A 144179-nucleotide genomic window follows, 5' to 3' on the forward strand; every position below is an offset into this window, starting at 1 on the left:
GAGTCTGAAGTTCTACAAGTGCTGCTGAAGTGTAATTGTACCTGCCCGCCCTGTGGAACGCCCTCCCATCAGAGGTCAAAGAGATAAGCAACTACCTGACATTTAGAAAATACCTGAAGGCAGCCCTGTTTAGGGAAGTTTTTAATCTGTGACAATTTAATGTATTTTAACATTTGTTGGAAGCCGCCCAGGGTGGCTGGGGAAGCCCAGCCAGATGGGCGGGGTACAAATAAAAAATTATTATTATTTGTAATACCTAGATCTGCCCGTCAGTGACTCAGTGACTACCAAGCCCCCCATGTTTCCATGTGGTTGTGGGGATGTGATCATGCTGGGCTTACCACAAGGCCATAAACTAGGAAGGGCTGCCTCTCAGTGGCTAAAGACGTCATATGGCAAGCTTTTAAATAGGAAAAGTGGTTACAGGTTGTCTGAGCAAGCAGCCAAAATATTTCTTCAGCCATTTTCTTTTCTTTTCTTTTACAGGATACTATTGATTTTCTATTCTGCTTCTCAAGAAACATGAGGCAAAATAGATTTTCTTTTACTAAGTCAGATTTTTTTAAAAAATCACACTAGTATTGTTGATCACAGTGTTACTGGCAAGCACTGATAAATCCATTGCATTAGCTAACCTGCTAATGAAACACAACTATCTCATGTAGGTGCTCTGTTCCAGTCCCAACTGCTTTTTGGACAGGTATTCCAAGACAGAAGAGGCTCCTGTGCAAGTGGGCCACAGGAAGTCTGCTTCAGGGATCCCCAAGACCCAAAGTGGTTGAAGGGGACTCACAACATACCTCTTCCTGAAACAGGGAAGCAGAATCCAGAGCCCGATTACTGTATTTTTTGTTCCATAAGACGCACCTAATTTTTAGAGGAGGAAAGGGGGAAAGCCCCGGTTTTTTGTGGATCAGCTCACAGTTGTGCAGCTTCTTTTGCAAAGGGGAAAAGCCACTTTTTGAGGATCAGCTCCAAGTTGTTGAGCTTACTTTGCAAAGGGAAAGTAATCCTGTTTTTATGGGGTTCAACTCACAGTTCTGCAGCTTCTTTAGGAAAGGAAAGGGAGCCGTTTCTACAGTTTCCAGATAATCTAATCAGCCAGTCACATGTCGCTGGGGAAACAAACAGCCTCCATCTGCAGAACATTCAACAATGGAGGCCTGGGCAAGGGGGTGGAGCCGGAAAGGGAGCCAGCGATCGACCACACATTCGCTCCATAAGACGCACAAACATTTCCCCTTACTTTTTAGGAGGGAAAATATGCGTCTTGTGTAGCGGAAAATAACGGTACCTCTCTAACTGAGCAGACCTCATCTGCCACCAGTAAGCTCCAAGCAGAGGTTGGTGAGTATCCAGACCAGATAACTGCCTCATTAAGTTCTCAGCTAAGGGGCAGGACTCGGGTGTCACTGGTATTGGGTGCAATTTTTTAGTGCTTGAAAGCCAGCACTGTGAGCTGTTAATCTGAACAGGAAAACAAAGCTTGATTAAACACTTGCCATTTCCCTGATTGAAATCCCACTCCAGCTTCTCTGGAGAAGAGACAGGTTCCCAGTCATTCAGCTGTTGGGAGTGAAGTTAAAGGTCTATTTAGTTTGGAAATGCTCTCCTAAGGGTTCTAGGAAAAGGAAGGCAGGTAGAGAGCCTGAAAACTGGAAATGGCTACTAGTCGTGACAGCTGTATACTATACTTCCCCAATAACATAATAAGCAACCTTTCTCTGTATTCTTGTTGCTGGGGGGGTCAGGAGTGGGAAAGTGCTGCTGCAACACTCATGTCCTGCTTGTAGGCTTCTTACAAGCATTTGGCTGGCCATGGTGGGAAACAGATAAGACTACTATACAGACCTTTGGTCTGGGTCCACAAGGCTCTGAGAGAGAAGATGTTCCAGGAAGGAGAGAAGCCAAGGGCCACCAGGATTCAAGGACAGGAGCAGAGTAAGGCAGGGACCACAGGGTTGAAAGTCAACTCATGCTGGTGTCTAAGGCAGAACATCAAACACACAATCCATTAGGAACTCCTTCCACACTGTTTAGTTACCCGGTAAATCAGTGGTGTCCAAACTTTTTCCAAAAAGGGCCAGATTTGATGAAGTGAAGGGCAGTGGGGGCCGACCAAAGTTTTTAGAATTGAAGTTGAGGTTTTTTTTTAGGATTTTACCCTAGGGAATAAACTGCCACAGGGGCCAGATTAAACAACCAACCAGCGGGCCGGATTAGGCCCCCCAAACAGACTTTGGACATGCCTGAATTAAATGAACAAGAGGCAGGCAGAGGCACCAATGGAGAGAGCAATTAATTCTTTTGCAGTGTTAATTTCTACCGTGAGATGTGCTGGGGCTCATGTGTGCCATCTTCTTTCCAAGCCCATTTCTGCTTCCAGTTACCATACATGGGAACCTGCCACGGTTCGAACTTAAGCCTCACCCAGCAGTGCTCTTCTGATCAAGTCCAGCATTGTATTCCCATTGTGGCAAGCTGGAGGCTCACAAGAAGCCCAAACGCAAGATACAGGTGAAACTCGAAAAATTAGAATATCGTGGAAAAGTCCATTTCTGTAAGCAATTGTTTTCATTAGCTACTGGAGTTTAATATATGAGATAGACTCATGACATGCAAAGCGAGATATGTCAAGCCTTTGTTATAATTGTGATGATTATGGCGTACGGCTGATGAAAACCCCAAAGTTGAAATTGTTAATTTGGGGTTCTCATCAGCTGTACGCCATAATAATCACAATTATAACAAATAAAGGCTTGACATATCTCGCTTTGCATGTCATGAGTCTATCTCATATATTAGTTTCACCTTTTAAGTTGAATTACTGAAAGAAATGAACCTTTCCACCATATTCTCATTTTTTGAGTTTCACCTGTATGAATGTGTGTGAGGTCTCTACATGCTCTGGGCTCACTGTTATTCAACATCTTTATAAATGCCTTGGATGAAGGAATTGAGGGGATGGTCATCCAATTTGCAGATGGCACCAAACTGCGAGGGGTAGCTGGTGCTGCAGAAGACAGCATCGGGATTCAATATGACCATAACAGATTGGAGAACTGGGCACAAACTTAACAAAAAGAATTTCCATAGAGACAAATGTAAGGTTCTATATTTAACACTTAGGCAGGAAGAGCCAGATGCACAAATATAAGATTGGGAACACCTGGCTTGCCAGTAGTATATGTGAAAAGGATCTAGGGGTCGTTGTAGACCACAAGCTGAACATGAGTCAACAGTGGGATGCAGCAGCAAAAAAGAAGAGCCTGTTCTAGGCTGCATCAGCACAAGTATAGTCTCCAGATCCAGGTCCTGATCTTCGTCAGACCACACCCGGAGCCCTGTGTCCAATTCTGGGCACCACAATCCAAGAAGGATGTTGGCAAGCTGGAACATGTGCAGAAGAGGGCAACCAAAGATGATCAAGGGTCTGGAAACCAAGGCTTAGGAGGGGCACTTGAAGGAGCTGTGTATGTTTAGTCTGGAAAAGAAGAGACTGAGAGAGCCACCTTCAAATATCTCAAGGGCTGTCGTGTGGAAGAGGGAGCAAGCTTGTTTTCTCCTGCTGCATGGGAGGATAGAGCCTGAACCAACGGATTCAAGTTGCAAGAAAGGTGACTAAACACCCTGAAGAACTTTCTGATGACAGGAGCTGTTTGATGGTGGAACTGACTCCATCGGGAGTTGTTGGGCCCTCCTTCCTTGGAGATTTTTAGGCAGAGGTTGTATCTATCATGGATGCTTTAGTTGAGATTCCTGCATTGCAGGGGCTGGAGTTTTGGAGACTGGAGTCCCTTCCAACTCTACCATTCTAGGATTCCGAGGGCTCTTCCCAGTCTTATGGTGCCCTGTTGCCAGTTCTAAAACTAGCAGCTAACTCAACATGTAATGGTCTGCAGCTGACTCCCCGCCGGCCCCCTTGTTGGCATTAAAACGACCACGGCCCAAGTTATCTGAAGTGGAGGAGGAAGAGGCAAAGTGCCCCATCAGCCGCGTGTGGGGCTTTGCCCCACTTTGGGGCTGCAGGCAAATCGCTCCCCTTCCCTGCACTCAATGTCTCGGGGCCCGGGGTGGCCCTCGCCGCTCCAGGCTGCAAGCGACACGGTGCTCGCAGGCGCAACCGGCGGAGGGAGGACTAGGCATCCGAGCAGTTCCTGGCTGCGGAAGAGACGCTCCGGGGCGGTCGCTGGAGCCTGGGCGGGGGTCGGGAGGGTCGGCCACGCACATCCCCTTCCGCTTCGCAGAAGGCTTCCCGCTTCCCTTTGTTTGGCTGCTGCCCTTGTTTTCTCCTGGTGGAGCCTTAGGGTGCTCTCCTTTTTAACAGGGTGGGGGATTTCCCGGGGACATTTTCGCAGTAATAAGCCCCCCCCCCCACCCCGGGGTTTCTACAAGAAATAAACCCGAGTGAGATAAAAAAAAAACCACTGCAAGTAATACTGCGGGTCGTGCGGGAGGGTGCCCGCCAGCAGAGGCGCACGCGGTCCAGGAGACCCCCGCCCACCTCGCCACCTGCCCCGGGGGCTTCCCTCGGAACACGCGCTGGCCGCCGGCCTCGCTCGCTCGCTGCGCAGTTGCCTCGCCAAAGCTCCCCTCTGCCCACCCCACAGCCTGCAAAAGCCTCCGTCCGACGGAGCCCCCCGGCTCGCCAGGGCCGCTCGTGTCCGCCAAGGCGCCCTTGCCGCCGTGCGCCCTCCCCGCGCTCCGGCGCATCCCGCGTCTGCCCGCCCGCTCCCTCCCTCTGCCGCAGCCCGAGCGCACGGGGCGTGGGTCGCCCGGGGGCTCTTTCGTGCTTCTGGGGCTCCGTGGGGGGAGGAGGAGGCGACGCGCGGGCTGCGTCACGCCGGAGGCGCTGCTGCTGGAAGAAGGAGCCACTCGCTGCTCGCCCATTAACCCGGCGCCGCTCCCTCGGCTGCGCGCTCCCTTCGCTCCCCACCAGCCGTTCGCGAGCGACGATCAGACCCGACGTGCGGCTCCGCCATTGCTGCCAGAGCTCGAGCAAAGGAGGCCAGGCGGCGAGCCGTGCTTGGCTTTGGGGAGCCACGAGCCGAGGGAACATCCGCAAAAGCAGGAGGCTAGGTAAGGCGCAGAGATGCGCTCTTTGGGCGAGGAGGGGATGCGGCCAGGGGTGGGGTGGGGACGAAAGCATGGCATGGCCCCCGTGGGGTGGGGGGCCGCGAGCACCTCTTCGCAGTCCTTGTGCCTCTGAGAAGGAGGAAAGAGAGGACAAAGGGGCAGGCGGGGGGATGGAGAGGAAGATGCGCCGGGGAGAAAGGATGCAGGGATGCAGGAAGAGAGGGAGGCAAGGACCCAAGGAGGGGCACCGTGATGGAGGCGGGCAGGTGGGGGCGGAGGGGCGAAGAGAAGAAAGGGAAGCCAGGGCTTGAGGGGGGGCACCGAGAGGGGCGAAATGGGTCTCACCCCCAGAGACTTCCCACCCTTGGAACTTGCAGAGCAGGCTCCGCGCAAGAGGCTCTCTCGCTGCGCACCGAATTGCGGGGAAGGAAGGGATCTCCGGGAAGGAATCGAGTAGCGCACTCCCCCCCCAAAGCCCTCCATGGATGACATGTTAGGAAAGTGGCGTTGGTAGTGCCCCCCAGGTGGCAAGTGGCCTCGTATCGGGAGGGAGGCTGGCCATTTTTGTTGCTGCAGAGCGTTCTTGTGATCCGTCCTTTGCGCTTCCGCACGTGTGCATTTTCCAGGACTCCCTTTCGTCCAGGAAAAGAAAATGGTGAAGCTGGGAAATAATTTTAGCGAGAAGAGCACAAAGCAGCCCCTCTTGGAGGATGGATTTGACACCATCCCCTTGATCACACCCCTGGATGTCAATCAACTACAGTTCCCACCTCCTGATAAGGTACAGTCGGTTTTTGGTTTCCACCCCTGACAATCGCACCCAGATCTGGCAAACAACAAAAGAATGTCTGTCACAGAGGCTTGCAAAGCAACACTGTGAAACCCTGGTTTTTCGGTTTTGGGAAATATGTCGGAACCAACAATTGTATAGTTTAAAGATTTTCCTTGAGAATTCAATCTATTGCTACTTCCTGTGAACCTTTTAAATTACAGTATCGTATGTCTGGTACATCTGTTTCAATCATATAATATCTCTGTGTCTTTTTACTCCATTTTACAGCATCTGAATCTCCAAATCCCCCATTGTTTAGCCAGTAACCTGCTGCCAACCTCATCCCTATGTGTTTGAATAATAAGTTTATTCTGAATAATGAGGTTGTCCTCTTCTTTCCAGGGTATGCAGTGCAGCTTAAGAAATATTTTTGAACAAAAATACTCTCAGATCTTCTCCAATAGATTTCCCTAGACGACTTAAAGCAGAGAACAATCCCACGAGGGTCTTCCACACCTCTTGCCTGGGACTGATAGGCTTTCACAAGAAATGCTTGTGCCTATAAAGGGCATGTAAAACTTGATTGTCATGCATGGATTCAATACCAGTACATTACCAACATCATGAAGTGACACATTTTCTAGGGACAGAAAGGGATTCATAGCTTATGCTACAGATTTGACCTGGTTTCATGGTTATTGCCTCTTCCCAGGGAAAAACCAGAGCAGAGAATCCTCAGCACCCACACAAAATTACAGTTCCTAGGACTGTGCGGTGGGGAACCCAGACATTTATACTCGAATAACCTCCGATAAGTTTGGTGGCACTGGATTTGTGGAATTCCTTCCCCAGGTGTCTGGTGCTGAAGTAGTTATATTTCTTTGGTGCCAGGCAAATACTTTCTTATTCCCCCAGGCTTCTAAATTTCAGTTGTTTTAACTGCTGCTTTTGTCCTTTTATTATTGTACAATTATTTTTACTATTGTATTCCGTATTATTTATGATAAGGTGTTGTTGTTGTTTTTTTAAGAAGCTCTATGTGAACTACCCTGCAACCTGATACCCTGCAAACATATACAAATAAAAATATCCTTTAGAGACAACCCAGAGCAGGTACTGGCCCTTTTTAACTAGCTTGTAAAGATAAATTGCAAGCAGTGCTTGGAAAAGGAATTTGTAGATATACTTAGGGGCCTGGAAGACGTGAAGAGCAGATATTAGAGCTGTGGTTGTTGCAACATAGAAAACACAAAGGCTTTGTTGCAGCAGCTCCACATGCTTTTGTTCACATCCCTGGGTGTGGCTTCTTGCCCACCAGATACCCTCTTTGCACTCAGCCCAGCTCTTCAGTTGTTGCTCCTACATAATTTTGTTCTCCAATAAAGAATATAACATGGTTGTGTATGGGATAGGAGCCCATCTTGACACGTCCCCTGGAAAACGTTGTTGAGTTGGGCTAGCTAGTAAAGGCTTTTGGCTACTCTTTTTGGCTTTTGACGAATGTTCCCCTTCCTTCTTCACCAGAAACTGCCAAATAATGTAATCGGCAGTTGGGCATCAAGTACATCTGGAAACTGGGTTCCAGGCTGATTTTTCATCATCATATTGCTCTTAATCAGAGTAGACCCATTGAAATTAATAAACTTGAGTAATTTAATTTCTCTAGGTCTGTTAGAAGTAAAAGTCAGTGACTGCCAACCCTTAACTATACTTGTCCATATAATAAACAAGGACTCCTGATGCCAGCTTCCTCTGGCATAATTTTCATCCACTCTTCACCCTGGGAGCCACAGAAGAAGTGTTTAAACCATAGGCTCAACAATCCTTCCTTTAATTGCATAGACTAATCCCTACAGCTGAGTTGAAAATGGGCCTTCCAGCTCCAGGTACTGGTTGTCCCACCCCACGCAGCTTGAATACGCGACGCCTTCTACCACTTAACAGGGTATCCTGAACCCAGGCCATTGTTGAAAATTCCCTCTCCACCACGTCAGTGCAGGAATTCGTCAGCCAGCACCTCTGCCCAATAAGATGTGTCTGTCCCCCCACCCCACCCCGCTGAAAGCTGATAGGTAGCTGCACACTGAGAAGGCTACAGTTTCAGCAGAAATTGAGTGACTTGCTTTGGTCTCATGGTAACGCAAGGGATGCCGCTGTGTCCTGTCCCTCAACCCCCACTGCTCTGTCTCTCCCTTTTCCAAAACAGCCATTTTGCTGCTTGCAGCTGCCCCAAGAACCATTGGTTAAAAGTAGCTGCGGACATGGATGTTGCCTCCTCTGCCATGCTGGGAGCGTGTGTATCCCAAGCGTATTTGCAGGCAGACATAGGTAGCTTGAGTGGGGAACCCCCTGCAGAAGCACGTTGATAATGATCGGGGTCAAACTACACATGGCACTCAGTTGTCTATTAGCCTTGGCAGGAGCAAGAGGTTTCTTCCTAAGGCTAACGGGGGATTTTTGGTTAGAGTTGTGATGGGGGAAGAATGAACACTTCCCCTCCTTGTGCGTTGTGGTCCTTATGAAAATGGCCTCTCCCAGCTTGCTACTATTTAAAAACAAAACCTGGAATACTGGCTCATAACACATTTACCTTTGAAGTTGGCTTAGTTCTCAAGGCGTGCAATTTCCGCTCATTCCAAAGCTTGAGGAAACCCAATCTTGGCTGGCTCCCTGAGATATCACAAGGCCCCGCCCCTCTCTGGGCCAGGATTTTTATATGGTTTTGCTTAGGTGGTTTTTAAATAAGCAACTAGTGCAAAAAAGGACATTGAGTTTAATGGATGTACATACTGTGTGCGTGTTTTTGAAAAACAGGATAAAGGCAGTTAGTCAGCTTGAGGTATGGAAGGGGTGGAGCAAGACAATAGGCTAGGACAATAGACTTTCAGCATTCAATTGGCAATTGTGTCAACTGCATTCTGAATGCAGGAAGAAGCTGGACTCATTCTTCTGGGATACTGTGTATTGCGACTTCCTTTTTGCATGTGCTGTGCATCTACTTGTACCTAATTCCTTCTAGATGGCGGATGCTGAACCTGTCGTCCTCCAGATAACCCTTTAATTCCCATCAACCATTTAACTGTTTCCACAGTTAAGGGATTAATCAGAGGCTGAAAGCGAATATGCCTGCCTGCCCCTTGTTAATTAAGGGCTTTTGGCAAGTCTCTATTTCATTTTGGGGCACTTCTAGGCAGTCACTGCTTTCAGGTGGGATTCAGTCACATACCAGCAAATCCAGGTGGCACAACTGAAGTTGATCAGCATTCTTTCCTAGCAAACCTGTTTCCTCCCAAAACCAGACTTTTTGTGACGAGGAAAATGTGGGTCCACAGTTGCTTCTTGCAGCATCATGCGACCTCCCTGCAAACAGATCCCATTGTTTGCTCAGTAAATCGTTGGAGTCATTCTACTTCTCTGGAAACATTGCACAAATAATCAGGTAGCCAACAGTCCTGAGCTAGATGTACCAGTGACCTGAGTCCGCTTAAGGCAACTTCTTCGATTCCTGAAAGTGAGCAGTGGCCACTGGCTAAAAAGCCATTTCTGTCCAAAACCAGATCAGAATTGGAATCAGAAAACCTGTGTTATCCAGGAATGCCAGTAGGTGAACAGCCATCACCTTGCCTGCAAAAGGCACTGAATAGCTTGAGCGTGTTGACCAAGAAAGGAAGGTTTGCCACCGGTTGCTATTTTTTTAAAAAAATAACAGGAATTGGGAAGGATTTCTTCAAGAGGGGCCTTGCAGCTGCCCCATTTTTGAAGATGTTGCAATGAACCTCCACTTCAGACTCTCCCCTTGTTACTAAGTGAATTTTTAATCAGGTGTTCTGGGTCAAATTACAATCCACCCCACCTGTCCTTCTGAGGTCCGTCTGTGATGTCAATCCCCTTTTATTTATAATCTGGGAATCTCTTAGTAACGGGAGTTTTCCTGTCCAGCAGCTGTGGCCGGTTATATCCTCCGCTCTGGGCTTCAGGGGTTAAACTCTTCTTTGCCTACAGTTCGGGGTCTCTCTTTATTAGATCCCCTCACTATATTAGTTGGCTAAGCCCTCTTAGCAACTCTGTGGCAATACCAGGGTTTCCGCCCGCTAGCCCCTCCTGAGGGAACTCCAAGACACAAACTATCGCCTTTCAGGTTAGTTTTGTCCTTTCCCTGAGTTCCCCTCCTTAAGAGCCTATATAACTCGCTGGAACAAAAGAACGACAATATTTTCTTAGCTCAACAACAAGAGATCTTTATTTCTTACAGAACATAACGGTTTCAGTGATGGTTCATAAGCTTAGTTTCATAACAGTGTAAACTCTTTCTTTCAGCAACATATACACATCTTCAACCTAACCTAACCTAAACCTATCCTGGCCCCACACCCTCCTTCTTCCAGTCACCACTCTCCTCACACTAACGGCTCCTCCCTCCTTTTAAAGAGCGGAATGTCCCGCCTCCCAAGGGGTATCTGCCACTCAAACTCATTAACTCCTAAAACACCGTGGGTCTCTGAACATCCCCTAACTCAGATCTGATTCATTACAGATGTCCCTCATGCAATTTCATTAACACACTCTTGCAGAGGTAGGAACAAGGCTTCAGCATGATTTCTTGGCCCAATTTCAGGCCGGTGAAAAGAAGGAGGAAATGGCAGGAGGGGTGGCAGAGAGAGAGAGAGAGAGAAAGGGGGGTGAGAAAGAGAGACAGGAGAGGGAAAGAAGAGAGAGAAATGGCAGGTAGCCACTCCCACCTTTGCTTCCAGCCGCTAGAGCATACTCCTTGACAGAAGAAAAGATTGCTCATCCCTGCATTATATAGTGCTGTTTGCTAGTGATGTGATTTTAAAAAGGAGGCTTTTCAAGGTTTAATTTTATAGGGAAATTCTACCTAGGAAAAAGAGCATGATGTAGCAACAGGTTTCCTCATTCATGAGGCGTTTTGAAGTTTTACTATGGAGATCAATGGACCTAACAGTTGAGTAATACTTGGTTGAATGTTACAGGTAGGTAGCCGTGTTGGTCTGCCATAGTCAAAACAAAATAAAAAATAAAAAAAATTCCTTCCAGTAGCACCTTAGAGACCAACCCTATGTCTGATATGGTATTGGATCATCAAATTCTGCCCGATGCACTGAGTTTGGAAAGGGAAATACTGTAAAGTGGTGGGAGTCCAGTGTTGCATGAGCAGACTTCTGCTTGTGTCACAGGACTTCCCCTTCCCCTTCCCCTTGTGGTCCCTCCATAGGGTTCCCCAACCCTCCAGAGCACATTTTGAGGCACGCAGGGGGCTGCAGAGGGGGGGGGGAGAAAGACGAAGGCCTGCCATGGATGTTTTGCTCACCAAAGAATGGCATTGTGTACAACCCATTATTTCAAGGAACCTTTAAGAAAAGGCTAAACAAAAGGTGGGTCATTGCTATTGAGCTGCCCAATTTATATCTTAACCTCTTAGTGACGATGCACAGTAGCTCTTCATAGACCCTGAATCTTTTCCAGCTTTCTGATTCTAGAAACAGCACCATTTTTGAAGGTGTTCTGCAAGGGATGTAAGTCAGGGGTCGCCAACCTTTTGGGGGCACATTTGCATATCTGGAGAAGCTGTCATGGGCAGCACACACACCACAACCCCTCATGTCTCACAGACTGTTATATTGGCTACAACAGAATGCTTCTTTCAAGCATGAATTATTTTTTTTGGGGGGGTGCTGGGGAGGGAAACCTGTGGGTGCCATGGAATGCTGCTGTGGGCACATGTGTCATGTTGGCCACCCCCAATTTAAGACACCAAGTGTTTAAAGAAGATTTATAACCTGAAGCACATTGAGGTGAATGTGAACATCACTGGAATCGCTGGGGTTTGGTTTCTTTCTTTCTTTTAAAAAAAAAGGATTTATTGGTATTTCCACATAAAACAACCAACAAAAAACCCATACATATTACATAAAAGAAACTAACACACACATAATACAAATAACAATCAAATAAAACTAATACGTACCTATCTCCCCACCGGAACACAGGAACACACCAATATTATTATTATAATCTTGTTTCCAATCTTACTTAAGGGACTTCCTCACGTTCTCTCTTCTGCGTTCAATTCTAATTTACTTTAGTAACTTTATAACTATTTTAATCATCATTCACCATTATTCTTAATCAACTAACATCTTATCTCTATTAATAATCATAATATCTAATATACAAAACTTCTTATGTACTATTTTCACCTAACATTCTATAGCTAACACCTATTATATTCACTGATTTCACTTCAAATATCCAACTTTTCACGATGTTTCAAATATTCTTTAAATTTCTTCCACTCTTCTTGCACCTTCTCCTCCCTCTGGTCTCGGAGTTTCGCGGTCAGTTCAGCGAGTTCCATATAGTCAATTAACTTCATCTGCCAATCCTCTATCGTTGGGAGTTCTTCAACTTTCCAGTTTTTAGCAATCAAAATTCTAGCAGCTGTTGTGGCATACATAAAAAAAACACTCTATCTTTCCTGGGTATCTCATGATTGGTTATGCCCAACGGGAAGGCCTCTGGTTTCTTAGTAAAAGAAACCTGGGGTTTGGTTTCAATGTATAGTGTAGATGTCTGCTCAGAAGTAAGCCCCATTGAAAACAGAATAAGGATGGGGGTACAACACAAGCTTTCTTTTGCACGGCAATACCTAACTTAGAGACCCGAATGATGGCCTAATATCACACCAAGGTAAGGGCTAGAAAGCACGTTATGCAGCTGCTTAAAAAGCGGTGGGGAGATCCTTGTGGCACAGTCCCTAAGCAGTCTGAGACATCAAAAACATTAAGGGTGACCTTTCCCCATAAAGATCTTCATTCAGCAAATGGGCCTTGCAGGCGTTCCAAATAAATGCCATGATACTTTGCAACCTGGCTCTTAGGAAGTGACCCACACCTAGCTTTTAAAGGAAGCCTTTGAATTAATTTAAATTGCTGCTGCGTTCAGCTATTGTGATTTGCTTTTTGTTGGTTCTTGTTTTTAGTCAGTTACTCTTTTTAATACTGCTAAATGAGAAATCTGAGGACTCCCTTGGACAAAAAACAAGGACACCAGCCAGGAATGCCAGAGCAAAACAGCAGCCAGTAGGCTTGGTCTTTATTGAAGACTGTCGCCACAGGACTTCCACCCGCCACAAGATGAAGCAAGATGGAAGGCCCTGAACAGGAAGAGACCCCAACTTTTATTAGTTACTAATCCCCTAAGTTACACCCCCAAACTACATCATTACTACATCAGAACTACATCACAAATTGGGAGAGTCAGAGGTGGTAACCTGAGTGTCCTGACACCTGTGTCATCCCTCCTTGAACCCCTCCCAGGCACACATTTCTGCAAAACAAAAGAGTGTTCAAGACTTCCTGCCCTGGCCGGGTAGGGCTAATGACTGTCCTTTGTTCTTGTTGTTGTTGTTCAGTCGTTCAGTTGTGTCCGACTCTTCGTGACCCCATGGACCAGAGCACGCCAGGCACCCCTATCCTCCACTGCCTCCCGCAGTTTGGCCAAACTCATGCTAGTCGCTTCGAGAACACTGTCCAACCATCTCATCCTCTGTCGTCCCCTTCTCCTTGTGCCCTCCATCTTTCCCAACATCAGGGTTTTTTCTAGGGAGTCTTCTCTTCTCATGAGGTGGCCAAAGTACTGGAGCCTCAACTTTAGGATCTGTCCTTCCAGTGAGCACTCAGGGTTGATTTCTTTAAGGATGGAGAAGTTTGATCTTTTTGCAGTCCAACAGTCCTTTGTCCTAGCTCTGGCCAAATCCATTTTCAGGTGGTGGACCCTTTGTGAGGGAAATGACCCATAGTCTGGCAACTTTGGGTGGGTACATCCCCTAGGCCGGGCTCCGCTGTGGATTTGCTGGTATGCTTAGGGGATTATGGCTGCCTTGTGAGCACACCAGGCCTCCCCCCTTCGGCAGCCCTCTTAATATGGTGAAGAACAAAAGTGGAATGGCCCCGATCTGATATACGGTTGAATTTATAGGAATTAATAACAGAAACACTATAGAGAAAGAAATATTTTCACTCAAGTGTGTGTGTGTGTGTGTGTGTGTGTGTGTGAGTGTCGTGCCTGTGGAACTGGGTGGTTCAGGGAAATTCCTGTAACAAATACCATGAGGGTCGTTGAGAGAAAGCTGGCATATAAATATTATCACCACCCATGGATACGTTTCCTGCACAAGCAAACCCCACTTGAAACGAACAGGAACTATTTCACAGGAGAACATTCTGGTAGATTATGCTCATCATGTTCATGTCACTGAGGACGGGATTGCATGTAATGAGTTGAATCACGATTTGAACAGCTTTCCCCCGATGCCTCTGACATGTGAGCAGATGAGCTGCAGAACTGGATCCATCAGGTTTGTTTTGTGGCACTTGCCTTCCCTGCCAACTATATTTAATGAGCGAGTCATGCACAAAGGGACAGACGGCTGCATTGTGGTAATTGGTCTCCTGTTGATGTTCCTTGCAAAGGTGGTGGTCAAGACAAAAACAGAATATGAACCAGACCGCAAGAAAGGAAAATTCCGTACTCCTAAAATAGCTGAGTTCACAGTCAGTATCACTGAAGGTGTCTCAGAACGGTTTAAGGTAAGTCATATCATAACTTTATTTCTGGCATAAAGTAACAGGTGCTTGACTTCAGGGGTGTAGCAAGGTAAATTGGTGCCTGGGGGCAAAAAATTTTTTTGTCACCCCCCCCAAGGCATGGGAAGGTCAGGTGGTACCCGGTGCGGAAAATTTATTGTCAACCCCCCCATTGATCCCCTCCCAAAATGGTTTTACGTTATTTTATATTTTCTTACAAAGGAATAATAACAAGTAATAATAATAATAAAACTTTTCTTTATATCCCGCCCTCCCCGGCCGAAGTCGGGCTCAGGGTGGCTAACATCAGATACATAACATTGGTATAAAATCAAACAATAATTAAATTACCTCCTAAAAACATCTCAAAATCAAGTTAAAGTCTAATTAGATGGCTTTCCACAGGGTTAGGGTTGGGAACAGTAAGTGTTCTCTGAACTGAAATTTCAGCCTTCATGACATAGGAAAACAGCCAAGTGAACAGCTATTTTGGTGGAGGAGGGTCAAGATATTAACCGATATGCATGAAATTTCACATATAATCCCTAGTATAGTAAGATAAGACCTTCGGAGCAGGCATTTTCAAAAAAAAAAAAATCAAAAAAAAATTCCCCCCATTTTTTTTTTTAAATTTGTTCCTTGATAATTTGTCACCCCCTCCATTATGGAACCCGGGCGGATCACCCCCCACCCCCTTGCTACACCCCTGCTTGACTTGTTCTTTTGTATTTAGAACCTATCATCTCGCTCACTTGGGCCTTGCAGGTGGCTAAACAAAAAACAACAACCCACAACTATTGTTGCAAAATGGGAGAAGTTTGAAGTGAGCAATTAAAATCTTTAGTTCTTTGGTGGAAGAATCATAGTGGAACCTTTGCCAGAATATTGTCTTTTTGGTGCCTCTTGAAGACATTCCTCTTTCAGCAAGCCTTCCAGGTGGAGACTTTTATCCCATCTGGTACTGGATGAATTTGAATAGATTTATAGAAGTGTTGCTGAAAAATGTTAATTGTGTTTATATATGCTAGAGTTTTAGCTGTTCTATATATGCAGTTGTTCTGTGTTTGTTTTTATTTCATTGTAAATTGTGCTTGGGAAGCCTCATGAGAAGCGATTCATAAATGAAATTAAATATTATTAAATATTATTTTTATTTTTATTTATTAGACCGAGATTGCTCTAAGAAAGCCCCACAGACCTGTATGCAAAATCTCAGGGCTCAGACCAACAGGATGGTCTCTTGCATCTGCCTCATTTAAATTAATGGGAACTGTGTGTTTAAATATGGCATGTGCAGGATAATTCCCTATTGGATTATGCCTGTTTATCTAGAGGGTGTTATTTATTGAGCATAAAGGGAGAGCTCCCTGAACCTCTGCTCCTTCATTTCCATGTTAACTTTGATTTCCTTAAATGTCCCTCTTCCTTATTCCTTTGAACTTAGGGTCTGCACTGGGCAGTAGACTTTCTCAGAAATTTGATGTCTGAACTCATGAATTTTTCTGGTTTTTATCATCCATTTGATGGTGCATGAAAAATGTTGTTCTCTAATACTGTAAACTTGCAAGTACCACAGGCCACCAGATCCGTAGCGAAGGATGAATCCTGCCCAGGTTACCAGTGAAGCTTTTTTAATCTGGAAGGGAGCTCATTCTTGGTGTCTGAGACTATCAGTATGTTGCAAGACGCTGATATAACTACGTTTGGCAGGTGGGCTAGTAAAAAATTATGTGGGTTGGAAATGGTTGGTGGGCTGATTGAAAGGCTGGCCGAAAGTCAATTTGCTTTTTCTTTTGAAGATTGGATGTCCTTGGTGAGCAGAGAAACAAAACATTAGCTTTTGTTGGAAGGTGAGGGTGGATTAGGGCTGTTTCTGAATGTTGCTATCCTTGGCATGCATCTTGAGGCAACCCTTATTCTGTATCAGTGACGTGAAATCCCTCCTACCGGATGTAATGGATGACAAGACTTGGCCTTGCTGGGGCCTACAATTTTTGTGCTACATTTTTTTTTTGGACTTTGCATAACAGAGGAGCATAAACCAACATGGGACAGAACATCAAAAACCCATTAAAAGTTCCTGAAATAGTGTGGCTGTATCAGGAAGAAGGTGTAGCTTTGCTAACCCAATTGTCACCAGGTTAGAAAATAAATGTGATTTAAAAGTACTGAGTCATTGGCAAGTGTTTGGAATTTAGAGGATCAAAGGAGGAGAGGCTATAATCAGCAAGCCAAGTCATGGTTTGCCTCTTGCATGCTTAGAAGCTCAAATGACGGTTTACTGTGACACCTTGATTTAACCAGTGTCCTGGGCCCAATTCAGAATTGAGTTCTAGTAGTTTCTAGATCATTGTGTGTGTGTAACATTCCTAAAACGTGTACAAAACGCAGCATAGCGTTTTGTAGACAAAGACTTCAAAGTTGCATTGTGAATTATAATCTACCAACAACTTTCATTAAAAGCAAATCAGGATGTTTCTGCATGTAAAAGCTGAAGACAGCTATTTCATGCAGGTAGAAGAAAATAAACGAAAAGCAACTCCCGAGTCATATATACTCGGAGGGTTATTAAATGTTTGCATTGTTATGGACTAGTGGGTGGAACATGAAAAACCCGCTGTCACTTAGGTATTACTTTATGGTTATCACACCGGGATTACCTTCATGGTATTTGATTGTTGGGCTTGGCTGCTAAGTAACGGATGCATTGGAGAGAGTTTGCTGTAGGATTTTGCTCCCCTAGAGAATTGCAGGATTTATCTTGATGCTGAAAAGGAAAAGGGAGGAGAGGAAATCCGCACTTTATCCAATTATATGTATCCTTTTTCACTCTAAAGCTTTCAAATCACAACAATCTGTAAGTTTCAGTTACACTGCTTGTAGCATTTTAAGGTGGCCAATTCTCATTCATGATTGCGTCCTGTGCGGGGGGGGGGGGGGACTGACGGACACCCTGAGCATTTTGATCTCCTCTCTCCTACCCCTGCATGTTGTTCTGGGGGTTTTCCTGAGCCCCACAACACAATCTGAGCTTCAGTTTATTGTTCTCCATCCAGTCCATTAGTGTGTCTGATTCAGGACTCCCACCACACAAAACAGAGTGACTTCTGCATCATCGTATGAAGATCTTTGCATGAGGTATCAGAGAGGTATCAGTTAGCAAGGCCTTCAAGAGACAAGCAAGCAGTCCACAGCCTGGTTCCTGTGCTACTGCAGCAGAGCGCCCATTGCTTTCTGAGGTTCCAAGCCACTCCAGTAATGGAAGAACCAAGAGGACTCTGTGAATGGTGTCGCCTCATCTCAGAACTCCACTGCCCTCCTATGTGTAGCAGGAAGGAAGCACATTGCCCTGCCCATGAGTTACTGGAGGAATGAATTTCAGGGGAAAGGCTCCCATGCCTTTAAGGAGTTGTTCAAAAAATAAAATACATTACTTTGACCTTAATTAAAAGACATCACTCTTTTCTAGTCAAGCATCTCTGGGAATTTAATCTGTCTATGCGGTTCTGGATGTTCTGTCCAATTTGAATGGTTCGAAGAGTAGGCTAGGAACACTCAGTACAGTAACACAGTACATTTCTTCAGATGACCAAAAGAAGGAGGGGGTATTTTTGGCATAGAAGTGCTTGAACTTCTGATGGACAAATGGAGATCACTGCTCATCACTTCGCTTCTCCCGCCTTTCAGTGGAATATAGACAGGACTGAGTCTGAATCTAAAAGGACACTCCATATGTTCATGACATTTTCTTATGAGAGAGTGATCAAAAACAAAGTGGAGCCCTTATCACCAGAAGTAAAGATAAGTCACATCTTGGATAATCCTCTCCAGGGTAAATCAAGGCAAATGGAACACAGATGACTTGTCAATAAAATGAGCAATTTCAGTTCTATCAGCGTGGCAGTCACTATGTGGTTTATAAATTTAGGGGTTCTGTTTTTGTTTGTTGTTTGGGGAGCAGATGAAATGTGGAAGACACCATTGTTCCAGCAAGGCTTATCTATTTAAATACAGTGGTACCTCGGTTTACGAACTTAATCTGTTCCGGAAGTCCTTTTTAAACCGAAATCGTTCTTAAACTGAGGCACGTTTTCCCTAATGAGGCCTCCCGCCGCCGGTGCCCTTCCACCGTTCGGCTTCCATTCTTAGACCGAGGTAAAGTTTTCAAACTGGGACACTACTTCCGGTTTTGCAGAATTCGTAAACCAAATAGTTCGTAAACAGGGCTGTTCTTAAACCGAGGTACCACTGTAGGCAGTAAAGAACCTGTCCCACCAAACATTGCCTGCCTATCGGAGCAAACTCTCTGCTGAAGGGTAAAGTAGAGCTTTCCATCTTTAGAAGAAGTTGGTTTTTCATTGGGGTTGAATGAAGTCAGAAACATAAAGAGCAGCCTTTGAACAGGTACTGGCATTCAAAGTTTGGTGTGAAACATTTTACCACAACAATTGCAGTGAGCAAGGCTAAAAATAGGCTTAAGAAGCAGACTGTACATATTATTTGACTCTTGGTTAGCAAAGAGGAAATACGCTCCCTTGTTCTGCTAGAATTGACTTAATATCTGCCTTGAAGTAGATGCTGTTGTTTTCATAAGTTCAGTTGACACACCAACCCTGTGCTCCAATTTATGAGGAGGAAATAGAGGCACAAGCCTGTAGGGATGGGGAACCTGTGGCCCTTCAGATGTTGTTGGAACCCCCAACTCCCATCAGCTGTAGCAAGAATGGCCAATGGTTGTAAGAAGAAGAAGAAGAAGAAGGATGTCATATAGAGGATGGTGAAAGGTTGTTTTCTGCTGCTCCAGAGAAGCAGACATGGGGCAATGGATTCAAACTACAAGAAAGAAGATTCCACCTAAACATTAGGAAGAACTTCCTGACAGTAAGAGCTGTTCGGCAGTGGAATTTGCTGCCAAGGAGTGTGGTGGAGTCTCCTTCTTTGGAGGTCTTTAAGCGGAGGCTTGACAGCCGTCTGTCAGGAATGCTTTGATGGTGTTTCCTGCTTGGGAGGGGGTTGGACAGGATGGCCCTTGTGGTCTCTTCCAACTCTATGATTAGAAGAAGAAGAAGAAGAAGAAGAAGAAGAAGAAGAAGAAGAAGAAGAAGAAGAAAGAAGAGGAGTTTGGATTTGATATCCCGCTTTATCACTACCCGAAGAAGTCTCAAAGCGGCTAACATTCTCCTTTCCCTTCCTCCCCCACAACAAACACTCTGTGAGGTGAGTGGGGCTGAGAGACTTCAGAGAAGTGTGACTAGCCCAAGGTCACCCAGCAGCTGCATGTGGAGGAGCGGAGACGCGAACCTGGTTCACCAGATTACGAGTCTACCGCTCTTAACCACTACACCATACAGGGATGAGCGGAGCTGTAGTTCAAGCATCTGGAGGCCCCAGGTTTCCCATTTCTGATCTAAAGAAATGTGTGGTGTTGGTGCACAGAGACAAATTTTACAGAATCTTTGCCCTTTCTTTAATGGGGGAAGAATCACAGGAATTGGGCAACAGCATGAATGGACTCGTATGTCACGTTAATTTAGGTGCACAGTATATACCTGCTCCTTCGTGGCATAAATTGGAGCTCTGGTAGGTTTCAGAACTTTCCATCCTTTTCTGGAGTGGCTTTTTGGGGGGTGAACAGTGTGCAATAAATAGAAAACTGCCTTGCTGAATATGTTGTTAATATATTTTCTGTTTGCAGGTAACTGTTCTGGTCCTTTTTGCCCTTGCGTTCCTGACGTGTGTTGTATTTCTGGTAGTCTACAAGGTTTACAAATATGACCATACCTGTCCAGAAGGCTTCATTTTCAAGGTAATACATAGTTTTCTAAAACCAGCAACAACAGATTGCAGTGATTCCAATGTATTGGTCATCTGTATTGTTTTAGGGGCATAACTAATAATGAAAACTAAAGGAATGGTTCAAAGAGGTTGGGGTTTAGTTCAGGTTAAAAACTAAAGGCGTTTGAGCTGGTTTATAACCGTAATAAACAAATGAATGAACTAAAGGCGACCCCAGGGGCCTGCAAAATTATGAGAGGCAGGGAGAACATGTTATTTCTAGGCTATCTTGTGCTAATATTCTTGCTACATACCGTATTTTTCGCTCCATAGGACGCTCCGGACCATAGGGCGCACTTCGTTTTTACAGGAGGAAACCAGGGAAAAAATATTTTTCTGGTTTTCCTCCTCTAAAACCCATGTGTTTTTTTTTGTTTTTTTTTGAGAATCAGCTCAAAGTTTTGCAGCTTTTTTTGCAAAGGGAAAAGCCCTGCTTTTTGAGGATCAGTTCAGATTTGTGCAGCTTTTGCAAAGAGGGAAAAGCATTCCTTACAAACCAGTAAGCACCAGTACAAACCAGTACAGACCAGTAAGCACCAGCAGGTAATAGGAAGCAAGAGGAAAGCAAACCAGTACAAACCAGTAAGCACCAGTACAAACCAGTACAGATCCGTAAGCACCAGTACAAACCAGTACGCACCAGCAACTAATAGGAAGCAAGAGGAAAGCAAACCAGTACAAACCAGTAAGCATCAGTACAAACCAGTACAAACCAGTAAGCACCAGTACAAACCAGTACAGACCAGTAAGCACCAGTACAAACCAGTACGCACCAGCAAGTAATAGGAAGCAAGAGGAAAGCGAACCTGTAGAAACCAGTAAGCACCAGTAGAAATCAGTACAGACCAGTAAGCACCAGCAAGTAATAGAAAGCAAGAGGAAAGCAAACCAATACAAACCAGTAAGCACCAGTAGGTAATAGGAAGCAAGAAGAAAGCAAACCAGTAAGCACCATCCAGTAATAGAAAGCAAGAGGAAAAGTAACAGAGAGCCTCAAATGGCTGAAAAACTCAATTTCCCAGGATCCTCAGCCCTCCCAAAGGGCTGTGCAAGGGGCCTGGGCGGGGCAGGAAGGGAGCTAGCTCCCTTATCTCCCTCCCCGATCTCCTGCAATCAGCTGTTGAGCGGGTTCTTTTCAACACTCTCTTTCCCTCTTGTTAGCCTTTAGCTCTTTCTAAAACAGAAAAAGCAGGATCTGCCTTTCCCCCCTGGGCAATTTGGCTCCAGGGACCATGCATTCGCTCCATAAGACGCACAGACATTTCCCCTTACTTTTTAGGAGGAAAAAAGTGCGTCTTATGGAGCAAAAAATACGGTAATTTAAAACAAAACAGTAACAGAAGCCCTGTGCACTTGTGGAGGGTGTTTTACTAATATTCCAATCAATGTTCAGAAAATTGAAAATGAATACTGAATATGTGTCAGCCAATGAAATAATGTTAGGATTACTTTTGCCTATTCAGACAACAAATTTAAGTTCAAATAAATGCAGGGTTTTGGACTCCTGTCTCTGCTTTTTAGAGATGCTGAAGGGTGAGAAAACTCAGTGTTTAATAAATGAGTTATAATTTACCACGCCATTCATGTTTATCAACTCCTTTGAGAACATGGGCATGCCCCCGGATCCCGTTTGGAGCTGAATGTGGGCTTAAGCAAGCTTAAACACACACACCACTGAACGAGCCATCTGGTCCAGCACACTTTCCCCCCTTCTTGGTCCAAGAGCTGAATCTTGAAGCAAAAATGAAATTCCACTTAATAGCTGCTTGAGGCAGGATGTTCCTAGATTTCGCCTCTGCCACCTGGCTGCACTCCTTTCCCTCTCAAGCAGATGATTGGCAACATTTCTTTAAAGTGCTGCATGGAACCACATCATCAGGTACTCCACATGGAGAACAGGCGTTGAGGGAGAGGTCTATTACAGAAAGGTTTTAAGGAGGTTCAGCCATGGACTTGATAGAGCGGAAGTGTAAGAAACTGAAGAGTCAGGTTGTAGGGGGGGGGGTTCATGGGAATAATAAAAAAGTGAGATTTTCAGTGGTTGTGCAAAGGCTAAGTGCACACAGCCAGGATTTTGCACTTCTTGCTTCAACACCTCTTCTGTCAAACTGCCTTTATATTTGGAGGGAGTTTGAAAAGTTGTTTGGGGCTACTGGGATGGAAAATTGCATCAAAGTTGTGCATATATATTAAATATATATATTTAATGACTGCTGAGGCAGGGTTTGTGCTGGCTCATGGTCTATGTGCCCATCTCCTACTGAGAATCTACAGGAAACCGGAAGTCCTTTCATGATTTACATATCAGGGAAAACTGTTTCACTCTTCTGGTGCATATCTTGGAGGGATGGTGTATCTTTCTAGGGCAGGGGTCCCCAAACTAAGGCCCATGGGCCAGATAAGGCCTGAGGGACTTGTTTATCCGGCCCACGGCGCCCCCCACCGCTGCTGCCCGCTCTTACCGGCGCTGCGCTGCACGGCCGCCCACTTCCGGGTCGGAGGAACACTGGAAATAGCATGTGCACACGTGTATGGGCGTGCGCTCCCCCGCCCTATGTGCGATCGGCGCTGGAGACACCAGCCTGAGGCATGGTAAGTTGCTGACCCATTCTAGGGCATGGATAGGTAACCTAAGGCCCGGGGGCCAGATGCGGCCTAATCGCCTTCTCAATCCGGCCCGTGGACGGTCTGGGAATCAGCATGTTTTTACATGAGTAGAATGTGTGCTTTTATTTAAAATGCATCTCTGGGTTATTTGTGGGGCATAGGAATTTGTTCACCCCCCAAAAAAAATATAGTCCGGCCCCCCACAAGGTCTGAGGGACAGTGTAGATTCCCTGCTGAAAAAGTTTGCTGAACCCTGTTCTAGCGTCTTCCTGTGTGACAAAAGTGTACCCACAGTGGATTGAGTGAGAATTTAGGAGAAAACTTCAGTATTCCTTCACCTTGCACAGGATGAAAACTGTTACAGGTAGGTAGTTGTGTTGGTCTGCCATAGTCAAAACAAAATAAAAACATTCCTTTCAGTAGCACCTTAGAGAACAACTAAGTTTGTTCTTGGTATGAGCTTTCGTGTGCATGCACACTTCTTCAGATACCCAGATGAAAACTGGGTAAGAAAACCCAGTTTCTGGGTACATGGGTGTTGTAAGCAAGTACAATATGCAAGGCTAGAAGACTGTGTTTTTAGTTTCATGGTGCAGAAGTTAAGGTGGGCACATTTGTTGTCCTGCTCTGTTATATTTGTTTTATTCTTGCTACCGACCATGGATTAAATTAAATTATAAACAACAACAATAGAAAAATGGCCTAGAAATAATTTAAATACATTGAAATGATTGTCTTTCAGAACAATCAATGCATTCCGGCTGGATTAGAGAACTACTACTCTGAACAAGACTCTAGTGCTAGAGGGAAATTTTATACAGTTATAAACCACTACAACCTGGCCAAACAAACGATCACACGATCCGTATCTCCGTGGATGACAGTGCTGTCAGAAGAGAAACTTTCTGAGCAGGAGACTGAAGCAGCTGAGAAATCGGCTTAACATGATTGATCTTGTTGATTGGAAGGTATCAAGGGGGCTTTCATCGAACGACTCATTGTTATGGATAATTTAGAGGTTACTCATATTTATGGTGCAATTGCTTTGGTTTGCCGATAACTGCTTTGCAAAAAGGAAAAATAAGAAAATGAAAACTTAGACCATTAATGGCCAAGTGCATATCAGCATTGCTTTATAGCTTTAACACCAGTTTCTCTGTTAATAATTCCAACTTAGGTACATTCTTGCAGTTTAGAATTCCATTGAGCCATCCAGGGGTTTGGACACAGGGGAGAATTGTGCATTTTACTGTGTGTACTAATGTTTTGTTTTTAAATCAGTTTTGCAATCTGAATTATCATAGCCATAACTAGAAATTATGTGGGTTAGTTATAAACTGTATTTAAGATTGGTTTGCGACTCCAAGATGAGTACCAAAAAAATAAATAAAGTTGGCCTGTTTTTTCTCACTGTAACAGATATGTTAGAAGTAATTAAGTTTTTTGCAACAAGGCATGCTTAATTGTTGTTTTGTTAAAAGCTGTGGACATTTCACTGCATTTCCACTACGGCTAGAGAATCTTGTATATGGACTTGCACTGACACAAAACAGACACTACGGAGATGTACATTATAATGGTGGATCATGATGTTTAGTGAATGTGCAAAAATGTTAGGCAGCAAAATATTCTGATAAGTAGTGGAGCCCTACGGAACAGACAAAAAAAAAAGCCACCGTAGAGGTAGCCCACAATGTAGTATGTGCAACACGACAGGAGGAGCAGTTTTCTTAGAACTTTCTCTTTTTGTACAACATTAAAATGTTTCCCTTTTTATATGTTGCAAAATGCTTTGCGTTAGCAGCACTGTTTGAGCATTTTCTAATCTTTAGACATTAAGGCTGCAACCCTAAGCATATTTACCCGGAAAACAGTTCCACTGGACTCAGTGGGACTTTCATGTAAATGTTTTAGAACTGGGTGTAAGGGAGAAAATGCATTAAATGCATAAAAATAGCCCTATTCCCATTGCAATTCTGAAATGGCATGTGGGGAAAGGGAGAATAGGAGACATGCTGCCTTCTTGAGATAAACTTGGGTGGGGTGGGTGGGTGGGTGGGAGTAGTAGACAAGCCTAGAATTGTAGGTGCACGTTTATTGTGTTGACAAGTTTCTAAACTATTACATGTTTATTATTTATAAACCTTTCAACGTACGTTACATAAATATTTTCATTAACTTTATAACTGGAAAAAGCGGCTTAAACATTGGGCGGTCGACCTGTAGCAGCACACCTGGAATAAACCACGGAAATGTTGTGCGGCAGGCTTTGCCCCTCGCCCGTGTGTCCGGTGCTGTGCTTTTGCGCTAGCATGCACTGCAGAGGCGCCAGAGCAATGCTTTGTAAGTAGTGGCACTTGGCAGGATGTCCAATGGCACAAGTACCCCTGGTTGAAAAGCACTGCGCCAGAATTATACTCTCTCAAACCTGGGCCTTGGCTTGCGTACACCTGACAGAAGGGTTGGTCACCACTGGATCCAAGCACTCAGCTGGTATTTTTGTTCATGCTCTGAATGTGCTACTTCCCAGTGGACATGTCAAAAGTTTCATTGTTTTTGTAGATACATGCTTCCCAAAAAACACATATGTAGTAGAACAAACATGGTTGGTTCCACTTCTGGTTACATTTTCTCCTGGTACATTTCAGCATCACGGGCCCGCTTAGCAAATGCCAGTTTTTTTTTCTCATTAGGAACTTTTCATACTGAACATGGTTTCATGTTGTAAAAGAACTTTTAGTATGTCATCATTGCTGTGTGGAATGCATTAAAGCAATAAATTATGTGCCAAATCTTTCTTTTGCATTTTGAAAAAAAAAGTTCGGTCCCATATAAACATATTAAACTATACCATGTTTGTATTTCCTAGTAGACAGGTACTTTATTGAATGTAAATTCACATGTAACTTTTGACATTTTCACTCTGTGTAAAATAAAGAAAAAGGAGGATAACCAAGTCTCAAGCTCAGTATGTTCACATAGATATATATGTATTATTGCATTTAAATCAATCAAAAATTAAATATTCCAATCACTGTACTTATGGCAACATTCACCTCAAGTTTTCCTATGATGATTATTCTACATGTCTACGATTGAAGAATTTAGATTATTTTGTTCTCTGTAGTGGTGCATTTATGTGAAAAGAAAGAAACGGAAAGCAGTTTTGTTGTAAACTGAAATACCAACTGTGAAGAATCACATTCTAAACAGTCAAACCTTTCCTTTTCAATGCAATCTGGAATTTATTTTGCCTTTCTGGAATAAGGTTCATTTAGGCCATCAGTTTGAATTTTTCAACCTGTCACGTATGAACTCTGTTGACAGATGAGACTTGCTGTAAACGTCAGTGAATTCCACTGGCTTGGTCACTGAGCAGCACTACAAAACTCCCACCAGCAATCCATGTGTGCAAAAATATTTAGAAAGAGACCACTGTAATAAAATAAATATTGGGTAAATGGCTAAAAAGCTATGTTCGTTGATGCACTACAACAGTTCCCTGGGTGAACTTTTCACTAAACCTAACTTCCAATTGGACCAGTACTTCCTGCTGCAAGAGGTGTACAAATGCACATGTCTGTTCAAGGTATATCAACCATGAATGATGCATGAAATACAATACGTGTTGCTTTGTAAGGAAAACTTCTCCAGCCAGTATCAGTCCCAGGTGGCCTCAGCAGATTTTGGTCAGGGCTATATGAATAATGAATAGGCCAGGGTTAGCTACCATACCAGTCCAAGAATAACAAAGAAAAGGAACACATCACAAGGAAGAAGAGGATCCACACACGAAATCCAGCATTATTCTTGATTGCCTGTAGGGGAAAAAATAAATCGTGATTTCTCTCAAAAGGGTGTAATTCAGGACAAGGCAAAATCTTTTCCAGTTTGAGCCCTGAATACTATTATTTAGCAGTAATGGCTAGAGGCAGGTCTTCAATTCTTTAGCTGCACATGAACATTAGAAGAGCCTGCTGGAGGATCAGGCTGAAGGCCCACCCAGTCCAGCGTCCAAAGACCAATCAGATGCCTGTGGGAAGCCTGAAAGCAGGACCTGGACCACATGAATCACATCTTTTAAGAATACGGCACAATGAATTGCAGGGGGCTGATGTAGATCACTGCTATAAAATATTATAAAAGGCAGGCAGGCCACCTATCAAATGAGCACCAGCAAGACTGAACCAGTGTCTGGGTTGATGAAACTGCAAATCTTGGGTCATATCACAGGTGAAAGTGCCTCTACGGCCACTGATGAAAAGTTACATCTACCGGGAGTTTCCTATTTGAGAGACACTTTTTTAAAAACAGCAACAACGAAATAGTAACCAGCCTGGAAAAACTTAAATTTGATTAAACGTCTGGCTCGGTTTTATGCACAAGGCTTCAACAAACAGAAGATAAAGGATGAAATAGCTTTCTCTAGTAAGCACTAAGTATACTCAGACTATTACCACCATTACACTTTATTTCCAAGACCCAGCTGCTGAAACCATAACCTTCTCAAGTCTTCATGTAAAACGGGCGTTTATTTCCTATTGATGGGGAGAAAGCAAAGCCCACAGACCACGCCATTACTTGCCCAGGGATGAGATTTGTTTTCCTTAAGAACATTTTAAAAGTGACTTTATAGAGGAAGGACCATGTGTCTGACTAACAAGGATGTCAGGGTTCTCCCAAAATACATTACAGGCAGTCAGTTAAGGTCTAGTAGTGTTTGATTTTTTAAAAAAAGGGGGGGGAAATGCAGACATTACCTCTCTTATGTCTTCATTTCCTTCCTTGATATTCTCTGTTGCACCCACAACTAAGTGGTGGATACTGTCAATCTCGACTTCCTTTTAAGTTGAAATATATAACGTAAAAAACAGTAAGTTGAAATATATAACGTAAAAAACAGGTCATAATCAAACTGCACAGAATCATTTAATTGTAGAGTTGGAAGATACCCTGAGGGTCATCTAGTCCAACCCCCTGCAATGCAGGAATCTCAGCTAAAGCATCCATGACAGATGGCCACCTAACCTCTGCTTAAAAACCTCCAAGGCAGGTTTTTATGTCCACCAACTCTCATCGGAGTCTGTTCCACTGTCAAACAGCTCTTACTATCAGAAAGTTCTTCCTGATGTTTAGTTGGAATCTCCTTGAATGCATTGGTTCCAGTCCTGGCCTCCAGAGCAGGAGAAAAGAAGCTTGCTCCATGTGACAGCCCTTAACCTCTCAGTCTCCCCTTCTCCACGCTAAACATACCCAGTTCCCTCAACTGTTCCTCATAAGGCTTGGTCTGCAGACCCTTGCTCATCTTGGTCGCCCTCCTCTGCACACGTTCCAGCTTGTCAACATCCTTCTTAAATTGTGGCACCCAGAACTGGACACAGGACTCCAGGTGGGGTCTGACCAAGGCAGAATAAAGCAGGACTACTACTTCCCTTGATCAGAACACTATACGTCTGTTGATGCAGCCTAGAATAGCATTCGCTTGCTGCATCACACTGTTGACTTAGAATCATAGAATCCTAGAGTTGGAAGAGACCACAAGGGCCATCCAGTCCAACCCCCTGCCAAGCAGGAAACACCATCAAAGCATTCCTGACAGATGGCTGTCAAGCCTCTGCTTAAAGACCTCCAAAGAAGGAGACTCCACCACACTCCTTGGCAGCAAATTCCACTGCCGAACAGCTCTCACTGTCAGGAAGTTCTTCCTAATGTTTAGGTGGAATCTTCTTTCTTGTAGTTTGAATCCATTGCCCCGTGTCCGCTTCTCTGGAGCAGCAGAAAACAACCTTTCTCCCTCCTCTATATGACATCCTTTTATATATTTGAACATGGCTATCATATCACCCCTTAACCTTCTCTTCTCCAGGCTAAACATGCCCAGCTCCCTAAGCCGTTCCTCATAAGGCATCGTTTCCAGGCCTTGGACCATTTTGGTTGCCCTCCTCTGGACACGTTCCAGCTTGTCAGTATCCTTCTTGAACTGTGGTGCCCATAACTGGACACAGTATTCCAGGTGAGGTCTTACCAGAGCGGAATACTTGTTCAACTTGTGGTCTAATAAGCCCCTTCATCCTTTTCACATATGAGATAAATGTAAAGATCAAACGCTATGAAAGGTAAGTGGCCTGTTGTCCGTTTCTGCTCACCATAAACCAGAGGCCAGAGCTAGGTGTTAAAGCACACCTGTAGCTACTGCAGCATGTAGCGGCACCTTCAAACCTCATCACCCTCTTTTCTTTTGGTACCCAAAGATGCAATGACACTGCATTAAGAGTTTCTCCACCACTTCAAGTGGCAGCCAGCAAAGGGAAATAGGTGTGGGGAAATTCATCAGTTATTGAGTATCCCTGGATGGGACTGGGATGGGACGTGAGTACACATGGAACTGCTCCTTTTGACAGCTTTCACAAATATTCTGTTTCATTATTAAAAAATAATACTGGAAGGATATGGCCAAGCAAACATGATCTGGAGAGCTTTAAATTAGACCCTGATGGGGAGGGAGACAACATGACAGATGACAGAAGAACACCTTGTACTGGAGATAATGGCCTCACTGATGCAGAGGAAACTGAGGTGGTCCTGAGGAGGAAATAGCTCGAGGGACTGACTCGTGGTTTCAGTTGTCTCTACACAAATGCACAGAGTATGGGAAACAAGGAAGATGAACTGGAGCTTTTAATACAGGACAGCAAATATGACTTGGTAGGCATTACTGAAACCTGGTGGGATGAAATTCATGACTAGAATGTAGGAATTCGGGGGTATAACCTAGTCAAAAAGAATAAACCAAATAGGAAGGAGGGAGGAATGGCATTATATGTAAAGGATGTGTATACACAAGGAACTCCTCATAAATAAATACGAGGGCACAAAATCTGCCCAATATACAATATACTTTGGGATAAAACTGTATCCTTTTTTGTGAGGTCACCATTAGCAATGGTGGCCCAGTAGCTTGAGTAGAGTGTTGTTCAGGGGCATCACAGCAAAAAACGTGGTGACTACCACAGATCATGCTGCCAGACCCATTTCCCCCCAGCAATGCCCCATAACATGTCCAGGACATGTCCCCGAAGCCCATTTGAGCTACAGAAGTCCCCTTCAGTGCAGTACAGTCCCTATGGAACTCACATTTTATTCTTCTACTGTGTCTGCCTTTTGTGCTCAATCACTCATTTTGCCTCTCTTAACTGCGGCCTTTTTACCTACTGGAAAAATACTAGAATACAAAGAGCCAACCACCCACCTCCCTGTGGTATTTACCTGCTGTAAGACTTTTTCTGTGAATATCTCTTGAAGTCTAGATATTTCAACCACCTTCCCTTCAATCTGTCTATTAAAAATAAATAAAAAAGCCACGTAAGTACAAACATTTTAAATTTCTTACAAACTTAAGTAAACATAATATGGAGCATTTCTTACAACTGGAGAATTGCAAGCCACGCGAAGTAGATTAGCAAAAATAAATTTTAACTCAGTAGATCACTAGCTAATAGCTTCTGTATTGATGTGTAATAGAGAGAGAGAGAGAGAGAGAGAGAGAAGGAATTATCCCTATAAGGTTAAAAGTGGATAGATCTGAAATGGTTGAAGATAGCTGAAATGGGCAAGATTACCCATTTCTGACTCTGTATAAGGTGGTGTTAGTCAGAAAACTGTGTTGTCCAATTTATCAAAAAACTAGCAAACATAAAGAGTGGTTCAAATTGTGCATAAGCTCATTAAAATGAATTTTTCAGCTTCACTGATCTAGCAGCAGATTTATGAAAATAAACTTTGAAACTTTATCTACATCTTGGCTGTGAAGCTCTGCTCCTTGCCTTGCAGACCTTTCCCCACCCAGAATCATAGAACTGTAGAGTTGGAAGAGAAGAAGAGTTTGGATTTGATATCCCGCTTTATCACTACCCGAAGGAGTCTCAAAGCGGCTAACATTCTCCTTTCCCTTCCTCCCCCACAACAAACACTCTGTGAGGTGAGTGGGGCTGAGAGACTTCAGAGAAGTGTGACTAGCCCAAGGTCACCCAGCAGCTGCATGTGGAGGAGCGGGGACGTGAACCCGGTTCACCAGATTACGAGTCTACTGCTCTTAACCACTACACCACACTGGCTCTCTTGTAGAGGTGACCACAAGAGTCATCTAGTACGACCCACTGTAATGCAGGAATCTTTTGCCCAATGTGGGGTTTGAATCCACGACCTTGAGATCAGGGGCCCTGACGGACTCCAGCTACAAAGGCTGAGCTCCTGAAGAGGCCAGAGGCCATCCTGGCTGTGAGTCCTGCACCCTGTTTCCACCTGGCCTGAGAGGTCAAGGCCTTGACTGACTCCAGCTGCAAAAGCTGAGGCTGCTGACCAGACTCGTAGGCTGGGGGGTTTTGTTGGTGGGGAGTTGTTGCTGTTGTTTTTTCATATCTTTATTTTAGATCTTGTTGCGTTTTGTGTGGAAATTGCACAGTTTGGTAATTTGGGCAATGACTACTTTTGTCATGTTGTAGTTGCGTATCGTTTTCATGCTGTGTGCGACCTTGAGCATGGAAAGGTGGCATACAAATTTATGTACAAAAAGTGGATTAGAAAGCACGTTATATGTTCCGCAAGGATATGCAGGGCAGGCAAGGGTGCGGGGAATGCTGTACCTCACTTCATCAAACAGGCTGTTCATTTCTCCAACAAGGCGCTGGTTTTCCTGCTCGAACTGGAAGGAGAAATTTAACAATAATAACAACAACAATATGAGGCTTAAAGGTCATTCCACCCTCAAGCACACCCACAACCCCCACCACAAAATAAACCATGAAATTTGATGTGCAGGGATTAAAAGCCTCTGGAAGGGAAGCATTCACAAACACTTTGGCAGCAATGACTGCTTTTGAAGGCAGATTACTACCGTATTTTTCCATGTATAAGACTAGGTGTATTTACCAAAAAATTAGGTTTAAAATTGGGGCTCGTCTTAATACACGGCTAGTGCTGAGGGGTGTTTTCTTAATTTGGAGAGCCCCCCCCCCAAAAAAATAGGGGGCGTCTTATACATGGAAAAATACGGTATACCAGGAACCTGGGACTTTCTACCAATCTGAGTAAGTTACACCACAGCCAATATTGGGTTTTACAATGCTGAATTAGGCTCATTAATTTCTGAAAGGAGTAGTCAGGATTTTCACTGCTTTCCTACTTGAAGCGAAGTAACCTGTAATGTGGGTGGTGCAGGGATGCGGGTGGCGCTGTGGGTTAAACCACAGAGCCTAGGGCTTGCTGATCAGAAGGTTGGCGGTTCGAATCCCCGCGATGGGGTGAGCTCCCATTTTTCAATCCCTGCTCCTGCCAACCTAGCAGTTCGAAAGCACGTCAAAGTGCAAGTAGATAAATAGGTACCGCTCCAGCGGGAAGGTAAACGGCGTTTCTGTGCGCTGCTCTGGTTTGCCAGAAGCAGCATTGTCATGCTGACCACATGACCCGGAAGCTGTATGCCGGCTCCCTTGGCCAGTAACGTGAGATGAGCACCGCAACCCCAGAGTTGGACACGACTGGACCTAAAGGTCAGGGGTCCCTTTACCTTTACCTAACCTGTAATATAGAGAGCATTTCCACTTTTATGTTCCTTTGGAAAGACTCTTTAATCCTCAAAAACATAGCGCTCTTGGACTAATAATCTATTACAAAGCAGTCAAATGAACATGAAGTTGAACAGAACAGTATATACTCAAAATAATTTACATGATAGAAACTGGAAATCTGTGCCCAAACACAGATTTTCTTAAGAGAAATAAGGTAAGTGGTTGTAAACTGATGGTGTAATGTGATAACCTGTATAATGACACAGAGAGAGCCTTAGTTAGTTATCAGAGGGTGATATCCAACTTTAGCTATATACAAAATAATTCCACTGATTTTAATGGATCTACTCAAAGGACCCAGAATAAAGTCCTTTATTACTGTTACAGTACAGACATTTTTAAATGCAAAACTAATTATTTCTTTGAAAGAACAAAACAATAAGATGAAAGTAGCTTGGGAAAATTAGATAGAACAGAAGAAGATTTTACTTTATCTAACTACCGGTAAACACTGTGCCATGTTCTTATAAGAACTATAAAGTCCTTAATGTGTTAACAGGGGGTAAGGAAAATTCAAATTATCCCCTAAAAATGTTTCATAAAACAGCCTGCAGCCATTTTGGATGCAATTTCCCCAAACACATTTTAATATAAAACTATTGTGTTTTCAATATTTCTTTCCATCTTAACAGCTAGTTTAAATTAGCATAATTTTCATGAAATTGGACAATCTAAGTTTCCTTAGATATAAAAAGAAGAAAGAAGATGTTTGAAATCACTTAGCTAATTAGCTGGATGCTTTAGAATTCAATTACATGACTGAAGAGAAAGGGCTTACAGGTATGATCTAGGCAGAGTGGAGCATTGCAAGACCACTGTATTTCAAAGATTAAAGGGCTTTCTTAATTCTTTCCTTGAAATCAATGAGACTTTAAAGTGTTACTGCAACCATGATAGGATGTTTTGTGATTGTGTACAAAAACTGCACCCCCCCCCCAAATTCTGGAACACCTCATTCACATGAGAACAAAGACCTTAAGTTTTAAACATCAAACTGGAGGCAGAAGATCACGTGCAGAAAAGGACTGAACACCTACCTATCTGAATTTCTGGCTAAAGGCATGGAAAGTAGAGATGTGGTTAAGCAACACTGTGTACTGATTTCATAAAGAGAAGTAAGTCAAAATATGGCCATATGCTGCTGTATCTTACATCTCTTGAAAGACTAAACTCAAGAACCAACAGACATCTCCAGAATTATTGTCCCAAATAAGCAATCAGAAAAGATAAGCAATTAAGTTTTAAGGGAAACTGGTGGCACTGTATCCCCCTCCTAGCCCCGAATGGTACTTGCCTATGTCCTCAGTCTAGCACAGGCATAGGCAAACTCGGCCCTCCAGATGTTTTGGGACTACAACTCCCATCATCCCTAGCTAACCGGACCAGTGGTCAGGGATGATGGGAATTGTAGTCTCAAAACAGCTGGAGGGCCGAGTTTGCCTATGCCTGGTCTAGCACAACCACACCACACGAGGGAGGGGCCAAGTGAGCAGAAAGCAGCACTGATCCCTCTGATTTTGAGGGGCAATGAGCTTGAAATCCCATTATAATGCAACAATAGCATTGTGTGGCACGGAAGGCCCTTAAAAAGACCTCTGTGCGTAAGTGATTTTTGTACCAGTGGATTCATAATAATATCCTCATCAAATGTCTGGGGAACATTTGGCTCTCTCAAAGTTGCTGGACTACAATTCCCATCCGTCCCAGCAAGCATGGCAAATGGCAATGGATGATGGGAGCTGTAATTAATCAACATCTGGAAGGCCAGAGGTGGCATGGAAAAATAAGTTTAAGAAATTACAGTATCTTCTTTGGGAAGTTTCTTTATGATCCTTAATGGTAGAATAGCTCCTTCTGCTTGTGAACAGAAATAACTATTTATAGTAGAGATTTAAAGCGACAATTTAAAATCTTGAAGGGCAGTCTTAATTGCTGAAAAATACTTTCCCACGAACGTAATGGCTTAACAATCACCTTTTCCCAACCATAGGATTAAGAATTTTAAGCAGGTACTGACACAAAGAATCAGGAAAGCAAACGCGCAGGGTGCATTTGTTAAAGCGTTGCTTAGCAGAAAAGGCAAATGACTCAGTGTATGCATCAGACTTATTTCATTTTCAATATCCGTAGATATAGCTAGCTAGGGAGAAAGTCAACTAACGTAGAAAATACAACTTACCATTTGGATTTCTTCAGGTGAAAGCTCATCTTCTCCTTTGCCATCACTCCAAAGTCCAAAATTGGTGTGTTCCTCTATCACATTCTTATCTGCAAAAGAACAAACAAACTAGGCTCAACATGTAGCCAAAAACTGCTAGACCTATTTAATATTATTCCCAGTTCAGCAGCAACTGAACTGTCCGTAATTTTATTTGCCTCAATTTTAGAAGCCAGCTTTTAATTCCTGCCATCAAACTACTTCCTCTTATTGGAAACTTTGAGATGCTCATATTCCTAACTGATGCCGCACTTTCGGAAGCTTTAAAGCTGAGGTTACCTCAAACCCTTCTGTGCCTGCTTGCGGAATCAAGGCAAAGGAAGGTGGGAGGGATGGAAGCTTCACATTTTAAAAAAGGAATCAGCTGAGTGGCTGAATGTTCACAGTGCTTAAAAAGTTGCTTTAAAGGGGTGTTTAAAAAGCTGTTTTATGCTGTTCCCTGTGGCAGAGAATCATCCTCATTCAATCAGCAGGCATTTCTAAATTATGCAAAAAGGGTACTTTTTAGAAGGTGCCCCAGAGCACCCCTAATATTATTAGTTGCCTACTTGCATTACATAAAGGGGATCTTTGGGGATGAGTGACCCATGCTTACACTTCTACCCCCAAAGGAAGTATCTCTCTGGAAGAGTGGAATGTTGTAGTGTAATGTAACATTCATTTAGAAAAGCCCAAGCTGTTTTTGTTTGTTTTCCTTCAGACTGAATCCAGTGGCGGTCGGTACCTTTTATCGTATGTGGTGGGAGTGTAAGAAGGTAAGAGCTTACTGGGACATGATATATAATGAACTGAGGAAAATGTTGAAACATACATTTGTTAAAAAACCAGAAGCTTTCTTATTGGGTATTACAGGTACAGACATTAATAAACAAGATGTTAAGCTTTTCCAATATGTAGTGACTGCGGCAAGGATTTTGTTGGCAGAAAGATGGAAGCAAGAAGAAATACCGACAAAAGAAGATTGGACAGTGAAATTAATGGAATATGCAGAACTGGACAAAATGATGGGAAGAATCCGAGAACAGCGGGACCAGAAATTCATCAAAGACTGGTTTAAATTTGCGAACTCTCTGAGAGATAATAATTCTCAATTGAATACGTTTATAGGACTTCAAGAAGTTTTGTAGACAATGGTATAAATATTACTGTAATTATGATCCTTATAATGATTAATCTGTATATGATATTTTAAGCGATGATAGATTAAGAAGTATAGAATTAAGATAGAAACTTGAAAGCCATTTGAAAGGTCTGAGGGAAGTCACGGCAATGATTGCCAAAACAGATGAATGTATGTGAATTCATTCTGTATTCTTTGTAGTTGTTATAGTCTAAAAAATAAAAATCATTTATATAAAAAAGAAGAAGAATCCAGTGGCTTTCTGATATTTTCAACATCAGCAAAAAGTAACATTAGTTAAGGCAGGGGTAGGCAACCTAAGGCCCGTGGGCCGGATGTGGCCCAATCGCCTACTCAATCCGGCCCACGGACGGTCTACAAATCAGCGTGTTTTTACATGAGTAGAATGTGTCCTTTTATTTAAAATGCATCTCTGGGTTATTTGTAGGGCATAGGAATTTGTTCATATAGTCCGGCCCCCCACAAGGTCTGAGGGACGGTGGATTGGCCCACGGCTGAAAAAGGTTGCTGACCCCTGAGTTAAGGTACCAAACGCACCTGCGGGGATATAGTGTTAAAAGTCTCCATACTCAACTTGAGCATGTTGGCTGTTCCAATTTTCCAAGGGGTACAAAACCAGATAGGGTACTGCTGCACTTTTTTCTATGTTTGAACCCTGCCATTAGTTGTGAACATTATTTTCCTACCAAGATCCTTGAGTGAGATGTGTATTGCTCAATTTGTACTTGTTTATATTCTTGTCGCTGAAAGTGTTTTCAATTAGACTGGCAATGTTGCAGTGTGAGATGCTCACTTCTCTTGGGAAGCCTTTCAGAGTACTTCTGTTTAAAAACAATTCTGGATGAGGTATTAAGACTGAAAGACACCTCCCATGTTAGGCTCTGTAACTAGGCATGGTGTCTGGAATTACTGTTCTCTTCTTTATTAAAACCGAGGCTGAAGACAGGTGAAACATTTTTGGAAGTGACACTGGCATGGAAAGGGCCCCTGCCACATTACGTCAAAGCTGCATTTCTTCTTTCAAGGGAGAAACAAGAGTCTCTCCGCTGTGATTATATATTAACGTAATATCCCATGGTTCTTTTATTATTATGTATTCATTTAAAAATGAACGAATCTTTATTTGCGTCAGCCATAGCAACAGAACAACAATACGATATATAAAGAATAGAAATAAAAAGTCAATTATATAAAATACATTTTAGGGTTTTGAATCAATCGTCAAATATTCTGATTTCCCCAGCTAAAAACCTTGCATCCTTTGCTGTCACCTGCTCATCTTGATCTGCCAAGAGAAAGGACACTGTGGCAGTGGTTTCATTAATTCACACCCAGTTCCATATCTTTTGCTCCTACTTCCTGATTTTTTTAAAAAAATTCCTTCTGTTTACACTTCAACAACAACAACAAAATTATTTTATATCCCACTCTGGATGGCTCCCAACAAAAACAGTAAAAACACAATACAACAACAAACACTAAAAACTAAAAACTCCCCCCCCCATGCCAGAGGTTTGATAGCTTTTTCCGGAAATGCCTTTTCCCCATCTCCCACCTTCTTGTGCAACCTTTACAAAATCTGATGACCTACCTCAAAAAATAACACTGACCGAAGGAACTGGGAAGGGAAATGATACTGGTTTGACAAGAAACAGCCTTTCCCTGCATAAGATACACACCAGTGCTGCAATGAGAATATCTGCTTATTATTCAGAAGCAGGTAACCTCTGTTGCACTAAATGGTACCAATTCTGCAAACCAAAGCTATGTTAGGTGAAGTACGCAGCTCTGAAATCAGATTGTTTTGTTTAACTGAAGGATATATTCATGTTTGCTTTAACTATATCCACACTTTGAGCAAAAAGCCAATGTGGTTTTCATTTAAAAGTGCCAGCTATCACCTACAGCCCTATGGTTATTTACAACATTCACAAAACCAGAAAATAGTCAGCTTACAGAACTACAAACAGAGAAAGGGTGGGAAAGATTAATCTAATACACACAAGGACTTCTGCTTGCACAGCAAGGCTTCCCCTGCTACCCCTGCATTACCCAAAATGTACGGGAGGGGACTGGGAGAACCCCCCCAAAAAACAGCAAGGTGGGCAGATTGGTACACCTGGCAAGATGCAATGCTTGGCAGACAGAATGTTAATTCCACCCAGTTAAGAGTTCCCTTTATTAGCCCATAGGGACCAATTAATTTTAAGTACTACCAGTGCTCTTATTGTTAGGCAACTGCAACTGGGATGCATATCAAGAAACAGGGGAAGGAGATGGCTCACAGAAGCGGGTGCCCTTAGTCCCAGATTAGCTCTGGTCGCCATAGCAGCCTGCCTCCTACATGAAACACAGGGGGGATGCAATTTTCACGTTCGCACAATTATTTATTTATTTATTTCAGGAAAATCTTTTACATTGCTTGATTGTAACGGAACCTCAGAGTGGCTTACAGACGACAGAACAGTAAAACCGAGAAAATGTTTGCAACCCTACTTTTAAAAAATTACAAAAATTAAAATATTAAAACAGATTAGAATTACCTCAGTTTTCTAAATGAGGTAGGGTTGTCTGAACAAGGATGCTTTTAGCAAGCACTGAAAAGAATACGGTGAAGGTACCTGCTTGATCTCAGCAGACAGGGCGTGTAGGCGCCGCCACACTAAATGATCAAGCTCTTGCAAATGTGGGGCGAGTATTACATGACATATGTGGTGGTGCAAATTCCGCCCGTCAAAGCGGTCGAAGGGGCACATGTGGGGTAAGGCAATCTCACCGGTAAACTGGTCCCAAATTATTAAGGGCTTTGCGTACTAATAGCCACACCTTGAACCTGGCCCAGTAGCAGATCGGAAACTGGTGCAGTTCTCTGAGTGCACCAGTTCTATGCTGACAAGGCCTCAAGAGTGCTGCAGCTTCCGGACCAAGTGCAAGGGAAACCCCACAGAGAGTGCACTGCAGAAATCCAGTCTTGGAGTAGCCCAGTCTATAGTGGATGCGTTGTTTTCAGTCAGTTCAGGAAGGACTGAAATTATTCTAGTTGACCCATATGTTGCTGAAGCCCCATAGGAGAAACCATGCATCCCTGTCCGTAGAGCCTCCATCTCCCTCACTCCCATGAGGTCTTTTAGGGAAGGCCAAAGTACCATATTTTTCGCTCCATAGGGTGCACCGGACCATAGGGCACACCTCGTTTTTAGAGGAGGAAACAAGGAAAAAAAATATTTTTCTGGTTTTCCTCCTCTAAAAGCCCTGTTTTTTTTAGGATCAGCTCAAATTTGTGCAGCTTTTTTGCAAAGGGAAAAGTTCTGTTTTTTTGAGGATCAGCTCAAAGTTTAGCAGCTTTTTTGCAAAGGGAAAAGCCCTGGTTTTTTGAGGATCAGCTCAGATTTGTGCAGCTTTTTTGCAAAGGGGGAAAAGCAAAGAGGAAAAGCCCCGTTTTAATGGGGTTCAGCTCACATTTCTACAGCTTCTTAAGGAGCCGTTTCTACAGTTTCCAGACAGATAATCTAATCAGCCAGTCACATGTCGCTGGGGAAACAAACAACCTCCCTCTGCAGCACATTCAACAATGGAAGCCTGGGCAAGGGGGCGGAGCTGAAAGGGAGCCAGGACTCTTATTTCTCTCCTGATCTCTTGCTGATCAGCTTCTGAGCGGGGTCCTTACAACCCCCCCTTTTCTCTTTGTAAAATAAAAAGCATGATCCTCTTTTGGCTCTTGGGCAATTCAGCTCCAGGGACCACCATTCGCTCCATAAGACGCACAGATATTTCCCCTTACTTTTTAGGAGGGAAAAAGTGTGTCTTATGGAGCGAAAAATACAGTAGACAGGTTTCCCCCCATGTCACATTCTGGGCCCAACCACACTTTCATTTTCCCCATGATTTACAGTTAACCCACTGTTTACTACTGAATCAACAAACGGCAATCTGCCAAAAACCCGAGGCAAATGCTCATCGCATACAAACGCACAACCTCTCAAAACACCTGTTGGAGATGTGAGGAGGCGGGAGGTCTATACCATATCTGGTGGAAAGGTAAAAAAAATTGAAACATTCTGGAACGAAATCCACTCAAGAGTTGGAAGTAATTCTATCAATCCAATTTTCTAAGACACCAGAAGCATACTTGTTAGGGATTACTACTCCCGACATACCCCCCAAAAGAAAGAACTTTTTCTTATATACCTCTGCGGCAGCAAGAATTCTGGTGGCATCTCACTGGAAGAGTGATAAAATCCCTAGCAAAAAAGAATGGCTGAACAAAACTGTAGAATACATTGAGTTGGCCTTTCTTTCAGAGAAAATAAAAGAAAACCTGAGAAGCAAATTTATTCAAGAATGGAATAGTTTCTTATGTTAATTAAAAAGGAGGTGCAACCTAAACATGGTTCGCGCGCTGGAATAACTCTTGTATAAGTTGAAAAGAAATAGTGATAAAATAATTCGTGAGGTTACATGATTTATGAATAGAGGTACAATAAGGGGTGTCAGTGTTATGCATTCTTTTTTTCAAATTTTTTTTTATATTGAATCAGTGGAGAGTTGGACTAGGGAAGTCAAATACCCATATATAATTTAGTTCCTTTTTCTGTGATGAATGGAACGACTAAAATGAACTGGATATAATTTTGACATAAATGTTATTACTATAATTTTCTTTTTCTTGTTATTGTTTATTGATAGAAATTGAGCTTATATGTGGAAAAGTATATGAATGATGTATGGGTTCGTTTGTTTGCCTTTTCATTTGTTTGTTTGTTTGTTGTTATTGTCAAAAAATGAATAAAAAGATTTAAAAACAAAACAAACGCACAACCACTAAAAAGTGGAAGGTGGCGATAGAACAGGACCAAAACATCACCTCTGTTGTCTTCACAAGTGTGTTTCTCTTCACATTCTTCCAAAGTTGTTTGGGCAGTTCTTTCAGGAGAAGAAGTTACTTTGGATTTATCGCTCTGTTCTGGTTCAAGCCTAGATCTAAATGAGCAAATACATAAGTCATTAAGAGCAAGCAAACCAGGATCAAGTCCAGCTACAGGCTCATACCATGGTCCATTATCCTGGAACAGCTCATCTCTCCCTTCAGCTGGAAAGTTGGAGCAGGTTTATACACACAGCAGTTGGCACTGTGGTGCCATATGAGGCAGCAGATAAGATACACCTCCTCCTTGCCTGCCTCTGTAACGTCACGTTCCTTTCCTGCAGTAAGAGCTAACAGTTGCTACTCTGGTGGCATTTGGAACTACAAGAAAGTAAAAAGAAATTCAATGTTTGTGTCACACTCAAAACTGGAGAAAAAGTATGCAGGTGTGAGAAAGAGAGATTGAGGAGGGAGAACGCTTTGTTGTGCAAGCTGCAGTAAGTGAAGCCATGGATGGCTTATTGGCAAATTCCTGGAGAGGAGTTTGCATCTGCATTACTGCTCCCCAAACCTTTTCACTCCCATGCTGTGCTCAGTGAAACCAAGGTTTGTCTTAGGGCGTCATTCAAACCCAGGCTTGTGGTTAAGCTCTCTCCTCCAGCAGCAGCCAAGGTTTGTTCTTGGCTATGATTTGTGGTTAGCGAGGAGAGAGCTTATACACAAAGCTCAGATTCTGATGACATACTAAACCAAACCAAAGCAGTGAAGAAACAAAAAGGACTTTTGTGCATCCCTTGTAAGGTGCAGTTTGGCTTTCTGAGGCATGTGAATGAAGAACATACCTATTCATCATAGAGACATTTCACCTGCTCACAAATTTAATGAGAGTTCCAAAGAAAATCAAAAGTATGGATTTAAAGGAATATTACTTACAATCTTTTCTTATCAACTACTCGCTTCACCCGGATAGCCCTTTGTTCTGAATACAGCTTACACACTCCTTTATAGTTATGAAGATGCCATGTAAACAAGAGGAAAATGGTATACATTAAGGGACCACCCTGATGCACCTGTAAAACTCACAGGTTGGATATGATGGATGTCTGACTGACAATATACCACCTCTGTAGTATATGCTACCTCTTTGATATAGCACTTCTGAACATAGAGGATCAATTTTTAAGCTATTAGAGCTAATAGTCATTGGTAGACAAGTTCTCACTATACCTAATGAATGGAATTTAACAAAATTGTGTGTTCTGAACTTTACTACCAATCAATTTTATTGAATAGGCATGAATTAAAAATTTTATTAAGAGAAAAGTAGTCTGCACAGAATAAAGTTCACTTCACATTGTTCATAACTTTATAAAATTTCTATTATGTGCCCCCCTTGTTGTTTCCTAACAAAAGGAATAGATAACACTGCAGGGTAGTTGAAAGCTACACTGAGCTTCATTCTAACCCGCATCCCACAGCAGGAGTTCAAAACTAACTATGAAGGGTTGTAGTTGACCACTATTGACCTACAGTATTTAGTATTAACTACACTTCAGGAGGTCAAGAACCACTCTATTCTAGCAAGAGTGCTGTCCCATCCTCCAGGGTGATCCATACCAGTGATAATGCTCCACCAGGTTTGAGGGTTTGATATTCTTACTTCATATAACAAACCTATTCTGACTTTAAGGCTTCTAGCGTTAGCACAAAAAAAGTATTTTTCTCCCTCTTTAAGCATCGAATGCTTGCAACTCCCCAACAATACTGTAATATTTTTGATGGGCTTGTTAATTTTAGTAGACTTGTTAGGGATACCCTGAGGAGTCAACTTAAACTCTTCTCCTGTTAGCTTTCCTTCCAAAGTCAGTTTGAAATCTGCTTTGCTTTTTAAAAGCCAGTTGACTTGTGTGCATTGAAATTCAAGGTTCCAGTTGCCCACAAATGTTTCTTGGGACATAACATATCTATAACTTTCCTCCCTACACCACTGCCTTATCCATACATTGTCACCCTGCAACTCTGGCTGTCTACCTGTCCCAGCAATGGAAACAGGGAAGCACTTATGAATATGCTAGAGCGATGCAGAGCATTTTGGTCTAAGCTTAAAGAAAATAATTATGGCTAGACAAAATAAAAAAATACCACCATTTCAAGAAAAATATATACTTTTTAAATAGTCTCCAATGAAATCTAGGACAGCTTCTCTGTGCTGCTTCACTTGCGGGGAATGGATGTCCTTGTGTGCTAAAAAAAACCAAACAAACACAAAAGCATTACGCTTCGCAGAGAAACACTTTAAACATCTGGCACAACTCACACATTATTTTAATCAATTTACCTTCTGTTCGGAGTTGCTGAATTGCATCAGCACATGTTCTCATAAAGATCTGGGCATCCTGGTCAATCTGGTCTCGCTCAGTGTCTGTCATCCGCACATACTCAGACATGACATGGCTGGGGGAAACAGTCAGCGTTGTTAATTTTATTTTAGCACACTCCGCTCCTGTTTCCTTCGGTCCACTGCAACTAGTGCCAGGTTATTGCTCCCACACTAGTTACTTTTTCTCATAAAACAAATACCATTATTATAGCCAAAAGATGAACACTGCCACCTGGTGATGTGGTTTACCCATTCTAACACATGACTAAAAAGAATTAAAGAGAGGTTATTTCTTATTTTTATCCAGTCCCTGCCAGTGAAAAAAAACAGGGTACATATATATATATATATGTGTGTGTGTGTGTGTGTGTGTGTGTGTGTGTTCAAAAGATACCCCAGGGAAATCATCAGCTTTTTCTTCCACACTTCAAGCAGTTGTACTTCATCTCTGCACTTAGAGCCTGCCTGGATATTCAAATGTGAAATAATCTTTTGATTGTCCTTCAGCATTCCATTTCTTATTCTTCTTTTACTATCTTACCTGGACCACAAGTTGTTGTTTTTTAATAATGAACACTGGGTTTTGACTGAAGTGACTTTCAGGTTCAAAGAACTTTTCCACGTGAGCAAGGCAGCACCTCTACACTACAGGCTACGGCACGAAGCCGAAAAGGGAAGCAGGCCAAAGACTTCCTCAGCGGTGATGCGAGGCGGTGGCAGCTAGCTTGGTTGTCCCCTGGATTCCATGTGCAGGCTTCATCCCTAAAGTGGCTGTGGTCTTAGGGTAGAGTCTTTTGGCTGGAGTTGATGGCAGCAACTTCCTAGTGCATAGGCTGTGGGCATGAATCGGAATCCATGCATCCACAGCCATCTCAATCCATCGCAACAGATAAGGTTCCAAAACTGCTTTTCATTAAACAAACACAACTTTCTTTCTTACCATAACCTTTTATTCTTCCTGTTGAGAGGGAAACCAATTTAACATTCTTTGACTATGAGTGGAAATTTAGCACAAGAGCTTTCCACAAAGGGAGAGTGCATCAGTTCATGAATGTTTTCCTTCTTCACCACCAACCCACCACCCACTGTTCCTATTGCAATACTTACCTGTAGGCATTAATATAATCTTTCCTGTGCTGCAGAAGAAAATCTTTCAGTTTCCCAATGTTATTGACCTGAATAAAAAGGAAAGCAAAATGTAAATATTGGGATTTAATAATGAAAGGGAAAAGAAAAGCATTTTATGTGCCCAAGGTATGATACTTGGACATCAAATGTAAGGTGAGGGCTATTTACAAAGAGCACTCAAATTGCAGTGGCGCACTAATTCCAGCAAGGAAGACCAACTTAGGCCTACCTTCTGTCAACCACTGCCAGACCAATGAGGAGCTGGAACTCCAACTTTGCTAAAGGTGTTTATTTTAAGATTAGAACAGTACATAAGGCAAGTCACAGGTTGCAAGAATCAGCAGTTAAATGAGAGGGCAAAGGCATAGCTAGGCATGAGCTAAGATGTTAAACCAACAAGTGACATGCCCCCTGCACTTTTTTTCCTTTCGAAGGATGGGGTGAGCACAATATTGAGTGCTGCAAGCGGTTGGGAGTCTGGGCAAGCAAACAGGCACTCCGTCCACTGGGCAGGTTAGGTGCTGTAGTCTCCAGGTGACAAAGGTGGAGTGGTGCTGGCTTGGCATCAGGTTTACTCCCAGCTGCCTCTCCTGAAGGGGGAGGTTCCCCCTTAACAGGGAAGGCACCAGAGCCACAGCTAGAGAAGCTACAGGGTGCATGTTTGGAAGGTGGGTAATCTGAGAATTGGCCTGAGCCTTCTTTGAAGGGTGCATCTCCATCCCCTCACCCCCTGGGATCCTCCCCAGCATCCTCAAGATCAAATCCCCAAGCTCTTCCCACTCCTACTCAGGGTCCGACCACGACCTCCAGGACACTTCCACAGGACTCAGGAAAATCTTAGGCACCATGCTAGAAAATAAGGACTGTGGCCGAGAAGTGACAGAAAATAGCCACTGCTCCCAGATCAAGCAAGACCAGTAGAAACAGGCAGCTATGATGTGGCCCAGCCACCAAATTCCAAGTCAGCCTCAGTTCAGAATGGGGCGATCGATCTTTCGGTCTGATAAATCCAAACAGAATATGCCTCTGAGCTCAAAAAAGGTTGTTGGAGAGAGCAGCAGTTGCAAAGGCAACAAAAATAGGTGTTGCCTGGTGAAAGTCTATTGGGCTAAAGCAGAAGACAGCAGAAAGAGTGTGGCATCCCTAGAAGTGATATCTCTCACCTGGTTAAATAGGGATGCCCCCCTTTTTGTAATGCTGTTTATTATTATTTCATTTCAGGATGTATATAAAACCAAGAGGACAATTATAACAACAGACGAAAATTAAAAGATGAAAAACACAACTATAAAATAGGCATGTAGATTGGATAGTTGCACATGTTAAAAGAACGAAGTCCAAGTGAAGATTAGGACTGCTTCCTTCTGAGTCCCAAGAAGCAGTCTTTAATGGAATGGCAGCAAATATACTCTTTGCCAGAAAGATAGCTTTTATAAATTTAACAGCAACACACAACCTCCTGCACACAACAGGGATATCCACTAGATGGCAACAAAGATTTCAACATTGTGCCAGTATGCTGGTGTTTTGAGAGATTGTGTTCATCTCTCTGCGACTTTTGCTTAGTTTGTAGTTTGAACATGCTGTATCTGTAGGCCTGCAAGCATCACTTTTTCTTTGGGGGGGGGGGAGGCAGAGATGAAAGAACCCAATCATGTCATGTTAAAAGTAACAGAACAAATACTTCATCTTTTTTGATAAGGCAGTTAAAACTTCTGTCTTCTGTTAACAGTGACAGGAGACAAGCAAAGCATTTTTATCTGAAGCCTTCAGTAATTGGGGTACAGGCATACTCATCTGGCTTTGAGTTTTCTCTATTATTCAAAGGGATATATAATTTTTAATTAAAGCAGACTTAAATACAACAGGAAGACACAAGGAACAATACTTTCAATGAGCTACATGTCTTGCCAAAATATTTTGATGGTGGGCAGTTTAACATCTGCTCCTAGAAACCACAACTCACTGAAACACACACCCGAGACAGGTTTGCTCAATATCCATTAAAATAGGTTTTGCCTTCTTAAAAAAATATGTTTTAATTAAATAATTACTTGTCCAAAATAAATAAATCAACATAACAATGTAGATTAGCATAGGCATAAACAAAAAACAACAGGAAATTAACATCAATAAATGATAGATAAAATAAATATAAAGTAACCACAAATTATCAGCAAACCGAAGTAAAGAGAAAATGCTTTTTACAGCAATGAGAAAGTGTGGCAGGGCTGTATACTGTCACAATTGAAAAAGTAATTAATAGTGACCAGTGTTCCAAATGTTTGCTGCTCAAGTTCTCAAATCTGGTCTTCCTTAAATGTTAATTTAATCAGTTCTAATGCTCCATTCCCCACTGCCACCCCAAATCATTCATTTAATAATGGGGGTTTATTTTTCTTCTAGTTTTCTATGCATATTTTCAGTTACCGGTATTTTCATATCAACTGCTGCTATCTGATCCTGTAAATATCCCAAATCATACCTTTTCTTTCTAATAGTAAGGAGTATCCTATCATTTCATTAACTGAGCTACCAGTTAGGCTCCAGAACAGCCCGATGTTCAGCAAGTCCCAGAATAAGCATCCCCATAGTATGCGAGAGATAAGGTACCACTGAAATCGGATCTTTACAATATTTTCTTTTACCTGTAGGTCTGCTGGTATTAGTTTAGGTTAAGGTTACCATATTTTTTTCAATGAATCCGGGGACACTTTTCAACTTTGATGGATTTTGTATGGGGACTGATTTGTAAATCCGGGGACGTCTGGTAACCTTAGTTTAGGTTGGATTTTTGTCCAGGTCCATCTCCATTCATAGACGTTTATCTCTTGACCTATACAGTGGTACCTCGGGTTAAGAACCTAATTCGTTCCAGAGGTCCGTTCTTAACCTGAAACTGTTCTTAACCTGAGGTACCACTTTAGCTAATGGGGCCTCCCGCTGCGACGCAATTTCTGTTCTCATCCTGAAGCAAAGTTCTTAACCCGAGGTACTGTTTCTGGGTTAGCGGAGTCTGTAACCTGAAGCGTCTGTAACCCAAGGAACCACTGTATTCCTTACCCAGGGGGGTTGGGAAAGGGATATAGGACTTACTTTCTTGCAAGCAGTGTTTTTTTTTTTTTCAGGGGATACCAAGGGGTACGCAGTACCAGCACCTCTTTTGTTGTTGTTAAAAAATGTGACACTTACTGTAACAACTTCATGGTGAAGACGGGCACCTATTTTTCTAGAAAAAACACTGCTTGCAAGTATTCTTACAACTATTGGGGAAGCTTGCTCTACTGCAATAAGCAGGGCTTACTTTTAATGATATTTATTATTATTATTATTATTATTATTATTATTATTATTATTATTATTATTATTATTGGGTTAGTGCCCTACAAAGGCTGGCTGAGGTGCCCGTCTGCTCACAGACAGCACCTCCACCAGAGGGGCAGCACTATGCAGTCTGAAGGCCCCCTGTACATCTGCAGAAAATTCAGTAAGGAAAGGTCTGTGGCTGGTGGTGTTTTTACCAGCAGTGGGGACTGGGGACACCACATCCGAAGCCTGTTCATTCCGCTGAAACAACTACAGATCAGGCCCCAGTCTATGACTCCTTGGAGCTGAAAAGTTATTCTCCATCCCACTGGTAGGATGGTAAGAAGAGAAAAGCCTGCAGGGGTGAGGAGACACAAGGCCGCTGCCCCAATTCCTGCCCTGGCTGCAACAATTGTGCGTGGTCCTGTTTTGTCATCTCTATGAACCAGTTGAACCCACTACTAACTGAAGCTTCCTACTCAATGTACATATGACAAAACAGAGGAATCTGAGAGGAACTGATAAAAAGTGCATATAAATTTATGAGCAAACATTAAAAACCAGCAAGTTACCATAATATAGCACACCATCATCTACAATTAACAGGCCACTGTAAAAATTCGTATTTCAGTGAAAACCTGTGTTACCAAATGAGTGCATTGTTATGACATTGTGAACACTTCCATTTCTTGACTAATGTAACATTGATATAACTGACATTTCAGTCCTGAAGGCTTTTAGATAGTCCAACTCAATTTAGTAAAAGAAAAAGATAGAACACCCCACCAAGTATCAAATTAAAATCCAATTTTAGAACTAAACATGCACTAGGATCTAAAGCCCCCAAACCTACCAGTGTCCACCCACCCACCCCAATGTCCAAAGTACAGCTTGAAATTCTTACAAATATGTGTTAATTTACAAATATGTAAACTTATTTTAAATATGTTTTTATCTTAACTGTATTTTATCACAGAAACCTTCACAGCTCTGGGCTTCTTTGGAAGGAAGGGTGGAATATAAATTTATTTAATTATTTTATTTTATTTTATTTATGTAACACCCTTCATCCATATACCTTGGGGCAGATAGAAATACAAAACACATAATCAAAACAAGGAGAAACACATACATATACACACACAAACCAATACTCCCCCCACCCCCAAAAAAGAAACAGTTGTAAAAGATGTTCTGGCTTGCACTTCATTGAGCCTCAAAGTAGAGGGAGTTCTGCAATTGCAAAGCAGCCGCCAAGAATGTACCACTATTTTGCATTTGCTTTCTAGCTAGCTTGATGAATTGATTCTACCCTACCCATTTGACTGGGTTGCACTAGCTACTCGGGGCAGCTTGATTTTATTGTTATTATAATGTATAACATGTTTTATTTCGGTTATTGCCATTATTGTTTCTGATTATCTATAGCATTGTGTTAGCTACAGTATTCTTCACCAGAAGAGTAAACTAACTGCTTTGATAAAAAATTTTTGAGAATTTTTACAAACAAGTAGTATATAACATCTATGAAATAAATAAAGAGTGGGACAGGAAGAGATTATTTCTCTTATCAAAGCAATGGCACATGCAACAGTAAAGATTACACACTTGGTGGATCTCTAAGAGGTTTTGATGGGACATTTTGCTACTGGGTTTGTTTCTTAAAAAAATAATCACTATGTGTTTTATTGGATTGTCTTTTTAAATGAACAAACAAAAACCCAAATGCCATCTTGGGAGTCATGATCCTAGAATAGACCTCCTTGGAGTCAGTTCTCCAGAACTGCAACTGTGAGGATGAGATGGAAGATTTCCATAGCTGGAAACCTCACTACCTTGAAGAAACCGATGGCTACAGAAGAAAGAACAAGGTTCCTTAACTAACGGGAGGTGGCACTCAGGGTATGGAGCATTTAGTCAATGACGACCTAGGCCTGCTGCAAAGCTCAGCGAGTTGCTCACTAAGACAACCTGAATGTTTCGCCTCCACTTCAAGAGCCCTATCCATGGTCCTGAACCCCCACCTTCATTTCCCTCCAAGGTGCTGCCTTTACCTAGCCTTGTTTTTCCTCACTGTCTTGCTTGGGCAACCAGGAGCTTACTTGGGCCACCACAATATTGGGCATCCCCATGCATAACAAGAAGCAGCACAAACATGAATTAAATAATAAAATATGGAAGGAGAGGGGGTCTCTTAGGCAAACTGGACCCACTACTTTTAATGCTTTATATATTAAAATCAGGATGCATGCATACCTTGCAGTTAGGTAAGGTGCTTGTAACGTGGACTGATAGATTCAGTCCAGGTGTTCAGTAGACTCAAGTTCACTGCTATGCCTCTGGCAGCCACCTCTATTTTCAGGAGCTACTGAAGACCTTCGTTTTCCTACAAGCCTTGTAAGTGGAAATTTCCCAGTTTGCCTCTGTACTGAAACTGAAATGGTTTTTTATTTGCTGGTGCTTGTATTGTTACATTGCTTCAAGATGTTGTACTGGAAACACACCATAAATTAAATAAATAAAGTAGAGGTGAAGCTGGAATGAACCACAGAAGATTCACATTGCCCAAAGATGCCTATCAAGGGGATGACCTGCAAATTTCCCTACATTTCGGAGTTTAAGTGCACGTGGAAGGCCTTAACGAACCATGTCATACCAAAAATGGTTTTTTTAAAAAACAAACAAACTTAAATTATGTGTAAAACAGGTGGATAATTTTGCCCTTCCACAACTTGTATGGCTATTCTCACCTGTATAAGGCTAATTATACTCACTCCCACACTGAAAAAGGGATGGGACCCTGAATCAAGCAAGCACTTCTCTAGCACTCATAATGAAATATCCAGCTGTGGCATGAACCTGGAAGACTGCAGCGCTTGGCTCAGATAATCTACAATAATGAGCTGGGTATCATCAGCATATTGATGACATTAGATTATACGTAATCTTACGCAGTAATTCAATATGTAACACTGGGCAGGAGGGAGGACAGGGCAGGCCGAGTCCGAAAGGGATGATAACAAATCCGACCTCCATGCTATAATCAAAACCAGCCACTCCACAACTATGCTTTGAATTCCTGCCAGGTCCCGCAGTTGTGTCTCCAACAACATCTCATGATCAACACTACCAAAGGCACCAAAGATCTAAGAGGGTCTATGGGGTGGAAAATCTTGATAAATCAACAGGCAGCAACTGTTAATCAAGGCCTGCCCAATGCTATTAACAGACCACATGCCAGGTTGGTAGGCGTTTATAAAACTGTGCTCATATCCAGTTGTGTTCCCAAATAAATGATGTACACTTGTTCAACTATCTTGCCCAAGAAGGGAAATTGCCAGTAAGATGGAACATGGGAATACAGGGTTGGTTTTCAGAAGAAAAACCTTTTGTATGGAAAGGCAGGGGATAAGTGTAACAAAAAAATAAAAAGGATACCTTCGTGATCCTCTGCACAACCCTTCACATCGAAGTGCTGAATCCTCACCTGACATATCTCAGTTGGAACTGTTTTTCAAAATTCATTCACAAAGGAATTACCACTAAGATACATTTCTCAAGAGGGCCTCCTTGGTGGCTGCTCCCTAAATAAGCTAGACTGGCTCACTCCTTGTTGCTATTCCGCCAGCAAGTAAAGACTGCTTTATTGCAGCAGGCTTTGCAGGACCGTTTTTTTAAGGAAAGGCCTTTTGAATAGTGCTGTGCTGCTTTTACTATCTGTATTTCAATAGAACTGTTTTATATTGTTTTAATGCTACTCCAGTTTAATTCCGTTTTAATTCCTATATTTTATATGTTTTAAGCCTTCTGCATTTTATCTGTGTTGTTTTAATTTGTATAAGCTGCTTTCGAGTCCTGGTCTGGGAAAAAGGCAGGATATAAATATAATAGTAATAAAAATAATTCATTACTGAAAGGAAGACAACATTTAAAAATGGGACCTAGTGGTTCTTTATTCGGATATCAATATCAATATCAAGGATCTTGGAGTTCTGTTGTTGTTTTTAATTTAAAAAACAGAGTAATATGCAGGCACAAAATCAAAAATGTACAAGATATTACATATTGTGCATGAACACTTCACAGAGCACATGGGTTGGGGAAATTGTTGCATAATTTGGAATTTAAATGTTCAATGTTTTTTAATTGCAGATAGAAAACGTTAACTGCATGAAAAATGAGGGGTCACATCTATGGTGTCAGAAAGCATATTCTAAACCTTAGAATAAAGCCAGTTTATTTCTGTGTAAAGTGGTGACATTACATAAAAGAGGCGTATTACATTAAAGGTGTCGTTATGCCTTTAAAATCACTGGTGTTACTAATTACAATTCAGGCTCTGCTAAAACTCAAGTTTGCTGTAGCAATTTTCTTTTAATCTCATGCAAATGATAAAATGATGCAGTGGTTGTATGTTACTTGTTGAGTACATTAACAAATCTGTTTTAAAAAATTGAAACAGTGAAAACCTAAATGTGTGGTGTTAAAAATGCTAAGGAATCAAAATTGAGAAGCCAAAGGTTCGTTCGTTTTTGTAAATTCTTATTTTCCTTAGAGCTGTTCTATTCATATTATATATTCTATCATTATGTGTAGTTCAAAAATACAGATCGAAAAGTAAAGTTCGATTAATATTTTTCAAACTTCAGCAATCCTTTCAAAAAAAGAACACTGCAGAATAAGCACAAGTCCACCAACTGCATTACGTAAGAGCCTAAACTTCTGAATTATGAAAAATTTATTTTTGACAAGTCACTCACCCAACATTATAGGCTTTTTAGTCTAATTCCTTGTATGTTTACTTGAAACTACAGAGCCCCACCGAGATCACCTGTATTTACTTTGCAAAAGCATACCAAGTATTGCACATCTGAAGGTAAAGCTCATGTCTTTATAATGAAAAGAATCATTTAAATAATCATTTATTCCTGGTACTGTCTAGGCATGCTTATCTGATTTTTAACAGGATAAATAAAGGTCTCCGCAACAGTAACGGTTTTTACATTGAAGATATTTGAGAATTACACGTCAAAGCTTTGATGCACAATTAGCATCTAATTTCCAAATTCGTGACCCTAATTTCTAAGTTTAAAACTCGGGTCCGATAGTTAAACGAAATAGAATAAAATGCAAAGTTTAAACTGTGAAAAGTTGGCACAGCTGGTTCAAATGCTTATTCTAAAGCCGCAAAAGTGCTGCATTTGTATAAGCAGAAATTAGATTTCTGTCACCCGCCTGTTTAAGCAACTGATGGTTTCCAGTGCTATCCTACTCAGGTTTGCGAGGGGAAAAGTACAGTAGGCCATAATCACAACTGACCAGTTTTTCAGATGATTTGCCTCTTGAGGATATACATTTGGTTTAAGTTGCAACTGCAATGTTAAAGTTCTTAAGACAGGTCACCCAGATCAATTGCTGCAGTAATGTGAAACTCCAAAAAGCAAGCGATATCTAAACAGAAGATAGGGGTGGGCATGCATTTAAGTGGGGGGAGCACAAAGCCAAGAGACAGTCAGCCTGGCTGCCTCTAATCTCATGAAAATGGTTACCTTGCCCAGTTCCTGGTTTACATCAACAAATGGGGAACAAAAACGAGTCTACAAGTAGAAGGCAATTTGGGACCTATAATTACTTTTATTAACAGGCATAGCGTGCACATTTTATTCAATGACTTTTGTTCTACTGAAAGTTATTTGAATCACAACATTTAAATGACAACAAGAAAACTCTTTAAAAATGCAAGGAAGCATGGCAGCAAATCCTAAGTAGAAGGGGTCTGAAGACGCACCAAAATTCAGACTCGAGGGTTCCACATTCCTTCCTTACTCATATTCAGTTATTCAAAGTAATGAAAGAATAGAAACGATAAACACAAAAACTGACTGCTTACATAGTTGTTTTTTAATCTGCAAATGTTGAAAGAGATTTAATGTGGAGACGCTAAAAATGTTGTTTTAAAAAAACTGAGGCAAAATTTTAAAGTACAGCTGCGGGTAAAAAAAACTAAACAAAAAAGTTCATGTGATTACCCACTGCAGAGACAGAGCAGGACTTGAAAAATCATCAGATTGCATAATTTAAAAAAATTAAATTAGAATAAAATGTGCAATCTTTTTGTTGACTGCATTAAGAACAAATAGATAATACAGGAGCATTTGCGTCACTCTGCAGTGATAACCTATTTCAAAAATGGAATTGCATGCATAAGGCATTAAAGAGTTTACTTTACGGTATTTCGATTACTTCACTGGGCAGATTGTTAATGAGAAAGTACAGCATTATAAAAGGAGACATTTCCCATTCCCTAACTAGGTGCTTGTAATTGTTGTTTAAAAACTGAATTGCTCATCCTTGTGTTCCTTTTTCAAGATACTGTACAACTTCTCTCCGGCTCCTGAATCAGCCCCAAAACCCACCTCAAGTGGCACTACTAAAGTGTATTGCTACAACCCTGGAAATGGGAAGAGTTTACACTTTCTTCACATACATGTCTGCGCAACTGAACATAGGGCGGCCACATACCCTACTTAACACAGAACAGTCCTCTACTTGAAGACGTCAGAGGACAATACTCGGGGAATCCTATATTTTTTGAAAGGCTGTCCAGTCAAAGTCGGGTTTGAAGATAAAGAACTATAAGAAGGGAGAGCAGGGGCCCATCTGGAGTATGAATCTGGATAGCAGACCTAGAGGAGGCACACAGGTTACATGGTCCCAAATTTATCCTTTACCATTATGAAATGCATTGTATTTCTATATAATTATGGCAATTCTTTATAAATTTAAATCTACATGTATAAGGTAGCACATGCAAATTTTACGCAAATATGTGCTCTTTTGTGTTCCTTTTAAATAATGCATTTCTTCATTTATGACGTGCACAACTGCCCTGACTTACCTTAGTCTACTTGCACATCCTATCTCTCCGTAATCTCCTGCTATTATCTGATGTCAAACAAAATCAAATTTCCAAAGCAAAAGCATTTGGGAGCTCTTTTAGTATACAGAAACTTAGAAAAATGTGAGATTCCTATTCTAAAGGATCTAAATATTCTTGAATCGGGACACCCCTTCAAACAAAAGCGACCATGCAGTCCTAACTGTGAGAAATAAATCATAAACCTTCTGTTCACTATTTTGAGTTTACAGCTTTTGAAAATTATTTTCTGAAATTGGTTTATTTCATCTCTGAGTACAGCTTCCTTTAACCAAAAACAAAAAAGGGAGTCATAGCAGGAAGTATTTAAATAATGCTCCTTCCAGGAATATGAAAGCTGCTTTTCTGTATCGCTGCAACACTATTAAAAGGAAAGTAGAATATTTTCAGTAACTCAAATATTTTTGAAAAGTGAGCATCCTAACGCAGTTGCATCTCTTAAATTTAGTATTACTTAAAATTAAGAAAACAAATGGTCTCACAGACACACACACGTACCACTGCCAAATGCGAGAACAACTTTGACTATATGTTACAAGAGTTACTGAGCAAAAAGATGCTCAAGGGGGTCTGAATTTTGGGACCTATGGGGAGCAGCAGATGATGGAAGGAGGCACCAGTGACTTTTGCTTGTGCAACAAGATCACTGAATGAAACTTTATAATTAAGACTTTGAAGTTCTACAGATCGACTGAGCTTGGATTCTAAATAAATCACACTGAAATAAGAACCTGCAAAAAGTGCATCGTAGATTGTTCCAAGTCCTTATCCAAAAAAGACAGACCAGTAATTTTCTTGCCTTTGTAAGTTCATACACATGAATACTTACAATTCTATGAATTTCAACACACTCAAATGTTATATATTAAAAGGGAAGGTTAATTACTGCAAAAGGGAATACAACGGTGTGTTTTAAGAACTGGCAGAAAGTTTCAAACGACTGAATAGTTTTAGTATCACTTACAAGAGTAAGGCTGCAATCTTAACTCCACTTACCTAGCAGTAAGCCCCACTGAATTCAACAGGACTTACTTCTGAGTAGGCAAAAATGGTTAAAGTTGTGTTGTATGTCTACAATACTCTATGCACCCACATGCTTGAGTGTAAGTCTTACTTTTGATTAAACATGCATAAGATTGCACGGTCATTGAGTTCATTATTCACACAACTGTTATATATGCATAAACACTGAAAGGAGTTTTTGTCACTGAACTGAAAAATAAGGACGCGGCAAGACTTCAGTCTTATCTGTTGAACTAACAAATTGAAGCTGCCTCATTCAAGTCTGCAAAACTTCTGATGTTCATATTCTTTGTTTCATCATGGGATCCAACATCTGACTTTAATAGCATTTTCTAATATTTTCTTCTTGTCTTATTGCCTAACTCTAATCAGAACTTCAATATTTATATTTTCACACAATTATCTAAAACCTCTTTAAGTGCAACACAAAAGCCACAAGTTTTGAGGAACATTTCAGCTGGGAAACAAAAGCAAATTGGTCAAAATAGGTTTACCGAAATTGGCCTTTATTACTGCGAATTAAACACACTCCACTTACAACAATTCTCAGCATTAAACTTTATTTGCACTTTTACACAGGATGTTTTTGCTTCAACTGTTCCATTTTGTTCTGAATAAATTATAATTTTTTCTTCTTATTTTCTTTATCAAGTAAGCAAAAAGAGAGTAAATAATAGACCTCACTCAACTCTTCTGCAGAGTCCACATCTTTTTACAATTAACTACTGCTGCACACATGCAAGCATCATTAAGACAGGGGCCAACTGTAATAAGGTAGGACATTATATGGAACAGTAGACAGCTCATCTTTAAACATTTCACATTAATCTACTCTTCACAAAAATCAGGTTTTATAAAAACTATGTTATGCTCTGATTTGAGGAATCCTTATTCAAAGAGATACTCCCAAGGATGTTGTTGTTGTTGTTGTTGTTAATGATAACGATAATAATAATAATAATAATAATATTCCGTCCATCTGGCTGGGTTTCTCCAGCCACTCTGGGCAGCTTACAGTACATATAAAAACATAGTAAAATGTCAAACATTAAAAACTTCCTGATACAGTGCTGCCTTCAGATGTCTTTTAAAAGTTGTGTAGGATTGGGTGTATAGGTTGGAGCCCAGTCCTATTCATTATTATTCATTAATTAAAAAATCTGTAACTGATGTACATAATAGAGGCCCAATTCTGAAATGCACACTGAATTGTATCTATGTAGCACAGTATATAATTTCAGATTCAAAATTTATTCAGAGTATCAAAACTGAGGTGTGCGTATTTTCCTGTTGAAAAGTCACTGTAAACGGTGCATAACAAGTTATAGGAAAACGAGCATCTGTATACACTACACACACACACACACACACACACACACACACAATCTCTCTCTCTCTCTCACACACACACACACTCACACTCTGCAGAGAAAAGTAGGACCTGCAACAAAACACAGCCGTGCGGCATGCTCCTTATCAGAGTTCCAACCAGCTAGCAATACCCTCCTACAGGATACTCCCTTCCACTTCCTCTCTTTCAAGTTTTCTGTGTTTATTACTCAGCATTAAATATGTCTATCTGCTAGAGCTGAAGTATGGAAATGAATATTTAGAAGTCCTAGTGTACCGCAGGGGTGAGGAAACTTTTTAGTTCCAGGGTCGCCTCTGCTTCTGGGCAATTTTATGGGAACCACAAGCAATTATTGGTAGGCAGGGCTAGAGGCAAAAGGGAATGGGGCAAGGCATGCAAATTTTACCTTTGCGTGTTAGAAGAGTTTCTACACACACTTGCACTTCTCTCTCTATTCTATACCCAGACAAGCAGGAGGAATTACCAGAGTTCGGGGTCACATGAGCAGAACTGATGCAGGATATGGCCTGGGATAGTTTCAAAGGCCAGATAAGGAGCCAGGACTCAGGCTCCCCACTTTACGCCTGGTGTACAGTAAGGGACACTCATTTTCTCCCTTTGCCTGAAACCATGGACCCTGTTTAGCAGTGCTTTTTTCTCGGGGGGGGGGGGGGAAACACACATGCAGAAACATTTTCTGAATCTAAGTTTGGCCTCCATGAGGGGCAGTATTTCAATGAGTAGGAAAATGAGAGTACCCCTAAACATTTTTTTAAGGAAAAAAGCACTGCTATTTAGTATTTTTAATGTCTACTTCCTGTAATTCTATTTCAGCATATAACTTTTTATTTTTTTATTATGCCTCTGGAATTGCAGCCCACCTATGTCTATGCATTTAATGGGGGGAATTTAAAGTAAACACTTATTTTAGAAGAAGGCTGCTAAAATCTTGTTGTGAGCAAACACAATCAGTTTTGAAAAGCATGCTAAAGATTTATATCCACCCGTAACCATAGAAATTAATCTTGAGCTTAGATAAAGTAGCTGAGAATACCATTTATTTAATGAAAATCAGAGTCCTGTTCCTGCAAAAGAAGCTCCTTTTATTAAACAGCGTCTTGTTTTCCGTCATAGGATTTCAGTTGATGGGCCACTTCTTACAACTTAATTATACCCACTTAGCCAACATCTCTTAAAAAAAAAAAAATCAAAAAAATTGCCGAGTTTAATTTTATTGAAAAGGGCGCGCTAAATTGAAAGGCATAGTTCATACATTTGAAATAAATGCCATGCAGCCTACAACATTCCACAATGCTCTCAACGAAAAGTTACTAATTTTTACAAGGTCTGCAAAGCAACAGCTGGGAGGAAATACAGCTGGATTAAGTGAAACTTACCTCTGAGTAAACACGTTTAGGTCCTGTTAGAATATGAAAACACCAAAGGGATACTTTGACTCTTTTGTGCAGCTGCGGACAGAGAGCCTAACTTTGTAAAGTGGCAACTACCAACTTATACTTGACACAGGCATGTACCGCAAGTCTCCACATTTCCCCATCTGTTAGTGCTACCATCTCTAGAAACAGTGGTTCTGGAGGTGGAGCAACATTTGAAACGTTGGTTTGTTAACTGAGATATGCCAAACCATAATAAAATTTACCTCTTGTTCTATAGAATGTCTGGATCTGCAAACTTTACCAATGTTGATGGAACTGCTATTATAGCAGATCAGGCTGAATTTATTTCCATTACAAACCGCAAGAAGTTTCCATGCAGTGTCCCATCCAGGCCGTAACCAGGCCCACACCTACTTAGCTTCAACAAGATGGCTGCATCATTTAACTTCTGACAATGGCCTCCTGAGATGGCAGATTCCTATGTGCCCTCTTGTGTCTGGAAACATAATTTTTTACTCTGGGCTAATCCAAATGTACTATCTATGCAAGGAAAACCATGGGGTTATTTTAACAGAAGTGTTCTAAACAAGGAACTGCCCTAAAGCAGGGGTCAGCAACCTTTTTCAGCCGTGGGCCAGTCCACCGTCCCTCAGACCATGTGGGGGGCTGGACTATATGGGGGGGGGGAGGAACGAATTCCTATGCCCCACAAATAACCCAGAGATGCATTTTAAATAAAAGGACACATTCTACTCATGTAAAAACACGCTGATTCCTGGACCGTCCGCGGACCGAATTGAGAAGGCGAATGGGCCACATCCGGCCCCTGGGCCTTAGGTTGCCTACCCCTGCCCTAAAGGCATCACCACTCCTACCTGTACAGTCAGATCTAGAAGGTTGTGCTTGGGGGATACTGTTTGGCCCTATGGGTTCTCCAGATTTGGGTCCTGCAGAGGCTGCTCTTACTCCCCTTCTCTTTAATGACAGCAGGCTGATGACACAAAGCTGCATTTCTCTCTTTCATCTTCTGCAGGTGAGGTGAAAAATGTGCTGAACTGGTGCTTGGTTGTGAAAATAGAATGGATGAGGGCCTATAAAGACACCTGAATCTAGACAAGACTGAAATATTATTAGTGGGTGATTCTTCTGACCAGGTGGGTGGTGGTCAAGCTCCCTCTGAAAGAGCAGATCTGTAGTCAAGTGTCTTCCTAGATCCACTGCTGTCACATGAGGCACAGGCAGCCTCAGTGGTGCAGAGTACTAGCTTTGTCTGGTGGCTCAGCTATGGCCCTATTGTATATGGAAAGGAATAACTTGACTGCAGTAATATATGCTCTGCAATGTGCTGTATATGGGTCTGCCTTTGAAGATGGTTCAGAATATTTAGCCAGTGGTCACCCAATTGTTGACCTATCACAACTGCACTGGTTGCCAACTCAAGAGTGCTAGTTTTAACATGGATGGCTTGGGACCACAATCTTTTCCAAAGTGCCTCTCCCAATATGAACCTACTTGGACCGTTCCATCTTCACTTGAGAGCTTTATTTGAATGCTCCCTCTGAGGAAGGTTCAAAAGGTATCAACAGGGAAGAAAACGTTTTCAGTTATGGCTACCCACCTATGGAATGCTCTTCCCAATGAGGTCCACCAATAACATCATTTTGGTGTCAAGTTAAAACTTATTTTTTTCTCCCAGACATTTTATGGATTGCAACTAGCTGGTTGGTGGCTATTCCATAAAATGTTCTTCTACTGAATTTGTTTGTGGATTATTAGAATGGTTTTATTATGTTATATCTTTTTCTAAATTGATTGGAAACTTTTTTGTAGTAGACAAGTCAAATAAATAATAAGGTCTTACCCACGGAATATTGTGTAAGACTACAGTTGATGGCACACCCAATTTATCAACTTAGCAAATAATATCCTGGTTCACACATCATTGTAAACCAAAGATTTAGTTTGGTTCTCCCCAAGAGAATATGCTATGTTGTTGTATTGATAGCAAGTCATTTCATCCCAAACAGTGAAGTATAACAGTAGAATCAGTTCCCGCAGCTGTGTTTACAATCTACGGTATTTACAAGGACTGTGCACTCCTGTTCAGAACTTCCACTGATTTAAATGAGAGAAACAGCTGAAAGCAAAGAGACAATTTTAACTTGGGCACATGGTACATACCCAAACAAAGCCAACACACACAGGCAGCCTAGCTGCATGATCCTTACGGGTGATGGAAAAGGTGCTTCATTGTTTATAGTAAAGTACATTTGAAAATTACTGTTAATAATTCTTCCAAAATATTATTCATTGTGCAATGCATATTATAGGCCACAGTTATTAGAAAAGAACCAGAGTAAACCACGAAGAATTGAGAAATAAAAACTTTGGCTGCTCTCAAACTGTTTTTAAAAGGAGCTAAACTCCCCAAACCCTTACCCTGCAAATGCCAACTACTTTTCTCAAAAACTTTTTTTTTTTTAAAGATAGGTTCACACACAAGTATAGCAATACATGTGTACTGGGCTTCCAGAATCTGATAACTTAAGTAGCAAAATGAATCTTTTAAGAGCTACCAAACTGAACAAAATAAAATAAAATTAGATATAAATTCCTGTTTTAGACTGTGGTCAACTGAGGTCTAGACAAAACCCCATGCACATTCACTGCTTAGTCTCCAGTCTGCTCCAAGTTTGAAAAGGTAATTGAACTCAGTCTGTAATTACTGGATTAGACACAGATGGGCTCTATACATTTCAGGGGGAGAAGCACTGTTTGCATTCATTTTATGATTGCCTGTAAGGTCAAACTTTTCAAAATGTACTTTCATCTGTTAAATGGTTTCTTAAATTCCCCTGGGTAGATCTTCAATAACTGATGTTTTAAGCAATTTGAGCCTATCAGATCCTGTCTTTGAATATAATAAGTTGCCCATTTTCTAGTATTATATACGTACATGTAGGTTAATTGCTACATCTTGCATATTTTCAAAATTGCATTAAAAAAAACCCTGAACACTTCATTCAACATACACACACACAGAATTGTGTAATGTCTTCTATTTTAGCAGGAAGGTCATATATCTAACAATGAACTACTGCAACCACACACACTCTTAATTGATGTTATAATTAACTGAGCAAACACCCTACAATGCCACTCCCATTTTACTATGCAGATATGGCAATACAGAAGTACCATCTGCAGCCTGACAAAATACAGAAGCAAAAGAACTGTTTATTCAAAAGGGTATACTTCACTTTTTGTTATACCATCCAAACAAGTTTCCAATAAAACGGAACCACTATGGTGCAATACTCAGAGTATGGGACTTGGAAAAAAGACTCACAGGTCTGAAACCCTGCTTGGCCATGTAGTTCACTGGGTGATCCTGGGCCAATCTCCATCTCTCAGATTGATCCAATTCATAAGGTTGTTGTAAGGATAAAAGGGAATAGCCGTACCCCTCGAGGCATGCTTTGGGTCTTCATTCTACAAAGCTAGTTGGAAAGATAGAATATTTTATCTTTATAGGATGCCTTACTGATGTTTAGGAACAAAAAGCCCTATTTCAAACCTATGTCTGGGCTGTATCGCTTTAGACCAGGGACCAGCAAACTTTTTTAGCAGGGTGCCAGTCCACTGTCCCTCAGACCTTGTGGGGGGCTGGACTATATTTTGGGGGGGAAATGAACAAATTCCTATGCCCCACAAATAACCCAGAGATGCATTTTAAATAAAAGGACACATCCTAATCATGTAAAAACACACTGATTCCTGGACTGTCCGTGGGCAGTCCGAGAAGGCGATTGGGCCGCATCCGGACTCCAGGCCTTAGTTTGGGGACCCCTGCTTTAGACTCCTGGTGAAATACTACCCTGCTACAAGAGGAGTTGATTCCTACACACATACAATGTGCCACACTCCATCACTGAATTTTAATAGGCAGTGATTTATTTTAATACAGAGAAGCATTCAATCAAATGACCCTCAACCTGCATTCTGAAGTGGCAAACAAAACAAAGCAGAGTCAACTTTCAGCATTCACTCTTGTCCCAGGTAGAGCACTGGGCAGATCAACATGGGGAGACACAATGCAAACTGGGCTCATAAACAAACAAGCTGAGACCATGCATGTTTTTTTATAGGAAAGAAATCTATTTATATGCCCTATTTCTTCATTCAATGGGTCTACTCTCCATAGCCATAGCCACTGCAGTCAATTTATGGAGCATGCAGGTGGTTATTTACCAAGCAGTAACTTAGAATCATACAATCGTAGAGTTGGAAGGTACCTCCAAGGGTCATCTAGTCCAACCCCCTGCAACACAGGAATCTCGACCAAGGCATCCATGACAGATGGCCATCCAACGTCTGTTTAAAAATCTCCAAGGATTGGAGAGTCCACAACCTCCCAAGCGCGTCTGTTCCACTGTCTAACAGCTCTTACTGCCAGAAGGTTCTTCCTGATGTTTAGTCAGAATCTCCTTTCTTGTAACTTGCCTCCACTGGTTCAAATCCTACTCTTCAGAGCAAGAGAAAACAAGTTCACTTTATTTTCCATGTGACAACCCTTTAGATATTTGAAAATGTCTATCATATCGCCTCTCAGTCTCCCCTTCTCCAGGCTAAACATACCCAACTCCCTCAATCGTTTCTCATCAGGCTTGGTTTCCAGAACCTTGATCATCCTTTTTGCCCTCCTCTGCACACATTCCAACTTATCAATACCCTTGTTAAATTGTGGTGCCCAGAACTGGGGACAGTATTCCAGATGTGGTCTGAAAGAATATAGTGGTATTATTACTTCTCTTGATCTGGACACTATACAGTGGTACCTTGGTTTTAGAACAGCTTAGTTTATGAACAACTTGGAAACAAAATGCTGCAAACCCGGAAGTAGGTGTTCCAGTTTGTGAACTTTGCTTTGGAAGCTTGAGTGTCTTCCGTTTGTAAATTGAGTCCCCCGTTGCTTATCAGAGGCTTCCTGTTGTGTCTGTTGACTGTTTAGTCCTGAGCACCCAAGCAACACAGAGGTGATATTTGGAGCTTTTGTTTTTGCTATTTTTTGCGCTTTTGTTTGTGTGGCCTTTTTGTTTTTTTGAATGTGACTTGTCCTTCATTTTATGGTACTAAGAGCCAGTGTGGTGTAGTTGAGAGCCAGTGTGGTGTAGTGGTTAAGAGCGGTAGACTTGTAATCTGGTGAACCGGGTTTGCATCTCCGCTCCTCCACATGCAGCTGCTGGGTGACCTTGGGCTAGTCACACTTCTCTGAAGTCTCTCAGCCCCACTCACCTCACAGAGTGTTTGTTGTGGGGGAGGAAGGGAAAGGAGAATGTTAGCCGCTTTGAGACTCCTTCGGGTAGTGATAAAGCGGGATATCAAATCCAAACTCTTCTTCTTCTACTACTGACTTATGACTACGGCTTGTGACTTGTTTTGTGACTGTGTGGAACCCAGTTCAGCTACTGATTGTGTGACTGCAGAAATGGATAAAAGCCCCCCCCCCATCCAAACAATGATCAGTGCACGTAAGGAAAAAAGAAATTTTAATTTTTATCATCTACAATACTGTCTTATTTATTTTATAGTACAGTACACTGATTATTGCTTTCATTTTATGGATCAATGGTCTCGTTAGATAGTAAAATTCATGTTAAATTGCTGTTTTAGGGGTTGTTTTTGAAAGTCTGAACAGATTAATCCATTCTGCATTACTGTATATTCTGGCGTATGAGACTACTTTTTAATCCAGGAAAATCTTCTCAAAAGTCGGGGCTTGTTTTATATGCCGGGTGGAGAATCTGCGGTCGAGTATATCTCCAACTCTATATTTTAACTGGAAAAGTTGGGGGTCGTCTTATACGCCCAGTCGTCTTATACGCCGGAAAATATGGTACTTTCTATGGGAAAGCACACCTTGGTTTTAGAACGCTTTGGTTTTGAACAGACTTCCAGAACGGATTAAGTTTGGGAACCAAGGTACCACTGTACTTCTATTGATGCAGCCTGGAAGAGCATTCACTTTTTGTTGACTCATGTTAAGCTTGTGGTCCACTAAGACCCCTACATCTTTTTCACATGTACAACTGGTAAGCCTGCTTCTTCCATCTTATATTTATGCACCTGGTTCTTCCTGCCTAATTGCAGAACCATACATTTGTCCTTAGTGAAATTCATTTTGTTAGTTTTGTCCCAGTTCTCCAGTCTGCTAAGGTCATCTTGAATCCTCCCAGTTTGGATGAACATCCCCTCAATTCCTTCATCCAAGTCGTTTAGAAAGACACTGAACAACAAAGGGCCCAGGAAGGTCTCCATGTAGCCCTGATATCTGGCAATGTCTAGCCAGCTGTTGAAGATAATTTTATCTACATCTGCTAAAACAAAAACAGCTTGGTAGATAGTTGTCGACAATTATCCTTAGATGCCAGGGTCAGGTGCCAGAGAACATGGAGCCAGATCTGCTGAGCTCATGGAGGCTTCAGACTTGTGTTTTACATGGCAGACCTTTTTTTAAGACAGAGGATTTAAAGCAGTTTATTTTATTTATTTATTTATAAAATGCCAAAATGTCATAGTGGTGTATGATAAAATAATCAAAACATCATAAAAATGAAGTTGTGGTATAACATGGGGGTGTCAACTATTGGAAGAAAAAGAAGTTAAGAATGCCATTGGCAATCTCCTTTTCTAAGTCTAAGTAGCTCTTGGAACTTCATGGTATAACATAATATTTAAAATAAAGCCATGGATAAAAAGAAAAATATACTGAGTTAAACACTAGTTGTTCCAAAAAGAAGTTTTGTAATTGATCATATTATTTCCTAGTGTTTTTCTCACAATTAAAAAAGAAGCACTATATTGAACTACAATTCAATGTAGAAGAGTTTAATGATTTTCTGTTATCTATTATAAACTACTTCTAATCAGCATGGATCTAAGTGGATCAAATTCTGCTCCCACATACGTATCAATTACATAAAAAACAAATTTAACATACAAAACAAAAGTGAAAACTTTCTAAACCAGAATTTTAAATAATGGGTACAATCTCATGGGTCCAGATCTAAAATGAATTATACAAAGACCTTCTTAAAATCTCAGCATCCAAAGGGAATGAACCAGGCAAAAGAGAATCTAAAGTAAAAGGGAATTAAACATTAATAAAAAATCATGTAGCTGTCTTTTTTTTAATCTTGGCAACAAGGCTTTGAAAGAAGAATATCCCAGGAACACGCACATCTGTTTAATATTACAAGCCAACTGTCAACATCCTAACTGAAGTTTTAATTTAATATTTTTCCTTTCTTGATGTTTTACCTTTAATCAATGCCTTGTGAGAGTATCAGCTTTCTATACGAAACTGTTAAATATAAAGAAATGTTATTGCAGCATGTTTATAAAATCATAGTTTGAGAACTTTGTATTTTTCTAAAGCCTGACCACAACTTAATTATCCGCAGGACATTCCAAGCTTGCAAACGTAAGCTCCAGTTCCCAACCAATTTGGAATATCTACTGTACAGGACATTGGGCTTTCCAAATACCACAGTATGGTTCGGTTTCCAAAAGTCAGCATTAAGGCTTTTAGGCATGGCTTTTATTTTAATTAAATATTCGTTTCGGTGCTAATCATTAAATTGTTTTCATGCTTCTCTTTCATGTTACTTTGCCGTCCTCAGTTGTTTGTTATTACTGCAAAAGTGAAGGAGCTATTGTGAAAAGGGGAAGCACAGTCCCATGTCCAGCGCAAAGAGAACATGCCTGTATTGGCCGCCATCCCCATCAAGATGCACCCAATTCAAGAACAAGAACGGTAATGAAATTTCCAGGGGAAACGATGGCCTATCTAGTAGGGAAAGGCTTTGTCCCCAAAATCCGCTCCATAAAATCAACTTCAAAAACAACAGCATGGACATTTCAAGAACCCCTAAAAGCCCCCGTCACATTTGAAATAATTGTGCAATTTAGCTCCAGAAACAGAATTAATACAAAGGGGAACAGTTTCTCTACATTAATTAAAGGAGCACTCCAATTATTCTAAGACATTTATCAGATGTTTATACTTTTAAGGTCCCAATGAATTATTATTAATATTAATTTCTACCCTGCCCGTCTGGCTGGGTTTCCCCAGCCACTCTGGGCGGCTTTGAACAGAATATTAAAAACAGAATAAAACTTCAAACATTAAAAACTTCCCTAAACAGGGCTGCCTTCAGATGTCTTCTAAAATAAAAAAATATTTAGGAAATGAAAAATGTCTGAATTAATGTGTTCCCATGAAGTATACTTAAATTATTTTGAAGCCTGACTAGGACACATATTAAAAAATAGACATGCAGTCCAGGATACCAAAACTGCTAAAGAACAAACACAGAAGGCAAATCTACTTCGCATTCAACAAGTTTTCATTCTGTTACGATTCTGCCTCTTACTCAGACCAATATAAACCAAAAAGGGCGTGGGGAGTTATCTGATCATGGGAGGTGGATGTCTGGGAGCTGTGACAACTGAATAGGATTAAAACTAGTTTACATTTGTAGCGTATGCATATTGTTTGTACAATTATTCACATTAAGTGTAACAAAACAAATAAAATTTTGTCTACATGGCACATATTTTAGAAAAGAGGCATATAAAAATTCTTAGCCTCTTGGTATCAGTGTTCAGCAATATACTTTTTAACCTGTGAGAGATAAACTAAATGTCACCTCAGAGAGGCAGCTCATAGCAACCCTGCTTATCCAAACCTCACTTTTTATATATCCATGCTAGTTTTGTGTGTGTGTGTGTGTGTATTACTAGACTAAACTTAGCATTTTGAACTGCTTGTCCTGTACACACATCCTACTTGGCTGACTTCAGAGGCACTCCCCAAGGGACTATTAACTGGTCTGGAACTTAATCTGCTATTAAATAAGGCATGCTCTTTAGTTTTAAATTAGTTTGACATAAACATAACTTTTCATATTGTTTCTTTGCTATTTTTCTGCAAAAATAAAATGATATGGGAACCAGTTCAATATTTAAAATAGATGTGTGTAAACATAATATAAACTACAGTATCAATGAGTTTGTATTTAAATTGTCACATAAGGAAGAACTAGCTGTCCTACAACCTCAGCTATGAGCCTGATTTAAGAGCTAGCTTCTCATGAAAAGCAAACTGAAAGATGAAACCATTTTAAGTTCTTAATGTCCAAGATTAATTTCTCTAAACTACAGAGCTGATTAACACTTAACCTATGCTGCAGATGTGCATGTTCTCTTTCCCCTGCTCTGAATGAATTATAACGGTCACCAATTAAAATAAACTTTGTAAATGCAAAGCATGCTGCAATAGTGTTTCTGGTTTTAACCACTTGCCTGTTTGCCACAGGCAACTAACAACCGCATCCAGGCAAGTGAGGAAGTTGCCAGAAGAGGTATGGAGTGCTCAACTTCACACACACCCTCCAGCAACCAACTGTGTTTCTATGCTGGCCATGAGGGGGGGGGGCATTTTGCCTTCTAGCAAGAAACCAAGCAAGCTGGCAGTAAAGGGACAAATCATTTTGTCCCTCCACTTCCATCCACTGCATTTCTGTGCTGGGTGTAGAGGAGGCAAAGCTCACTCCTACATGTACAGCAGGGGTAGGCAGCCTAAGGCCCATGGCCCGGATGCGGCCCAATCACCTTCTCAATCCGGCCCACGGACGGTGCGGGAGTCAGCATGTTTTTACATGAGTAGAATGTGTCCTTTTATTTAAAATGCATCTCTGGGTTATTTCTGGGGCACAGGAATTTGTCCATATTTTTTCCCCATAATAGATACTAGCCCACCACATGGTCTGAGGGATGGTGGACTGGCTGAAAAAGGTTGCTGACCCCTGATGTACAGCATAGAACCCAACACAACAGGCAGTGGTGGAAAAATGCACTCCTTCCTGTGCTCATATGGCACAGAGGCGGCAAAGTCTCTTCCCATGCCCTATGAAAGCTGGTAATGTTTGAGTGCAAATTTACAAGGCTGGTTTACGCTAACAGTATTTTAGTTTCTCTACAACGGATTTAATTTCCATTTCCATTTTGACATTGAAAACTGACTCTTCAATCTGATGTCATCACATGAGAAACTAAGGAGGTAAAATTATGCTGTGATAACTCTGGTAGGAACCTGACTAAATTTCTCAATTGTAGTCAGACAACAATTGAGAAACCCTCTAGCACTGAAATACAGAATGATCTTTAAATGTCCATCAACTTTGTTTTACATTTACAAGTTTTACTGCCTGGTAATAGAAGCAGTGGCACATATGTAACAAAAAAAGGAAGAATAAAAATTTGAGTGAATCCTCCTGTCTACATAATCAGTTTATAGCTGCAGTAAACACGTCACTTTATTTTATTTTTATTGCAACACCAACTCTTGACAGCAAATGACCACTTTAATCAGAACTACCTAATCTCCAGTAGTTTAGTGCTTGAGTATCACTTCATAAGGCTGTACATTTCAACTATTTTACAAGATCACCATACAGCTCAGAACAGATGAATCAGTTCCAGTACTTTCTAGTACATCTAGCCTAGTACTTTCTACTACAGCTAGTTGCAACTCTACAAGGTTCAGATCTTCCCGAGCCCAACCCCTACAGGAGATTCATCCAACTGGAGATGCTGAGGATAAAACATGGGGCTCTCTGCATACAAACATATAGTTTACCAGTATATAGCTCCTCGGAAAAGAGGTAAACACGTTACTTGCAATCTCCTCTCCTCTGCAAAAAAGCATTCTAGATACCATGCTAACAAGGTGCCCTTATTTTCAGAGATAATTTATCTGACTTACATACATCAACAACCTTCCAAGGGTTTATATACAGATGTGATGTGATGTTTGTGTGAAGAATAAAATGTAAGATCAGGCACATGTACACATTCCAAGGAGGCTTTGTAGCAACAGATATTGGTGGTTAGCATTAACTATTAGAAGAAAAGGAATTACAAATATTGACACTAAAATACATCACTTAACAGTTAAGCAAAATTGGGAGTGCTGGTGAGGATTGTGGGAGAAAAGGTTTTTATGAACTGAACTAATTAGGACTACGCTTTCCCATTAGGCTTAATGGCTGCCCACTGCTGCTACTATGAAACACACCCCCCCCAGCTCTAATGGTTCACAGCAAAAGGCAAAATAAAGCAAGATGTCATTAGAAATCCATATACAGTATTAGTAGTGAAATAAGTTGTATATTCTACTGCATTTGTACTGACCCTTTTGCTCTAGTGCATGATATGTGGATAATGTCCCTTTCATTGGGACAGAAGCTGCTATTAGTACAGTACTGCATCAGTAGAAACAGGCTATGGGAGTGTACAGAGGGAATGGAAACAGTCTCTAGTAAAACAGCAAGGAGCCAATAAGCTTGTCACTGGAAAGACTGAAAGAAATACATATGTATTCAAGGACAGCAAACTCTGTTCCACACAATTTACACCTGCCACTGAATCAGGGATATCCATGATAAAAGGAGGCAAATGCACATGCTCCAATAATGGAGCCTGATCTTATCCAAGACACCTGCATTTTGGCATGTTGGTTCAGACTCCATCTAGATACACTTAGAGCAGTTTAAGACTGCAATCCAGAGCTTTCCAGGCTTTTCTAGTTGGTGACACACATTATGGACATGCATCATTTCGCGACACAGTACTTTGGCCACCTTCTGAGAAAAGAAGACCCCCTGGAAAAGACCCCGATGTTGGGAAAGATTGATGGCACAAGAAGGGGATGACAGAGGATGAGATGGTTGGATAGTGTTCTCGAAGCTACCAACATGAATCTGACCAAACTGCGGGAGGCAGAGGAAGACAGGAGTGCCTGGCGTGCTCTGGTCCATGGGGGTCACGAAGAGTCGGACACGACTAAACGACTAAACAAAATGCAAACCAGAGGTTAAACTAACCCTTTCCAGCCCCAGAAAGAGTGTGGGGAGCATTCATGCTACATACCTACATACTGCAGCTGGCACACTAATGTGTCATGACCCAAGGTTTTGGAAAGTTCTGCATTAGAACATAAGAACCTTCTGGATCAGGCCCATGACCCATCCAGTCCAGCGTCCTGTTCTCACAGTGGCCCACAATATCCCTGAGGAGAATCTGCAACTCCCCCCTCCTGTGGTTTCCAGCAACTGGCATTCAGAAGCATTGCTGTCTCCAACAGAACGCAGAACATAGCCTACACCAGAACTTTCTAAACTTTTCATGTTGGTGCCAAACTTTTTAGACATGCATCATTTCATGACACATTAATTCAGTTTTACTAGCAAACCGGAGGTTAAACTAACCTCGTTCCAGCCATGGGAAGAATGCAGAGAGCATTCGCATGACACACCTACTGCAGCCAACATGACACAGTTTGGAAAGTTCTGCTGTAATCCAGTTACTCTACACTTATTCTACAGTTGGTCCCAATAGACTCAGAGGGACTTCCGAGTAGAAATGTTTAAGACTGTGATGTAAATCACTGATGTTAAATTCAACCATTGAATAAGATGCATATTATGATAATGTTGCAGTACAACTATTACATATCTTGTGAACACATTTGTCCGTTGCAGGTGAAAGTTTCCTTTTTCTTCAGCAATGAAGAAAAACAATTGCCACAAAGGGTATGAGTTTTTCACTCTCCAAAAGCCCACTCCTATTCTGCAAGGTGATTTAGGTTGCAATCCCATAATAAACACATACTTGAACTATCCCATTGAATTTAGTGGGGTTTACTTCTGGGCAGACATGTATGTACTGTATTGGATTGCACAGCTAGTGTCAAGAGTGTTTTACAGACTGCTTCTGATATACAGTATAGTACCTTATTGAAGCTGCTCTATTCTCCCCCCACACACCCCGATGTTGGCCACTGAAAACCTTGCCACTATTTTATATTGTCTTGATAGATGTATTTTTATGTACATTATTGTAGTTTTTTGTAATAATACAGATTAATGTTGTTCACCACTCTGGGGGCTATTGAGCTAAAAAAAAAAAAGGTATAAAAATAATCAATTAACACCCCATCCTACTTTGCACTGTCACCACAGGGTGGCTGGGTGGGGGATTCAAGATGATCAGATCCGTAAAGAATACGCTCAAACATACCCCCACTCTTTCACGCGCCCCCCCCTTTAACACAACACTCAGTGTGTTCCAGATCCTACCCACGCGGAACTCCAACCCCTCTCTCTAGCGACCTGCGAATAAAGGAGCACTTCGAGCATGTGCAGAGTGCCGAATAGCCACACGCAGCCTCAAGATGCCACCACCAGGCGGGTTTGTTTCGGAAATAAGCCCCAACTGAGCTGCTGCCCCTGGTGTCGCGGCCAGATGCTGTTTTCTGAACTTAATTGCCGTCGTCGGCAGCAGCAGCGAGGCCTTTGCCCGCGAGAGGCCCCCCCCCCAGCCACGTCCTCGCCCCCCACCAGCCCCACTCACCACTTCGCGGGCGCGGCTGGAGAAGTCGCCTTTGGAGCGCTGCCCGCCGCGCTTGAGCAGGGCCTGGGCGTCGTCGCGGGGGCTGTCGCTGCTGCCGCCGCCGCCGCCGCCCAGCGGGACCCCCAGGGCCTTGTTCCGGGTCTTCACCGTCTTCACGCTCGCCTTGAACAGGAGCGTGATGTCCACCGCCATGGCGGGCGGCGCCGAGCGAGGCGGAAGGCGTCCCTCCGCGGAAAGGCGTCCCCCTCGCCAGCCGGGACCGCGCGCGAAGGTTCCGCCTCCGCCCGGCGCTGGGAGCGGGCGGGCGGGGAGTTGGCGGTTCGCCGGCTCGTGGCGGCCTAGTAGGAAGCCTTCTTTCTATGCAGCCCTCTCTCGTCGGAGGACCGGGGACTGGAGGGTGGGTGTCCCCGGTTCTCTTTCGAGGAGCGCCTCGCAGAAATGGGAAAGCGCTCAGCCTGCGACCCAGGAGCGCTGCCCGGAGTCTCTCGTTCATTTTCCTCCCTCTCCGCCTCATTATTCCCGGTTTTAACTGAGGCCCACTGAGCGCCAATGGAATGTCGACAAGAGTCCGCATTGCAATTCAACCTTTTTTATTATTATACTGTGTCTTATAAAAGCAATGGACTCTCATGTCAACTACATTATGGAACATTTCTCAAGGGACCTAGTCACCACCTTAGTAATGGTATCAGCTTAGCTGTTCCTTGGCAGGTTGCCAGCTGCAGATTACCCTATAAGTTATATTCCTTAGGTCTCAGTTGTGGAGGTGACCTTACCCACCTTCTCCCTTCATTAAGTTAACTGTTCACAAACCAAATGGATTTTATAATGCAGACCTCCCCTCCATTATGTGCGTTCTACTCACACACAACCACATATACGCACGGCAAAGGGAAATAATAATTCATACCCAAATATGGCAGGAGAGAGCTGGAGAGTCCTTGTGACTTGCGAGGAGACCTGACCTGAAGGAGACCTGTCAGTGAGGGCAGAGAAAGACCCAAAGAGACCAGAGGCACAGCAGGGCATTGTTTATGCTACTCAGCCTCCCTGCCTAACAGCTGAGGTAGTGCAGCAACAGCAACAACAACCGCTTTCCCACATGTCCTCCAAGTTCAGTTCTAGTTGTGGATATTTTTGGATAGACTGAAGAGAGAGTGGCAGAGATGGTGTTTAGAGGGTGCTCCCCACTTTACATGATTTCACTTATGTGCATGGGGGCCCAGAACACAACCCCCACATAAAGTGGGGAGTTGCCTGTACAACATTTTGATGTACAAATTTATACCATATTTAAGTAAGCTTTATTTCAGAGTTTTACTGTTTCCCCTCAGTTTTACGGTATAGTGCTACAACACTTTTTCATTTAAGCAGTATTTTACTAATGACTGAATCTTCAATTATACTTTCCACGAGTTTTCCTGGGACAGATGAAGCTAACCAGCCTGTAATTGCCAGGATCCCTTTTTAAAAATTGGTGTTACATTGGATACTTTCCAATCCTCGTTTCATTTTATTATTTATTAAATTTGTATATCGCCCTGTACCTGCAGGTCTCACGGCGGTTCCTTTTGCTTATCTATTCTCTAGGAAATCGGCCCTGAGTGCTCACTAGAAGAAGGACAGATCCTGAAGTTGAGGCTCCAGTACTTTGGCCACCTCATGAGAAGAGAAGACTCCCTGGAAAAGACCCTGATGTTGGGAAAGATGGAGGGCACAAGGAGAAGGGGACGACAAAGGATGAGATGGTTGGACAGTGTTCTCGAAGCTACTAACATGAGGTTAGCCAAACTGTGAGAGGCAGTGAAGGATAGGCGTGCTTGGCGTGCTCTGGTCCATGGGGTCACGAAGAGTCGGACACGACTGAACGACTGAACAACAACAACATGTCTGTACATAACACGAATCCATGCAACGGAGTGAGTTCTCGTTGCTCTGTCCCAGCTCCTGCCAACCTAGCAGTTCGAAAGCATGCCAGGGCAAGTAGATAAATAGGTACTGCGGCGGCAGGAAGGTAAACGGCATCTCCGTGTGCTCTGGTTTCCGTCATGGAGTCCTGTTGCACCAGAAGCGGTTTAGTCCCGCTGGCCACATGACCCGGAAAAGCTGTCAGTGGACAAATGCCGTCTCTCTCGGCCTGAAAGCGAGATGAGCGCCGCAACCCCATAGTCACCTTGGAGTGGACTTAACCGTCCAGGGGTCCTTTACCTTTTACCTGTCTGTAGTCAGACTCATTGTTTTGCTCCAGACAAGTCATGAGCTGTAGTCAAGGTTCATCCTTAGCTTACCACTCACAGTATATCTGAGAGAGACAAAGTACAACTCCAGGTTTTGACATAAGACTGATCAAAATCATGACGTAGCTAAAAGCAGCAGGACTGGAAGTGTGAGTACCTGCACACTTTTGCATTCATGTTTAGCCATAATGAAAACTGGGCTATTGCCACACATGTTTCTTGCAAAGTGAACTCAGGAACAATGCTTCCAGGATTTTGGAAAATTTTAATACTCATCCAGGTGGACAACTTGTACTTAGGTATCACAGAAGATCATACTGTACACATTAATTTCCTGAAATATATGTAGTTTTAAAAGTTTGTAGCCAGAATACTACAGCAGTACCAACACTTTCAGATTATAATGATAGACAATACAGTGGCAAAATCTTGTCTCCATTTCTGGCCCAAAGGAAGAAAGGCTTCTCTACAGATTTTTTTTTACAAAAGGTTACAGAGGAGATGACTGAACTGGTCTACCTTATTAGGTACATAATACTTTCAGATCCCCTTCCTCTCATAGAGAGAGAGAGAGATAGCTTTGAAGACTAACTGCTTTAAAAAGTGCTTTTTCAAACTTGTACCCAGATGCGTTTGAACTTGATCTTGGTTTCCTGTGTACAGTAACTGCATTTAGATGTGATTTGCACTTCCACAGGTACCTTGATGTGAAGGTTTAAAGCTTAGTTTTGAGAGGAGAGACTCTAGGAGTATATACTATGGCTTCTTTTATAATGGCTATTAAAAAAAGCCTCCCCTTGAAATTCGAGATTTTTAGTTTGGTCTATATTTCTACAGCACACATTTACACACAATGAACTACATTCTTTCCCTCAAAGCACTGCAGGTAGAAGTATCCCCAAGAGAAACACGCTACAATATTGTAGTGACAACCACAGATGCACAAAAGTCATGACTCAGACCAGCTGAAGCTGTTTTGCTTTTGTAAATTCTTGCTGGGACAGGCATAATTTGGCTCGATTCTGCAATAAAGTTATATTCAGTATATTTTATTTGTTCCATACTTTCCTGGCATGGGAAGAACAACAGCTCACGTGTGCTGAATTCTAATGCTGAAAACTTCTTTTTGAGGCAGTTTGCTTATACCACTTACTCGTAATCAAGGCATGTCAACAAAAGAAGCCATATTTGGAAATTGTTTGGTTGTTTGACTAAGCAGTATCAGACACATTCATTGGCCCACATTCAAAATAAACTCAGCATCTTTATGAAAGTGAAAAAGAAATCCCACTTAAATTTGGGGGAAATTGGCAAACTTTGTGCTAATCAAGCTCCCTGAAAATATGTGCAGAGCATGCAGGAAAGAAGATATTCTGTTACCTTAGTAGTCAGTATCGGGGACATGATCCACCATCTCCTCGCTGGAGCAAATGTGAACTGCACAGGAGCTCTAGTACGTTCCAGTGGAGTTTTTGAGAACCCCTCTTTATACCAAGGAGGTTTGCACAAAAGATCTTCGCAGAAGACTGTGCCCCTTGTTTTTATGTGGTAAATAGAACATGCATATGATGATAATGATTAATCTATAAAGTTCCTAAAATTTACGCTGAACGCTGATCAGAAACACATTCCTTGCGCACAATCTAAAAGGTACGGCACAAAAGGGAAAAGAGAAGGGGAGGGAAGAGGAAAACGAGGAGATCCAGACACCAATAAGAGTTGCAAAGTGGTTTTTAAAGATGTGTAATAACACAGGTGGCGCTGTGGGTCAAACCACAGAGCCTAGGGCTTGCTGATCAGAAGGTTGGCGGTTCGAATCCCCGCAACGGGGTGAGCTCCCGTTGCTTGGTCACTGCTCCTGCCAACCTAGGAGTTCGAAAGCACATCAAGTGCAAGTAGATAAATAGATACCGCTCCAGCGGGAAGGTAAACGGCGTTTCCGTGCGCTGCTCTGGTTCGCCAGAAGCGGCTTAGTCATGCTGGCCACATGACCCAGAAGCTGTACGCCGGCTCCCTCGGCCAGTAAAGCGAGATGAGTGCCACAATCCCAGAGTCGGACACAACTGGACCTAATGGTTAGGGGTCCCTTTACCTTTAATAACACAGCATTGGTTACAATAACCAAATGTAATGGAAACAGCTGAGGGATGGGAGGGGCCACATGGCAGCTGAAGCAAAGCTGATGGAGTGAGCGCTGATTCCCAGTTCCTGTCTGCATCCAGGTGGAATGGCAGCTAAAAGATGATAGTTAAAAGACAGGATCCAATTGAGTTAGCAGCTCTCCTCCTGCTGCAGCCTGGGGGTAAGAGCTGCTGCTGGAAGATCGTTCAGAGAGAGGAGGATCCCATTGGCAACTGAGCCAAAGCAGTTCCCTTATTCTTTGAGGGTGTCCGAAACGGATAGAACTGGCACTAATTATTTTGCTTTAGCATTACTTTCCATTCAACCCCCTCCCCAAACCTACACATGCCAACTCACACACCCAAGAATAACAACATCTTGTTTAAAATACCTTGCTTAAGAAGAAATTTATGTGGTATCTCTGAATAAATCAACCACTGGAAAAAACGCCGCATGGCGGGGAGAAGACTTCATTCCCTGGGACCTTCGGGTGAAGTGCAGGTAATTTTGTTGGTTGTTGCTGGCATCCATCTGTCTCAAGAGACAACGAAGTGCCCCTCTGGGAGTCCTGTATTGGAGAATCACAGGGCCTTCTGTGGCTGCAGAGACCTAACTGTTGCCTCCCATATTGTTCCTGCTGTGTTAGGAGCACAAGCCTAGACAGTGTGTATGGAGGTTCTGGGCTGCCTAGACGACCAGACCCCCCCCCCCTGTTAGCAAACGTCCCGCTGGGGCAAGTTGTGAGACTGCCCCCCCCCCAGGTAGGGACGAAGCCTGGGTGCACTCCTGGCTTCTCGAGTCCAGTGGCACATTGATATGTGATTGTTCCCCAGCGTGAAGAACAACACACACAAGCCATTAAGGCTAAACTATTTTATTGTAGATAAGATGCAGAGTGTGTCTCTGCTTGCCAGCTCAGTAAGTCAGAGCCGTGCATAATGCATCTAGCATCTCTCTCGAGCCACAACTGAAAGTGAAAGTAAAGATATCACATGGTTGAGAGAAAGACAAAACAACTGTCTTTCTCATGGGGAAAAACACAAGTCATATCAGCCTCGCTGCTGCTGCTGCTTTTGCAGCTCGGTCTGTACCAATATCCTAACTATGTGCTATGTGGTTCAAGGGAAAGCAGAGCAATGTGTTTTGGCATCATTACTCCCGGGCTGGGCATGATGCAGTTCTTAATGTTTAAAATTATTCTATCCAGCAGCAGCAGCTTACATGGGGCAGCCATAGGGTCAGGCTGCCCATGAGGCAGACTCAGGCAGCAGCTTCAGGCAGAGGAACACAAAGATCTGGGGGCCCTGCCACCTCTAGCGTTGGCGGAGAAGCAGCAGCAGTGGCGTCCGGTGACATTTCGCCAAAATCTTGTGAGATCTCATACGCTGCACGAGATCTTGCTGGAACTTGCAGGCGCCACCACTTTGCAGGCACCGCTGCACAACCCGGGTGAGGAAGGCTTTGGCGTGGGGGGCAGGGGGCTGCGGCATTCCACCTCCAGTGGCGAAATGGGCTGCGTCGCCCCTGGGCAGGCAGGATGGAATAGATGGCGACATACTTAGCTTTAGCAATATAGCAACCATAGTCTTCTAATTGCATTAGAAGGTGAAGTTTGGGTTGGCTTTGTTCAGTCCACAGTGGGCAATGCATACTGCCGTCTCTATTGCTTTCAGTGATCATGGACGTTTTATATTTTTAACTTTTAATGTGGAAAACGGAAAAGTGTTCAAAGGCCAAACTCTTTTATGTGTATGTTCTCCATATTCCTTCGGGGAAAACTCTGAATAAAAATCAACTAAGGATGTCAGTTTCCAAGAGTAAAAGTAACTTAAACATCAATAGAAAATGTAATTACAGCTACTCTAAATTTTGGCAACCTCACTAGAGTGATCAAGATTTTTTTTGGGGGGGGGGATTTGAGATAAAAAAAAATCAGCCTTCTTTCCCCAATACAGCGATTGAACTTGCTAGCAAAACAGTGGGGGTGTTACCAAAACATATACCTAGGTTTGCCATATTTCAAAAAGTAAAATTCCTGACACCCACCAAAATTGCTAAGCTTTTTTGGGGGGAAACCTAAGCTTTTTGAGCTGTTTCCACTGCTTTTCCATCATGTTGCCATACACCCGGGTTTCCCCTGACATTTTGCCAATTCGGCAAAATTCCCCGATGCCATTTTTATACCCAAAAACAAGGACATGTCAGGAATTTTCCAGACATATGCCAAGCCTACATACAGCACATTCTCTCCTAAGGAGCCAAATGACTTTACTTGTACATTTCGTGTAATTTTTTTTTTTTGCCTTGTCCCCCCACTTTTTATTATTAACATGTGGTCTTTTGCAGTGATGGCTATGATAGAAGTAAGAGGCAAAGTTAATAATAGGTCAAAAACAACATTAAAAAAATCAAATGTGGCAGCAAGGATACAGGTATGTGGCAAGAATGTTAAATTGTACACAGGTCAATTATAAGTACTAGTGATGATGAAATGAACAGCAGGGAGAGATCAAAAGGGAGGCCAAAATTGTATTCAGCAGGAGATAACTTCATGTGGGTGGAGAAAACTGCAAAAATGCATTTTGATTAGGGGTTAAAACTCAGCCTTTTGAAGTTATTCTTACCAGCATGAATAAATAAAAACATAATGTGTGAGCTACTTTCCCTTACAGTTAATGCAGCACAGATACTTTGCTTTTTTTTAAAAAAAAATCTTTTTAAAAAAACTTTCATATTCTTTTTCTTATAGATTTTCAGCACCATATCAAGCCTGCAAACTTGTGACCCACCAAGTTGAAAATGGCTCACAAACTATGTGTGATAGCCTGACAAGAGTTGCCTGGGATTGCAGAAACAGAGTTGTCAGGCACAATGCACAACTAGCAGGCTGTATTTGTCTTGGTAATCATAATGTATGCAGATCTAGCTTAGTTCAAGAGGGTGTTAGGATTGCAGCTCTAAAAACGGGTCTAGCTCACTCCTACCACGCTTTTCTGGGAGTACAGTAAGTCCTGTTGAAGATGGGGACTTATTTCCAAGTAAACATGCATAGAGTTGTGCTCTTCATTTCCTTTCTCCTCAGTTTCCCACCCTCTCCAGATTTAACATTTCCGTTTACTTTGTCCTGTCATGGAGTAGTTTCAAAACATTTGCTTTCTCATTCTTCTACCTCAGATTTCCAGAATTCCTAAAGTTTGCTTTAAATGCTCAGTTTCCTCAGACTATAGCTTTCAGTTTCTGTCACATATTCATGAAACTAATCTTATGCAAGCATACAAAGAAATGTAGTAAAAGTATTAACAAGTATTACCATAAGGGAGTCTTTCCATTATTCTCATAAGATTGCATGCTTTAAAATTGTGTGTGTGTGTGTGTGTGTGTGTGTGTGTATGTGTGTGCTGTTTTCCTTTCCCCCAAAAGATACCCTGCTGTTACTTGTAATTTTATATGGAAAAATCATTCACATTTGAAACTGTTCTGCACTTGAAGAACTCAAGGAAGGGCTTTCCGTGGAAATGGTACTACAGTGCAGATTCCAGTGTGCATTTGGCTGGATTGAAATGCTTATATCAAGAAAAACCCTTTTGCTTGTCCTTACTTATTTTAAAATGCAGAAGACGATACTGTCCAACTGTCCAGTTTCAAATATCCTTCCAACTGAAAATAGACGGATGCAGTGATAGCAGGAACCAAGTTTTTTATAACTATGGTCATACCAGAGCATGGATTGTCTAAGGAGGTAAACACCACGATGAATAATGGAAAGTTTCAGCAAAAGAAAACTGCATAAGCAGATTACAAAATTCATTATGAAATTTATCTGATTATTGGGAAGACTGGTTGCATAGAAGACCAGGTGCAGTCAAACCACAGAAGACTTCCAAAGTGAAATGTGGGCCGGGGGACGGGAGGGGATCATCTGTCTGTGCTCTAAGTATGAAGAGAATCGAGAAACAAGACTTTTTTTATCCTGCTGTTATCTCTCCTCATACATGTTTTGCAATCCTTTTCATCACTGTAAACACCAGCAAAATCTGTGAAAAATCATACTGATGATGGCAGTGGTACACATTTACAAGTGTTAATAACTTTTATCAGCTCCGGTATTGGGTTTTCTGGATAAAATAATCAAAATTTTAATTTGAGTTTGACGTATCAATCAATGCAGTCTTAGTCTCCCCTAGCTGATATTACATTTGCTCTAATGTCTGGTGTTGGAACTAAAAAGGAAGACTATTAGCAGGGGTAGAATTGTCACAGCAACATTTATTCTAAAACAGAAGCAGTCTCTCAAACCTATGATCTGTGTTAAAAACAGGAATAATATCTGCTTATATCTCAAATTTTTGTTCAGAATAAATAAGCTCATCAGCTTCCCATACTTACTGTGGAAGACGTTGCTAACAGATAATATCTGAATTTTAGAATCCTTTTGATGCAATGCAAACAGAGAGAAGTTGTTGATTGCAAAGGCTGGATTTACTCCTGTTTTACTCCTGTTAGCTCAAATGCTTAACCATAGGATGTAACTGCTTGGGGCTCATCTATTTCTATTCAAGCTGTCACAAGGAACAATTTCTCCCTATTTGTACTGAAGCAACAGGGCCCTAAAATTCATATGTAGGTTACTCATATGATCTTACAGCACATTTTAAAGCATGTCCACTCGCTATGTGCATCCAGTGAAATCTAGCCTAGTATTCCACAAACGCTAATGCAATAATAAATTTGTTTGCCTTCAGGTGCTACAAGATTAGGGGATGGAAGTAAGCTTTTTCCTGTTGGTCCCATACAAATAAAATATTGCATACATGTCCTTAGTTAGTATAATACAGTTACACAGTAAATATTCAAATCTCTCCCCTTCTGTTCTTTGCTTATACCATATTCAATACACTCAAAATTGAGTACATCTGTTAAGATGATGGCCACCTTTGCCTTTGCAGGAACTTCAAGTCCTTCTCTTCAGCCATCAGTTTATCACAGTGTGGGCTTCTTTATACAAGCGATATTTGAGAAGAAATCCTACACATAAACATCCAATGAACCAAATAGTTCTTCTTAGCAGCCTGTGGAAATCTCAGTTTCTTGAGTGTGCAAATTTCCTGCAATGGTGGGGAAGAAAAAATCAACCTTCTGCATTTTTCTTTTTTAATATCAGAAAATTAAACCCCATATAAAATTATTCAGGGGATTAACACAGCACCAGAGAAATCTCCGCCACCACGCCACGACTTTCCTCTTACAAATTTCCCCATTGCTTACCTGAGCAGTGGACCCTCACAGCTCAGGAATCTTCATCTTCCTCCTGTGCTCTTGTGCAACACAACTTTGTGGCGGACCCGGCCTTCACTGTCTTTCCAGGATTCTTTCAAAAGTTTGCAAGCCATACAGAAATGTTGTGGGGGGGGGGATGCTCTCTTACTGCTGAGCCTCAAATTAATTGAACAAAGCTGAAAAGAAAGCATTAGTACACCTGCGGGGACACTGGAGGGCGCTAAAACAAAAAGCAAGTAAACATTAAAACAAAACAAAAAAGCCCCAAAAACCAAGCAGGCACTCTTTTGCAAACCTACAGGAAAGCCCAAGAATCTGAGCCTCCTGATTATGGCAGGTATTTACTGAACTGTTTCTCAAAGGAAAGTAAAATGGCTGTAAAATTTCTTTTTGCAAATAGTTGTGCAGCTGAAGGTTGGAACTAGGGCTAGGACATGGTACTGCCACTGAAAAGAGCACCGCGGATTCTCCTTTCTCCCATACATAATATGAAACATCTGATGGGATTTTCGGGCAGGGCACTCCTCTTCATTGGCCGCCTCTTTTGGGGGTGGGGAGAGATTCCCAGTGCAACAGCACCATGTCATATGTTTTGTATTGCCGCACAATAAGGCTGCTGTTTTTGGTGGCAGCCACGAGCCTTTCAGAAGGTTTAGTTGTGGCCTGCAGAGGAAGCTAAGTGGGGCTGCATTAATTGCGCTTCTAAAATGCATCGCATTGATAGGACTGCAGGCATTTTATAAAATACACAAGGAAATGTTCTCGGCTGGCTGCTGTGTGCTTTATAGTCTCAAGAACAGAAAACAAAACAAACATGTCTCCATGCATGTATATTGACAATAACATTTTTTTATTAGGAAGAATATACATGATGGAGACAGTAAGAAATGCCTTTTGCGTCTTTAAAATGTTTATTTTAGATTCTTCTGTTACTGGTCATTTGGCTTTATTCTCAGAAGTATGCTATTTCATATAAAATATTGGAAGAGGACTGTGAAAGGGTTTTGGCAGACTGTAGTTATACAGCCCCTAGGAAAATACAATCATCTTTGGTGGATATATAATGAGGTGGTTTCTTATTACATAATCGAGGAGACAATGTCTTTTATATGCATTTTGCTTCACTTTTCACACTAAATTTATCATAATAAGCATCTGCTTTGAATAAAGAGAGTTTTGTGATAATTCAACCATGACCTCTCTGGAAGCACAAATGATTTTGCTTCACTTTCTCAGACTGGATTGTTCTTTTGAAATGTTCCCCCTTTACTTTATGATAATCACTGTGTTAACATGAACTGATTAATCCCATCAGCCAAACATTGATATTATGGCTCAAATGGACTTTCTCCAGAAAGCCTCTGGCGATGACACCACTGGTTTCATCACTGCAGCTAAAGAAATTCAGGGGTGTTTACACTGTCAGTCAGTTTGAAGGCTGAGCAGAAAACCATAAGAAATAATATATGTGACATTCCTTTTCCTAATACATAAATGGGGAAGCCATTACCAAGAATGGGTTCCACATGGAACTGGACAAAAAAAAGTGCCTCAAAGCAAACCCAGTGAGCCTGTGTACTGTAAGTGTTAGGCTGAAATCCTGGGAAGCGAATCCTATTAAACTCAGTGGGACTTCCATTTGAATAAAGTTGCTTTTAAAACTTCTTATTACCTTAGTTCATGATGTATTGTTGACTTAAAGTCCAAGACTATCCCAATATGTTTTGGCAACTAAGACAGAAATTGAACTCGTTTTCTCTCTTGTGCTAAGGCAAAGGAGGTTGCAATCTGTATATAACACGCTTCCAAATGTTTTCATTGTTCTTCTTATAGTCTTGCTTCAAACTTTTAGAAGCAGCCTTCTCAAGCTCCCTATCTTTCCATTCTTAAACGGAAGAAAATTAAAAGGAAATATATGACCCACGGCAATGAAGACACATTTCCAGGCATTGTGACACAAAGCCCCTCGGCCTCTTATTAGCAAACCAAACACCGCCTTTGTTTTTTGTGCTGATGTTGGTTTTCACTGCTGTTTGAAGGACCTTTTATTGTCTCTCTGTTGTCACATTGCCTTGCTCTCCTGCACTTAAGGCCACAACTGCTAGTTAGCCTTCCCAAACGTTGCCCCGCGAAGTAGTTTCCGCCACTGCCTAAATCGAACATTTCCCAAAGAGAAGGAATGCGCTGCCTTGCTTCTCGTCCTGATCCAAACAACCCGTGTTAAGCCATAACGCTACAAGATCCAAGAGAGTTTGCTCTGACTGGGTTGATTAAAAGGCAAGAGCAAGATGGATGGAGTCAGTTGTGATCCGCAGGCTTCAGCATCCTGCTGAGAGCCAGTCTCTGTCATTGTGCAGGCCTCTGGGTACCAGACTCGCCAGGGTCTTCTCAGCTCTGAAAGGAAAGTGGCCTTTGTTTGCCTTTTAAGCATCTGCAAACTCTACTGACACATGATCTGCCCTCTCAGCAAGACCACTCATTAGACTGATTATCACTTCAAAGTTTTCATTATCATTCATCTCTAAAGGCAATTAGGAATGGGTGGCTTTGAGTATCAGAGGCTAGGTGACACTATGTGACTCATCTTTATTGATTCTTTTGTGGCAAGAGACAGTGATTGAGATGATAGGATTGCAGCCTACCTGCCCCTTGGAGTGGTAAAAGCTGAAGGAAAAAATGGTGTATAATTAACTGACAGTTAATATAGGTTCTGTTTAGTGTTCCAGGAACACAATAGGGCAGGTTGCCCAAAAGGAACAAAGTAATGAAAACTCCTTTGACAAGTTAAACTCTAAAGCCAACTGTGTAATTATCTGACAGTTTTAAAAGACAGGGGCTAAAGAAGGCTGTCTTTCGTATTAATGAGACCCAAAGAATTCCTGGGTGTGGATAATAAGGAGTCACACAAACAATAACAAGAACAGTTAAAGGGTGTGTGTGTGTTTCTCTCACGTAGTTTAGGGACCATTTTCCTAAGAGGATGTTTGAAAAGAGAATGTAAATGCGATTGAGAAATGAATTTAAATTATTTTCAGGACTCTGACCTAAACTTGTTTAAGTTACAGGTAGGTAGCCGTGTTGGTCTGCCATAGTAAAAAATAAAAATTAAAAATTCCTTCCAGTAGCACCTTAGAGACCAACTAAGTTTGTTCTTGGTATGAGCTTTTGTGTGCATGCACACTTCGTCAGCTAGATAAAACATCATGATGCTACCAGACAGACAGGTTTGATCAGTTCTAGGTTACAGGCAAAACAGACACAAACGGAGACATTTCTGTCCCTTTAAAAAATTCCAGCATCACAACAACAAACACCTAAAAGTCAAGCCCAAGTACAAATGAGATACCTTTGCAAGAGCAAAGGACTGATCCTGCAGCTCACAAGGCCTAAGGAGACTTTATCTAACTTAAAAGTTTTTGCACAACCATTTTGTGAGATAGAAAATTTTTCTCTGACATGATTTATCAGGTGAGATTGTCACACTATAGATGTGCAGTGGTCGGTCCAAGCACAGAAAAAACTTAAGGTTTCAATGACATTAAAAGGTAAAGGTGAAGGGACCCCAGACCATTAGGTCCAGTCGTGTCCGACTCTGGGGTTGCGGTGCTCATCTCGCGTTACTGGCCGAGGGAGCCGGTGTACAGCTTCCGGGTCATGTGGCCAGCATGGCTTAACAGCAGGCATAAAAGGCAACCAACTTTAAAAGCCATGCCTTTTTTATTCTGTATGGCATCATAACTAGATTTATTATTACAGGTAGGTAGCCGTGTTGGTCTGCCATAGTCAAAACAAAATAAAATAAAAAATTCGTTCCAGTAGCACCTTAGAGACCAACTAAGTTTGTTACCAAGAACAAACTTAGTTGGTCTGTAAGGTGCTACTGGAAGGATTTTTTTTTTTGTTTAGATTTATTATTATTATTATTATTATTATTATTATTATTATTAATTACTTGCCCTTTGCCAGCGCAGATCCCAGGGTGGATTGCAACTATTAAAATTCAGTACTAAAAAGAGTTAAAACAAATTACACTCACAGAAAATGGATAGGTCTTAGTCAAAAACACACATTTCAGGCCTCAAAGTCCAGTGTAAAAGAGATGCATCTTCAGCATTTACCAAAATCTGCATGGTGTGAAGGCACCAGATGTTCCAGGGTCCTCAATTTCTGGAATCCTTCCTTGGCTGTTGTTTCCCCCCAATACCTTGGCTGCTCCTGTAGGGGGATTCTACCAGCTGAAGAAGTTACATTTGCTGCTACTGAAATTCATTTTGTTAGTTTGGGTCCAGTTCTCCAATCTGTTAAAGTCATCTTGAATCCTGATTCTGTCTTCTGCTGCATTAGCTACCCCTTCCAATTTTGTGTCACTGTGCACACACACCATTTGAATAGCAATGGGCATCAACTGGGGGGGGGAGAAGTCCCCTCAAATATTTTATTGGGGAGGGCGAAGACCCCTCAGCCTCTAGGAGTTGGCTCCTATGAAAAAAGAGCACAGGCTTCGTAGGGAATGGTTTTGTTCACTGATTCCCAACTTAATTCCATAGTTTCCCTCACTGATAGAAAACTCCTCAGAGTAGCTCAACACATTTTGGAGTAAAACGCCCATTCAGGTGCTTGAATTGTAATGGTAATATCATCTTAGTTAATAAAATTTTCCTCTGCAACCTTTTCAAGCTGGTTTTTTTCTTTTTTTTTGAGTTGCTTATATTTTAAGAACAAAGCATTTTTAATTTAAAGAATTTCTGAAGCTCCTGAAGAAAGGGTGTTGCTTTATTCCAAAGCACTTTGACCTGCTTGTGAAGAGTTTTGCATCAGGGAATAATGGAGCCTGTTATAGTTACTGTATTTGAGGTGTCTTCTCCCACCCTCTTTTATTTTATTTTATTGGGTGTGTAAGTAATTGAAATGAGGAAACAATCAGATGCTCTCCAATATTAACATGCAATGAATGCTCTTGACATCACCAGGATGCTCAGGAATGAGTTCTGGTGCTGCTTTCTCCAGCTGTCTTTTGCATCTTAATCTGAGCTAAACAAATTATAGGCAAAAGGCTTTAATTGGAGTCTTGTTCACTGAGACACTCAACACTGGATCAATTAACGAACAAGATAAGTATAGTAAACAAAGATAACATTTTGTTTAGATGGGATGTTGCCGATTACAGACTCTCCAGAAACAGCCTGCACAGGATCACAATTAAATAGCATTATCTTTCAAAGTGACCCGTACGTTTTGTTTACCTGTTAGGCCTGCTTATAAATCCTCACTGACAGATGATGCTGGTGTTCTCTTATTTTAAAATGGACTAACATGTGCTTCCTCTCTCCTTTGACACAGTGACCATCATGACTTTGAAGATGCAAAGAGTGAAAGTAGAAGATTTGTAGGCAGACTTTAAATCCACCAATGGAAAAGAATAAAATACCTGGGCTAGCCTAAGACCAAAGACTCACCTACCCTAATTCAGCATCCTGTTTTCCATGGTGGCCAAATCCATCTGCTCTTGCTTGCTCACAGAAACTAGCAGGTTTCCACACAGCCATTAGGACATAGTCTCTAGTTTACACAAATTGTGGAGGATAAAGCTATTGCCACATCTTGTGGGATCAAATTCCTCAGATTAAGTATGCACTGTGTGAAGTGAATTTTATCTGTTCCGAATCACCAGTAATCTCCTCTGCATCCCAAATCATCTCCACCACCACTGACTCCAAACTCTTATTCAAAAAATTGGCTTTTTGATCTCAAGATAACCAGATGACATTGCTTGAATGACTTCATGGCTTCCCAACGACTTGTTCCTTCGGTCTTCTGAAGCATTATCTTGGTTTTCCCTATAGTTAATTAAATTAACATAGGAAGGTTTTCTCCCCACTCTCTCCCATCAGAGTTTTTGCCTGCTTCAGAAATATGTGTTTAAAATGAATACTTCCTTTCATCGAAATTAATTCTGCTTTTGGTCGTGTATTTCTGTTCAAAGCAAGAATGCTGGATAAACAGGAATGCAACTTGCAACACCGGCACTGATTTCTCAGATGACATTATCAAATACTCTCAGCCCCTCTTCTGTCACCAAGGGAAAGAGCTGGACTTACTTCATTGCTGGAGCCACCCAAGGCTTATATACAGGTAAATTAAATCAAAACTGATCTCTACTTAGGGTGCTTTCTGATTTAAGAGAACGCAGCATGTTTTAGCTATACTGACTATACAGCTATACTGACTGGGGGCACTGTTGAGGGGTTCCCTGGATCTTGCACAGTGGACCCTAAATCACCTGACCTTCCCCCCCTTTTACTTATAATAAGCTTACCAGACGCCCCCGTTTCCCGGAGACAGTCCCCAGATTTACAAATCAGTCCCCTGACAAAATCCATCTGTTTAGTAGGAAGTTGAAAAGTGTCCCCGGATTCATTGAAAAAAAAATCTGGTAAATTTAGTTTATAAGCCAGCTGTGCCCACTGCAAAGTACAGTGCTAGCTGTAGACCAGGCCTCCTGTGCTGACAACATTCGTAAAACAATTGCTCTTAAGGTCACAGATAGATAGTTGGCATATTGTTTGGTTTGGCCCTGAGAGACAGCATTTGACATCCGAGATGTATGTTTTTGAAGACACAACGTATTCCTGTGACCATGATTTGTTTTAACTGTTTTTCACACTGAACAGTTTTATAACTGCTTTAACGTTACTGTAGAATGTCTTCCTTTTATTCGTTTTTGGAAACAAAAATATAAATATTTAATAATAATAATAATAATAATTATTATTATTATTATTATTAATACCCCGCCCATCTGGCTGGGTTTCCCCAGCCACTCTGGGCTGCTTCCAGCAAAATATTAAAATACAATAATTCATCAAATATTAAAAGCTTCCCTAAACAGGGTTGCCTTCAGATGTACTCTACAAGTCAGATCGTTGTTTATTTCTTTGACATCTGACATCAATCTGGTAAATTGGTTTCCAATTTTTTTTCCAGTTTTGCAATAATAAATAATAATACCTCTAGCCATGTGGGATTTGACAAACTCAGATGCTATTGCATGATCATTGAATTCTGCTAGTGTCTGCAAATATACTTTTGATTAAAATGATTGAGGGCTCTTGAATGTGGAAGAAAAATCTAGCCAACCCATATTTTTTCCCTCCCAAAATGGAGTGAATTAGCAATTTATTTAAATGGTTAAGCCATCCTATATTACAACTGGATTCATCTCCAAATTGGTCCAAAGTGTTTAAAGCTATTGGAAATTTCACTGGAGGCAGGAGGGCCTTTTATGGAGCCAGGGCCGGCCCACTCATGAGGCAGAGTGAAGTAGCCCGCCTCAGGTGGTAGAATCCCACCGGGCAGTGCCTCTGTGGGTGCCACACCCAACCGCCCCTGCCACCGCCACCAGAGTCCCATGTCTGTGGCAGCTGCTGTGGCTTCTGGCAAAATCTCACAGGACTCTCACAAAATCTCACCAGAAGCTGCAGTGACCCTGATAAGTGAGGCTTCAGCAGCGGGGCGGCGGCTGGGGAGCACTTTCCCATTGCACCTCTGGTGGCGAAACAGGCTGGGCTGCCCTTGCATGGAGTGGTCTTGGGTTTACCATTCCCATGTGCTTTATTAGAACAAACTCTAATAATTCATCTCTGCTTCTGTACAATCTGATCCTAAGATCATCCCAATACATTTTGGTCCCTGAGGCATAAAATTCAAATGCCATACAAACACATTTCCACTAATAACATGGGGTAAATCCATTGCCACACAAACAAAACTCTTCCTTCTACGTTTCCATTAATTTCAAAACAAAATAAAATAAAAAATTCCTTCCAGTAGCACCTTGGAGACCAACTAAGTTTTTTTCTTGGTATGAGCTTTCGTGTGCATGCACACTTCTTCAGAATTAATTTCAGTGAGTCAAAACTCATTGGGCTCTGTAGATCAGGTCTGCTTGAACTACTGATTCTCCTGAAAATGTTTATCTGCAAACATAACAGACAAAGAAAGAAAAATAAAAACATTTTCAGCTGATATTGACAGTAAAAAAATTACATCAATCCTACTTTAAGTTTATAAATAAATATAAGCAATCCATATGTCCAAAATAGGTATATACGTAAATGAGATTGATGATTCTAAGCTATCTGTTTAAATCCAGAAAGAGCAGTAAAGTCTTCAGGCCAGTGAGTATTAGTAGATGGCTGAGGCTTGTTCTTCCTGCCATAGTCCCAGTTTGGACAGATACACAAGACTGGTGAACATTTCAATAATGAATTTTTGAAAGACAGACAGAAGATAGGAAAGATGCAAGTGATCTTCTGTCATTTTCTCATAGAATCATAGAATCCTAGAGTTGGAAGAGACCACAAGAGCCATCCAGTCCAACCCCCTGCCAAGCAGGAAACCCCATTAAAGCATTCCTGACAGATGGCTGTCAAGCCTCCGCTTAAAGACCTCCAAAGAAGGAGACTCCACCACACTCCTTGGCAGCAAATTCCACTGTCAAACAGCTCTCACTGTCAGAAAGTTCTTCCTAATGTTTAGGTGGAATCTTCTTTCTTGTAGTTTGAATCCATTGCCCCGTGTCCGCTTCTCTGGAGCAGCAGAAAACAACCTTTCACCCTCCTCTATATGACATCCTTTTATATATTTGAACGTGGCTATCATATCACCCCTTCACCTTCTCTTCTCCAGGCTAAACATACCCAGCTCCCTAAGCCGTTCCTCATAAGGCATCGTTTCCAGGCCTTTGACCATTTTGGTTGCCCTCTTCTGGACACCTTCCAGCTTGTCAGTATCCTTCTTGAACTGTGGTGCCCAGAACTGGACACAGTATTCCAGGTGAGGTCTCGATTACTCGCAGAAGTAAGAAATGTTTGGTTGCTTCAGACACATGGACTTCCTGTGTCAGACAAAATTCCCAGCATGGCAGATTTTAAAATAAGAATGATCCAGTAGTGTTGCCTCACATTTGTTTTTGGAATGCTACAGGTGATAAATAAACCACATTTTGCTGACTATTTGCAGTAGCTACATGGTGTGAATCTTTGTGGGGATATGTCCCAATTAATTATTCTCTTTGGCCCGTTTCTAATAGTGCCAAATGCCATATGGAACCATTAAAACGTTAATTTACATTTACTATTGTAGGGAAATTTGCTGTGCTATTGTGCAATTACTCAACTTATAGATAAGGCTAAATGGACCATAATTGAAACCACCTTTGAAGATGGTTAATGTTTCAGTCTTAGGTTTTAAAAGAGCTACCATTCCAGAGAACTGTGAAAACTGTGTGAGTGGGCAGGGGATGGTGGAGAGGAAAATTAAACACGAACCCCAAAATTTGGGATCCGTAGCATAGGTAGGTAGTGATGAGAAAGGCCTTTTTCTGAAACCCTGGAGAAGATTAATCTTCTTTATTTATTATTGGATTCATCAACAGATCTCAGGGTGGTTCTTCCAAATCCAGTTCCAAATGTCCTCAGACAAGCTCATTAAGCCCTTCTCTCACATTTACATATAAATTCATTCAATTTTTATCCCACCTTCCTTCCAAATAAACTGGTAAATTGGTATACATATAAATGTTTCTCTGGTTTCTTAACTATAAAGATTTTATATCTAATAAATCTTCCAAGGTTAGTTCTTTGCTGTCCCAGTCAGTTGTTTTAAATAATTGCTTATCTGTATAAATTTATAGAACCTCCTAGTCTGTTTTGAAGTTGGATGTATGCTCTCATACAAGCAGAGCCGTCTCATCCATTGGGGCTGGTGGCGCGGCGCACCAGGGCGCAATGGCCTGGAGGGCGCCTCCGCCCTCCAGCCCCGCTGGCAGCGCCTGCCGGCAGTGCCCTCCGACTGCCCAGCGGAGCAAGGGAGCTGGCCGGCCACGCCGCACCCTCCAGCTGCCCGGCGCAGCGCGAGCTGCCCGGCTGCGCTGCACCATCCGGCTGCCCCGCGGAGCGCGAGCCGGCCACCCTCGCCTCCCGTCCCGGAAGCGCTGGAAGGGCAGAGCACAGGAGCGCGGCAGAGTGCGGGAGCAGAGCTGGCCAGCCGCGCCGCACCCTCCAGCTGCCCGGCGCAGCGCGAGCTGCCCGGCTGCGCTGCGCCATCCGGCTGACCCGCGGAGCGCGGGAGCGCGAGCCGGCCACCCTCGCCTCCCTTCCTGGAAGCACTGGAAGGGCGCGCAGAGCCCCGCGCCGCTCCAGCGCCACGCCCCTCATCCCCCGCTCGCCCACCCCCCTCCCAAGGGGCGGCAAGCGCGGGAGGGAGGGGGCGGAGAGGCGGCATGGTGGGGGCGCCGGAGGGATAGCCGCGCCAGGGCGGCCGATCTTCTTAAGACGGCCCTGCATACAAGCCTCCTCAATTCAATCCTGAAATACCTACCGGTATCTGCATAATATTGAGCTCAAGATTTAAAAGTGCCAATGAAACCATTATTAAATTCTGGGTTAAATTGAACACGCTGCAATCTAGCCCAAAGGGTATTGCAGTCAGATTTCCAGTTCAAGGTCTGTTGAAGTTGATGGGTAGAACTTAGAACCTATCATCTTCAGCAATTTTGCAAAATGCGATTGCTACAGCTAGCCAAGGCCTTTAGTAAGGACGAGCTTTTCAAGCCTTTAATGAAACATCTCACCCCTGCAGCTACGACCCTCAGCTTTTTGGAAGAAGAGCAAGATAGAAATATGATAGATATCAACATATTTGTACCCTAATCCTAAGTGCTGGTGCTGGAGGAGACTCTTGAGAGTCCCATGGACTGCAAGAAGATCAAACCTATCCATTCTGAAGGAAATAAGCCCTGAGTGCTCACTTGAAGGACAGATCCTGAAGCTGAGGCTCCAATACTTTGGCCACCTCATGAGAAGAGAAGACTCCCTGGAAAAGACCCTGTTGTTGGGAAAGATGGAGGGCACAAGGAGAAGGAGACGACAGAGGACGAGATGGTTGGACAGTGTTCTTGAAGCTACCAACATGAGTCTGACCAAACTGCGGGAGGCAGTGGAAGACAGGAGTGCCTGGCATGCTCTCGTCCATGGGGTCACGAAGAGTCGGACACAACTAAACAACAAACAACAACAACAATCCTAAGTATTTGTGTAGGCAGAAGTAACATACTTGTTACACTAGAAAAAACATATTCTTGGGAATGTGCTACTAAGCTGTAAGCAATACGCCATAGAGTGGGTCCACATTGTAGAGGTGGAAAATACATCCGACCTACGTGTGGGTAATTGTCTGGGCATCTAGGTTGTTAGACCCTTTTGCATCTCCTGTTTAGTCTTCCTTAAAGCTCTTGTGCCCCTGTCTCTACCCCTCTAGCAATGAACAGACCATGCATTGTTAAGTAAGTTTAAAAATTTTACTTACTAAAGCCAAAGGTCTGGTTCATGTGTTATTCTAGGCAGCAGCAAGGAGAACATAGGTAGATTACTCTTGGTTGCAAAATACAGCATATAGTTTCAAGCATGTGGTCTAAAGTTTGAGCAAGTTCAGATGCATCTGTCCTGCTTCACTTCCTCCATCCCAGCAATAATGGGGCATGACCTAGCTGAGTCTAGGAACAGACGTCTCTGGTCTTAACCCCGTCATGTACTAACTTGCACTTACGCATAGTTATAATTGATTGCGATTTCCCACACACGTCTCCATTCCTACTTCCTATGCTGTGGCCATCTTCTTGCCCTGCCCTGGACAGAGGGCAAACAGCAGTGACTGCTTCTGAGAAGGAGAGAACAGGCACATGAGGGAACATGGCTGCTGCACATAACTGCCATTACTACTTGCCTGCTGACACTACTGCTAGCAGCGACCACTATGGCATTGTCAAGATACAAAAGAGGTGAACAAGCAACGTTGGCTGCTCCTCCAATCCAACACCCTGGCTCACTTGCTCACTTGCCTGGGTGGCAGACTTTGCAAAGATGCAGCTGATGTTTCTCGGTCATCTTTCTTTGTCCTTTTGGTAGCAATGCCTGGTGCTTCTGGTGGATAAGCAAGAATGGGCAAGTTGCTGCTAGCCTGCTACACTACAGCCTACCCTCCACTACTCTGGGACAAAGGGAAGGAAGAAGAGGAGCTGCCATTGCTGCCACAGGTGGCAGCACATATGTCAAATGATAGACAGAGAAAGGGGTCAAGGGCCCAATCCCCCCAGTGGAACCTAAGAGCAGTACAGGGTGGGGGCCAAGCATCCACTGCTGCCACCCACCCAGAAACAAGGTCCGGTGGGCCCTCCCAGGCTCTCAGCAAATGCTTGAGGACACCAGCTCTGTCATTGTAGTTCATGCAAATCGTGACCACCACTGGGGCAAAGTTAAGCACTTTTTAATCCCGCGGCTTTCAAGAGCAGACTTGCCTCCCCCTGAAATCAAAGGCACCTAAGGCTGCTTAATTAATTTTCCTTTAGATGGTGAGAAAATGAATCTTACACGTTTGGCGTGAGCCAGCATTTCCAGAGCAGCATTTCTGATTCTTAGCTTACATGTGTGTTCTGTTAATAGGCATAATCTTGCTGTAATGTGTCCTTTTGTTTTAAAGGGCTTCACCTTTAGCCATCCATTGCATAACACAAGAGGATGCTGTTTCAGTTTGGGAGCTGCAAGTCCAAGGGTCTGTGACCTTGGTGCCTTTGGGGTGGACTAAGCCCAATCAGGAAAGGCTGCCACCCCCAGGTCCTGCCACCCCACCTTCTAAGCATCTGTGGGTGCTCAAACAGCAATTTCCTCCTTCGTAATCTGGCAATTACAATGTAGTCATGGAGTTGTCTTTCTCCATCTCTCCCCCCCCCTACCCCTCCCTTGATCTCAGTGCCTTTTCCAGCTTTAAGTTGTTAGAAGTCTGGCTTCTTTAGTCTGAGGGCAGAAAGATACTGATAATTTTTCTTTTGATCTGTTATTGGGGAAAACAACTCCACCAGGGAAAAAAAGGTACAAGGAACTGTGTGCAAAAGGACAGAGAAGCGTTCCATACTTAGAGTCACTTTTGCTGAACTCAGTTCCCATTTCAGTGATCAAGCTGCAGCGTGAAACTTAATTAAACTGACACGTCTAAGTGCAAATAATTGCAGTGGTTATTCTTTAATTTTTTGCCTTTCCTTGAAGCATTGCTTCCATTGCTCTGAGTGAGAGCGATGTTGACTTCCCTATTTCAGGACTGCACTTGTCAAAATGACTGAATTGTTAACTTGAGTTTTTAAATGCAGGGTCATCACCACACACTAGTATTATCTATCCATTTGCTCATATTCTGATGTTGTCTCTGCAGTTCCACCACACTCTCATGCAGCCAAGAAACTGAACTCAACAGCCCCCTGCCCCCCATTTTAGCTTCACAACTTAACAGTGTTGCTCCTTCAGCTCTGACAGTGAAAACATAATGTGTTTCACCCAGCCAAGGAAACCTCAGTCTTGTTGTTGTTGTTCAGTCGTGTCTGACTCTTCGGGACCCCATGGACCAGAGCACGCCAGGCACACCTATCCCTCACTGCCTCTCGCAGTTTGGCCAAACTCATGTTAGTAGTTTCGAGAACATTGTCCAACCATCTCATCCTCTGTCGTCCCCTTCTCCTTGTGCCCTCCATCTTTCCCAACATCAGGGTCTTTTCCTTAAAACCCTTAAAACTAGATATATACTTAAACAGGAAAAATGTAAGATGTGCAGCTCCCACTGGAAGATTTGTAGTGTCACATCACAATCCTGGATGTTCCTGAAGTCAGGGGAGGGGAGGGGAGGGGAGCAAAAGTGAAGGGAGCTTGCACAACAGCCATTGCAAGGCATGGGAACAAGAAGGGGGGGGGTTTCAGAGATTTCAGTGGTGGCATAAAACAATGGCAGAAGTTTAAGTGAAGGAGGGATGGAGGAAATGGAGAGGAAAACGTGTGCGGCTTTTGGTTTTAACTGGAAAAGCCTTAAAACCAGTTTAGCACTTGGAGTGGTGTCCAGCATGCTTCCTTCTGCGTTCTCCTGCTTCTCCAGTGCTTTAGCAGAGTTATTTCAAACTTCTTACTTCTTACTTCTACTTGCGCAACGGTGTGTGTACCTTTCGTGCCAGCAATTAAACTCCCACAACGTCTGGGTTGTTTCAAAGCAAGTACACTTTATTCCAAGCATATAAATCATAGCCACTTTCCCAGAGAATGGGAGGCCATCATCGCTCCGGTCTCTCCGGTTCAGAACTGAAAGTAAGACTGACCAGAAAATAAACGGTGTGTCACATAAATCACAAAGGCATCGCATACAGCAGATAACCCTGGATGTTGTGACACATCCTCCCTGTGGGAGGAGTGAACTGTTGAGCTTCTTTAACTCTGAAAGCTCCAAACCTCACAAAACATTGCTTTTAAACAACAGCAGGTGTTTGAGTACAGTACCTTAATTGTATGAAGGAACCATGGAACATTTGAGAACTCTGCACCTCTCACATGAGGCAGCTGAGGGACAGAAGAAAGAGAGAAGTTCGAGTACAATGAGAAGGGAGAGATGCTGAAAGGAGGAAACGTGACTGCTTTAAACGATGGCAGAAGTTTGAATCAAGTGGGAGTGGAGAGACGATGAATGAAAAAATGTGGTTTTGAGCAACGACAGAGGTTTGTCCACTAAAAAGGTAAAGGTAAAGGACCCCTGGACAGTTAAGTCCAGTCAAAGGCGACTATGGGTTATGGCACTCATCTCGCTTTCAGGCTAAGGGAGCCGGGGTTTGTCCACAGACAGCTTTCTGGGTCTAAACCACTTCTGGTGCAACAGAACACCATGACGGAAACCAGACTGCAAAGAAACACCGTTTAGCTTCCCGCAGCGGCGGTACCTATTTATCTACTTGCACTGGTGTGCTTTCGAACTGCTAGGTTGACAAGAGCTGGGACAGAGCAACTGGAGCTCACCCTGTTGCAGGGATTTGAACCGCTGACCTTTTGATCGGCAAGCCCAAGAGGCACAGTGGTTTAGACCACAGCGCCACCCCCCGCCCCTTTGTCCACTACCAAAGCAAGACAGTGGTCCAGCACAGATCCATTGCCACACCTGCAGATGTAAAGGAGTAGAGCTGTGTGTTATCAGCATATTGCTGACAACATACCGGTACTCCAAAACTTCAAATACTCCCCACTCAGCAGTTTCATGTAGATATTAAACAGCACGGAGGATAAAACTGAACCCTGAGGAACCCTACATTGAAGACTCCACAGGGCCGAAGGGCATTCCCCAAGCATCACCCTCTGGAAACAACCATCCAAGGAGGACTGGAACCACCGTAAAGCCAAAAAGTCTCTCTCTGGTCTATCTGATCTAAATATGATAGTGGGTGCTCACATTACTCAGCTGCTTTAAGAGAAGAAGAAGAAGAAGAAGAAGAAGAAGAAGAAGAAGAAGAAGAAGAAGAAGAAGAAGAAGAGGCTATACACTGTTTCAGAAGCCTTGTGGCCCCTGTTTCTGACAACATGCTTGGGTTCAATACCTTGAAACAAGAGTTCACACAGTGTTTTGTTAAATTAGCAGCTCCAGCAACAAGTAGTTTTCTGCAGGAGTGACTGGAAGTGTCTCAAAATTATTAGAATCACCATGTGTCTTTGGTGTCTTGCTTCTCAGAAAAATTTGGAAGTATGTTTTGCCACAAATCAGTCTTCCCAGCTGGCTAACTGCATCCTGTCCAGGTACTTTAATTTGCTGCTGCTGCTCTGTTTCCACGCACCTAATTCTGGGACAGGCATCTAGGTTGATCTACATTGTCCTTGGTGCAAAGAGGACAGAGGAAAGGAAGGTGCACAAGGAATTATTAGCACCGAATGCCACTGGGGCAACAACTATTTTTTCAGCTGTCGGCATGGAGAAACTGGCGCCACAGAGCTGACCACCAAGCCTTAAAGCTCCTGGCAGCTAAATTTCTCTGTTTATGAATTGGTAGTATGTTGAAGCACAATTTTAAGATAACGAAAAATAAGATTAAAATAAAGTCAGCACACCAAAGTAATTCCACATGGGAAAGTTCACTGCTGATTACTAGGTCTGGAACACATGCAAGGCAGATGAAACGCAGCTTCCCCAGCAGAGGCTACTGGCAGATGGAACTCTTTTATCTTTGCCAGGGAGATAAACATGCATGCTTGGTTGGTAGTCATTATTTACAACAGCAAATTAAATCAGTTTTAACACTTAGAGATTCATGTGAAGTACATATTATCGGGTAATTGTTTGAAGCTCTCCTTGGTTTTCCATTTGGAAGCTTGGGTTGTTTTCTGGAGCAGTTTGCTTGACTTGCTTGATGATGACTTTCATCAGAATTTGCTTGGAGTTTCTTCACCATGCCAAGCTATCCGTTGTTTGAGACGCTTTCTGATACATTTGACGGCGTGTGCTGTTTCTGTACCTCTAAGAAGACGGCTCTTTTTCAAGCCAGCAGTATCTATACGTTGATTCAGAACCTCCCATTCCCTGATAAACTACAGTAAGGCAACAGTGGTGCTGTTAGAGCTGCCTTTAGGGCAGTGCCGGATAACCAAACAGGCAAAGTAAAAAGGTAAAGGGACCCCTGACCATTAGGTCCAGTCACAGACAACTCTGGGGTTGCGGCGCTCATCTCGCTTTATTGGCCGAGGGAGCCGGCGTACAGCTTCTGGGTCATGTGGCCAGCAGGACTAAGCCGCTTCTGGCGAACCAGAGCAGCGCACGGAAATGGCGTTTACCTTCCTGCCAGAGTGGTGCCTATTTATCTACTTGCACTTCATGCTTTCGAACTGCTAGGTTGGCAGGAGCAGGGACTGAGCAATGGGAGCTCATCCTGTCGCAGAGATTCGAACCGCCGACCTTCTGATCGGCAAGCCCTAGGCTCTGTGGTTTAACCCACAGCAAAAACCACGTCCCTTAAATAGGCAAAGTACCGTATTTTTCGCTCCATAAGACACACTTTTTTCCTCCTAAAAAGTAAGGGGAAATATCTGTGCGTCTTATGGAGCGAATGGTGGTCCCTGGAGCTGAATTGCCCAGGGGCCAAAAGAGGATCATGCTTTTTATTTTACAAAGAGAAAATGCATGGACAAAATTATGGAATGAGACTTTGAAATTTACCGCGTGTGTAACATTGAAAGAAAATGTTTACAAGATGATGTATAGATGGTATTTGACTCCAGTAAAATTGTCAAAAATGTATAGAATGCATGATAAGTTGTGTTGGAAATGCAGACAAGAGGAAGGGAATTTCTATCACATGTGGTGGACTTGCAATAAGGTCAAGGGGTTTTGGGAGTCTATTTACAATGAACTTAAGAAGATGTTTAAATATACTTTCCCAAAAAAACCTGAAGCCTTTTTGTTGGGGTTGATGGGAGAAGAAATAGCTAAGAAGGACAAAAGATTGTTCATGTATGCGACAACTGCAGCGAGAATATTGCTTGCCCAAAAGTGGAAATTACAGGAATTACCAACGATTGATGAGTGGCAGACGAAGATGGTGGAATAATGGAATATGCTGAACTGGCAAAACTGACCGGCAGGGTCAGAAACCAGGATGACTCGAGGTTTCAAAGAGACTGGAGTAAATTTGTGGAGTACTTAAGATTGAACAGAGGAAGTTTAAAAACACTAGTAGGACTGGAATAAGCCTTTGACATAGTTTAACATGGATGTAATATAAACTGCGCGACAAGATTGGACTAGAAAACCTGCTGACGTGGGGGAGGGGAGTCGTAGCTCGGCAGAGCAATGGTTAATGTAATGTAATGTGTATTTGATGTTGAATTGGTTGTAATTTGGTATATTTGGAAAAATAATAAAAATATATTATAAAAAAAAGAGAAAAGGGGGTGTTGAAAGGACCCCACTCAGCAAGAGATAAGAGTCCCCGGCTCCCTTTCAGCCCCGCCCTCCATTGTTGAATGTGCTGCAGAGGGAGGTTGTTTGTTTCCCCAGCGACATGTGACTGGCTGATTAGATTATCGGTCTGGAAACTGTAGAAAAGGCTCCCTTTCCTTTAGCAGCTGCAGAAATGTGAGTTGAACCCCATAAAAATAGGGCTTTTCCTCTTTGCTTTTCCCCCTTTGCAAAAGGAGCTTTGCTTTTCCCCCTTTGCAAAAAAAAGCAGCAAAACTTTTAGCTGATCCTGAAGAAACCAGGGCTTTTCCCTTTGCAAAAAAAGCTGCAAAACGTTTAGCTGATCCTCAAAAAAACCAGGGCTTTTCCCTTTGCAAAAAAAGCTGCAAAACGTTTAGCTGATCCTAAAAAAAACACCAGGGCTTTTAGAGGAGGAAAAGCAGATTTTTTTTTCTTGTTTCCTCCTCTAAAACAAGGTGCGCCCTATGGTCCGGTGTGTCCTATGGAGCGAAAAATACGGTAGGCACTGGCTTATGAACCCCACACATATTTTAGGCGCCCCACAACAATGGATCAAAATTATATTGATCTGATCATGAAAGAAAATTAAAATCAAGCTTTCTTCTTTCATTGAAGAAATGCATTGACTATAGGGTGTGGGGCGTTACCTTTTACCTTTAGTTCTACTAGAACGAATGCCCGAGGGAGCCCCTGAGATTTTGACTGCCTAGGGGCTTCCACAGGGTTTAATACAGCACTGACTTTGGGGCAGATATTTAGGGGTCCCGTTCAACCGAAGGGGCTGGAGGGAATCTCACCCCAGGTTCAAATACATGAAGTAGCATGCATTTGCATAAACGGGAGTAGGTTTCTCTGCCGCCACCCCCGACCAGGAAGACCAAGTCTTGCAGCACCACTTCATATTCTGATGCCTGCTAAAATAATTCTGCTCTGCGTCAAATCTCCATCTGAGGTTAAAATGGCGAGGAGGCTTGACAGGGCCCGCTCAGCAGTGACGTTGAGGCTCTGAGACTCCTTCCGTGGGAGGCCCATTTGGGACCCTGACTCTACTGTTAAAAAGTTGGTGGGGTTCTCTTAAGGTAAGTTTATGTTACTTGACTCAGCTTCTGAAAGTTTTAACTACAGTTTGATTTGGCTATGGGGTTGAGTGTTTCGTTTGGTTGGATGTTGCAATTTTGTATTTTCTTGTCTGAAACCTTCCTTTGGAGGCCAAAAAGTGCCATATAAATGCTGGCATGCAAACTAATGACATCACAACAAAGTTTTGCTCAAACTGGGCTTAATTTTGTTTCATAACCAGTATAATGAAACCAATACCTCTCCTTGTTAGTGACCCTCATCCTGCAGCCTCCGTGCTTGCCCAGTGTCTGGCCATGGTAAGGAGCTAGAGCTCGGTGCACTGGCAGGGATATTGCCCAGCAGGGCTGCCCTGTTAGGCAAAAGGGAACGAGCAGATGCCTGGCCAAAGAGCCAAGTCACAGGCTCCTCCTGCGCTCCTCCTGGGCAGAGCTGTCAACCTTCCTTTTTTTGCATTGGAAAACGGCCATAGCTGTCAACTTTCCCTTTTTTTGCAATGGGAAACTGCGCTGGAATAAGGGAATTTCCCGCAAAAAAAGGAAAAGTTGACAGCTATGCTCCTGAGAGGCTTCGCTGCACCTGGGGTTTTGGGGAACCTTCCTACCTCTCCTGTTGTCTGTTGGCAGCCTGGACGAGAACCAGGGCATCTCCAGCACATAAAAGGCATGGCTGTTCAACCTGTCTAGAGCAGGTCCTGTAGCCCTGCGCTCCTGACCTCTACAACTGGTTCATAGGGCAGGGAAGCTACAAATCATTTATTTGTTTGTTTATTGTACCAAACGTATTCAGGGCAGGCCCCAAAAATAGCAAGAATCATACGAACACAAACACACACAATGGAACAACAGGGCACAATGCTGCTACTGTGTTCAAGTGTTTAGAGAGCCAGTTGTGTGCATAGCCATAAAGGAAGGTTGCCACATGTCTGGAACTTCCCAGACATATCTGGAATACTGCAGTCAGAATCGGTGTCAACAACTTTGTCCCCCGCCCCCCAAAAAGCTCAACCACCTTTTCCTCGTCCTCCCCCAAAAAAACAAAACAAAAAAATCAACAAAACCTTTAGCAGAAAAATCTAAACAACTTTTTTCTTTCATTTTTTTAAATTCATTTTCCAAATTATTACAAATCAAACCAAATTACTTTAATTTAATACAATTTCTTAAAATCAGGTTTCCTGCTCCTGTTGCAAACAAATTTTCTGTCTGGATTTTCACTGTTTGAAATATCGCAACCCTACCATAAAGCCCAAAACTGGAGTCCCAGTTGGTAAGGCGAGCTCCAAGCTGCTGGTTCCCCCTGGGCCTTTCGTGATGGAGCTTGGAGCACCTCCAATCAATCAATCAATCAATCAATCAACACCTTTATTGGCAAATATAAAACAAAAACAAAAACATACAAACCACCTGTATATATAATAACTCTACAACAGGGGTGGCCAACCACCCTAAGAGACTGTGATCTACTTACAGAGTTAAAAACTGGCATTGATCTACCCCTTTTTTTGGGGGGGGGGTTCAGGTCAAAGTTGTTGAGCTTTTTCGGGGAGGAGGAAAGCCCCGTTTTTTAGGCATTCAGGTGAAAGTTGTTGAGCTTTTTTTAGGGTGAAGGAAACCCCTGTTTTTGGGTGGTGCAGGGCAAAAAAATTGAGCTTTTCTTAGGGGAGTAGGGGAGCCAAAGTTGTTGAGCTTCTTCGGAGGAGCCAGTGATCTACCACAGACGTCCAGTGATCTACCAGTAGATCACAATCTGCCTGTTGGACGTGCCTGCTCTACAACATACAACGCAAAAAGGAAAGGAGAAGAAAATAAGGAATCCTCCGCAGTCATTGTTAGATAGGCCACATGTACAGACTTTAATTTCATAGATCCTATTCAAATAATGAGCCATAACTCTAGTGAGTTCAGGGGAGTCATCCCTCAGCAGAAGCTGGACCGCGAGTTGTTTGTTGGGGAGGGCCCTGAGCCACATAAAGGATATTGATGGGCCAAAATAAAAAATGTTAGAGAGAGGGCAATCCAGTATCATGTGGTCCATAGAGTCTGACACTTTCTGACCACAAGGGCAGAGTCTGTTCTGATAAGGGATGCATTTGAGCCTTCCGAATGGCACGGAAGACGGAAAGGCATTTAAACGGGCCGGCATAAATACTCTACGATATTATGGTGTAACCAAATCATAGAAGTAGTTAGGCATCAGTCCACGATGCGGCAGCAGCCCCAGAAAGGCAGGAGAGCATACTGAGGGCTGAGAAGGGTGGAGTTTTTGGAATTCATTATCTAACAACCTCTGCTTAATAAGTGCAACAATATGTGATTCCTAAAATGACAAGAGGCAATCCACTGAAAAGCCTAGTTGCCTAAGTTTAAAGATAATATCAGAGAACCAAATAAAATTATGTTTATCTTTTAGTAGACAGGATAGTAAGCTTTCTGGTTCTGTGTTAAAATGGATTTTCAACCAGTATTTAAAAGCAATGAAGGTACCTCCAATCTACGTAGCAGCTTCTTCACAGGGAAGTGCAAACCCCATTCGCAGCAACCCAGTTGCCAGAGCTGGAAGCCACCCATTCATAGAATTTCAATTTGAATATGCCTTGGGTTAAGTGAACATGCTTATTTCTGCACAGGAGTTTTTGGTGCAAGAGAAGACTACTGAACCACCATTTTCAATCTGTATTTTTGCATGGATCTGCTTTGTATTCTCTCCTGTTGTATGTTTTCATTTTTCTTTTAAATCACATCCCTTTGTTTTTATTACAGTATTATTAATTAAATTTCTATACCGCCCTTCATTCAAAGATCACAGGGCAGCTTACAACACACACACACACACACACGCACACACACACACACACAACACAATGGATTTACAAATAAGATTTCTCAAGGCGACGCCGAGTGAACTTTGGGAACCTGAAAAAAGGTTTCCTTTATGAAGCGCAGCAGGACAATCAAACGAGGATTATATATAATGTAATTGAAGAGTTGGCTCTAGAGAATGATCTCATGGAGACAGATTGACAGGATGTGAATTCTCTAACCCTTTTACCGAGTTAGCAGTTTTTACAACAATTACAGTGTGTTAGAAATTCCTGATTGAATCTTTTCATCAAAGATCAAAACCCCAGTTTGCACTGGCTTATGAAAATACTCTCAATTGTTATTAGCAGACTTTAATTGCACCAATATGGTTTCAGGCCTAAGAGAAGCCTTTGTTCTTCATAAATAGTAATGCAGAGGTAATGGCAATGCTTTAGTGGCTTTTACTGCTGGGATGCTAAATAAGGGTCCCTAAGCTTGAAAAATCTTCTCCCTCAGAGATACCATCTTTTGCCTAAAGCAAAGGGAATTAGGGGATATTTACATGACTTAAAGCTAATTTTATAGCATATTATATTCCTTCATGGCCTTAGAGTCAAACACTAAAGGATTTTGGGCGGGTTGTTTTTTTTTAAATGTAAATATTTTTATAATGTAATAAATCTGCTTACATGGAAAATTTCCATATTGAAACAATATAAAAGCCTTTATTTTGTAACTTATTGGTCATTAGTAAGAGTAAGCAGCTTTGAAACATATCTTTGTTAAAAGCTGAGGTTGTGTATTAAAGCTGGAAATAAAGTTACATGCAGCGGAGAAAACCTAGCAGCTCAATCCGCAGGAAAATGCTGTACACAGCTTTCTGCTCAGAAGCTGTGAGACCATGTGCGTGAGCCCATTGGCTCAACTGTTCAGCCTATGTCTTCCCATTTTGGACTCCGTATGCCCAGAAAGGCACATTTCTTGGCATAATAACATGGAGCTATTCAATATAACTCGGCACAGAGATGCTGCCCAAGACGGTCTCTCTTTGAAGAAGAAGAAGAGTTTGGATTTGATATCCCGCTTTTCACTACCCGAAGGAGTCTCAAAGCGGCTCACATTCTCCTTTCCCTTCCTCCCCCACAACAAACACTCTGTGAGGTGAGTGGGGCTGAGAGACTTCAGAGAAGTGGGACTAGCCCAAGGTCACCCAGCAGCTGCATGTGGAGGAGCGGAGACGCGAACCTGGTTCACCAGATTACGAGTCTACCACTCTTAACCACTACACCACACTGGCTCTCTTTGCCAGGTTCCCTCTTTCTTCACCCGCTTGCAACATGTTCACATGGAATGCCCTCTGCCCTTGATGTGAGATGGGCCAAAAACAAGGCTGCCTACCCTGGCTAACATTTTTTTGAAACTATTCTTGCATCGTAGCCTGGAGGCATTTTCCTCCTTGGTTAAGGAGACGGGCCTTTTAATTCGTGACTGCAAATACCATTCCATTTCTTGGAAATTCCTCCCCTCCCTTATTTTATTACAAAATTGCTAGCTCTTCTGAACCCATATTTACTTGATTTGTAAAATTAAACTAGTTTTCAGGCATTGGCCACAGTGGTATTCAAAGTCCCAGGTTGCTTTAGGGTACTTTGTGGCTCCCAGTTTAAATAAACTTCAAGCATGCATGTTGTAAAAAGTGTGTGCCAAAGGAGATCTTTTTGATTTATTTTTTAAGACTGAAGTTTCCTAGTTAATATTGTTACATTCAAGCTACCACCAACAGTAAACAAACTATATACAGCACTTGTACAGCTGTCAAAGCTCAGGCAAAATACAGCGTTGAGTCTCTCCATGCATGCTTTCAGAGTTTATTTTGAACAGCAGTATAAAAGATCCTGCAAAATTTCTTCTGGAAAATATGTTCTTGCACAGTCTAGACTTACCTTATTCTTTTCGATGGTGTATGAAAATCAGCCAGGTTTTTTCAGTATACTTTCGTTTCAGGCATACCTTTTCTTTGTTATTAAAAGAATGCCGTTTTGAAAATCAACTCTTCCAGCTGGACCCGCAACACTGTTAAATTGAAGCGAATGTTGTTGTTTTTCTCTATGCAAATTCCCCAGGCCTGTTTTTCTATATTAGGTCCAGAGATAATCTGCAGTGACTTGGTTTTCGTTTGTTTTGTTTTGCATTTGTATTCTTCCCTTGGACAATGTTCTGGAGTTATAGAGGTTAAATGTATTGGGCAACTTCAGTAGTCATAACCAGCACAGAGTGGAGTTTCATTCTCTGCATCGCAACATTGGCACTATCCAAGTTTTTTCTCTTTCCGTTAAGCACTTTATTGAAGAGTCACAATACTTTTAGGTTAGTTACTGTATAAAGGTTCTTTGGAATGGGTTTGTTGATAATGTCTCAGTTCTTTGGAGAAAGCAAGCAACTGCCTTGTGGGGTTCTGCTCCCCAAAACAGCTAACTCTCCTGCTTTTGTGTCCCATTAATTGAACAGGGGAAGGGGTCTGTCTTCATGCTTTCTCATATGTTCTGGTGCAGATAACGCCATCCATTTCACAACCAGCTTTCCTTCTGCTAATTTTCTTTTCGTTGAAACAAAATAGAAAATTCTTTCCAGTAGTACCTTAGAGACCAACTGAGTTTGTTCTTGGTATGAGCTTTCGTGTGCATGCACACTTCTTACTTTTCGTTGTGGTCCTTTTGCCATCCTATTTTTGCAACTGATTGAGTGTCTCTTTGCCTAATGTCACAACAGTCTTTACTTTCCTGTCATCTGCTGTGGCCTTATCAAACTCTCCCCCCAGTCTGAAGGAAATCTCTTGTGCTCTTTAAGCTACTCTCTGCTTTGTGGGTTATAACCTCTCCATAGCAATTGATGATCACATTGGGCCTGGCAACACTCGCAACTTCTTGGTGGCAAAGCCCACACCAAGTTCTTTCAGCAACTGAATATTGTATTACACCACATTGATATTCTGATCTGATTTTTTGATCCAGATGCTTATGGGTTATCTTTTTGCCATATCATTTTTTTATTGGTTTTATTGGTTTTATAAAAATACATTGATTAAATCGATCACATTATCCTTCCTTTTAACATTTCGGCTTTTTCAAGCCATGACTTCCCCCAAACCCTTCACATGATTTTCCAACATCCATTACTTATATTTATACTTCTTAAATCTATCATTGCTATAAATCATCACGTACAACTTAATCACTATAATTACATATTTGCAACAATATTTCTTCATTGATCTACAAAGCTTCTTGTAATCCTGTCAACGTATTTAACTGATTACAATTGTCTTTTAAATAATCAGTAAACTTAGTCCAGTCTTTGATGAATTTCTGGTCCCGCTGTTCTTGGATCCTTCCCGTCATTTTGTCCAGTTCCGCATACTCCATTAGTTTCACTGTCCATTCTTCTTTACTAACTTGCACTGGCCTGCCAGTGCATTTTTAGACCTAATTCAAGATGTTGAGTGTTAACCTATAAACTTTTTAGCAGATTTCATCAGTTTTATTAGATTTTGCAGTGGCACAGTTTTTAGGCTTTTAGAGTTAACACCTTCCTCCTGCTTACAGCTTTTAATATTGTTTTGGGGGTGAAATTTTCAGTGGGGAAGCTTCTTCTATATAGCTTTGTATTGTGGAGGGCACAAGGAGAAGGGGACGACAGAGGACGAGATGGTTGGACAGTGTTCTCGAAGCTACTAACATGAGTTTGGCCAAACTGCGGGAGGCAGTGAAGGATAGGCGTCCCTGGCGTGCTCTGGTCCATGGGGTCACGAAGAATCGGACACGACTGAACGACTGAACAACAACAACAAAATGTAATTGCACTTATAACAAATTGTATTTATTTTAGTTCCCATTTTGTATGTTGCAAATTGTCTAGAAGCTTCAGTATAGGTGGCACATGCATATTTAATAAATAAGAAATACTCAGAGCAACTCATATTAATACCTGTGGCATTGTTTTAATGCTCACAGTAAGAAACTTAGCTCTAGTTCCTGTAGACCTGATATTAAAATCTGCCAATGAGGCAGAAACATAGTGTGGCATCTAGTTAATTGATTTCTGTGTATCTGCTCTGAGTAAGACTAACATTGGTATCACCCATAAAACATTAAGTTCCCCCCCAAATAACGAAAAAGTTGCGACAATAAAATTTAGATTTTATAACTCTATAAAAATTGCAATATAAAAGAATGTGGCCCAGTGTTTCCACTGTACCACACCCCCAGGGACGGGCTCTCAAGTGCCAACGTAGCTTGTAAAACAGCCTTTCATAACTGCAGGTGGGAATGCACTTAGCCTAGCCAGAGAGACTGTACAGGGATATTTAATGTTATCAGGTACTCAGGGGTGTGTGTGATAATTGACCCTGTGTTGCAGTGTAGGCCGAGATTTAACAGTGAACAAACACCACTTGCTAAGAACAATGAATTTTGCAGATTTAAATCCAAAAGTCTCCATTTAGTGCAAGCAATTGCATTTTCCAACTCAAGTGGGGAAAGTTGATACAATAAGTAGCCGATTGTATTGACTTTGCTATTAATAAATTTCAGCATGCACTTCATACCAAATTTCAAGCAGATGGTGGTGTGCAATTGGATGCCATTTTGAATCAAGATGGAAGACTAAACTTTTCAAAACTGCACTGACTTTTTGGGTTTCTCAGAATTCCTGAGCAACACTGGCTGTGAGACTGCTATTGATGGATAAATTCAAATGCAGCTGTTCACACACAGACACAAAGCTCTATTTTAACAGTAACTTCATTTTGGGAGGTTAAAAGGCGGGGGGAACAACCAGATGGGATAAATCTTATCAATTTTATTAGCATTCTAAACATCTAGACTTTATAGTGGTAGAATGGTGTTTGACCCATTTGGCTTAACTATATGGCCATTCTTATATAGGAATTCCCACTGAAATCTGTACATTTGATACCCCAAATTAAAAAAAACTCTCTCATTAAATTAAATGGGAGTTTTGAAACTGTCACAGGTAGGAGAATTTCACTGATAGTTTTTTTAAGATAAGTTGCCAAGCAGTTTTTAAAAGCCCTTTTAGTAAAGTTAACATTTCCCCTCAAAAACGAGTGCAACTGGAAGTAAAACTCCGTGTTTTGTACAGGATGGGTTTCCCACGTCAAGTCCTTCCCCTCTCCTCTCTCACTTACCCGTTGTGGAGAAATCTTGCTGTATGTTTGGCAGAAGTTCTATGTCTTCTTAAGCTGCCTAGAGACCTTTAAATGCAACCAGAGGCAGGAGGACAATGCTGTTTTGCCGCAAGAGCGGGATGACTTTGTTGGGGGGGGGGCTCTTTTTTTGGGGGGTGGGGAATAAATTTGAGGTGATCAGAGATTCAGCCAAAGATTGGGAGAGCTCACTAACTGACTACCAGTAAAGAGAAGACACGACAACTGCAAGTAATGTTGCAAGGTGAAGCTTGTCCATTCTTCTGAAAGCTGCTCCAGGAAATATATGTGTCCATGTCCCACTCACATAGCCCCCGACATTTCTCCAATAATAATAAGGACACCCAACAGCCCTGGTGTGAAGCATTCCTCCCATTTTAACCTAGAAAAAGATGAGACTTTTGAGAAACACTTATTTGGTGCAAAATTTTGCCTCGTAGACTGTTCTGGAGAACTCAAAAACTTGCACCCACTTTTGAAACATTTTGGTTGGTCCTAATATAAGTATTAATTGTGACACTTTGAGTTTTTAGATGGACCAAATGCGAATTAAGACTTTCAAGTTCATAATGCTTGTAGCTTCCTAAATGGACACAAGAGGGCACATGCAGATTCTCTTGACTCTGAAACCATTGAGACCAACCATTGTCCCATCTTGTCCCCTTGCTACTGACAGTGGTGTCACTCATTCCAAAACTTTCCCAAGAATTGCTTCAGGTATCATATCTATTTCTTAATGAGGAAAAGGAGCCCTCTGCACTATAGGTAGGATTTTTTTAAATCTAAAACAAAAATTGTGAATAATTTTCAGTTTCTTTTCCTAGGCCACAGAAGGCTTTATTACTGCAGTTCTGACATGACCTGTTATTTAACCCAATCCTGATTCCTTGGTTGGCTTCCTGGAAGTGGCTTTTCCACAATGTGTCCTTACACAGCTGTGGGCTGTGCCTGGATGATGCCACTGTGTGAGCAGGGGGGGGCACCCTTTCTGGCAAAATGCCAATTATTTGGAAGAGACCATGGGTGTAGCCGGGGGAGGGGCAGAGAGGGGCAGCTGCCCCCAACAATCAGTAAAAATACATAGCAATCTGAGGTTCTGTCCCCCCCCAACAAAAGGCCTGCCTCCCCAACAAAAATCCTTGCCATACCCATATAGAGACCCATGTGGTTGAGTCATTTAGATCCAGCCCGTGACACATAATAATAATAATAATAATAATAATAATAATAATAATAATAATAATAATAATAATAATAATTTATTTATACCCCGCCCATCTGGCTGGGTTTCTCCAGCCACTCTGGGCAGCTTCCAACAAAAGATTAAAAATACATTAAAACATCAGTCATTAAAAGCTTCCCTAAACAGGGCTGCCTTCAGATGTCTTCTAAATGTCAGATAGTTGTTTATTTCTTTGACATCCGATGGGAGGGCGTTCCACAGGGCGGGCGCCACTACCAGCTACATAAGACCTACTTCATAAGACCAGCTGATGAGAAACCTTGGTAATTGCCACGTTTAAAGGAAAATTCTTTTTTGGGGGGGATTTTTTTTTGCTACAAGTGCAGTTGTCTTTCTTATTGCCTTCTATTTATTATGGCTATTGTTAAGGGAACTCTTTAAATTGTTCAGAGCAATTTGCAGGCATCGTCTCAGTAATCCTTAAAACCAAGTCTGTATTATTATTAATACTCTTCTCATCTTGCAGATGGGTGGGGGCTGAGAAATACCGCCAGTAAGATGCCTAAGGCCACCAAAGAAGTTTAGAACCAAGATATGAAGTGAGACAATCCTAGTTTGTAGCGTAGTCTTAGCTATTATGCTATGCTCAGGGGTTTAGCAAGGGGGGTGTAGGGGGCGGTTTGCCCCAGGTTCCATAATGGAGGGGGTGACAAATGATCAAGGAACAATTACTGCCCTACTAGGGTGGTTCATAAAAAAACTTTTTTTAAAAAAAAAAAAAATGCCTGCTCCAAAGGTCTTATCTTACTATACTTGGGATTATATAGCTATATATGAAATTTCATGCATATAGGTTAATATCTTGACCCTCCTCCACCAAAATAGCTGTTTACTTGGCTGTTTTCCTATGTCGTGAAGGCTGAAATTTCAGTTCAGATAACACTTTACTGTTCCCAACCCTAACCCTGTGGAAAGCCATCTAATTAGACTTTAATTTGATTTTGAGATGTTTTTAGGAGGTAATTTAATTATTGTTTGATTTTATACCAATGTTATGTATCTGATGTTAGCCACCCGGAGCCCGACTTCGGCCGGGGAGGGCGGGATATAAATACAAGTTTATTATTATTATTATTATTACTTGTTATTATTCCTTTGTAAGAAAATATGAAATAACGTAAAACCATTTTTTGCAGGTGATTTATTTTTATATGAAGCAATATAGAAGCTTTGCAAATAAATGCATAAATTTAGTATAAAGATAGCTTGCAGGGAGTGACTGGCCTGACCCCAGAGAAGAAAGTGAAGTAGGAGACAGGAATGGGTGGTTGCACATGGGGGTGGGTGCGTGGGTGGTGTAACTAGACTTGCCTGGTTCTGAGCCAACCTCCCCCCCCCCCCCAAAAAAAATGTAAAACTGGAAGACTATCCATATATTGTGGCATGCAGTACTGGATTTATGTATAAGCTAAACAAGCTGTAGCTTAGGGCCCCACTCTCTTGGCCCCCCCAAAAAAAAAATTAAAGGGAAAAACAACTGGATGTACATTTCTAAAATATAAGATAAAAAACAAATAAAATAAAACCTACATACAGCAACAGTGTTTTGTGTTGTGTAGGCTCCTATGATGTCCATAATGGGCCCCGCCTGCTAGTCTGACTCCCTCAAATATCACTGGTTTGCTCATCTATATATATATAGGGTGCCTACATTCTGCATGGACTGGTTGCATGGCAATGTGCAAATGGCTTTAGATACCTATTAGGTCCATAAATACCATATACAATATGTTCAACACAAAAAACAGCGACAATTTGTTGTTGACAAAGGACAGCTGGACATATAAAGGGCCCCATTACCTTCAGTAGCTTAGGGTCTCATCAAGCCTAAATCCGGCCCTGGTGGCATGCCAGATAATTTCTAGCCATCCTGATTTGTGCATTCCCAGAAATCTGTGGGCACAATGGCACCATTGAGGACTGTCCTCAGTGCCTATGAATCCTCTGAGTTCCCCCCCCATTGCCCCGTAATCATGAGGTGGCAGCAGACACACACACACACATTTCACAAAGATCAGGAAAGGATCTCAGCATCTTTGGATTGCTTTGTTTTGACTGTACTGGCATTATTCCTTATGCATTTTTTCTGTTCATATGTGCTGCTTCCACTCAGGAGTGACAGTCACCAAGGGGGCTGCAGATCAGGGCAGTAGGAACTCCCTTACCGCATATCAAAATGCTACGAAATACCCCCAACAGCTAGGCCTCTTGACAGTCATCCACGACAGCCTTCCCCAACCTGTTGCCCTCCAGATCTTTTGGCCTAAAGCTTCCATCAGCCCCAGCCAGCCTGGGGGGCACCAGGTTGGGCAAGGTTGAGAAGCTCAGCCTTTAGAGGAAAGGAGATTTCTTAATTCCCACAGGCCTCTCTGCCTTCAAGTTACAGCTGGAGAATTCCTTCCTCATACCAGCATGAAGCAAATTCCTTCTAGTTTTGGATATTTCATTTCAAACTACATGAAAAAATCACTTATCCAGCTGTACAAAGGGCACCCGGATAGCTTTGAAGTGCTGCCTCTGAAAAATTCTTTCAGTGCCAATTGGCTGCCTCTTCCAGTAGCACAATAGGAAGGGAAGCATTGGAGCTGCTGAAGTGTTATGGGATCCAAGGCCAATGTTTAGACAATTTCTTCTGCTTGTTTTGTAATAGACACAGTGGAATCGCTTTTGTGCCTCATTAACTTCCCTTTGATAAAGCTTGCCGGGGATAGTCCCCTCACTATCGAACTCTTGCTCCAACCCCCTGCATGCAAAAGTGTTTCAGACGTTATTCGGGGGGGGGGGGGGTTGCAGGCCATGCTGCTAGCCACAAAGGAACATAGAATCAAAATATATTTACAGTTGGATCTGCGTCCCCGTTTTCATATTCTAATTATTTGAAAGTGATAAGAACCACCACCACTGGATAATGGTGCCTGGTGAATCTTTCACTATGCAGAAATATATGCGACTCAAGGAACACCATTAAAAAATACTTTGGCTTTTAAAAAAAAAATCATTACGTTGCTGTAATAGGCAGTGGGGGGAAATTATCAAGGGTAATAATAGCTTTTTGCACCCAACTCCCAGGAGCTGATAGGGCATAATGGATGCTTCACGTGGCTGTGTGCCAAGGCTGACATGGGGAAGGCAAGTCCTTCCATCCCAGGCCACATCTAAGTAATCCCGAGTTCCATCAGCGATGACAGAATGGTATTGTGAACTGCAATTAATTTCCTTTACAATAGCGTGGATAACTTCTGGCTCATTAGGCTGCTGATTTCATTTGGAATTGTTGGACTTGTGTAATCTTGTTTTCTCTTCAGTTAGCTTCCCAGGGTCTCATTGTTGTGGCTGTGAAGCTTCAGTAATTCAATAAAGATCCCTTCATCAATCTGATACTTTGAATTGCTCAGCTTTGTCTCTTCAAATATAAGGTACAAAGAGCATTGTTTTATACAGTAGGCCCCAACTGATCTGCTTTTGAACACTGTTTCTTGCCAGCGTCCTTCAAACCAAAGTAGGATACCTGTCTCTTCCTTGTTCTGACAATGGACAGGTGTACCTTTTGCAGCCTTACTTATTTTATGTCTTTTCACATGAGAATTAAGTCCAGTCTTTGACTGGCAAATGCAAGGCCAGTATCATCACTTGGCATCCTTGGGCACCTACCAGAACATACCATCCTAGCAAGGCCCAGCACAGATGCCTGCCATGGCCTTCCCCTTTAAGCTGTGGAATGTGATCCATGAGAGGCAGTCAAGTGCAACATTCCTTGAAATGCTAGAGAAGACATGCGAGGGAAAGTCAAAACTTCCTGTTCCTCCTGGCTGGAGCACCCTTCCTTTTGCATGTGATAGAAGGTGGGCGTGACCTAACCTGTCCAGGTAACAAAAGGACGAGTCATGCAGCACACCTCCCTATTTTTGACTTCCTTCTTCGTTTGACCAGCTTTTAGGATTGCTCAGCTAGCAGAAGCACTGGGATTATTTCCCCATATGGGGTAGATCCACATGTGCATATTTGTAACTATGTCTGCCTTCAGGAATCCATCTGTGAACTGATGTAAGTAAACTTCTTTTATTGACTTTGAATAAGATTGTGGCGCCTTTATTCTTTTAAGAGGGATTCCAGGGAATTTACCAGGAACGTACAATTCAATCTGAAGACAGACTGAATTGTATAATAGTGAGAGGCTCACACGAGCCTGCAACCAGCTATCTGCTGTGCATGTAAAAAGGGGGGGGGGTGTAACTCTGCTATAAGTAAAGGAACTTGGTAGCACAAGTTAGGAAGGATATTAATAAACAATATATTCTCTCCTGCCCCCCTGAACATTCCCACACAAGCCTCCCAACCAAGTGTTCCAAGCAGCACCTGGTGGCTGGTGGCCCAGCTGCCATTTTTATTCCCCTTTCATGGCATAGTGCTGCTCTCGAGTAGGCCTATTGTGGGGAGTTAAAATGGTGGTGAGACCTGATCACCAGGCACTGCTTAGAGCACTAGAGGACAAGGCCCATCACAGGAGACTTTTGCATAGAGACCCCCTCAGGCATTCATGTGAGGAGTAATTCCTGTTAAGGCCCCATTGAGACTCATGGAAGGAAGGTTGAGATGCAAGTGTGCTTGACTGCTGCACAGACAACCAACATGTAAACATCCATTAGATAATTTTAACAATATTAAATGATTTTGGTTTTAAACCAATTTTGATTTTAAATGTAAGTATCAAACATAGAAGAATACCAACTATGAGGGATCACCAACAATCAACTTTAAAAAATCTCCTCAGGAGGAAAAGGAAGTGACCTTTTATCATATGTGGTGGGAATGCAGAGAAGTTAAAAATATTGGGAAATGATTTATAATGAATTGAAAAAAAATGTTCAAAATGACTTTTGTTAAAAAGCCGGAAGCTTTTTTACTAGGGATTATTGGACAAGATCTACCAAAGAAGATAAATAAATTATTTATTTATGCTACAATTGCGGCAAGAGTTTTGCTAGCACAAGGATGGAAGAAGGAAGAAATACCAACCAAGGAACAATGGCAAGAAAAATTGATGAGCTATGCTATGCGGAACTGGCAAAACTAAATTACGGGAAAAGGACAATTGGGAATTTAAGGAAGAATGGGATTTTTTTTACAAATTATTTGAAAAAAAACAACAAAAAGACTTAAATCATTGGCAGGCTTTGAATAAACATGCACAAATTTTATTAGTAGAACATGAATATGAACAACAGGAAAATGATATTTACAATTGTATAACATGCAGAAACAAAATGAATTAATAAAACAGTTAAGGGAGCTGAGGGAAGTCCAGGAGGGGGGGAGAGGGAGCGAGGGGGAGGCAGAGGGGGGAAATGTAATTGATTGTATTGTTGATAAATTGTATGGATTTGAAACTTTCTTAATTAAAATTTCATTTAAAAAAATCTCAGGAGCGTTGTACTATGTTAATAACGAAGAGTGGATCTATGGATATAGAGAATGTCATTTTGACGCTCTGCAGTCAGTCCTTATAGGTCTGGGATTAGGGGATAGGGTACCCAGTTCAGAAAGTATATTTTCCAGGTAGGCTGAGCCCTGGCACACCTCTTTTTAGAAGTTATGCACTCCCAGGTGAAGATAATAGATGTTATTATCAGATAGTATCAGTCATTGACTGCTCAAACAGTGGATCAAGTAGCATTCATTAAAAAGCACACAATTAAATATTTTTCTTCATTATATTTATAGCTTGTCTTCCTTCAGTAGAACTCAGAGTAGTGGACAAAGTTGTCCAAGTCTGGACTTGATCCAGATCTCTTGGCTTCAGCCAGCTTATCCCACTCTATTTTTCAGACCACAGCTTCAGACCGCTTATGAAAATATCACATCAGATTCTGAGTATCAAATGCCAGAAGTCAAGTATCACATTTTGCCATCAAATATTATTTAGATGTACTCTGCTCCTCGGGAATGCTCCCAAAGCGATGTCAAAAATCTGATTCTATTTCAAGCTGTCAATTATCCAGAGCTGTGGCAAGTCAATTAAAAATGGCCAAGTACAAAAAAGTGTCATTGCATCAAAGGCTGTCTGCTTTTAAAAACTTAATCCCAGCAGATATCAAACAGTCTTATTGAGCAGTGCCATGGGTAGCTTTCCTGCACAGCTCCCATTTATTTCAAGTTCATAGATGAGTCATACCGTTGAGTCCTAGCCTAGTAGTGTTGCTCTCACTGTTGCCAGTGGCTCTGCCTGGTCTCATGGAGAGGTCTCTCTCTCTCAGTCTTGCTACTGGAAATCCTTGTTACTAAAGAAGCAGAAATTGTCAAATCAAATCAAATTTTATTAAACGGTCACAGACCAAATCATCCTCTTCGACTGAACAACGAAGCACATACAAGACAAACACACGAAAAAACAACATTTTAAAATTAAGATCTTAAATAAAATTAAACGTTTGCCCTTGCCTGAACATTGTCAATGAACATGCTGTAGCCCCTCTCTTTCAAATAGATCTGCAGCCCAACTAACAATAGTACTAGTCCATTCTCACTAGAAAGTTTATATGCTGCTTTGGGGGGAACTTAATATTTGAAGTGTGTGCGTGTATTTGAAGTTACATTCTCAAATGAATAGTACTGTGACTTAAATCATTACGCCCACCTTTGAAAGAGGAACTGCTTTATTAATTTAATATTACTGCATTCCAAAATTAATAAAGAATGGATAAAATTGCATTACTCTATACCAAAAGTAGATATTTTAAACAACAGATTGTGGGTATTTTTCAAAAAATATATATTAATGGTATATTACAAGTGAAATCCATCCATCAGATTTATGGCAAGTTGAGAAAAGCCTGGCACATATTTTTGGAAGTAAGCCCTATTGATTTTAATGATTTTAATCTTACTTCCAAGTAACTATGTTTGGCCTCATAATCTAAATATAATCTGTTTTGGACAATGTGCCAAAATTGCTATTTCCTTTGGCATCCAGCCCTTTTTATAATTACTTAAATTAGATGGATTTAAACATCTGCTTAATTCTCTCAGTGAAATCAAAGGGACTTTCAATTGCTTAACTTTGGATCATGCCCCATATTTAGGTGCTGTGTTTATAAAATGCCATAGTGCCTTTAATCTTCAAGATCAAAGCTTTTTTAATATGGGAAGCTTACAGAAGGTGCAGCAGTTTAAATCAGTTTTATTATCTGGGTTTTAAAACTGATGCTGGCATAACTGAGCTGATGTGAAATGTTATCATTTTATCTTTATAAATCTATACATTGCAGCTGAAGAAAGGATGGCATTATCACGAAGAGTCCTTAATGCTTAGCATTTATATAGATCAAGGGAAGTAATAGTACCACTGTATTCCGCTCTGGTCAGACCTCACCTGGAATACTGTGTCCAGTTCTGGGCACCACAGTTCAAGAAGAAGAAGAAGAAGAAGAAGAAGAAGAGTTTGGATTTGATATCCCGCTTTATCACTACCAGAAGGAGTCTCAAAGTGGCTAACATTCTCCTTTCCCTTCCTCCCCCACAACAAACACTCTGTGAGGTGAGTGGGGCTGAGAGACTTCAGAGAAGTGTGACTAGCCCAAGGTCACCCAGCAGCTGCATGTGGAAGAGCAGGGACGCGAACCCGGTTCACCAGATTACAAGTCCACTGCTCTTAACCACTACACCACACTGGCTCTCCAGAAGGATACTGACAAGCTGGAACGTGTCCAGAGGAGGGCAACCTTAATGGTCAAAGGCCTGGAAACGATGCCTTATGAGGAATGGCTTAGGGAGCTGGGTATGTTTAGCCTGGAGAAGAGAAGGTTAAGGGGTGATACGATAGCCATGTTCAAATATATAAAAGGATGTCATATAGAGGAGGGAGAAAGGCTGTTTTCTGCTGCTCCAGAGAAGCGGACACGGAGCAATGGATTCAAACTACAAAAAAGAAGATTCCACCAAAACATTAGGAAGAACTTCCTGACAGTAAGAGCTGTTCGACAGTGGAATTTGCTGCCAAGGAGTGTGGTGGAGTCTCCTTCTTTGGAGGTCTTTAATCGGAGGTTTGACTGCCATCTGTCAGGAATGCTTTGATGGTGTTTCCTGCTCGGCAGGGGGTTGGACTGGATGGCCCTTGTGGTCTCTTCCAACTCTAGGACTCTATGATTCTATAGCAAAACACTTCTCATAAGTGACCTCAGAGATCCACACCTTTTTGCCATTAACACACAAAGCGTTGATGAGATTGTGGGTGCAGTGCCAGTTTGGCAAAAGGAACAGAAATCTTGGAACCGCTGTCACATTTACTTTTTTCACCACAATCCAGTAACACCTTTAAAAACAAATGGGGCTACATATGAATCAGTTGAAATTATTTAAAACAACAGAAATGGAAACAACACTTGTTGGACACCAGGAAGTCTACCAGGATAATTGACTGCTTAAGGGTCAAGCTAGATATTACAGAAGAAACACGTTGAATGCCTTCAAGAGTTTTTTATTATTCATTCTTTTGAAGGCAGCATTGGAGAAGCAGAAAAGCAGCTGTTGGGGAGGAGCTGCACTGCTAGTTTGCTTCCGATTGCTTCCTTTCCCTCTTTGCTATTTTCCTCCTTGGCCCCCACTCCAACTGCTTTCTTGACCACAGGGGACAGATGTGTGACCCCTTAAATTTGCACTCTAGTAGAAAAATCAGCTTGGGTTTTTTATTAACAAGAGGAGATAGGGTTAAGTACACACACACACACACACACACTGCTCCTCTTGTTTTAAAAGGCAGCCTTCCTTTTACAGCTGACAGTTAAGTCCAGTCGCAAACGACTCTGGGGTTTCGGCGCTCATCTCGCTTTACTGGCCAAGGGAGCAGACGTTTGTCCACAGACAGTTTTTCTGGGTCATGTGACTAAGCCGCTTCTGGCGAAACCAGAGCAGCGCACGGAAACGCCGTTTACCTTCCCGCCGGAGTGGTACCTATTTATCTACTTGCACTTTGACGTGCTTTCGAACAGCTAGGTTGGCAGGAGCTGGGATTCGAACCACTGACCTTCCAGCCCAAGGCTCAGTGGTTTCCAGCTACTTTCCCATAAAACCCCCACATCTCTTACATAAAGTCTAACTTGCACTTATATGCCAGGAACAGTTACTTACAGGATCTCAATAGTGCTCTTGCACAACTTCCATTCATTTCAATAATTCTTACATAGGAGAACTTTCCATTGGGTTGTTCTGGTGGGTTGCATCCAGTTTGTGGTTTTGTGCTGGTGGAAAGCACTTCTGGGTCATGCAAGTTGGGACACATAATTTTTGCCAGTTCTCTTTACCCACTGCAGTCTCCTGTGTTCTCCAAATTACTGGGACTCAATGGACTCTCTGGAACAATATGTGATACGCTGCAGGTAGGGGACTACAGTAGGTGGTGGTGGTGGGAACTGGCAGAAACAGGATGCCTAACCCTGCACTTTCAACTATGTACAAAGCCATTGTTGGATATAAGTCAATGCACAAGTCAATGGATAGCTACAGAGGCCATAACTTACCCAAAATGTGCATATTTATTAGTACATGCTTGTAGGAGAGACAGTGTGTGTGTGTGTGTGTGTGTGTGTGTGTATCATGATTTTGTCTCTGTTATCCAAACTATATGATCAAAAACCTTCTCCATATCCACTACAATTATTGTCAAGACTCTTGTCACATCTCTAGTTCTTCAGAATTTAAGATGGCACCTTCGCATAACTCATGACGATTGATTGTATTGATATTTAGTCTTTCTGCAAGGACTGCACAGAATTATCTTGGCAGAGATGATGGAAAGAGATTGGTTTGTATAGCACTGGGGATCCTTTCTAGTTTTAGATATCATTTATCCCCATGGCATCAGGACCATCCTTGCTTCCTGCTGCTTGTTTTCATCATAATACTGTTGTTCCTGTGGGGGCTTAGCCTTGATGTCATCTGAGTCCTGTGATTTTTAGTTGTGAGACTAAAGTTTGGTCAGGAGAGGATTACTGGAACAAGTAGAAGTGGGATATTACCTTTAGATTCTGACAGTGTGATCAATGACCCTCCTTTAAAAAGATGTCTGATTCTGGAAGAAGAACTGGTATCTGGAGCTGGAAACACATAGAGGCCTAGTTTTACTGTCTGTGAGAATCCAGTGCTATCCAGGACAGCTCCCCTGGGAACCTCTTTCCTCTGGAAACAGAGGAACTGTATCTATTGGAAAGTTAATGTGATGAGCCCTTCTATCTTATGCTCAGCCAATATATATTTATATGTAAATGAAATCACGTATCACAAAGACACCACTGTCTCTTGTAACTTTCCCTCTAGGGGACGACGCTCTAGCATTCCTGAAAATGAAGTGTGTGTAACAATTATGACCTTCATCAACCTCAGCCAGCATGGTCAATGGTCTAGGGTGAGCAGAGCTGCAATATGGCAATATCTGGGGAGGCTACAGGTTCCCCATTCCCGCTGTAGATTTTCTGAGACAGTAAGAGCTGACAGTAAGAGCTGTTGGACAGTGGAATTTGCTGCCAAGGAGTGTGGTGGAGTCTCCTTCTTTGGAGGTCTTTAAGCGGAGGCTTGACAGCCATCTGTCGGGAATGCTTTGATGGTGTTTCCTGCTTGGCAGGGGGTTGGACTGGATGGCCCTTGTGGTCTCTTCCAACTCTATGATTCTATGAGATGACAAGGGTCAGCAAGGCATTCTTTGTACCTGTGGTGAGGCTGTTTGTGCAACATGCCCACTGTACAGAGTGTCGTTCCTCCATAGTTTCCCTCTGTTCCTACCTGGCTGGAGTCCTGAACAGGAACTTTGTAATGCTGCCCAGGGCATGAAGGAGTAGGGTACCACAGAGATGCTGCAATTGCTGAGCACCACATCCTGATTTCTTTCAGAATGTATGCTGGTCATACATTCACACTGGAAAGAAATACGAGGAATAATTAATAAAATGACAGGATACATAATTCTACATGGCCCTAAAATGTTTTATGCTGCTTAAAAGATACTATTACGACTTAGAATTAATTCAAATTTACAGCAAAATATATATACAGCTACTAAAAGGGAGAAAAAGACGGAATATTGCTTTCATATAAAAACAGACTTATTTATAAAGAAGCTTTACTGTGACACAGACTAATAAATTCATTGAAAAATGGATGCTTTTCTTAACCTTTTGAAATCACAAATTTTAATATAATGCAGAGACCACAGCTTCTTACATTGCTTCTTATCAAATTGCTAGCATGTTGGCATGGCGGGGAGAAGTGCGTTGTAGAATTTGTTCAAAGATTGTACTTTAATTCTTCACCTTCTGGAGTCTCTGTTCAAGGGACTAATTATGGACTGGTGTAAAGCAGATCTAAAGTTTTTCTAAATCTCGGTTATTGATAGTATGATCTATCCATAGTAGTCATAAATAAGTGACATTTTGTGCAATAATGCTCCAGTTTCTTTAAATGTCTGATTAACTAAATGTTCTGGATATTGTTGCTGACCCTGCCTATAAATGAATACATATGGACCTTTACCTCATAACCCTGCCAGATAGGCCTTAACCAAACAAAAAGTGTAGTTGAAAAAGGATTAGAGAGAGATTATGAAATTGTTACTGGCTTGATCCAGGATCTGCTATTACTGTAGAAATAACATTGTAGTGTTTACATGCTTCAGGGTTTTTCAGACCACCAAAGAGTATTCAACCTGTGAAAATCAAAACTGGGTGCTTTAAGGTAAATTGCCAGCTTTCTAGCTGGTTAAGAAATTTAAGGTACCAAATTAATATGTATGTACAGGAATGCTTGTTTAAAATGCATCTCACTGTAAAACAAACATCATTTCCCGCCTAAGCCTTTTGGTGAAATAACACAATGAAATGCCAAAGTTGTTCCAACGGGAAGATGTAAGGAATTTTCTTTCTTTCTTTCTTTCTTTCTTGGAAACAAAAATGAAAGGAAGAAAACAAGGAAAAAATAATTAAATTCTTATACATACAGCAACATATTACAACATGGACATGAACACTTCATATGCAGACGCACATAGCAACACACCACACACAAACACATACAGGTCCACCACTTCCCTGGTCTACAGAAAGATATACTGTTGCCGCCTGCACATTCCTGTGTGGCAATCTTTCTTATGAGAAGCCTGTTTCATCTGGAAAGCTTCAGATTGAGCTGTATGAGCATCCCTGTGCCTGGTCTGAAAGGAGCTCATATTCCCCCCCTCCGGACCAATGAAAGCTGGAACCAATTTCATCCTATCCCCCCCCCCCATGAAAAGGGACCACTATCTTTAACTTTTTATGCCTGTTGTCTCTGAGAAGAGAAGACTCCCTAGAAAAGACCATGGTGTTGGGAAAGATGGAGGGCACAAGGAGAAGGGGACGACAGAGGATGAGATGGTTGGACAGTGTTCTCGAAGCGACTGGCATGAGTTTGGCCAAACTGCGAGAGGCAGTGAAGGATAGGTGTGCCTGGCGTGCTCTGGTCCATGGGGTCACGAAGAGTCGGACACAACTGAACGACTGAACAACAACATCTTTAACTAGGACAGAAGGAAAGGTGGCGCCCGCCTGTCCCCCTGGAGGGTATCATTTCTAGTTGGGACAGAGACTGGCACTATAATTCCCAACATCCCTGAGGGGGAATGTTACAATTTCCCTTCCAGGGCAGCATTTGTGACCAACCCTTTTCCAAATGCCCATAGCTCCAATATTTGCCTACAGCGACAAGATGGGTTTAAAATGGGAGTTGTGAAATCTCATCATTTTAGGAAGTTGCACCTGGCTTTTCACCAGTGAAATAAAGGAAGACTCTTGCAATGGCAAGATGCAACATACATTGCAAAGTACTACACTTGGGCAAAAAAAATGAAAGGCACAAAAACACGATGGGTGACACCTGGCTTGAGAGCAGTACATGTGAAAAGGATCTAGGAGTCTTGGTAGACCACAAACTTTACATGAGTCAACAGTGTGATGCAGCAGCTAAAAAAGCCAATGCAATTCTTTGCAGCATCAATAGGAGTATAGCATCTAGATCAAGGGAAGTAATAGTACCACTGTATTCCGCTCTGGTCAGACCTCACCTGGAATACTGTGTCCAGTTCTGGGCACCACAGTTCAAGAAGGATACTGACAAGCTGGAACGTGTCCAGAGGAGGGCAACCAAAATGGTCAAAGGCCTGGAAACGATGCCTTATGAGGAACAGCTTAGGGAGCTGGGTATGTTTAGCCTGGAGAAGAGAAGGTTAAGGGGTGATATGGTAGCCATGTTCAAATATATCAAAGGATGTAATATAGAGGCGGGAGAAAGGTTGTTTTCTGCTGCTCCAGAGAAGCGGACATGGGGCAATGGATTCAAACTACAAGAAAGAAGATTCCACCTAAACATTAGGAAGAACTTCCTGACAGTAAGAGCTGTTTGACAGTGGAATTTGCTGCCAAGGAGTGTGGTGGAGTCTCCTTCTTTGGAGGTCTTTAAGCAGAGGCTTGACAGCCACCTGTCAGGAATGCTTTGATGGTGTTTCCTGCTTGGCAGGGGGTTGGACTGGATGGCCCTTGTGGCCTCTTCCAACTCTATGATTCTATGCTAGCTAACGCAGGTAATTGTACTTCATTGCATTCATTTTTTAACATGCCACAATAGTCCTTCATCTGTTGCGAACCACCCTGGGATCTTGGGGTGAAGGTTGGTATACAAATTCAGAAAATAATAATAATCTGCATGTTCTGAAATTGAGGTCACATGCAGTGTTAGAAACTCAGATATATCAGCTAATCGCCAAATGGCACCTTAAACCTAAGTTATGGTCGTCACAATGGACTGTCTAGGGGCCATTTTCTTACAGTGAAATTTATTTATCATTAGTATTATTATTAATTTCATTTCTATACTGCTTTATATTTTAAAGAAAAAACCTCAAAGCACACTAAAACATCAAATGAAACAAAATTCTAGAATAAAACAAATTCAGGCTTCAGGGGAAATATTTCAGCTCCTTCTCTAAATGACATTTTGCTTTCCCCATATTTATTTACCTACTTAATTTGCATAGCTGCCCCATAGCAGAAGTCCTCTAGGAAGCCAGTGTGGTGGACTAGGACTTGGGAGATCAGGGTTCAAATCCCCATTCAGCCATGAAGCTCACTGGGTGACCTTGGGCCAGGCACAGCCTCTTAACCCACCTCATTGAGGAGGGGAGTGAACCATGTACTCCATGGAGAAAAAGGTGGACTATAAATGCAATAAATAAGCTATTCTGCTTGCCTGCTTAAGAAAGCTGGAAGGGCCAGCCAGATGGAGATGTCAGTTGCCAGCCTGAAATCCAGAGATCCCCATGTGGTTGATTGGACCTGCTCCAGTTGCAAAATGCGCCTGGCACCTGGGGAGATTTCTAACACTGGTCACATGATACCCCTCCTAAGGTGGCTTCACCAAGCCTCATTTCCAAACAAATAGGATGCATTTTCTTGATTATGATGAATAGAACTTTCAGGCCTCGTTATGGTAAAATGCTGGAAATGACACTCGGCTCACCCATACAGAGCTGCTCTTGTTGCCCTATAAGTCATAAGTCAATAAAACCAATCTTATTACAGATATAGTGTGCATGGTCATATTTGTGTTTTATATGTGCAAATTTACAATAGTTAATCTGTCAAAAGATGCAACTTTTTCCGCCCATCGTCAGGGAAGGCATTTCAAACTAACAAAGCTCTCTTCTGATTCTGTCTTTACCCTTGTATAACGGGTCAAATTTGGCATGTCAGTATTTCATTATTTCCGTCATCCACAGTAGGAGTTGATGCTGTTCTCCATATTTTAGCATAGCAAAATCTTGCTATTTTTAACATGTATATATAATCAATTCATGGTAAGCTACATTTCTCGAATAACAGTCATAAACAATAACAGCTCTAAGTCCAACTTAATATGAGTAATTACATTTATCATTTCTTTTATCTTTACCAATATGTTTTCACAAACTTATGCTATTTACACTTCACTAGAGAGCTCTGAAATAAGTAGGCAGTAACTGAAGAGTAATTGCAAGGGAGTATTCTGGATTCAACCTGATGCAAAAAGAATGCCATTTTCTGTTTTATTAGTGCAATACCATGGGGGGGGGGTATTGAGATATTGAAAATATCAACTGTGTAACACAGTTGTGATCTGCTGGCTTTTACTTATTTTCCATCCAAAGCTCAGAATGACAGCAATGAAGGAAGGATGCCTAATAAATCTTCAGAAACAGCTAACAAATCTACTCAAAGCCAGAAATTTGAGAAAACATGGTCCCATTGTAAACTTACATATGAAAGCAAATGTAGGAAGAGTTTGCTTTGAAAAGTAAGAGTTCACTGTGCTTTTCTGAAATATTTTTAAACTACCTTGATACTGTTTCAATAATGCCACTTCCTGCCATTACAGAAAATATTTAAAGGATACTTTAAAAATGCTGAGCGACTTCTTTTGCATTCAATGAATATTCATTGGGAAGTTCATTGGTGAATGCCTATTCAGAACTAAAAGATCAAAAGGGAACTGTGTCAATTTTGTCCTTTTCTGGGCTGACTGCTATTTTTGATGTAATAAATTGCCAATTTTGGAAGGGCGAAGAACAGAAATGGAAACGCATATGCCTTTCAGAAGACTTTTGACTGTGCCATTATGAATAGTCTCCCGACAAACAGTTTTTGCAGGCCATTCAGATACCAGATAGACATCCAATTGTTAACCATGCAAATCACCATATCCAATGGTCAGACAGCTGCTAGCTGGCTTTTGGAATAATTAGGATCCACTGACCAACTCAGGTTTTTGTGGAACTCAGACAGGTCTACAGTTTGCATGTCCTTCATTTTTTTTTTTTTGGTCTTTGTTTAAAAGAATTCCACTAACTGAACATGTTTCATTCCCTCTTAAAAAGTCTAACAAAACGACACTCCTGTTGCTATCAAATATTACATACCAAACTGATATAAGGAATAGAAACCAAGCACAATTGTAGTCATTTTACTTATCGACTATGTAACAATTCTATTGCTGTTTGTCACTGCCTATTAAATTATCCTTTATTTCTTTAAAATATTTCTAAATCACCTTTTTAGACAAAAACCCATGCAAGGCAGCTTATATGAACTTAAAATACAATATCACATCCAATAAATAATGATAATTTAAAAGCATAGAGTAAAACAATGTATAAACTAACAACACATAACTGCATATTAGAACAATTTAAAACCATTTTGAACCAACAACACTGTCTTTCCTTAACATGGTGAAACTTCTCAACTAAAAGTGAACCAAAATATGTTGGTTTGTAGAGTCCATTCAAAAGCCCGTACTGATGGGACTATGCATTGCACATGTCCCTTGGGAGGGAGGCATGGGGCCATCACTGTAAAGCCCCCATCTCTTGTGCCTGCCAATCTGACTGACCTCAAAAGTGGACCTGCAACTAGGACCTTCAACTTAGTCAGGTCAGATTCATACAGGCAGAGACAATCCTTCAACTAATGATCTCAGAATGATCTCGGAAATAGCAGGCGGTTGTGGATAAAGCCCACCCCACAAATAGATATAGACCCTCTATTTTTCCCAACCTTCTTACAACTTGCAATGCAGATAAGTTGCATTTTGTGTGTCTAATGCCCATAACAAAAATACAACCATCACCACCTCCAACAACAGGTTGCATGACCCCTGGGTTAATCTGTTGTGTATTGCATGCCAATAGTGGGCAACACCAGAAAACCCAAAGTGGGCAGACTGTGTACCATTGCATAACCCTCACTTTCTGTCTCCCATTCCATCTCTCTCTCTCCTTGCCCCTCCCAATCTGGACTTCATCCATGGTTTATTTCTGTAGATCATGGTATCAGTAAAGTCGGCACAACTTGATATAAACCCTCAGTGAACTATCTTGACCCTGGTACAGTTCGTATATTGAATGTGTCCTTGAAGCTCATTTCTCATAATGGTAAGGTCCTTTCAGCTAGGGCAAGGTAAACAGAACAGTAAACAGAAAGGAGCTTGTAGGAAATAAACAATGGTACAATGGAATAAAGGTTCTATATGTAGTGGTTAAGACTGGTAGACTTGTAATCTGGTGAACCAGGTTTGCGTCTCCGCTCCTCCACATGCAGCTGCTGGGTGACCTTGGGCTAGTCACACTTCTCTGAAGTCTCTCAGCCCCACTCACCTCACAGAGTGTTTGTTGTGGGAGAGGAAGGGAAAGGAGAATGTTAGCTGCTTTGAGACTCCTTCGGGTAGTGATAAAGTGGGATATCAAATCCAAACTCTTCTTCTTCTTCTTCTTCTTCTTCTTCTTCTTCTTCTTCTTCTTCTCTCTTCTCGGAAGACCCCTCACTCCTCTATAAGGTAACATTGGTTCAAAATAGTACTTAAACCCTAATATTTTCAATGGTTGGTTAACTCACAAGCTCTATGGGGACCCCCTCCCTCGTTGCTCCGCAGTAACCTCAAAAATCAGCCCTATGCTTCTCTGGACACAGACCAGAGGAATGTGTGAGAGGTTTCTGTTGCCTGGCTGTATAGGACTTTGAAGGTAAAGCCTTAAGTCTTGCAGAAGGCACAGAACTTTGATCCCCGACTTTGTGTTCCATTAGGCTTTAAGCTCATGTATACTCCTCTTCCTCCCTTATTTTTCTCTTTCGTGTGGGTACTGTGGCAAACTGCTCTGCTCACTCTTGAGATTTTGGGGAAAGGGATCTTGTTTACTCACAACTACAAAGTATTATGCTATATAATCTGATCCCCAATAATATTATAACATTGTTGTCTGAAAGCATCATCCATATGCTTTGTTACTTTCATTTCGAGTTACAATCTGTTCTTACTCCTCTATGGAGCATAGGGTTAAGGATAAACACTGCGTATTTGTAATGGACGCATGTACTGACTTCAGCATAACATTTCAATCTTCTCAGAGTTGTGTGTTGAATGCCTGAGTGCTGGACAGATGTTCATTCATTCAGATGTGCAGATGTGCAGCTCGTCACACCTGGATCTCTCCAGCCTTGCCTCAATTAACACAGCTCGGAACAGATCATTTGTAGATGGCTTTCTCCCCCATTTCCATATATCTGTCCATTAACCATTTCCATTTTTCTTCCCTTCCATCCTCTTCCTCTCTTCCCACCTTCCCAATGAAAGGTGGGATAGAATAATTAATAAAGAATGGCTCATGAGTCATGAATGGTCCCTTGTACAAACAAACAAACAAACAAACAACCTTAAAATCAGCCTTCATCTGCCTCTAGATTTATCATTGTTTTAACATATGAAATTGTTTTAATTATATTTTATATATGGATTTTTTTTTAAAAAAATGTAAATACGGAATTGGTTTTACATAATATATGGAATTGTTTGTAGTTGTCTTTATTGTTGATGGTGTTTTTACTGTGAAATTGCTTTTGGATACTTTATGGGAAGCAATTCATAAATGGAATCAAGTAAATCAAGAGCCCCTATTGGGGGGGGGTTTACGAGGAAGGCAGCTTGTTGGGTTGCTTTTTTTGGTGGACAAATCATGTGAAGGGAAAGGGTTAAACAGCCATTCTTCTGCTGAAAAATATTCTGCAGTTGCTTTGCAACATATATGTGTGTGTGTGTGTGTATACAAAGACAGACAGACAGAGAGAGAGAGACACAGAGAGAGAGAGAGAGATTATTGAACTTCTGCAACCAGTTGTGTGAGGTAAATTTATTATTATTATTATCACTATGACACACAATTGTGAAGCAATCAAAATTTTGCTGCTACCCTGTTCTCTTATAAACAATAATCAAGACTATAAAAAATAATATAACATGCCAGGTCCCAAGATACCAAGAAGAAGAAGAAGAAGAAGAAGAAGAGGAGGAGGAGGAGGAGTTTGGATTTGATATCCCGCTTTATCACTACCCAAAGGAGTCTCCAAGCGGCTCACATTCTCCTTTCCCTTCCTCCCCCACAACAAACACTCTGTGAGGTGAGTGGGGCTGAGAGACTTCAGAGAAGTGTGACTAGCCCAAGGTCACCCAGCAGCTGCATGTGGAGGAGCGGAGACGCGAACCCGGTTCACCAGATTATGAGTCTACTGCTCTTAACCACTACACCACACTGGCTCTCTCTAATGTACTGCAGAAGTTAACAACCCAAGATAGAGCTATGTGTACTGGGCATAAGAATCCATTGGATTCAAGGGGCTGATCCAGCAACCATTTTTGTGTGTGGTCATGGGGACATTTCCTCACTTCCCCCCCAAAATCCACTCTTCTGTTCTTTGATAAGGGGACTAAATGCGTGACTTCCTGCTCTGTGTCCGTGTGTCTCGTTTATTGTTAATTATTGTTCATGTTACCACCACACTATATTCTTTACCAGAACATATACAGAAACATAAGGTGCAATTTTGGAAGTGAGAGAGAAGCAAAGGTTATAGGGGGTGCCTGAGAATTAATGACTATATGATAAATGCACTCTTAAAATCAGTTTCAACAATAAAACACACACCTCTGCTCATGGTTTGTATCCACCAGTACTGAAAGCCTTAATGTGTAGCGCTGAAAGCTGGATGCTGTAAGCAGAATATATATAAAATAGCAAGTTCTTCAGGAGAACGTTGTTTTGGAATACAGGGCCATCTGGTGATTTGATAAAAGTATTTCATTACTTAAGGCAATTGGACTGTATATTCCCTGGACGCCACCATTTATAGCTTAAATACAACTCACATGTGAATTCAGCATTACAAATAGGAAACAGCAGCCTTTGGACTTGTACACTAATGTAGTCCTTTCATCACCCAGTTACCCTTAAGCATCTCCTTTCCAATTTGGTCTAAATGCAAAGCATTAGCCCCTTCAATAAAAATGAGCGACTATCTTTTGAACGAAAAGAAAAAGGCCATTTAAAAGAAAGCAAAGATAAGGGCTCGATAAGGGCTCATATAACTCCTGGTAAGATCCTATATCCAAGCTCCCTTTTTATAATTTAAGGTGCAATCCCATGCACAAGATACGTTGGCTGGGGGAAGGGGAGCACCGGGCTGTGGTGGAAGCCCTGCATCTCCAGATACGCTTCCTCCAGGGGGAACTCACTGGCACAATTCCATGTTGGCCTATTTGCAACGCTGTCGATGGAGGGCACCAAGCGGGATGCAGAGAAAGGTGTTATGGCTCCTTGACTGGGAAGCTTCCTCAGACTCAGTTCCTACCCCTGACCTCTGAATACATAAAGGTCTTCCTAACCCCTACTTGTTTGCTCAAAACATACAGGGACCCTGCCTCAGAAATCCAGAGAAGAACACTCAAAACCAGCTGCCACACCACTGTCACCACCAGTGACAACCACCCTGGTAAGCAACTGGTGGAAGGACTTGCCTTGGGTATACTATCCTTCCTTCCCCAACAGCTAGCAGCTTGTGTCCTCCCTCACCTCAACACAAGTCCCTCACATGTAGGCAGCTAAGAGACACTGCAGCTTGCCCTGTGGAAGGGAGCAGACTTACCACCTGCCTGCTGATAGTTACAGGATCTTCCACAGGCAGGAGAGCCAGAGCTGTGGTAAGTCGGTGACCAGGAACTCCGAGACCAGCCAGCAGACAGGTTCAAAGGACAAAGTAGGGCTGAGAAACAACGGGAGTTTCTCAGAGGCCAGGTCTACCTGGACTTCACCAGTGTTCAGACACCAGACCTAGCAGAAATAGGAAATCTACTATCTGATGCTAGTTACGTATGTTTTTGTTCATTTGTTCTCCTCCCCCCCCCCAACAAAAATGCATCTTGAGGAAGACCGTGTCCTGGGACCACACCCTACCGACCCTTCCCACTTAGTGATGCCAGAGGAACCAGGAGGAAGTTGCTCTCGCAGGACTGGTCCCATCAGCGCTGCTCAAATGCAAGAGAGATCGTGCTGGGGAAGGCTGGTGCAAGGCACCACCACCCGTCCCTGGCAGAGGAGGTGATAGCAGCAAAATGGCTCTGGTGCTATGTGCTTTGGAAGTGGCTATGACAGTTGCTGGAGGAGGAGGAGGAGGAGGAGGAGGAGGAGGAGGAGGAGGAGGAGGACACAAAGGATGCCACAGGTGGGGAACAGCCTGGGAAGGGGATGCCACCTCCCACCCTTTTGCCTTACGGGGCCAGGAAGGAGAGACAGTCCACTTATTTCCTGTCCTGCCCCATCCACGGTGTGGAGAGATCCCCTAATAATGGGGGAGGGCATTAACCGGCAAGGAGGAGAGGCTGGACAGCTAGAAAAGGAGGAACCAGAGGAGGAACTGACCCCTGTCCCATCAGTGAGAACTCTGTAGGGAGCAGACCCACATCCCTTGGAGAAGTATGTGTCTCCAAGTGCACCAGACTTGTAGGGGGGCCAGTGGCGTAGCGAGGTGGGAAGAACAAGAAGAAGAAGAAGAAGAAGAAGAAGAAGAAGAAGAGGAGGAGGAGGAGTAGTAGTTTGGATTTGATATCCCGCTTTATCACTACCCGAAGGAGTCTCAAAGCGGCTAACATTCTCCTTTCCCTACCTCCCCCACAACAAACACTCTGTGAGGTGAGTGGGGCTGAGAGACTTCAGAGAAGTGTGACCCAGCAGCTGCATGTGGAGGAGCGGAGACGCGAACCCGGTTCACCAGATTACGAGTCTACCGCTCTTAACCATTACACCACACTGGCTCTCCAGTGGGGGTGATGGGGGGGGTGGCCTGTGTTCCAGGGGAGGGGGGTGACATCTGGCGCCCCCCCCCCGCCCTACCCTGCTCCACCCAAGCTGAGCCCCGCCAGTGGGCCCCGAGCAAGCAGCGGAGCGAGGCAGCCTTGCCCGCAGCCTGCTCGCAAACCTGCTCGGCGGCCTGCGAGCAAGCCGCCAAGCGAGGCTGCTCCACCCCACGGCACATGCGTTGCTGCGTACGACGCACGCCGCATGCGTCATATGCAGCTACGCTGTGCATGTGCGCCACAGGGCGGCACACGCCATCGCCGGGCCCTGGGTTTGCTGCCCCGGGTGACCAAGCACCTTCCTTCGCCATTGAGGGGGGCAGGGGCGTCGCTAGGGGGGTGCGGTGGGGGCGGTACGCCCCCGGGCGACAGGGGCGAGAAGCGGCGGGTGGGGGCGACAAGCGGCGGGTGGGGGCGACAAGCGGCGCCCCTCCCGCCACTCCCCAGGCAACGCCGGTCACCCCAGGAGCAGCAGCGCTGCACGGACGGGGTGCTCCCTCGGCCGTGCGCTGTTGCTCCCGGGGCGACCGGAGCGAGCGGCGGCGCATGGGGGGTGACAAGCGGCAGCCCCCCCCGCAATTCCCAAGCGCTGCCGCTCCCTCCGTCACCCCAGGAGCAACAGCGCACGGCCGAGGGAGCACCCCGTCCGTGCAGCGCTGCTGCTCCCGGGGTGACCGGCAGCGTGGGGAGTGGTAGGAGGGGCCGGCGCTTGTCAGCCCCACGCGCTGCCGCTGGCTCCGTCCCCCCGGGAGCAGCAGCGCACGGTGTGTGCGGTGCTGCTGCTCCTGGGACAACGGAGCGAACGGCGGCACGTGGGGGTGACAAGAGGCAGCCCCTCCCACCATTCCCACGCGCTGCCGCTCCCTCCGTCACCCTGGGAGCGGCAGCGCACGGCCCGACGACGGAGTGCGCCTGCACGCGCAGGCGCACTCTGTCATCGGATCGCCGCTTCCACAGCCTCCTTTTGAGCCGGAGAGCTTAAAAGCGAGCTCTTCGGCTTAAAAGAGGGCTGCAGAAGCGGCGCCGGCACCCCCGGAAACGCCCTGGGGGCGGAGCGTCATGTCGTCACAATGTGATGTCACGACGCCCCGCCCCCGGGGCGTTTCCTTTGCCGCCCCGGGTACCGCGGAGCCTTACTCCGCCACTGGAGGGGGGCTTTAAAAGCTGGTGGGAGGGGTGTGACTCATCATCAAGACACCTTTGTAGCTTTTGCCCAGTCTTGGACCTATGGTGTTCCTAAATAAACCCCCCAAAAACAACAACCAACCTCTATAGCTATACCTGTTGTCTTTGTCCATGGAGTTTTCTTGGCAGGGATACTGGAGTGGTTGCCAGTTCCTTCTCACGAAGAGTCGGACACGACTGAATAACAACAACAACAACAACATAGCTATACCTGTAGCCTGACCTGCTTCGTTGGAAGCCTTAATGAATGTTCACTTATTCACAAGTAAGAGCCTTTGCTGGAGCTTTGGAATGGGTGCCAGGACATTCAGTCCCTTTTGGCTGCCCGGGGCGGCAGCGCAGAGGCAACCCCTGGGGGCGGAGACGTCGTGACGTCATGACACCAGACGGACTGCGCATGCGTGGAAATGCCACGCATGCCCAGTCCATCTGGGCTGGCGCTGCTGCTCCCGCCGCGACCAGGTGAGCCGCCAAGCGACCGGCAGCTCGTGGGGCTGCCCCATCCATCCGTAAAGCAGTATGGCCGGGTGCCGGGTGGCGGGACTCGGTTTGGGGAGTGGCCACCGAGTGTCACCCCCCCTCTGTTGGAACCCGGGGCGCCCTGCCCCCTACGCCCCGCCCTTCCTATGCCACCGGTCCCTGAATTTTTACCTTCCTACCCTCTCCCAAAGGACCTGCACTGATTCATAGGATGAACACTGGGAACTCCACGGAGTTCCTCTCCCTGTGGAGCACCATTGCCAGGGCTGAAAAGTTGCTGTGCCGATTCCGGACAAGTCTGCTCTCCTATTTCTGCCCCCACTGACCCAGGCCATGATATTCAGGAGGTGGGGCCCACCCTAAGGAGAGGAATGGCCTTCTGCTCACAAAAAGCTACACATTCTAACACCAATCCAAAGCAGCATGTTCTTGTGGCTACGTGGACACAGTGGAATGTAATGCTAAGTGATATTCAGAATTTTCCTGATTGGCTAGAATTTTGCTTAAAGTTGGGGCCATGTTTGTGTCCTGTATCATGCAGCAAATCCCACGATGGCATAAAAGGAACGTGGTGGCCCGTTTGGGGGGGGGGCGCTACTAGCATCCCAACCTTTGTTTGGTGATTTATTGTTTTTAGTGAGAGCAGAAGGGAAACGGCAGAGCAAATATTTTGCGAAAATGTTTTCCGAAAGGGCCATTGGAATTTTAAATGGTTCTTATTTGGTGTGCTTTGCATAATTTGTTACATTAAATACAAACCAGATTTCGTCTGTAGCGGTAAATGCACACGCTGTGATTCAGAGTTTCACAGGGAGGAATTGTTTGCTTATTTGGAGTTAGTAAAATAAAACGGAATGGGTAACAATGCTGCTGACTGGCTAGGAACGCAGTTCAAATGAGGCAGGCTGGATCCTCCAGGGGAGTGACATCAGATTTGTTCTCTTGGCTACAATTTTTGCTCTTTGGCAAAATTCATTGTTATTTATCTGTTACGAGGTGAAAAGAGGAACCAAGGATTTTGTAAAACTGGAATCGTGCGAGGGTTTCAGTGGGGAGCTTTTGTTGCAAAGTCCCCAAGAACTGAAGGAAGTTTTAAAGAGGATGCTGTGTGCACCCCTCCCCCCTTTCATTACTTTTTCAGGTATTGTTTCCAAAAATCTGCTTGACCAAGATGACAATGGGACAGAAGAAACATGTCTGCACCCTGGGGAGCAATGCCTCTCACAGTACTCAACCCACATTCAGTTCTCTTACAAATAAGGAATGGTCTCCTGCTTCTGTTTCAGCCACTAGGGTCAGGTGCAAAAGTTGTAAACACACTGAACTACCCTAACCATCACTTCCCAGTTGCTTTATTTAAAGAAATTATGAGCTACACCAACTCAGCTGAGGGCAATTTCCTGTGTTGCAGTTTGTGTTTGTACTGGAGAGCACCTAGGAATCAACCCTGTGGCAAAAATACAAGATAGAGGACAGACTTTTTCTCAGCAACAGACTAAGGGTCATTTCACAAGTTACGCTTGCCATCAAGAACACACTGAACAGGGAACCACAGCCAGTGCTCCCCCCCCCCAAGAGAGTACCCAAGGCGCAGTACCGACATCTCTTTTTGTTGTTGTTAAAAAGTGTGGCACTTACTGTAACAACTTCATGGAGAGTACCGGCACCTATTTTTCTGGGGGGAAAGCACTGGCCACAGCTAACCCTTGTTTCCTTCTTAATGTATACCTCTGTGATGATGCCCACATTTCAAATGGCCCTGATAGCAATTTCTTTAAAATACAAGCAGTGTGAAATAGGCTAAGCATGTATGAGTGGCATTCACAGTGGCAATCTACAAGTCTGGAGCAATGGCAGAGCAATAGCATATTTCAAATGAAGGTTTCCCCTGCAGATTGTGCCTGGTGCCTGGAGCCTGGAGTAAAGATAATTTTTCTAAAACCTACTTGATGCATTTATTTATTTTTTTACAGTAGCTGTTCAGGCAGTTCTAAGTCACAGCAATCGAGTGCCCTTCAGAAGTAAAGCTTCCTCCATGACTACCAGAAAAAGAGCAAATGATTCAAATATATGCGTTTCTCTGATTTGTGCAGGTGACAGATTTTTCAGGCACAGAATTTGAGTCAAAATCCTTCTCCATTGCAACTGACTTCTGCATGCATTCCTGGAGGAGACGAATTTACTGGACGATAGCCCACAGGGACCTAAAGTAGCAATGCTGATAATCTCCCTGAAATATGCCAGGCAGCAGGCTAACAATGGCTGTGTTTGTATGTCATGCCAAACCATATTTTAGTGCAGCGTAAATAATTGGGAACGAGCTGCAGTGAGCCACGGGCTTGTGCAATCTCCCCTCTCCACTCTTCTTCCAGTTGGCAGGGAGGAGGAGTTTGGAAGCTTTCACTTCTAAATTTGTTTAACCACATCTTACCATGTTGTCCAGACCCAGAAACAGAAAAGTAAAATGCAAGTTTTTCTTTAAAATACAATGGAGAAGAAAAAGAGAAGTATTTTGAATTTTGTTGACACTTTTTAAAATAAGTATGTTATTGTGGGCTGATCGCCGAAGAATTGATGCTTTTGAATTATGGTGCTGGAGGAGACTCTTGAGAGTCCCATGGACTGCAAGAAGATCAAACCTATCCATTCTTAAAGAAATCAGCCCTGAGTACTCACTGGAAGGACAGATCCTGAAGCTGAGGCTCCAGTACTTTGGCCACCTCATGAGAAGAGAAGACTCCCTAGAAAAGACCCTGATGTTGGGAAAGATGGAGGGCACAAGGAGAAGAGGACGACAGAGGATGAGATGGTTGGACAGTGTTCTCAAAGCGACTGGCATGAGTTTGGCCAAACTGCGAGAGGCAGTGAAGGATAGGGGTGCCTGGCGTGCTCTGGTCCATGGGGTCACGAAGAGTCGGACACGACTGAACGACTGAACAACAACATTGTCGGCTCTGTAAGGAATGGGCCACCATGGAAGAGCATCCTATTAAAAAAACTTAAGATAACTGTAGTTAATCTTAATTGTGGTTATTTTGAACAAGCGGGCTTCATTCACGATGGTTTGAAGTTTGCTTGTTTGAAACTAACCATAGTTAACATTAACCAGAATTCAGCACAGTCTAGATGACTCAACTGTGGAAACTGCTGGGATGCAACTCAGCTCCTATTGAAGAAAGTAGATAGTTCGAGAAACCTCCAAGATTCCATGACTGTCCTTTAACCTGTGCTGATCTTCCCTCAGGTGCTAGACTGATACTCTCAGGGCTGCTTTCCTCTTTTCCTTCTTCCTCCTCACTTTGGGAGAGGAGACATCCTTGTACCTGTATATCTCTCCCGCTGAGAACAAAAAGCAGGTATGGCTCTTTGAATCTCCACCTTAGTTAGACAGAACTAGGATCTTCTCCTTTTTTTAATCCAGTATGCATTTCATAGAATCATAGAATTGTAGAATTGGATGGGACCCCAATGGTCATCTAGTCCAACCCCCTGCAATGCAGGAATCCTGAGCAAAACCACCCCCAACTTTCAGGTTAACAGCCACATGCACTGGCCCATGGTGCCTTCATAACGTTAGCTTCCCTATTTTCCTTAACTCAGAATCTCAGGGTCAGGTGTGGTTATCAGCCAGGGATTCGGTGCGCAGGTCAGCTTCCAAGCTGCTTGTGAACCCTTCATGCACATTCCAAGAATCACAAGCTGCAATTAAGCAAAAGCAGAAGCCCCTGCAGGATGGGGCCCACAGTCCTTTCTGGGCAACTTTCTGAGGCCATGTGCAGGTGGACAGGACCAGAGGCAAAAAGAGAGGAAAGCCATGGATGCAGATTTTACCTTGTACAGTATGCTAGTTTCTCTACACTCCCTCCTCCTTCTTTGTCCTCCATCCAGACAAGGTAGATGCATCATTTGAATCATAGGATGCAAAGACACTGGGAGGGAGCAGTGGGGAAGGGGGGGGGTTGAAGCGTGGCCAGATAAAGAGGCCTGGAAGACAGTGCTGGACCTACAGATTTTGCTCAAGGGGCCAGAAGTCTGCACTGCTGCCGTCTTCTTCTTCTTCTTCTTCTTCTTCTTCTTCTTCTTCTTCTTCTCCTTCTCCTTCTCCTTCTCCTTCTCCTTCTGTGCTGCCTGATGCCTTTGACAGCCTCTCCAAATGCTCTTCACCGCTGAATGGAGGACAGTCCCAGCGTGGGGAAGCCCTGAGCCCTGCTTGGCCACTGTGACTGGAGCACGGCAACTGTGCTCTTCCCTTCCAGCAGCCCTAGTCTTGGGCCCAGTGGCAGCGGCCAAATTACTCCCGAGTAAGCCCGAGGGCTCCCAGGCACCACCAGAGTCAATGGAGCCTGCAAACTGGGGAGGGGTGTGGAGCATGCCCAGAGGGCTCCCTCCTGGCTAGTTGGGGGGGGGGAGAACCTCTGATTCAAGTTTTTGCTATTTCCCCATCACTTCGTTGCAGTAACTTTCCACAATGTTGGTTAAGCAAGTTGGTTGCAAGTATAAAATTCATAGAAATGGAAACAACAAATGGCCACCTGGTGAGGTTTGATTGGTGGGAACGCCCTGTGGAACTCCCTGCCCCTGGGAATTTGCTGACCCTCTCTTTACTCTCCATGATAGCTGAAGTCTGTGGTTTGTCAGCAAGCTTTTGCCCTGCCTGCTGCTGAAACCTGCTCAGTGTCCCCCCCTCTCGTTTCATGTTTTTTATGTGTTGATACGTTGTTTTGTGGTGCTTTAACCTGTTTTTATTCTTTTATTACATTATTACTGTGGAGAGCTGCCTTGAGCCATTCTTGGAACTAGAAAGACAGGATATAGATGTAATTCATGAACAGAGAAATAAAAAGTACTTCTTGTTTCCCTTAACTTCTTCTTAATAAAGTTACAACTGTTTGGGAATTTGACAGATCTCATGGGTCAGAGAAAATATATCAAACATTCTTGGAACAGTTCCCCTCTTCAGTGTTGAATCCTCAGTACATGATGCAAAAGGATCTCTTCTCTTCCAGAAATCTGCTCTGGAGATTAGTTTCAGTCTTTTCCCAGTATTGCAAAATGCATTTATCATGTGTCTTTCACATAGACATTAAAAATGTATCTCTTCTTCTTGCACCACAGTTGCCACATAATTCAACTGGTATTTGAAAAGGAACTGGTAGGAATTGGGAAAAATAATGTTAGAATGCTGAGTCCAGATCTAAAATTATGGGAAATACTCCGACAAAAGCTACACAAACAATTTAGGAAAGCGATATTTTATTTTGGTCTCTTCTTCTATTGTTAGGGAATCTGTGGGATAGACAAGCCTGTGTAATATATTGCCTCTGTTGGCTGAGGAGCACGACAGCAGGGCCTTGTAATAAGGATGTGGTAATACACCACAAGGAATCTGTAGACTCATAAAACCTGACCTTATAAATCTCTGCGTTTATCAATCCCATACAGCAGCCACTCCCTGTGGTGGAAGTCTCAGACCAATAAACCTGCAGTTGATAACCATACTATTTATCTTTGATATTTTCCCCTAAGCAAACTAATCATAGAACATTAATAACCTCTGTAAAAATTGGAATGTCATCTAAAAAGCAGGGGCACTATCAGATCTTTCTCGTTATGCTACATACAATTAAAATCCCCAGAAAACTCATCTGTGTTTATAAAAGCCAGATAGGTGCATTCAATGTATCTTTTCTTTCCAAGTGTTCTCTTAAATTAGGAGCCTTTTTCCTTTACTCAAATTTGGAATCAGGGCTGCTGATATTGCCTTCTTCAAAAGCTGTTGGGGAAAGAAGCAGCGGGAGACTTAATCTGCCCTGCAAATTATTGTTTTTGTAATAGATTTCACTGCCAAGGCAACTTCATTAGGCATCCTTATACTCAGTTCCTGAACATATTAGCTGTGATATTCCTGTGCAGCCCTGCTGTGTAGTGAGAGACAGAGCTGCAAGAAGGAAGATCCTGGTTCAAATCTCACCTCTGACATGAATTCACAAGGTGGTCCAGCGTGACTTATCATCCCTGGTTTGCAATAGCGGGGCAAAAATACTAACCTACCTTGCAGATATAATGTTGAGATAATGTATGTACAGCATTTACAAAGCATTTGAAAACATTTATTGTTTTTAATTATGTTGTAAACCAACTCAGAAACTGAGATTAAGAAATGGGTGTAAATATTTCAAATAAATAAAATGGTATTTTGAATTTGACAGTTGTTTGTTCGTGAGATTTCAGGTTTGATGCCAATGAAAAATAAATTAAGAAATATTAACATGGCTAAAGCACTCTGGGAGGATTTCAACTCTTTTGAGTGCCATGTAAACCAAGTGATTTTTCTGCTACTTAAAATGAAAGAAAGTTAGGCCAAATGCTGGATTTAAAAGAATTTAAAATATTAATGATATTCAGCATATTTTCTCCAGAACCTGCATTTTATCCTTTTTTAATTAACTCATTTCTTAGCTTTCAGATTTGCACAATTTTAATTGGAATTTCATTACTTATTGTTTTCCTTCAGAAGGCAGCTTTGTATCCTTTATGAAATTTGTTGTAAAGCCATTGCTAAGCAACATACCTTGGCATTTATATAAGCTTTTATCCTCGTGCGCTCAGAGCCACACATTTGCATTTACAGATAAAATATTATGAAAGTTGACACCAGTTTAATCACAATACCCAAATGCTAGGCTGCCCATAATTGATTTAATTATTTGTGATTGCTCTACTGGGGCTTATGTGTGGACTTTAGTGTGATTAAGTGGGAGGGGGCATACAAGTCAGAGGCTAATGATGTCTCCTATCATAATTTACAACCAAAAGGCTGATGGAGCTAAATGTATAGGACAATTTTGGTGGGGTATCTGCTGTACAACTTCCCTGTTAGATTGGGGATCTTACCTTGCTTTCTAACTACAAGTTAGAATCCCAGGGTTTTTCTTTTAGAAAAGAAAAGATACACGTTTTAACTTACAGGATGGTTTCAGCAAAACTGTTCTCGTTTCTTAAAAGAAATAGATCCCCAAGGAGCAACCTGAAGAGTTCCATTGTGATGTATTCTTGCATTGTTGCCTCCTACTTTGTGACTGTGCAATAAACTAATTTGGCATTCGGCGCAAAGTTATATTTCCTTTAAAAGACACTGGGGAAAAATTGTTGCATGGAGGGTGTGAAAGAAGTTGCTGTCAACATTATGGATCTCAATGATCACTCAGCAGTTTTGTTTAATTGTCACCCAACTAGCCTGTGTAATTGCTTCAAGGCAAAGGATGTTGACAATGCTGTGCTTAGGAGTCATTGCAAACTCATATTACCAGTTGTGTCATCCCCATTGCTGCTGAAATCAAAACAACAACATTGCTAAAATATGAGTTGGTGGCTATTTTGGAAATTAACGCTTATTTTCAAAAGCTGAGTAGAGCCACATCTTACATTTTGCAAAGGGGGGGGGGGATAAGAAAAAGTGTCATCATGTGAACTATTTTTGTTGGATAGACTAATGAAATTAAGTTCTTTTTTTTAAATCTGATGCTGACAGGCAAGGAGAGGCCACAACAAACAGGACTGAGCTGCATGCAAGCAGAGAAATGATCAAAAAGTGGAAAGGGAACATTCTTGTTCCAATAATAGGGAACAGTTTATGGAATAAATCCTAAATCCCAGGAGCGCAGGAGCACAGCCTCATGTGGAACTTTTCATATTGGATTTCCCTTCCATTCCTCTGCTCTGCAAAAAGTGAAGGCGGTTTTCACTCTCTCCCAATTTTAGAGGTGAATTTTGCAGGAGACTCAACATCCAATATTTTGAGTTGAAATGTATTATCCAAAGGATGTAGTTAGCTATTTATTTAAGCTGGTTCTGAACCAAAGAATCCTGATACAAAGCTGGAGCTAGTAAAGGCTTGGAAAAACTATTGACAATAAGCAATTCTTCATGGAACAAAACTATTACAATAGGGAGTCTTTGATCTTGCCTGTCTCCTGTTGCCAATTGAACTTTGTCACCATGCACTGTCATCCACAAGGGAGCACTTCTGAATTAAGCAGTCTACAGCAATTTAGTCTGCTCCAGCTTTGAAGTGCCAACATCAGTCAGGCCCGTAGTAACTTTTTTCATTAATTCCCCCCCCCTTCCTTCCCCCAGCTCTTTCAGGAGCATTTTTGCAGTCTGGGCAATTCAGATAACTAAAAGACAAGAAACACCAAGGCAGGAAAACATAAAAAGCCGAGGTGGGGGTGGGGAGGCTCCCTAACATACCAATGTAAGCAATCATTGGGCTCTAATGGTGCAGTTCATTAATGTCCACTTCAAAGCAAAGGTTTACTGACTTTGAGGATTGACTAATTTACACATTGTGGGAAATTGCTGCCAGCCAGGCATGTAACCACTAAATGTTGCCGGAATAAATAGGAACGCCTCTTTCCTTCAGAAATCGGGAATTGCAGAGTGACCCTTCATTGCAAAAGAAAAAAGAAAAAAGAAAAGGAAGGAAGGAAAAGGAAAAGCCCGTTGATTCGGATGGGATTGAGGCCTGTCCCTCGGGCGGGAGTCTCCCGGGGCGCCACAAACAGAGGCTGCGCAGGAGCTGATCTCTGCTTAGCAAGGTGCCTGATCGACGCCTAGCTACCATTCCGAGGGGAACTGGGAGGCAGCTTCCAAGGTGCCAGGCAGAAGCAGTGGTTTTGTTTGTTTTTTGTTAAACTTATTTGTTGCCTGTCACCTGACACACACGCACCAGAGAAGGGAAAAAGGGGATATAACAATACACCAATATACTAATATAAAAACCAAATATACTAATATAAAAACCAAATGTCTAATAAAAAAACCAAAACAACACATCAGCCATCTAAATAATAATAAACAACATTAGCAATATATATAGTTTTAATATTTTAACTTTTGTATCTTTTAAAGTAGGGTTGTGGGTTTTTCTTGATTTTACTGTTTTATCTTTTGTAAACTACTTTGAGGGTCATTGTTTGTTTGTTTGTTTTTACAATCAAGCGTTGTATAAATTTTATAAAACAAATAGATGTGCATGCACATATCTTTTGTATCACCTTAGAGACCAACTAAGTTTGTTCTTGGTATAAACTTTCGTGTGCATGCACACTTCTTCAGATACATGCACATGAAAGCTCATACCAAGAACAAACTTAGTTGGTCTCTAAGGTGCTACTGGATAATTTTTAAAAAAAAAAATTTCTGTTTCGACTGCGTCAGACTAACACGGCTACCTACCTATATCTTTCGTATGTTTGTTTTTTTCTTCTCAAAAGCAGTATAATGAAATATCCATTACATGTCCCAACACACACAGTTCAGATCTGCTCTGTAATCATCTGCTTTTCACAAAACCGCCACTGAGTACAGAAAACTCAATGTGGATTACAATATAGAAGAAAAACACATTCATCAGCTACAAACAACAGGCAATGCTATTACGAATTAACTGGTATAAAAAGTCCTACAAAACAGCTGATCCTTCACTTCCTAAAAAATAGGAAGGAAGGAATTCTGGAAGGTCTGCAGGTGAAGACAATTCCACAGTCACTACTCAAAACACCCAGATCTCTACTTTAACTGACGGGCAACTGGATCCTATGCATTTTAACTCAGAAGTTACTATCAATGTGTTCAACGGGACTTCCTGGGAGTTATGTAGTCCCAGGGCAGGTTAGTATGCATAGGATTGCAGCTTTAAGATCATAAATAGATAGTGCTGACAAGGAAAAGGTCACCATTTGATTTTATAAGGGAAAAGAAGCTTTTTGGTGCCTGGTGAATGGGACCCAAATGAGAGGTAGGCCTACCTGGTGAACTATCCCAGGCCCTAGGAGCCTCCAGGACTGTCTTATGAACTGTGGTTTTTTTAATGTGCTCTCTCAAGTACCCAATAAGTACAAGTCCTTGTTCGTTTTCAAAACGAGTGCCTAAAGCATTTCTTTAAAAAATAAACAAAAATCTACCCAGTCTTTGGGAAGTTAAAGGACACTGCTTGGAGACAATTGTAATTAAGCAGTATATAAATTGCCCAAACAAAGAAAGAAACAAAAAGGTAGAGTTGGGAGTTAAACAACCACAAAATAGCTTCCTTAAAATAAAATAAAAAGCCTGTGCTGCTTAGTTTGTTTTTAGAAGTTAATACTTTCTTTACTTTTAATTACTCTGTTGTTTTAATGGTTACTGAATGGTTGCTGCAAGCAGTGAGTCCCTTAGGGCAGAAACGAAGGATGAAAAGACTCAAGGAATGAATTAATGGATGAATTAAAAAGTTAAAAAAAAAAAGCAGGCCAGACTTTAAAAGAGAAATTAAGCTTTACTGCAATTATATATATTCACATCCTGTCCAATGTGGTAAGATACTAACAGTACAACTCAGGAACTTCCCAATGGCACAGGGGTTTGTGGAAGTGATGAATGGGAAACAAGCTCAGTATGACCAATATGGTGAATGGTCCAGCCCCTGGCTGCTCAGTTCTAGTTCACATAAGTGAGCCTATTAGTTATTTGGAAACATGTAGAATGCCAGTGTTCTCGAAGTGACTAGCATGAGTTTGGCCAAACTGTGGGAGGCAGTGAAAAATAGGCATGCCTGGCGTGCTCTGGTCCATGGGGTCACGAAGAGTCAGACACGACTGAACGACTGAACAACAACAACATTGTGCCCAAGAGAGGGAGGGGACCTTGTGTGGGTGTTGCATGCTGCCTACAGGTAGCACCTGAATATTGCCAAAAGGAAGGAGTGGCAGCACTTCCTTTAAATCACAGAGACAGGAGCCAGCACTAGTGGGAGAGTGGATAAAATTGCACCAACCCACAGATGACTTTAGCATTTGGCTGGAGCAGGTTTTGCCCCCTCCCTCAGCAGCCTTGCAGATAGCTCACTCTTTACCTCATCCCAGAAAATGTATTGGGAGCCAGTGAGAGGCTCTTACCTGCACAGGCCTGCTTCTTCACATGCATAGCTTCACCGTTTGTTCTGCTTCTTGATTTCACTAGAAATTGACAGAACTGGCTTTTGTGGATAGATAGATGATAGATAGATAGATAGATAGATAGATAGATAGATAGATAGATAGATGGATGGATAGATGGATTGGACAGACAGATGACTGTATCAAAGTCCTTGTGTGCCATTCACATGAAAGGAAACTGAAGATCTTAAAAAAAAGTTGTATAAGCACTTATAACTGGGAAACACTGGCCAGCGAGAGCTCCAATTGGAGAACAGCCTTTGCCAAAGGTG

At 42.4% G+C, this 144179-nt stretch overlaps 2 protein-coding genes across 2 annotated transcripts; one reads left to right on the forward strand and one right to left on the reverse strand.

The window, feature by feature from the left end:
* The first annotated feature begins 4932 nt into the window (after window positions 1-4932).
* Window positions 4933-24731, forward strand: NSG1 (neuronal vesicle trafficking associated 1). The gene is made up of 5 exons (XM_033161102.1): window positions 4933-5079; window positions 5703-5857; window positions 14341-14457; window positions 20150-20260; window positions 23639-24731. The coding sequence occupies exons 2-5, from the start codon at window positions 5729-5731 to the stop codon at window positions 23837-23839; spliced, it is 558 nt and encodes a 185-aa protein (XP_033016993.1). The 5' UTR covers window positions 4933-5079; window positions 5703-5728; the 3' UTR covers window positions 23840-24731.
* A 242-nt stretch (window positions 24732-24973) lies between these two features.
* On the reverse strand, window positions 24974-71961 carry STX18 (syntaxin 18). The gene is made up of 11 exons (XM_033161101.1): window positions 71741-71961; window positions 44230-44297; window positions 43081-43196; window positions 42909-42986; window positions 41676-41742; window positions 40743-40858; window positions 34699-34787; window positions 31539-31597; window positions 30163-30232; window positions 27657-27737; window positions 24974-26714 (listed from the first exon to the last, which is right to left on the reverse strand). Exons 1-11 carry the CDS (start codon window positions 71930-71932, stop codon window positions 26619-26621), a joined length of 1032 nt encoding a protein of 343 aa, XP_033016992.1. The 5' UTR covers window positions 71933-71961; the 3' UTR covers window positions 24974-26618.
* Between the last annotated feature and the right edge of the window lie 72218 nt (window positions 71962-144179).

Source organism: Lacerta agilis, chromosome 9 (assembly GCF_009819535.1).
Source record: "Lacerta agilis isolate rLacAgi1 chromosome 9, rLacAgi1.pri, whole genome shotgun sequence".
NCBI classification, from domain to species: domain Eukaryota; kingdom Metazoa; phylum Chordata; class Lepidosauria; order Squamata; family Lacertidae; genus Lacerta; species Lacerta agilis.

Bases quoted from the DNA above. Each gene is read 5' to 3' on its own strand.
- NSG1 (XM_033161102.1), top strand. From the start codon at position 5,729: ATGGTGAAGCTGGGAAATAATTTTAGCGAGAAGAGCACAAAGCAGCCC. The intron at 5,858-14,340 runs GTACAGTCGGTT...TTCCTTGCAAAG, and splicing joins AGTTCCCACCTCCTGATAAG to GTGGTGGTCAAGACAAAAAC. The intron at 20,261-23,638 runs GTAATACATAGT...ATTGTCTTTCAG, and splicing joins CAGAAGGCTTCATTTTCAAG to AACAATCAATGCATTCCGGC.
- STX18 (XM_033161101.1), bottom strand. From the start codon at position 71,932: ATGGCGGTGGACATCACGCTCCTGTTCAAGGCGAGCGTGAAGACGGTG. The intron at 43,197-44,229 runs GTAAGTATTGCA...TGTTTCCCCCAG, and splicing joins GATTATATTAATGCCTACAG to CCATGTCATGTCTGAGTATG. The intron at 41,743-42,908 runs GTATATATTTTT...ATAACTATAAAG, and splicing joins CATTGGAGACTATTTAAAAA to GAGTGTGTAAGCTGTATTCA.